At 43.2% G+C, this 144,179-nt stretch overlaps 1 protein-coding gene, 1 long non-coding RNA gene and 1 pseudogene across 2 annotated transcripts; 2 read left to right on the forward strand and 1 right to left on the reverse strand.

Annotated features, from left to right (window-relative positions):
* Nucleotides 1–31,871: 31,871 nt before the first annotated feature.
* On the reverse strand, nt 31,872–96,884 carry EVA1A (eva-1 homolog A, regulator of programmed cell death). The gene is made up of 3 exons (XM_056118948.1): nt 96,440–96,884; nt 64,439–64,555; nt 31,872–33,133 (listed from the first exon to the last, which is right to left on the reverse strand). The coding sequence occupies exons 1-3, from the start codon at nt 96,882–96,884 to the stop codon at nt 32,760–32,762; spliced, it is 936 nt and encodes a 311-aa protein (XP_055974923.1). The 3' UTR covers nt 31,872–32,759.
* LOC130025210 (uncharacterized) lies at nt 50,594–53,674 on the forward strand. Its single transcript, XR_008792648.1, has 3 exons — nt 50,594–50,942; nt 51,140–51,303; nt 53,538–53,674. It is a non-coding gene; the product is annotated as an uncharacterized LOC130025210 (long non-coding RNA).
* Nucleotides 58,147–58,717, forward strand: LOC130025199 (60S ribosomal protein L9-like; annotated as a pseudogene).
* Nucleotides 96,885–144,179: the final 47,295 nt, after the last annotated feature.

Genomic DNA, 144,179 nt, shown 5'->3' on the forward strand with positions numbered 1-144,179 from the left:
AGTCAATCTGTACCTGGGAAGCAAGTGTATCAGCAGCCTGATGGTGCCTTCAGACTTCCAGATACCCCAAAATTGCTGCTGTGCCTTTGGTCAGAGCCCACAAACTTGGGGCAAAGTTTACCAAGAAAGTAAACGGCCAAAAGTTAGGTATGTGGGAGACACACCCACAAACCACCTCCAGCTCAGCTATATAATTGGAGGCATGGCCTCTCTGGTTCCTGATCTAATTGCTTAACAGCCATGATCCCAGAGACTCAGAAACAAATTTTGAAACCCAATGGCTTTTGGCAGAAGTGTATCCAGTTCCTGCAGTAAGTTACCAGGCCGGGCCACCACAGGTGGAAATCGGTTTCGTGCCTTGGCCTGTTCTCCTTGGTGGCCCGGTGGTCCCCATCCTCCAGAGGCCACTGGACAGCCAGGTTTGGGCCCACAGTGACAAGACACATGGGGCCTCATGGGATGGGGGTGGATCTGGCCCTTTCCTCCCCACCTCAACAAGACCCCGTGTTGCCGCCCACGAACGGCCTCTCTGGCTCCTGATCAAGCTGCTTAATGGCCATGATCCAAGAGACTCAGGAACAAATCTTGGAACCCAGAAGGTTTTGGCAGAAATCCCTCCAGATTTAATTGTTAAAATTTTGAAATTTCAAAATCATGCAGCCACTACTACAGCCGCACGACATCATATGTTATTCATAACGAGCAATAGAAAACGAAATTGTCCACAGTTGCCTTTTCGATAGATCTGAGTGTTGGAGTAAATCCCAAATAATAATAGTAGGTCTGGTGTCAAAATACTGAAAGTAAACAAAGCAGAGAGAGAGAGTAATGTGGAAATCATCTGCCCCACAGTTAGGGGGAGGGTGTGGGATGGAGGCATACCGGGGTTTTTGGTGGTGGAGAACGGGCATTGGTAAAGGTATGGGTGTTTCATTGTATGACCGAGACTTAAACCTGAAATCTTTGTAACTGCTCTCACAGTGACTCAATAAATAAAATTATTAAAAAAATGAAAAAATTAAAATAAATAAAATCGCACAAACAGCACAGCAGTTAAGCTCCTGAGGATCTTTATAAAGTTCTTTTCTGTCCAAACTGCCCCATTGCAAAAGGAAATATGACAAACACAGGACCAGACACCCTGTCCTAAAAAGCTAGTGAGATATAGAGGGTTTCCACATTTTGGAATGGTGGTAATCAATTACATTATTTTGCTATAAAAACACATTGTGAATAAAATTTTGAATAATAATATCTTGATTTGGTCCCGGTATTCTGAACCTACCCAACCTACAAAACACTATAATAACCATAGGAAAAGGGGCCTATGCAAATGCTTCTTTTCACCCTAATTATATGACTACTTTGGCATTGTCTTCTGATCAGCATAAGATAAATAGTACTATTTGCTTTTCTTGTCTTTTTCTCCACAAAATTTGAGTTTTGTTTCAATTTTCTATGTCTTTCCTTTCTGATGAGGATTAAAAATGAGCCCAAGGAAAAAAACATAACCAAATTATCAGGAAGAATATTGCTCCCTAAAAATAGGACAGAGCTTATCTAAACCATTGCTCTCTACAGACATGCTTGTGATGTAATGGACTTCCTGTGCTAGCACTTGTTTTAAAAATGTGCTTGATGGGGCCTGAGCGATAGTACAGTGGGTAGGTTGCTTGCCTTGCATGCTACTCAGCTGGGTTCAATCCCAGGCACCTCATATGGTCCCATGAGCCTACCAGGATGGAGAGCCAAGAGTAAGCCCTGAGCACCACCAGATATGACTCCCCCCCCCAAAAAAAAGTGCTTGAGAACAAACCAATAGGCTCTGAAATATAAAGACTATAAAAATTAAGTCTTAATATCAGCAAACACCTAGATAGTACTGTCTAGTTTCTGTTCTGAAAATATCTCCCATAATATTCATTTGCTCCTCAGCATCCCACTGGGACTTAGATTTCCATCATTGTACTAGAGTGGGGGAAACTGAGGCACATACGTCTTCGTCACTCTACAGGCAACCGATAGGGTCATGATTTGGACTCAAATATCTGATCTGATTATAAATCTCTAAGCCAGGTCACTCTATAAATAATTCAAAAATTTAAAAAGATTTTTAGTTGCTTTTAATAATATTTTTAGTTGATTTTTAGTTGCTTTTAGTAGTGTTTTTTAAAATAACAGTCAGAATTGCTACTAAGGCTAAGGCACTGCTTTGCATGTGGCTTCCTCCAGTTTAACCTCTGGCACCACACACTGTACCTCGAGCACTACCCGAAGTACTCCCGAGTACAGAGCCAGGAGTAAGACTTAGCACGACTGGGTGCTTATTTTATTAAAGGAAAATAAAATTTTTATTTTAACAAACAATAAAAAGTTCAGTATGCTAGGACCTGCTAGGTCTTAAAGTGATTCTCATTCCAGATTTTCTGAATTCAAAAGCATCATTAGAGAACCTGAGAAGAAAATGGCAGTGAAAGTCACAGATGAGAACTCGGGGCCTGTCTGGAAGTACCCTCCTCACTTTATGTTAAAATAACTTCCTGGCTCATCATCCTAGACTAAGACTTGGCAAACTTTCTGCAAAGGTCTTCGGTGTTTCAGGGTTTGTAGATCCTCCCAGCTATGTTGCAATGACTCAGCTCTGCCACTGTACTGCACACGAACAAATAAACTGTTCTAATAAAACCTTGTTTATGAGGCTGGAGAGAGCACTGCTGCTAAGATGCTTGCCTTGCTCACAGCCAATCAGGGTTTGATCCCAGCACCGTATAAGGTTTTCTGCGTCCAGCCAGTGTCTGATCCCTGAGCTCAGAGCTAAGAGAAAGCCCTGAATATACTCAGGTATGATCCCCAAAATAAAATAAAATAGCCTTAGAAAGAAGAAAAAAACTTCTGGTTAAGAACCCTTAAATTTGAATTTCATGTAGCTTTCATGTGTTCCGAAATGCGTTCTTCTTTCGATTTGTTTCCACCGTTCAAAGTTATAGAAACTACTCCCAGATAACGAGCTATACAAAAACAGGCAATAGGATTTAGCCCTGCCCCAACTGGGAATCTGGAAGAATGCCATTGGAGAAACCTGAGCGCCATCTAGAGGCCAGATAACACAGTGTCACTTCTAGCACACTGGTCAACGAGTGCTTCCAAGCCTAGGTAAAGGTAAAGGTAAAGGCCCTCCCGTTGATCGTTGATCGTCGATTTGCTCGAGCGGGCCCAGTAACGTCTCCATTGGAGACTTTGTTGTTACTGTGTCTGGCATATCGAATACTCTCGGTAGCTTAGGTTACTTGTTACAAATTTTCAGCATCCATCTCCAAAATATCTGACTTAGCTAAACGGTGAGGCCAGGAATATATTGTTTCCAAAAAAAATTATTGTTCTTGACACGAGATTTTCTGAAGGGATTGGCTTTCTTGGGGAGTACAAGTGAGGTGTGCTTAAAAAGTAACTGTTTTCTCCATTATCTTAATGCATAAAATAAAAAAAAATAAGCTTTAGGGGATAAAGCGGTAGCACAGTGGGTAGGGTGTTTGCCTTGCATGCAGCCGACCCAGGTTGGATTCCCAGCATCCTATATGGTCCCCTGAGAATTTCCAGGGGTAATTCCTGAGTGCAGAGCCAGGAGTGAGCCCTGTGCATCGCTGGGTGTGACCCAAAAAGAAAAAAAATTAAGCTTTATAGATAAATACCATGTGAAATGATGCTGACTCGTCTTTCAGTCTTTGTATCATATATCATAGGGAGTATATAAAGTTTCCCTCATGTGGAAAAAAGTGGAAATTCAACAATGTAGAGAAATTTTCAGAGGGAAACTCTCTCCTTGGTGTACTTTCTGTGTGCTCTGTGTATTAATGAAATAATTGAAGAGGAAAAGGCTAGAGATATTTATCCACCAGGTTTAAAAACTGATTATAAAATCATATTAATGGTGTTGAAAATTAGCTGCATGAAAAATAATAAATTCATATCTCTATATCACACCACGCACAAAATTCAATTCAAAATGGATTAAATACGTCAATATTAGAGGTGGATCCAAAAATAGCATTGAGCAAAACATAAAAAGAATTCTTCAGGGTATTGGATCTAGAAGCATCTTTAATGACTAAATGCCACTGGCCACATCAAGAAAAGCAAAAGTAAACAAATGGGATTATGTCAAATTAAGAAGCTTCTACACTACAAAAGAAACAGTGACTAGAATCCAAAATCTATGCACTGGAAAAAATATTTGTTCATCACACCTCTGATAAAGGATCAATACCCAAGATACATAGAGCACTTGCAAAACTTAACAACACAAAGACATTTAAAAATATTGAGAAGAACTAAATAGACACTTTTTCAAAGAGACATACAGACAGCAAGTAAATATATGGGAAAGTACTCTTAATCACTTATCATCAGGGAAATGCAAATCAAAACAAGATATTACTTCACAGCAGTGAGGCTGGCACACATTAAAAAAGAGTAGAAATAACCAATGCGGGGGCAGTTAGGGGGGCATAAGGAACCCTAATCCGCTGCTGGAAGAATGCCATCTGGTTCAACTTCTATAGAAAACAATATGGAGACTTCTCAAAAAATTAAAATTGAGTCCATATGACCCAACAATTGCACTTCTTGACATCAATTTCAAGGTCCCAAAATACTCTTTCAGGAACCCATTTGTACTCCTATGTTTATTGCAACACTCTTTACAATAGCCAAGATGTGGAAACAACCCAAGTGCCCAAGAACAGGTAAGTGGCTAGGAAATTGTACTATAGACATGCAAAGAATTACTACTCGGTTGTAAGGAAAGATGAAAACATGCAATTGCTACTACATGGATGGAACTGGAGGATTTTATGCTGAGTGAAGTAAGCCAGAGGAGACTCACAAATACAGAAATGATCTCTCATACATGTGGAATATAAAGAAGCATAGTAAGGGAATGGGCTGGAGCAATAGCACAGCCCGTAGGGCATTTGCCTTGCATGCGGCTGACCCAGGTTCGATTCCTCCGTCCCTCTCGGAGAGCCCGGCAAGCTATCCCACCCCAATGGCAGAGCCTGGCAAGCTCCCCATGGTGTATTTGATATGCCAAAACCAGTAACAAGTCTCACAATGGAGATGTTACTGGTACCTGTTCAAGCAAATTGATGAACAACAGGAGGACAGTGCTACAGTGCTACAGTAAGAGAATAACAAATGGCCAATGACAACTGACTCTAAGAACTAGTCCCCAGAAATAAGTTTACCAAAGAGGGGTGGTAGGTGGGAGAGGACCTTGACGTACTGATGGAGAAACATTGACATCCTTGTGGTGGGTGTGATGCAAGAACATTGTATGCCAGAAACTGTATTGTTTTAGAATCTGTTTTAGCTCACGGTAATGGTATAGGCTAAGGCCCTCCCATTGATCGTCGATTTGCTTGAGCGGGCCCAGTAACGTCTCCATTGGAGACTTTGTTGTTACTGTGTCTGGCATATCGAATACTCTCGGTAGCTTGCCGGGCTCTCCGAGAGGGGCGGAGGAATCGAACTCGGGTCAGCCATGTTGGCCGCTTGTAAGGCGAACGCCCTACCGCTGTGCCATACAACACTGGAGCGATAGCCCCTCTCGGAGAGCCCGGCAAGCTACCGAGAGTATTCGATATGCCAGACACAGTAACAACAAAGTCTCCAATGGAGACGTTACTGGGCCCGCTCCAGCAAATCGACGATCAACGGGAGGGCCTTTACCTTTACCTTTTAATGGTATAGGCTAGATAAACAGGTGGATGGAATGAAATAAGAGTACTAGATATACCTCCAAAGTGCCATAGATGGCCCTGCAAAGTCGAGGTAAAAAATGGATTAGTCAACAAAAAGTCTTAGAACAACTGATTATTCCTAAAGCAAAAAAAGTGAGGTTAGATTCCTCACTCGTGTTAGTAATGAAAATCAATACTAGGAAAATAATACCTGCAGAACAAAGTGTTCTAACATGGGGAAGAAAATAGAAATGAATAATACATTTCAGTCCCAATGAAGCAAAGGCTTTCTTAAATAAGATATACACACAAAGTGCAAAAGTAAATAAATCTGATAAATCTGATTTTGCTAAAATAGAAATATATGTTCAACAAGAGACACCATGAACAAAATTAAAATTCAAGTCACACGTTGGGAGTTTTATAAAGCATGTAGTCAACCAAGGGTTGCATCCAGAATTTGTATATCAACAAGAGCAAAACAATCCAGTAAGGGAAAAATGAGAAGATAATAGGAATAAGAAATTCACAGAAAAGACATTCAACACCACTAGCAATCAGGAAAGTGCCATTTAAAATAACAAATTACCACTGCATATATGAGAGTGATAAATGCAATATAACTAATATTATCATGTGTTGACAAGGATGAGAAGGTGAAAATTTTACGCAGATGCTGAGAATATAAATGGCATGATAATTTCTGAGAAATTTTTAGTAAAAGCTGTGAAAGTTCAAGAGACAGAACCCTATTACAGTTAAATCAACTTCTAGGAAAAATCTCTCATACACATCTCATAAGAAAACATAAGTAATTTTTCATAGAAACATTGTTTGTTGTGGTCAAAATAAGAAGACTTGGGGCAGAGAACATAAGGGAATCTGAACAGAATGGATAATAGAATTCTGATCTAAGAGAACAGACTTTAGCATGGTATTAAAAGTGAAAATTTTAAAGTGGTATGTATCTGTATAGATAAATCTCTGAACTCTTTCAGTGTGAAAATAAAAAGTGTTGAATGACACATTTTTGGTTTTTTTGTATGTTTGGTGGCTATATGCTCAGGGCTTACTCCTGGCTCTGAGCTCAGGATCACTGCTGGCAGTGCCGGGAATAGAACCCAGGTCAGTTACTTTCAAGGCAATTCCTGACCCACGGTACCATAGAATACTCTGGCCCTACACAGTTCTGGGAGAACAATGGCAGGTACTATCTATGGATTTGTTTGTTTATAACAAAGTATAAATCAGGTAAATAAAAAATAAGTTCAAGAATGCTAATTTAGGATGATGATTCTCTGGCAAGGGAAGGGACATGACAAAGAAGGGACCCCAAAGGGCTCTACCTATATCTTTTAGACATCTGATTTCGAGTCAGGTGTTATTTGACCTGTACTTCAATGTACTTTTCTGTCTGAGGAAAATGTGCTATAATAAAAAAGCATTCAGGGAATTGAGTTAGAGTTGGGTCCACAAATCTTCAATCTAATACCATCTTGGATTGTTGACGAAGACAATTCAGGCAGACTGTGGGACTAATTAACAGATTCAAAGGAAAAGATCTGCCATGCAGACATGTAGAAGGTGAGTGGGAAATAAAAGAATCAACACACATATGGGTTTGCCCCTTACCTGCTACCAGCATAATTATTATTAATCACATTAATAATCATACTGTTGGGTCTGAAGAAACAGTACAGCTGGTAGGGTGTTTGCCTTGCACAGCACAGATCCAGCACCCCATATGGTCCTCTGAGCACTGCCAGGAATAATTCCTGAGTGCAGAGCCAGGGTGTTACCCAAAAAGCAAAGGAAAAAAATCACACTTCCCTCTTTCACTTTTAAAAGGGTTCCAGTTTAGGGCCAGAGAGATAGAGCAGTGAGTAGGAGGCTTATCTTGCATGCAGCAGGCCTGAATCCTGGACACCCTGTATGGTCCCTTGAGCCTGCCAGGCATGATCCCTGAGTGTAGAGCCAAGAATAAGCCCAGTTTATTATTAATAACACAGCAGGATGTAACTTCCTTATCCCCCCCCCCCAAGAAAAAAATCCACGGAAGTGTCTCAGTTTGGAAGATAGGACCCGACTAAAAGAGCAGCGCTTCAGCTGCCCCATCGCAGGTGCCAGGGTGTGGGACTGCTAAGGGCAGAGAGGCCCATTGGAGAATGTGAGATGGAGGTGAAAAGATCCAAATGATCAGGGATCGTTCAATTCCAACAAATCTTTTGCCTGGAAGCTGAAGACACTAGCATATCCGCCTTTCTTTGAAAATCATGCCCATTTCAAACATACGTCTACAAGCTTTGAGTCCAGCAAAACTCCTGGGTGTGTGCAAAAAACACACATCAAGAGTTTGTCGGGGGTATGGTGCCGCCAGCAGGTCAATCTGTACCTGTGAGGCGAGTGCATCAGCAGTCTCATGGCGCCTTCAGACTTCCAGATACCCCAAAATTGCTGCTCTGCCTTTGGCCAGACCCCAAAAACTTGGGGCAAAGTTTACCAAGAAAGTAAACGGCCAAAAGTTAGGTATGTGGGAAACACACCCACAAACCACCTCCGGCTCAGCTATATAATTGGAGGCAAGACCTCTTTGGTTCCTGATTGAACTGCTTAATAGACATGATCCCAGAGACTCAGAAACGAATCTCAGAACCCAGTGGCATTAGGTAGAAATGCGTCTGGTCTCTGCAGTAGGCTACCGGTGCTGGGCCAACCCATGTGGGAATAGGTTTTGTGCCTTGGCCTATTCCCCCTGGCGGCCCAGTGGCCGCCATCCGTCTGAGGCCTCTGGATAGTCACATTTGGGCCCCCAGTGACGAGACACACAGGGCCTCATGGGATGAGGGTGGAGCCGGGCTTGTCCTCCCCACCCCAACGAGACCCCAAGTCATCGCCCACAAATGGCCTCTCTGGCTCCTGATCAAGCTGCTCAACGGCCATGATCCCAGAGACTCAGAAACAAATCTCAAAATCCAGTGGCATTTGGCAGAAAAGCTTCCGGACTCCACAGTATGTTACTGTCACCGGGCCACCCCAGGGAGGAAAGGGTGTTGTTCCTCCGCCTGCTCCCTCTTGGCGACTTGGTGGCTGTCATTCTCCAGAGGCCATTGGACAGTCAGGCTTGGGCCCGCAGTGACGTAACTTGTTGGGTCTCACGGGATGGGGGGGGAGGTGGAGCCGGGCCTGTCCTCCCCACCCTAACGAGACCCCAAGTCATCGCCCACAAACGGCCTCTCTGGCTCCTCATCAAGCTGCTCAACGGCCTTGATCCCAGAGACTCAGAAACAAATCTCGAAACCCAGCAGCTTTTGTCAGAAATGTGTCTGGACCCCGCAGTAGGTTACTGTCGCCGGGCCACCCCAGCGGGGAATGGGTGCTGTCCCTCTGCCTGCTCCCTCTTGGCGACTTAGTAGCTGTCATCCTCCAGAGGCCATTGGACAGTCAGGCTTGGGCCTGCAGTGACGAAACTTGTTGGGTCTCACGGGATGGGGGGGAGAGGTGGAGCCAGGCCTGTCCTCCCCACCTTAACGAGACCCCAAGTCATCGTCCACAAACGGCCTCTCTGGCTCCTCATCAAGCTACTCAACGGCCATGATCCCAGAGACTCAGGAGCAGATCTCTAAACCCAGTGGCTTTTGGCAGAAATCCCTCCAGATTTGTGTTAAAATTTCAGAATTTCAAAACCACATGGCCCTACTGCAGCCACACGACATCATAGGCTTTTCATAACCAGCAATAGAACACAAATTGTCTATTGTTGACTTTTCAGCAGATCTGAGTGTTGGGGTAAAATCTTAAATAATGGTGGGTCTGGTGTCAAAATAGTGAATGTGATCAAAGTAGAGAGAGAGTAATGTAGAAATCATCTGCCCCATAGGCAGGGGGAGGGTGTGGGATGGGGGTATACTGGGATTTTTGGTGGTGGAGAATGGGCACTGGTGAAGGTACGGGTGTTTCATTGTATGACTGAGACTTAGACCCAAAAGCTTTGTAACTGCTCTCACGGTGATTCAATAAATAAAATTATAAAAAATGGAAAAAGAAAAAAAGTAAGGTGGAGTTCATGCACGATTCAATCAGCTAATCAGAGGCTGAATAAATAGCAGTACTCCTACAAAAAAAGGGGGGGAAAAGAGTTTGTCAAACTGGAGAGGTTTGTATTCTAACACAAGATTATTGTTTTTTATAAAGGAGTTTTTTATTGTAAATTTTAATCTTATATTTATTTATTTTATTTTTTAAAACTTTTTAATTAGATCACTGTGAAATAGACCATTACAAAGCTGTTCATGATTGGGTTTCAGTAATACTCTATTCCAACACCCATCTCTCTACCAGTGTACATTTCCCAGTACCAGTGTCCCTAGGTTCCCTCCCATCACCCCCCACCCCCCACTCCCTGCCTACCTCTATGGCAGGTACATTTCCTCTCTCTCTCTCTCTCTCTCTCTCTCTCTCTCTCTCTCTCTCTCTCTCTCTCTCTCTCTCTCTCTCTCTCACCTACCTTCAGACCTACACACACTAGTGGTTACTTTCAACTATTGACCAGTTCTCCTAACCCCTGTTTTCCCTGGCCATGGATATTATTCTTCTACTATATATAGCACAAATGAGTGTAGTCATTCTATATTTGTCCCTTTCCTTCTGACTCATTTCGCTCAGAATAGTACTCTCCATGTCCTTCCATTTATAGGCAAATTTCATGACATTATTTTTCCTGAGAGCTGCATAGTATTCCACTGTGTAGATGTACCCTCGTTTCTTTATCCATTCATCTGTTCTTGGGCACTCAGGTTGTTTCTAAATTCTGCCCATGGTGAATAGTGTTGCAATGAACATAGGAATGAAAGATGGTGTTTCTGCTGTCAACACACCATTAATGATTTGATTTTTTGATTTGTGTTTTGTTTTCTTTTGGGCCATACTTGGTGTTCAGGACTTTCTCCTGGCTCTGCACTCAGGGATCACTCCTGGAGGGCTTGGGTAATGATATGAGGGACTGGGAATATAATCTTGGTCAGCCACATGTAAGGAAACATCCTACCCACTGTACTATCTCTTCGATCCCAAAAGATTGCTGATTTGAGATTGACCCCAAAATCCATATTTCCCCATATCCAGATAACTCAAACTTCCTTCCTTCCTTCCTTCCTTCCCTCCTTCCCTCCTTCCTTCCTTCCTTCCTTCCTTCCTTCCTTCCTTCCTTCCTTCCTTCCATCCTTCCTCCGTCTCTCTCTCTCTCTTTGTCTCTCTCTCTTCCTCTCTTCCTCTCTTTCTTTTCTTCTGTTTTTCCATACAGCAAATGGTCAAGACTTATTCCTGACTCTGTACTCAACGGTCTCTCTTGGTGGTGGTTAGGGGACCATAAGAAGAGCCAAAGATTGGTCTCATGCAACGCAAGTGCCTTAACTCCCATACTAACTCTCTGGCCCTGAATCCACAGAATTTTTAATGATGCCTGAGCTCTGTTCCTGTTCTTACCTGAGTTAAAATGAGTGGGCCTCTGCTATTAGAACTAAGAAGAGACTAGAATCTAGGATCTGAAACACTCTTGCCATGTTTTCGTGTACCTGTGCAGGTGAGGTGTCCAGGAGTATACTAACAACATCAGGTCAAGTAATGCTTCACTGTTGACCCCAGTGGACTCTGCTGTCATGACAAGGAAGTAAGGAGTTCAAATGAGCTATCACGAGGCTTCATGCTATTTCCTATTGGGTTGCTGAAAAAATAAATGAACATTAAAGAGGGGAAAAAATGACCAGTTTCAGGAGAACTTGAGAAATACAAAAGGATACATTTTTGCATTTCCCACCTTTTCTTTTCCCCTTCCTTTTTTTCCTTCCTTTTTTTCTCCCCTAGTCAGCTGAGGTACCAGCTGGCTTGGATTCCTAGAAGCATAGATATTCCCCCGAACCCTGCCATGACAGATTCCTGAACGCAGAGCCAGAAGTAAGACCCGAGCACTGCTGGGTGTAGCTCCCAAACAAACAAACAAAAAAATCCAAAAAAAAAAAAAACTATCCTTGGATTTCTTCAAAGGATTTCTGGATTTCCTTTATTTGCATGGACTAAGGAACAGCAGGACCCAGGAGAGTGTAGGCGGGGGCCATCCAGGACTGCACACTAGCAAAGTGCAGGGATCAAACCAGGGTTGGACACATACAAGGCAAGCATTGACCCTGGTACTGGCCCTCAAAGATTCTTAGATTCTTTCTAAGAATCACAGGAAGGGTTGGGGGTGAGTCAGGGAAATGGGCCTTTGGGCTGCCATTCATAGTCAAATCCCAGGAATAGCATGAAGGGATTTTCCCTTAACCTTCAGCTGACTTTCAGGGGTAAGGGTAGAGAATTTGAGCCAGAATCAGTTGGCCGTAGGGCCATTCCATTAAAGGGGGTGTGGCCATCTCCTTATCTTCAGAGAGTCTACTGTGGTGAATGATGAATGGGGCAGTTTGGTCACTGCCTCAGGCCTTCCTGCGGAGATTGGGGCAGAAGTCACTCACCAGCCTTACCTACCTTTTATTTTTGCTAACTCTTTCACAACTCAGTGCTCTGTCAAGAAAGTCACTTATTATCTGACTTATTATCTGACCCCTAGAGTCATCCATCCATCTGTGTTCACCTTTCAGGTTTCCCTCCTCAGGAGCCCCAGAGAGGTTTCTCTAGTGTGGTCTCAGGACCACCCAACAGGGAAGAGGCCGGGGTGTGGGGGGGAGGGGCTGCAGGCTGCTCTCCGCTGGGAATGTTCTAGTTTATCAACTTTCCCCAGGCTTGCAGGCACATTCCAGTTTCAAAATCACTGCGGGAATGTCCTACTCCTTATTTGGTTGTTTCTTACTTCCTCTGTGACCTCTACTCACTCGCTTACCAAAACCCTTGAGAATGAAAGACGTACCAGGAAAAGGAGATTTGTCTGTCTGATTCACAGATGTAGCCCCAAATTCCTGCTTGGCCCTTAGCAGCTGCTTGATGGCTCTGAGTGCACTGAATGAGCGTGTTCTGGAGACCTGCTTTGCTCCAGACACGGGGCTGAGTGCTGGGAAAGCCACAGCATAGCAAACCTGGGATAGGGGCTTCTCTCTCCATTCAGAGGGAAGGAATGGAGGGAAATATTAGCATTGGCTGACACTGGCTTAGCAAACCATTAAAACCAAGTGTGAAGAGCATTATGAGACTGCATATGCCAGAGTTGGGTATCTAAGACTGAAGAGGAGTGGGGAAGTCTACTTTTACCATTTAGTGTAAATTCCCACCCACCACATTCCAGGGCACACAGTGGGGGTTCACAGGGTTTATCTGAGCTTGGGTGACTCAGAGGACAGGGCCTGTGAGGACAGATGTGGAATCACCCAGAGGAGTGAAAGAAATGGAGAGCCTGTGGAAGGACTTCGTGCCCTCCGTGGAAAGTGGTGAGGAGGAAAGCCCAGGGGTCCATTTACATTTCAAAGTGAGAGAGAGATAGTAAACTCTCCTAAGATCTGTGGCATCTGACGGCTCACCCAGATTCACAAACAGGAAAGGCCAGAAAGCAAAAAAGGAGGTGGGTCAGTGAGCAGAGAGGGTCTGTGTGTGAGAAGTTTACATTCCCACGGTACAGCCAGCAGCTGGGCTGGTGGAAGGAACCCAGACAGAGGGTGAAAGTTTTATGGGCAGAAGTGTGTGTGTGTGTGTGTGTGTGTGTGTGTGTGTGTGTGTGTGTGTGTGTGCAATCCGCTTTAGAAGAGGGCTGGTTACCTCATTCTCAACTTCCCCCAACTAACTAGTCAGACCTCCCCATCCAACTTCCAACTACTCTTTCTCTCTCTCGCTGCTGGTGAATTCAGTTCTCTATATTTTGAATAAAAAAGAGATTTGAGCATCTTAAGAAGAAGTCTAGGGGTTCAGACCCTGTTTGAGCCAGTTCTCTATATTTTGAATAAAAAAGAGATTTGAGCATCTTAAGAAGAAGTCTAGGGGTTCAGACCCTGTTTGAGCCCTGGTGACACACGGTCCTCCAACCATAGTCAGGTGCAGCCCTGAGCACTGCTGGGATGACCAAGATAATCCCCAGCACTGCAGGGCCAAAACAATGCAACATCCTGTGGCCCTCACACCGAACCCCCAGCCTGATTGGTGGAGAGTCACCAGGAGGAATTTGAAGCAATACTCCTGAGTATTGATTGCTTAAGAGAACCCACCTCCCCCACCAAATAAAAAAAGGAAGGAAGGATAAGTGAAGGAGGAGAGAGGAAGGGACAGGGGTAGAGAGGAGAATGAAGGGAAAATTGGAATTTAAGTCTATTGTTTTCTTTTCTCTGATTGCCAGCTATTAAATTTGTCTCCTCCCCTTTTAGTTACAGAAATTTCAATGCGAAAGTTAATGCTTTAAAAACAATAAATTTTCCTGACCATTTAGTAAATTTGTATCCTGTTTAATTTTGAAAATTCCGTTTTAACAGCAATCTGCAATTGTTTTATTCTTCAATGCTATCTTACATTTTAAAGGTTTATGCAGATATGAATTGTCAATAAATAAAATGTGTCCATCTTTCTCCCCCTCCCCCTCGGCTAATGAAGTCACATTCCTAGTAATCAGGTCTTCCAAAGACTCCACCCCCCCCCCCAGCGCCCCCCCCCCCCCCTTCTACCATCTGCATAATAATCTTTCCACTGCAGGAACCAACAGGCTGCTGGGGAACCTGGCAATCCCTTTCATTTTCTCCTTGGTGTGCACTTGCTGACCTTGCTTCTGGCTTCCACCTCTGCCCTCACCCCTAAGTTTCCCATCCATCATGCCTCCCTGGCTCGGATTCTCACCCCTGTCTTCCCAGATCTTGGCTGTTCTCATTGAGTGGGCTCAGCAGATCACCGTGCTTTCCAGAATAGTTGCATTCAGAGAAACCCAACATTGTGTTACAATGTTGGGATTTAGGCAATTCTTATATTCTGGCTCTAAACTTCAAGCAATGCAGTAAACTTAACCAAGGACTTCCTTTGTGTATTCCTGTCCTACCACTTGATAAATGTGTGCTCACTCATTCATAACTAAGGCTTTCAAGCCCAGCATTGCTCATCCTGCTGTTTGACAGTTGTGCCTTCCAAACCCTTTGAATCTCAAATTAGTGTCACTACGTTGATATGATTCATTGCTCTAACTCTCTTTTGAGATTATCGTTGTTTGTTCCAAGCAGTTCTTCCATTAAGGAGGAAAGGTTAGCACTGCATGTATGCAAACATGCACACACAGACATACACACACACACACAAACACACATGGGCGCGCGTGCATCTGTGCATCGGACCCAATCTCTAGTTCTGTGGGTGACCTCAACATTGTGTTCCAAATACATCCTCTAAAAAAGGGAAGAAAGGGAACCTAAGCTTTTCTGCAATTTTTAAGATTTGGCAGGTACAGAAAAAATAAAATGGAGACGAAAATAACACTCACTTATACTCTATATTTTCACCTGCAAAAATTAACACTTTAGTCCATAAAAATAGTCAGTATTGGGCCTTACGTCAGGCCCTGACATCACCTATCCTACCTGAAATAATTTACAAAGTTTCTTGCTACTGGGGGCCGGAGCAATAGCACAGCGATAGGGCGTTTGCCTTGCACGCAGCCAACATGGCCGACCGGAGTTCGATTCCTCCGCCCCTCTCAGAGAGCCCGCAAGCTACTGAGAGTATCTCGCCCGCACAGCAGAGCCTGGCAAGCTACCCGTGATGTATTGGATATGCCAAACACAGTAACAACAAAATCTCCAATGGAGACGTTACTGGGCCCGCTTGAGCAAATCGATGAACAACGGGAGAACAGTGACAGTGACAGTGACAATACCTTATATTCATGGGCTATGGGTATCCTTTCCTTTCACTAAAAGACAGTAAAAAATTGGGAGATAATACAGGGGGTAGGGTATTTATTTGCTTTGCATGTGTGTTCGATCCCCGGCATCCCATATGGTCTTCCAAGCACTGCCAGGAGTAATTCCTGAGTGTAGAGCCAGGAGTAACCCCTGAGCACTGCTGGGTGTGACCCAAAAAGCAAAAAAAAAAAAAAATTCTTTTTTCATTTTTAACTATCTATGTACTGCACTCTGAATTTTCCAGAAGTTCAAAAAAAAAAAAACTTCATGTTAGTCCAGTTTGACTAATACTGAATATGAGAAACACTCACTATTTCAACAAATATTTGTTGAGGAGGCTCCATTTTACAAGCTGGGAATATAGAGCAGTGAACTCCAATAAGGTCTCATATTTCAGTGAAATGAACACAGACAAAACATACGATTTTGCATTGTGCTAAATAATCTAAATAAAATCAAGAAGATAATTTTAGATAGAAAGACCAAGTATGACCCCCCTGTGGGTGTGTCATTTGAACAGAAAACTGAAAGAAACTTTCCCATGCCCAAGGCAGATATCAAAATGAATCAAAGCCAATGATGGTTTTTTCATGGAGCTTACTCTTCTTATCTTAGCATTTCAAACACCCATTGCCTTTTGGATGGTGTTATCATACATGATTGAACCTATCCCACATCCTTTTTCAAAAGCATTCCTCTCTAAAGCAAGGAGTAATGTATGAAATAGAGAATAAATCTAGGGACCAGCTTCTACCCATCACTTTTAAGAACCTAATGATGTAGGATCAATTGTCTCCATGCCTCTCTTGTCATAAATACAAGATGAGTCCATCTCTTTGTGACATTGACTTTGTATGTTTGAGTTTATAATCCAATGCTGGAGTGTTTTATGACCTTTTCACTGCAATGAGGTTCTGTAGCTATCAAGACTGATTAAATCGAACTGTCAACATTAAATTGCGGATATTGTTAAGTCAGAGGCATATTTGAAGTATATTGTAAATAGCATGTTTTCCTGACAAAAAAATCCATTTTCATAAATGAAAAGTCTATACATATGACAGCCAATTGTATTTTTATTCATTTATGTATTGAGTATCTGCTGGGAAGAGACACAGCATGTTAAACATGGAAAAGGTACATAATATCTTACGCAAGTCCTACACAAATGCCAACAGAGGATAAAGTACTAGACATACACAATGATATGTTTTCAGAAAAGATAAAATTCTGGAGAAGATTGAAATCTTAACACTTTTATAATCATTTTGAGACCCATTACCCTACAAATCACTACTTCAGAGATAGTCTATGACTTAAGTTGCTAAACAAGTGACAATTTTCAGTCCATTTGATTCCTAATTAAGCCAGAGGGACATTTTGATATGCTTTTGTTTGCTTGCTTGCTTGATTTTTAGGTTGATTTTTACCATAATTATAGTATGGTTAATATTAATGTTTTTGGAATATGATGTTGCTACACCACACACTACCAGAGAATCAGCATCCCCTCCATCACTGTCTTGTAATCCTCTCCCCACCCCACCCAAATCCACAAACTCAGTTCTACAAAGTCTGTGATCATTAGTTACTGTTTATTCGTTTATTAGTTACTGTTTACTTTACATTACGGGGCTGGAGTGATAGCACAGCAGTAGGGCGTTTGTCTTGCACGCAGCCCGCCCAGGTGAGCTGGGTTCGGTTCCTCCATCCCTCTTGGAGAGCCCGGCAAGCTACTGAGAGTATCAAAGCCTGGCAAGCTCCCTGTGACGTATTCGATATGCCAAACACAGTTAACAACAACTCTCAAAATGGAGACGTTACTGGGCCCGCTCCAGTAAGTCGATGAACAACGGGAGAACAGTATTTGACAGTCTGACTTTACATTTCACAATAAAAAAATCAAAACATGGAGAGAGAAGCTGAGCAGACACCTCTTCATAGAAATGTAGGTGACCAATAAATGTAAGATTGTGAGATAATCCAGGATTTGTACTTCTCTATTTGATTCACTTTGCTCTCAGCATAACACCTTACAGTTTCTTCCAAATTATAGAGGACTAGAGCACTTTATCTTTTCTTATAGCTAAGTATATATCATTGTGTATATATACCATAATTTCTTGATTTACTCTTCTGTTCTTGTGCTGTTTCTGGATCTTGGCTATTATGAATAGTACTGCAATGAACATCGAAATATACAAATATTTTCTAACTAATTTTTTTGTGCATCTGGGGGAGTATATCCCAACTAGTGGAATCTCTAGACCTATTCTTAATTTTTTGAGGAGCCTTCATATTGTTTTTCTATAGAGATTGAACCGGATGACATTCTCTCCAATGTAAATGAGAGTCTTTTAAATTTTTAAAATTTATTTATTGTTATTTATTCACTTTCTTACCACATTGCTTTTACTTTTTTATTCCAGTCTTTTTGATGCATGCCATTTTCACTGTTGTTGTATTTCATTGTCATTTTAATTTGCATTTTCCTGATGATTAAGTGATCAAGATCAATCTTACATCTATTGGTCACCTACATTTCTATGAAGAGGAGTCTGCTCAACTTCTCTCTCCATGTTTTGATTTTTTATTGTTAATTTGTGAGTGCTTAATAAAAATAGAATACTAGCCCTCAATCAGATGTATGATGAGCAAATGTTTCCCTCGTGCTCAGCAGGATGTCTTTTAATGCTAGTTCATCATTTCTTTCACAATGAAAAAACTTTTTGCCATTGAATAAAATGTTCGTTATGAGTTTGAATTTTTTCCCCTTCTCCTCTCTTTCCTTCCTTCTTTGCCTTCGTTCTCCCCTTCTCTTTTCCATCCCTATCTATGTACATTGTTTTCTGTCAAAATCAAGTTTTACCTACTATTATGTGTTATTATGATACCTTTCATATCTTTATTGGCGTGATAAACTGAGAGAAAGAAAAACTTCTCTGTTCCAATAGTCCCAACAGAATTTCTATAATTACACTTGGGCTAATCTGGGACATTTGAGGCTGGAGTGATAGCACAGCGGGTAGGGTGTTTGCCTTGCACATGGCCAACACAGGTTTGATTCCCAGCATCCCATATAGTCCCTGAACACCTCCAGGAGTAATTCCTGAGTGCAGGAGCCAGGAGTAACCCCTGTGCATCACCGGGTGTGACCCATAAAGCAAAAAAAAAAAAAAAAAAAAAAAAACCTGGGACATTCACCATCCTATAATCAATCACGATATCACGATCATGATCATCCTGTTGTTCATCAATTGCCTCGAGCAGGCACCAGTAACGTCTCATTCTTCCTAGCCTTGAGATTTTAAAAGAGCCATATTCAATGCTCTTTCAGGGTTAGGAGAATGAGAACCATCATTGTTACTGGTATTTGGCATATTGAATACGACACGGGAAGTTTGCCAGACTCTTCCATGCGGGCAAGATACTTTCAGTAGCCTGCCAGGTTCTCTAAAGGAAGAATGAGATAATAAGATGTCACGCGGCTGTATTCCGGAAACTGGGTTTTATAGTCTCTGCGTCTTGACTGCTGATAGGACCAATCTGGTGCTGGCGGCAGCTGGTGGTGTGACGCCTACCTACTGGAAGATGGGGGATCTGGGTGGAGAAGGCCCAGTCCCAATCCAAGCAGGCTTGGAGATCTCAGCCCCGGGACCTGCATGCCTGAGTTCATGCCTGGCAGAGTCTCCTGCCCCTGCACCTGGCTGTCTTCACTGGGGCCCCTTGGAGGGAGGCAGGATTAATTTCCCTCCCCCACCAACCCTGAGCAGAGCTCCAGCAGCCAAAGATCTCCAGAACCAGCCACAGCCATGCTGAGACGACTCTCCACATGTCCAGACAAGCCTCATGCATGAAGGAACTGGCAGAGGAACCCAGGCATGCGAGTCCCGGGGCTGAGATCTCTAAGCCTGCTCGGATTGGGACTGGGCCTTCTCTACCCAGATCCCCCATCTTCCAGTAGGTAGGCATCACACCCACCAGCTGCTGCCAGCGCCAGGTTGGTCCCATCAACGGCCAAGACACTTAATCACTTAACTTCCCGTTAGTCGTCGATTTGCTCGAGCGGGCACCAGTAACGTCTCCATTTGTCCCTGTCGCGTGCTAGTGTAGCCCAATGGCATCTGTTTGCTCCGGGAACATGAAGGGCCTCAAACCGATCGTTCATGATCTTGACGAAGAAGTCTAACCATCTGGTAGGTGGGCAGCCACGCGGTCTTTTGACATCCCGTGGAATCCAGTCGGTAACAGCTCTAGTCCAGCGGTCGTCTTTAAATCTCATTACGTGACTAGCCCATCTGATTTTCGACACCTTGGCAAATGAGACAGCGTCCCTGATTCTTGATCTTTGACGGATGTCAGAACTCCGGATTCTTTCTCTCATTTGAGTGAAACGTGATATTCCAAGCATAGCTCTTTCTATTCTTCTTTGGGAGACCTGAATAGCGTTCTCATCTTGTTTGCATAGGGCCCAGGTCTCTGAGGCATATGTTAATGCAGGAAGAACAGTGGAATCAAAGAGATGTGCCCGGAGCCGGAGGTTCTTCATCCTCTTAGCTATTGCTTCTACGTTCTTGAAGGCGTTCCAAGCCGCTCTCTTCCTCCTGCGCAGCTCGGGTGCCAGGTCATTTGTCATGTTGACCTCTCGACCTAGGTACACATAGCTGTTGCATTCGGAGATGGTCGTTCCGTTGAGAGCGAATGGGGCATCAGGAACGAGGCTGTTTCTCATAAACATTGTCTTCGTAAGATTCAGCTGTAGTTCTACCTTTCCACACTCACGGTCAAAGTCGGCCAGCATTTGTGCCACTTGGCTGATGTTTGGTGTTATTAAAACAATGTCATCAGCAAAGCGGAGGTAGTGTAGTTGCCGACCATCTATCTTCACTCCCATTCCTTCCCATTCCAGTCATCGCATGATGTTCTCGAGGGTGGCACTGAAGAGTTTCGGTGAAATGGTATCACCCTGCCGCACCCCTCTCTTGACGTCAACGATCACTTCTTTGTAGAATGGTGAGATCCTGGTAGTGAATCCGCAATACAGCTCACGGAGGATCCTGATGTATTGGGCTTGAATGCCCTGATTGGCTAGGGCTTCAATGATCGCTTCCATCTCAACAGAATCAAAGGCCTTCTTTAAATCAATGAATGTTAAACAGAGCGGCATCTTGAACTCCCGAGAAACCTCAATGAGCTTGGTTATCGTGTGGATATGGTCGATGGTGCTGAATCCTTTGCGGAACCCGGCTTGCTCGCATGGTTGTCCTTCATCTAGTGTTCTGCCAATCCTATTTAGGACGACTCGAGTGAACAACTTGTAGATGACAGACAATAGGCAGATTGGGCGATAGTTGCCAATGTCATGGATGTCTCCCTTCTTGAACAGTAGTACGGTCCTGCTGATTTTCCATTGGGACGGAACCTTGCATTCAGACAGGTAGCGAGTGAAGAGTGAAAACCCACCTCCCGGAAGAGAACAGCGCAGTCTCCTGCCCCCGCGCCTGGCTGTCCTCACCGGGGTCCCTTGGAGGGAGGCAGGTTGAGTTTCCCTCCACCCCTCCACCCCCTGGAGCAGAGCTCCAGCAGCCAAAGACCTCCAGAACCAGCCACAGCCATGCTGAGTGAGACCACACTCCGCACGTCTGGACAAGCCTCATAATCAACCATATGACTGAAATGTGGGCATAGATTGATCATTGATTTAAGTGTTTAAAGGCTATGGATTAAGTTCAATCACATGAAGCCTACAGAAAAAAAATTTTTTTTAAGGATAAAGCATGCTGAATAGATAAAAGCAACAGTTTCAAATACAGTCCTAACACCCCCCAGGAAAAAATTAATTTTCCCTACTGACTCACTTGTTTCTGTTAAATGAGAGAATGTATGTAAAAACATTCTGTAGACTAAACAGTACTCTTTAAATGTTATTGCTATTTTAATGTCACAAGTGTAAATAAATCAGCTCTCAACACTCAGAGCTTTTTTTATTTTTGAATTCATCTTCCTATTTCAAGTTCCCCATCAATATTTAACCCGTTCTCTGATAACAATTCTTTATACAAGACCATTGTAAAAGTCTTAATCCTCTCCCACAAGAGTCTACTGTTCATAATCCAGATTTACTTTTTTATTTAAGTACAAGATTGATCACATGACTTTCTGGTTCATATATTTCCCTAGGTCTCTGTTACTCAAAGACAGATGGTCAATATTATTATTGACTTCTCAAAAGCCAATCCTCCAGAAGCTAAATCCAGGTTACTATCCAGATCAACTCTCCACAACATCTCTACATATATATTTAGCTTCCAGGCAACAGGAACTGGCCTTTATTCTGCCTCTAAATCTTTCTCTGGCTGTTCTCGACTACCAGGATGCATCATCCACTTCTCTCTTAGTGTCTTCACTGCTTTTCGGGTGAACTCCAGGACTTCTGTGGCGAGGAACAGCCCTAAGTGAACAGGCTTGAAGAAGGGACGTTGCTAAGATTAAGATAAGAGACAGAAATAAGAGAGAAAAAGCGTGGGGCCAAGAGGCAACAGCCTCAGAGACTGAGATCCCTGACTGTCCTCCAGGGACAATATTTATTGCTTAAAAGCTATTAACCATCAGTAGAACAACAATAGTCTTTAATCAAATGCCTAACTATATTAATCTATCTGGGCTACACTTTGACATTTTTGAGGACCTAGTATATTGGGACAAATATCTTCTTAATGGACTTTCTCAAAGGACTTTCTTTGGGGAGAGGAAGCAGAAATAGAACAGTTACAGAACCCACTCCCGGTGCCAGCAAGCTGAGATGAAAGGCCCAATAAAGCACCCATTCTGTCTCCTGCATCTATCTATTTCCCAAAATGTCTGTGATAGTACAGAAAAGAACTGTCACACAGGCATTCAAAATGATTTTGAATAGACAGTCTGGATCAGATAGGCATTTTCTGCTAATCTCAGATAATAGAGTTCTCATGAAGAGCTTCCTCTTACATATGAAAACAGCCTGTTTACCCATAAAAGATTTGGCAGGTAAGTACAAATAAGCAAGTAAATGAGTAAAGAGTAATGCTTCCCTACACATCTTGTTCATTGCTACCATGTAATGAAACAAAAAGACTTGGGTCTGAGCATTATTGACCATTAGATCACACTGGTCAGACGACCCTTCCTATAATAGAAGGCAAATATTAGAGCTGTGTGATTTTCCACAACTGGCATAGCTGTTCTGCTTTAAGGAAAGATGGTCAGTGGATGTGAAATTAGTTTGAATGTATTTATTTGACTTTCCTTTATGTCATTGAATCTTCATCATCCCTAAGTCTGACCTTTTCAGAGAAATGAAAACAATCCCTTAACTATTTCTCCCAGCTGCCTATGTTTTCAGTATCCTTGAAGCTTTAGTGTATTTTACTTTTCAGTCTTATATTTACAAATGTTTATATTTACAAAGCACCCACTATGTACAAAGCACCCACTCAACTCCTCTGGCAACCTGAGTTACAGACATCCTTCTCCTGGTGTCTTGAATGTAAAATATATTCAATAAATACTTGCTGGAATGATGCTAGTGGAGAAACCAGAATTCATGCTAAGAAATCTGAGGGTTTCAAGAAAATTGCACACTTTATAAATGATTCAATATTCAGATATATGCACACTTTGATTCATTTGTTCATTTTCATCAAAGGAAGACAGTTTTCCCTTATTTGCAACTTAAGTAGCCTGGTAGAAAATAACTCAATAATAACAGAATTAGTGTTATTGCCTTGCACAGTAATAGCAATAACATCAAAAGCGCCTGTGCATTTCGAAAGAGCTTTTGGATGCTAAAACATTCAATCATTCATTCTATACACATTTAATGAGCCCACACTAAGTCTTGGCATTGAGCTAGGAATACTGAGTCTGACAAATTTATTGACCTCATAGAACTTAAAATCCAATGTAGGAGACAGATGAACAAAAAAACTACTTGTCAAATGCCCTTTAAGTACTGGGTACATAAGAGCAATTGAACTCTGTTAACAATTGCCTGTCTCTCCATTTGTTCTGTTGAGGTTAATCAGTTATGTTTCCTAGTTAACCAGAGAACAACATTCTAACATTTTTCTGTTTTCAGAGTTGTGCAAAGGGGAAGTGTTTGGCCTCATGTACTTCAAGGATGTGGGTGCAGTACTATCTACCTTTCTGTGGCTTGGAGAAGTCTTACCTCTGGTTCACATCTCCATGAAGAGAGTGGGCCCTACAAGCATTTTTTGGGGGGGAAAAAGTGGAGGTCATTGTCTCCCCAAGAAAATAGTCTAAAAAATTTTTTAAGACTACTTGAATTTTTGGAGGATAAAATAGCTTTGGAAATCTAAATCTAAAGTAGCTTTGGCCAGCTGGGCACTCTAGGGGAAAGGGCAGCTCAGATAGAGAAGTGAGCACCAAATAAAAGGTGTTTGGAAGATCCTTCCAGGAGGGGAGATACATGTTGAAAGTAGACTATGGACTGAACATGATTGCCACTCAATGCCTCTTTTGCAGACCACAATACCCAAAAGGAGAGAGAGAACAAAAGGGAATGCCCTGCCACAGAGGCAGGGTGGGATGGGGGGGATGGGTGTGGGAGGGATACTGGGATCCATGGTGGTGGAAAATGGGCACTGGTGGAGGGATGGGTAATTGATCATTGTATAGTTGAAACCCAAGCACAAAAATTTGTAAATCTACAAGTGTACCTCATGGTGTTCTGCTAATAAAAATTAAAAAATAAATGAATAACAATAAAAAAATAAAGTAGCTTTGGTGTTTTAAAGTTGTAATGTTCATATTATCTATCAGTAATTTTGAAGTGGAAAATTTATTATAATATGAATCAATCTTTCTGAGAAAGTCTCATGATTCCATGCAATGATAACCCTTCCAAGGTCTTCAACACAAGCAGAAACATCCTCCAAATTTCTGTGATGACCTTCATTCTGCATTTAGTTTCAGTGATTTAAGGAGACACTTGCCAAACTTTGTTCTATGAGCCCTTTACTTAAAGGGTGGTAATTGGTGAACTGCAGAGTATTTGAGAACTACTGTTTAAAATATATTGATCTGTTGAGTGAGTAATTTCTAAAATAAGGATAAATTTCAAACTCTACAGGGTCTGCATCAGTGACAAAAGACTTGTTTCCAAGGATACCAGTGTGTGCAAATGTGTGCAAATTACAGGAAACCTAATGAGCAGATGGATTCTCCATCAAAGGGAGGAAAATTCACTAAGACTTTAGAGATAAGGTGGAGATAAATATTCTGGTTGGAAAGGAAATTTCAGGATTTATGTGAGTGACAAAAAAACACATGCTTATAATTTTAAGGGCCCTCTTCCTTTCCAATCTTCTGACAGTGGAGACATAGTTAGACTTCTGCTAGATAATGGGGTAGAGGCTAGCTAATGCATCTCCCAAATCCCCTCTCTCCTTGACATGCAGCCATACTCCCCAGTTCTTCAGCTGATAGCAGCCGATCTCTTTTTAGGGGCTTTCTCTCTAAGAGCTCAGAAACCATCAATCTGCAATCAACTCCTTGTCCTACACTCTAAACTTCCTGTGGTAACAGAGGCACTTGCCTCCAGGGATTCTTTGCATATTGTGAAATTCCATGATGATATCTATGATTCTTCTATAATCTAAGGGGGCATAGGTGATACATAGCTTATTGGTTTCCTACTGCAACTGTTACTGCCAATTTGAGGCCTAAAACAACACAAACTTATCATCTGTGGTTCTGGAGTTTGGCAGTATAGTGTTGGATTAGTAGTATAGTGTTGTATAGTAGTAGTATTAGTAGTATAGTGTTAGATCTGCCCTTGGCACAGCTTTCGAGTCATCTGGACAGTGCCAGAGACTCTGTTGATTTAAACATTCAGGGGATTCTCCTCGAGGTGAGAGAGCTTCAGAGACAATGCTCCAGAGATGGCAAAGGGCAGTAACAAAGTGGGTGCTGTCTCCCTAGAATCTGCAAATTGTTAATCATTGCTCTTCTATCATGAGCAGTTCAGCTAGACTATAGATCTACTTTTCTTTCTCGCTAGGAGATAACATTAACTGAATTACCTGCTACCCTTCTGTGGCACATAGCTCTGCAGGGACACTTGTCTGTGCTTATGTTTAACGTCTTTGTGCCACACTTTCCCTGCATTATTTCCCATTCTATCCCTGTCCGCCCACTCTCTAGGGGTTCCTCTTTCCCTATGTTAACCCTGTTTAACGTTCAGTAAAAGTTGTTATTGTCTGGTGGTCAATCTGCAACCCATCTAGCAGCAGGGGAACGATTATCAACCTGAGTGTACTAGGATATCCGGTCACGGTGAGAGAGTGACCAACAGAATAGGACTAAATTTGAAGTTTGGGCAGGGCTGAATCCATCTGAGAAACAGGGAGATTTCTTTTGGCTTGTTCCTGCATTCAGAGGCTGCTCATGTCTGTAACTTCATCATCCCATCGCTGAAATGTCTTCTGTCATCACATACCCTGTCTGACCCGAACTAGTACTCCCTCTAATAATGATCTTTGTGATTAGATTGGACCAAACCAGAGAACAGAGCATGATTTTCCATCTCAAGGCCTTTAATATAACAACATTTGTAAAATCTCCTTTATATTGGAATATATTTATAGAGTCCAGGGATTTAGATGTGGAAATGTTTGGAAAGTCATTATTCAGTTACCATGGTTAGGCAGGGAGGAGAGTTCTCAATTGATCCTATCCCCTGTAGATATTTCCAGAACATTACTCTACTATAGGCATCAAAATCATTTTTCCATAAGGAACAGATAGTAAAATCTAACAGGCTTTGTGGTCCAAGAGGCAAAGTTAAAGGTATTATATACATAACCATTTTAAAATAGGGCTATTTAAAAGTGTAAAAACCATTCTTGGCTTGCAAGTAGCACATAAATATGTGATAGGCTGAATTTGGTCCAGGGGTTACAGTTTAATAAATTCTTTTCTACAATCTCCTATAAAATCCTTATTTAGAAGCACATGCCATTTGGTTAAATCACCTCTATTCTGTCTTGCTTTTGTCAGTTGCAGATAGGCTAGTCACTCATCAATATACTTTGAGTATGAATCATCCATTCAGAAGATCTATGAAGAAAGGAACAGTCTCTTGAGTCATGCATATGCAAAATTCTAACTGCGGAGTGTCAGTAACATCATAAAGATAAAATATATCTATGTTCATGAGTCTCTCCTTTTGATCAAGTTTCCTGATTTGGAAATGCATTCTTCCCATCTAAGGAATTCACTTGGGAATGATGAATTACTTATTTAGTGGCAAAAACTTTTTTTTTCATTTCTAAGACATGACATAGCATGGTTTAAGTCATCAGATACTTTCCATGAAAAGACCAAAATCAATGGCTAAAATGATCATTTTTCAGGACTACAAGAGGAAAAAATTTTAATCACTTTGTCTTTTTGACAAGGTGGTGCTGGTTGCACAATTCTGAGTCTGAATGATTCTCAATTTTGAGTCCTGGCTGCAGGTCCAGGAAAACTTTTCTTCACAGAGCCTCAGAAGCATCTTGTGATCTTCAAAGGGAAGCTGGATGTACAGATATTTTAAACGTTATTGTTGCCACCATTAGACAAATAGACCAGGTCTATGTCCGCAGCTGAAAGAAAGGAAACAAAAGAGAGCTAGGTGATAGAAAGAAGAAGTCATGAAATTTGCTCATAAGTGTATGGGCACGGAGGCTATCATGCTGAGTGAAATGAGTTATAAAGAGAGGGACAGACATAGAATGACTGTACTCATTTGTGGAAAATAAAATAATATGATATGAGACTGACACTCAAGTACAGTAGACACAAGGGCCAGGAATATTGCTTCATAGTTGGAAGCCTGCCTCATGAGCTGGGGGAAAAGGCAGCTGGAATAGAAAAGGGATCACCAAGTCAATGATGGTTGGAGGGATTGTTCAGGATGGGAGATATGTGCTGAAAGATAAAGGACTAAACATCACAGCTGTCAGTATCTATATTGCAAATCATAATGCCCAAACGTAGAGAGAGTATGGTGGAAATTGTCTGACATAGAGGCAGAGGGAGAGTTGGGATGGGGGGGGTGGATAATAGGGACATTGGTGGTGGAAAATGTGCACTATAGAGGGATTTTGATCATTGTATGACTGAAATTCAAACATGAAAGCTTTGTAACTGTACCTCACGTGACTCAAAAAAAATTGAATAAAAAGAGAGAGAGAGCTAGGTTAGGGGAAAGATTTTCATATAAAAGTTCCCTCTCTCAGTGACTAAATAATGGTTTTTCCCAGTAGAAACGATACTGTTAAATGCATTCGGGGGTGAAGTGCTCAGTCAAGAAGGACCAAAATGATCTTGAAAACTGGAATAATCAAAAGATAAACCCTGTGGCTATTTTGAGGGCACAAGGCATACTCTTCCAGTGGTTAAGCTTTAGAAGTTTCTCTTTATTTATTCAAGCTAGAGGGACTGGAAAATTGATCTTCAATAAGGTTCAGAACAACCATTATGATTTCAAGGGGAACTCCTGTTGTGTAAGCCTCTAAGAGTTTGGTTAGACTCTTGATACTGTATTGAACTTGGAAAACTCACCGAGAATCTTATCACAAGCTAACACCTGAGTGAATATATATTTTTTTAAATGAGAAATACTCTAAAACTTCTATGGACATAGAAACAATTACTGGTAGAGGTAAAAATTAAGAAATGCAGCGTCAGAGAAACAGATGAATGGGCCGTGTGCATCCTTTGCGTGCAGAGGCCTAGGTTCAATTCCCAGCACCACAGGCTTTTCTGAGTACCACAGGGAGCCACTATCAACACAGAGATGGGAATAGTCTCTGAGAACTGTTAGGAATGGCTCAGGAGCTAAAATAATTAGTAAAGACAGATAAAATAGACTTCTATAAACTCAATAAAACCATCTTTGTCATAAACAATTAAGATTTTAGAATGCTAAAATAGACCAAGCTCTATTTCACGTTCTCTGAGGTTTTATGAAGATGTGTGTGCATGTGTTTGAAAATTCATCAGCACACAACAGTCTGTATAAATCAGGATGGATGCAAGAAAAATGGTTGGCTTAAAATTTGGAATATATGCTAATTGATTATATAATAGAGAGCCTGAAAGTAGTCTGAAATATCTGATATTGGGAATCCATGTCATGAATTGACATAGAAATATCTATAAGAATATGTATTATATAATGTTATGGTGGTTGGGAATAATATTCAATGATGTATCGTGTACAAAATCACCTCAAAAATTAATGGTAAAGTAGGACAAGAGAGATAGCATAGCCAGTAAGGTGCTTGCCTTGAGCAAGTCTGACCCAGGTTTGATTCCCAGAACCACATATGGTCTTTTGAGCCCACAAGGAGTGAAAATGAGCACAGTTTGGTGTAACTCCAAAACCTGAAAACAAGCAGAAATAAATAAAAACAGACAAAACACCCTGGTGGTATAAAAGAATCACCAATTTATTAAGCTCACAGATTCTATGTGTCAAAAATTGGATAGATCATGTATCAGGAATGATGACTTATGTCTATTCTAGTGTTTGGGGTTTGGTTTCACAAGTGTCATATAGCTGAAACAATTTCTTACATGCTTAAGGTTTGATGGGAATGGCTGGTAGACTGAGTTTAGCATTGTAGAATGTTTGCCCTCCACCTACTAGATATCAATAGTATTTCCCCCATCCAGTTTGACAATCTAAATGTCTTCCTGACACTGCCAATATTTCCTGTGTTTGAGGACAACTGTTTCCTGTGGTTGAATTCAAGTGGTCAATAGGAGTCTGAAAGTTAGCCAGGTCTGGAGAGAGACATTACAAATCATCAGCATCAAGGGAGCTCATTAAAATCTTTACAATATATGAAATATAAAATACCTCTGGATATGTAGAGTGAGATTAGTGGGTAGTGACTAGAAGCACAGAAGGTAGGTAGAGGACACCAACAATATCAACCAACAAAAATTAATATAGTATAAATCCAAGACAATTGGTGTGTAGGCTATTATATACCTGCCCACCACCTTATCTCCACTCCATCCCATTCCCAGACTTGCCACAATGACTGCTAGTGAATGGGCACATTCTACAAACCAAACAATCCTTCTCTGTGATGCTATGTTTTGAATCTATGATGCTCTATTTTGAGTAAATTGTTCCTTTTCTCTTGTGTCTTCAATGGAATTATGTAAATCCAGAAGTCTTATGTGACTAATGGCCCACTCCCTGCCAACAATGAAGCATAAGTTACTATGACTTAGATGTCTTGTGACTTGATAATGATCACCTGGACCTTTAGCACAGGAAAATCTTCTTAAGGAATCTGGTGGTAGCTATACTTCTAGCTCTTCTGATAGCTACCTAACAACCAGTGCTTCTTTGTGGACCCAGGAAAGACTGGGCAAGCTGAACATAAGGCATTCCGTCTGTGCTATCTTCTGAGCTAGATAAGCTAGATAAGCCAGGAAATACTAACACACACACACACACACACACACACACACACACACACACACACTGAGGGTGGGGGTGTTTGATCAGTAGAAAGCAGTCTAACGCAATACATTGGTACACTTGCGTTATAGTTGTAGCTGCTGTAGAAAAAATTTGATATGAACAACTAAAAGAAGCAGAGGAATACTGGGAAGCCCAACCTTTACAAAGTTCTCTGGACATTATCATTCCGGAAGCAAAATCCAGGGATTCTGCTGGTTCTGTGAAACATTAAACATTCTGTAAACTGGATAAATTTTATTTGCAAATGAAAGTGCCCTAATACAGAAACCAGAATTGGGAATGACTGACCTAAATGAGAAAGAGGTGGGTCAAAATAGGAAGCTAATGGCAGAAGTTCCTCTATTTTCAACTAAAACTAGAGAACATTTGATGGAAGCATTTGATGGAAGCAAAGCAACTGGCTAAACTGTTAGTTAGCATATTTGATGCTGTAGGTCAAACTACTTCCATTCTAAACTTGAAAAATGTTGAAGAGTGGAAGAAAGATATCAGTATAATGGAGTGACAACTAGTAAAGTTAGTGCCCTGCTCTTCCCAAGCCCCTCCACTGCGGCAACCCCTGTAGTTTCTACCTAATGAAGATCCCAGCCCTCACAATAGCCAATGCAGGGTGCATCATAGGGGTGAAGGCAGCTCCTCATGGCTAGTTTTCTAAGGGACAGACATCAAGATAGATACCGTTGGTCTAAATTCCAAAGGAATAGATAATTTCTGCAATTGTTGCCAAGAGATGGAAACCATATGGATAAGAACCCAGATTTGGAGAACTCAATTGAACAAGATTTTTGTTATTAGCAAATGAGACCACCCATAATGTTTTACGAAGACCAGTCACCATGGGCTCCACATGAAATGGATCTCCCCTTTGGCCAAGAGACCTATAATTGTTCTTAAGATAATCCTCCAAGTCACAGAGTGACCAAAGCAGTACAGAACCCAGCAAAGGAAGTTTCTCAGACTGTGAAAAAAAAAAAGCCAGTAGAGAGTCTCCTAACAGGAATGCTCTAGAACCTCTAAACAAGGAACCCACTACACAGAAGAGAAGGAACAGACAGCTAGAGTTCACTATGCAACTTCCCAGTCACTCTGGATCATGTTCCTTCCTTCCCTGTACCCTATTTCTAAATGTCTTGCTCCTCTTCTTTCTCCACTAATTTCCCCTCTCCTCATGGGGCCATCATCTTATCCTAGGCTTAGGTGACTTATATCTTCATTTGCTTCACAGTAACCATCCTGCTACTATAACATGCAGCCCTCAGGGACCATTTCTCTATTCTCGCAGTTCTCCAGTTATTCGAAAGATCTGGCAAAAGAGTAAACCTACCTGAAGGGTTGTCATTTATGCCAGCATTTCTCAACCTTTTCACACCTGTGGATGGACACTATCCTGCACATTAGCCATGGGTCCACAGTTAAAACTCAGGAAACTGAGGCGGTAGACCAGTGGTTTGCAACATTTCTATACCTGCAGACCTAAGCCAGTCCACGAACTGGTGCTGGAAGACCACAGACTTTTTTTTTCTTTTTGGGTCACACCCAGCGATGCACAGGGTTTACTCATGGCTCATGCAACTCAGGAATTACTCCTGGCGGTGTTCAGGGGGCCATATGGGATGCTGGGAATAGAACCCTGGTCAGCCACATGCAAGGCAAACACCCTACCCGCTGTGCTATCCCTCCAGCTCCAGACCACAGATTTAAGGTCCAATAAACCCAGAAATAGCAAACAAAAAAGAGTTTATGACAACTTTATTTGTTTTTTAAAATACCACCCTAATTTGGGCTTTATTCTTTATCTCCCATGACCCTTGTTTTCTTGAAATCCAAATGTTTGTTTTATAACATTAAACATGTTTGCAATTATGCTCACCCAGAGTCACAACAAAACTTTCTTCTCCCCCAAAGGGAGTCACCCCACAGCTTTTGTTCTTGTGCATTATTTTCAAATATGCATGTTAATATATCTTTATAAACTATTTCAAATAAAACCCTTCATCCTTTGAGGTTATTAACGTTTTCTAGTTCACCGACACATTTTCTGCAATACAATAATTCATTTTCATAAATGAGGTGGAAACTACACTAAAAGATAGGATTTTAATCCCTGAGGTGTCAGTTAAAACGGACCCATTGCCCACTGCGACCCAAGCTTTGAAAAATCAGCCTTAAATAATATTAGCCTGGGTCAAGCAATCTGGATTGGAAATCAGCTCCATTCGCTCCTAGTCACTTAGAAAACTGACTTGACTGGGTGAAATTCACCCAGCTATTCGTAGCCCTGGGGCCGTATAATCTTTTCCTTTTGCAAAGGAGTAACAAAGCAATGACGTTTGCAGAAACTTCTGAGATCCTCAGAAATCGAGAGAACCCGCAGTCCCGTTTCTCTCCATTCTCCATCCACGTTGTTGGACAGGGGTTTTCAGCACCTGCGTTCCAAGACCTGGAAAGGTTGACGACCCACCTTGGTTCTTCTATTCCCCCCGGAAGGTCATCCAAAAGGAGAAATGAGTCCTTAGAGCTAAAATGAGAAAGCCCTGTTTGACCTCTGCTTTACCTCTGCTGTGATGATAATCCCAGATTATAATCCCAGAACTGGGTTTGGTCCCTGGTGCCTCCCTTGCCCTAGTAGTAGCGGTTTAAGCTCCTGGTCCCGGGCACCTCGGGCTGCCCGTTCATCCAGATCTCCCTGATGATGCGCTCCCGCTCCTCCAGGCGCTGTGCGCGCTCCAGCTCCTCGGCCGACGTGAAGACGTTCTTGTTCAGAGTCCGCTCAAAGCGGCGGTGTCTGCGCACCGAGATGTCCGACGCCGTGTCCGAGCTGCCGTCCTCGCTGTCGCTGCTGTCGCTGCTGCTCTCGCCGTCCTGCAGGAACTTCTTCCTGCGGCGCCGCCGGCAGTCCGTTTGGCAAGAGATTTTCATCACCAAGGCCGCTAGGGTGAGGACCAGCCCGATGCACACGCCGGAGACGAAGTACAGGGCCACTCGCTCGGGGTTTTCTGGAGAAGGAGAAAGAAGGGAACATTCTGAGGGCTCGTCACGCCGTGGTCTCAGGGCAAACAGGATGCCAGCCATTCTTACCAAGAGTGCCTTCCCTTCCAGGGTGGCAAATGGCATGGTGTCATCAAAACATAATTGTCCACGAACTGCAGATATGGATAAAGGCCGGGAGGGACTCTCTTTCTGCACCGGCAACTTTACATTTCAAGAATGTTTAGGGGCTGGAGAGATTATTATGTAGGTCAAGTGCTTGCCTTGCCTGAAGCCAACCAGGGTTGATCCCCAGCACTCCATTCCCCTCCCCCTCACTGGAGTGATCCCTGTGCAGAGAGGCCCGGGCAAACCCTGAATGCAACTGAGCATAACCCAGAACCAAAGGAAAACTATTAAAGTGAAAGAAAAGAATATTATTATTAAGTACATACTATAAGTAAATGGGCCCCTGAAGAGATGAATTTGTCTAAAGCTTGGCACTGCTGCCAAGCATTAACTTTGCTTCTGAACTTGCTTTTTTTGGGGGTGGGGGATCACACCCAGACATGCACAAGGTTTACTCCTGTTTCATGCATTCAGGAATCACTCCTGGCCGTGCTCAGGGGACCATATGGGATGCTGGAAATCAAACCCAGGTCAGTTGTGTGCAAGGTAAATGCCCTACCTGCTGTGCCATCATTCCAGTCCCTTGAACTACTTTTTAATCACAGGGATTGGTGACTTCTAATATGATCCCTTTCTAATAAGTCATTAGGTAGGGGTCTAATATGACCCACGCCTAATCACTTCCTTCTAATAAATGAATGTGGCCACACTGAGGATGATTCTAAGATTTCTTGCATAAGGTTGTCTTGTTTGTTTGGGGAGGTTAGGTGATCAGTTTAGAAAACTCTGATGGTGTTGCTGTATCTATGATTGGCATTTGATGCACCTCACCACTGCCAAGTGTACAAGTCCCCCTATCATTGTCCTGATGTCATTTCTACTCACCTCCCCATATGCCCTCCACCCCCACCCCACTGCTCAGTATCTTAGTTCTGCAATCAGAAGTCAAGGCTTTGTCATCATTGTAAGGCTGACTTTCAGTGGACTCATCTTCTCTCTGAATTTTCTTGTCCTCTCACTGATAAAGCCTCTAGTTCTGTTGTGAGCTGTGATACAGCGAGGCTGGGGGAATTAAGGGACATCTAGCCAACAGTTTTTGGAGAAACAGGATTTGCCAGCTGTCATGTGAGTGGGTTTGAATGGATCCATCCCCTGATAAGTCTGGAGGTGACCACAGCCTTGATTTTGTGGCAAACGTTGTGGGAGACCTTAAACTAGAGAACCCAGAGAAATCAAACCCACTCAGATCTGGACCCACAGAAACAAAAGATAATATATGTGGTTTTAAGTCATAAGTTCTGAGACAATTTATATGTAGTGATACTTCACAGATATAGTGACGTGTTGAAAGCCAGTGCTAGCATCCTAGAATGGTCTCATTGGGTTAATCTGTGAGGGAGAAACTGCAGCTTTTTCTTGGTGAGAGAAAATAATCATTCCAATAAAGAGCAATACATGCAGTGGCAGAGCAGTGCTCCCTGTTTGAGGTGTATAACAGAATGAGAGCCTTTGGGCAAATAATTTACTTTTTCTGGACGTGTCTGGAAACAGAGGGACAAGCCAATGGGATTCAAGATGAAGAAGATTAAATCAGTCATTCAGCATTTATATTCACTTTTGTTAGTATAATAAAAATGATTTAATGTTTTTATATGATCATACATGATACTTATGTGCTTTTTGCAATTTAATAGTTCCTGCAGATATTTCCATATGTGTGTATTTAAATTGCTTTTACTGCTGCATTGTATTGTGTAGAATAGACCTATTAACATTTATTTGTTTCCTACTGATAACATGTAACTTGTTTCCAGCTTTTCACAATTACAGTCAAAGTTAGACTCCTTGAATCCTTGTACACATCTCCTGAGGCAGAACTAAATTTCTATAGACAAGTTAAATAGGAATTGAATAACAGCATAAAGATAATAGACATGTTGTAGTTGTGTGCATTATAAAATGTATCAATAAGAGACACTATTCGTCTAAACAAAACATGTTGAATGTGTTCACAAGCCTTCTTCTCTTTGAAATCCCATCAAAACAGTGATGCCAATAAAACAGACTGAAACTAACAGGCACAAAGAACAGAGAAGAGAGGAATAAAAGGGGGGGGGGAATGCAAATTGTTAATAGAGTAGTCAACAAATGCTGTTAAAATGCAGATATTCATTTGGGTGAAGGAGAGTGACATTCAGATTCCAGTGATACACCACCCTTACTTTCTGCTCCTGTTTTTAAATGATTGATTAGTAGACATCCTCCCACAAACAAAAGTGCTGAGGGAATTGTGGACTCTAACAACATATGCCAAGAGACTGTTGGGACCCAAAGAGAGAGAGAGAGGGAGAGAGAGAGAGAGAGAGAGAAAGGGAATGCCCTGCCACAGAGGCAGGGCAGGGTGGAGGGGATGAAGTGGGGGTGGTGGGAGGGATGCTGGGACCATTGGTGGTAGGAAATGGGCATTGGTGAAGGGATGGGTACTCGATCATTGTATGACTGAAATGCAAGCACAAAAGTTTGTAAGCCTGTAACTGTACCTCACAGTGATTCACTAATAAAAAAAAAAAAAAAGAAAAAGAGACTGTTGGGAAAAGTCACCATCACACATTCATCTGATTTGTGTAATCAATGTACACTAACTTCTTCATAGGATACAGAACCAGTGGGGCTAACGCTATCTTTCTGGCAGGGCTGGCGGAACCCTGGAGAAGGCTGACTTAGACAAAAGGCCAGAGAAGATGGAACATCTGTAGAAGTCCATCCCTGCAGAGGGGTTCAACCAGTGTACCATTTGATTGAAATATAAAATCTGTAGCACTCTACCACTGTCCTCCCGTTGTGCATCGATTTACTCGAGTGGGCACCAGTAATGCCTCCATTGTGAGACTTGTTGTTACTGTTTTTGGCACATCGTATATGCCATGGGGAGCTTGCCATGCCGGTGGGATACTCTCGGCAGCTTGCCGGGCTCTCCGAGAGGGATGGAGGAATCGAACCCGGGTCGGCCACGTACAAGGCAAATGTCCGACTCTCTGTGCTATTGCTCCAACCCAAAATATAAAATCAGAAACATAAAAGAGTTTGGACACAGAGAGGGCAGAGGAACTTTCCCAGTGCTGAACCTTCGCAACAAGATCTGGGACTGAATGATCTACCTGTGCTTGAACTTCAGCACAAAATTCATACATGGGATTTGTGGGGGAACCTCAGCTAAGGGTCTCTCCACTGGCCCATTTCAATGCATAGGTGCTAGGTGGCATTTCCCTCCATTCTGAAGCTAATTCTAGGGTTATATGGAAATGTCTCTGATGAGATAGCCCAAGAAGCATCTGTACCCACTCTGTTCATAGCAACATTCTTCACAATAACCAAGATGAAAAAAATGAGCCAGCAGATGAATGCATAAAGAAAAACGGTTTAGATGGTTTTTTTTTTCACTATTTGTAGGCCATATAATACCTGGAATATTGTTCAGACATAAGAAGGAAATCCTGCCATTTACAATAGCATGAATAGGTCTTGAGGGCAGTATTCTAACTGAAATGAGTCACAGAAAAAAATATTTTAAAAAACTGCATGATCTCACTTATATACGAAATCTAAAAACCTCAAATACATAAAAAACAGATGCATAGAGTAGTCATTGCCAGGGCCTTGGGATTGAGAGAATAATATGTTGGTCAAAGGGTATTTTCAGTCATTAGGTGATTATGTTCCATAGCTGTAATGAAAGATGATGATTTCAACACTGGAAGGTTGATGTGAGCAGAGTTTTAATGTCTTGCCAAAATAATAAGAACAGCAATAAAATAATAATTATGAGATAAAGAATATCTTAATAAATCTGATGATAGTAGCATCTGATATTATATGTGGGCATCATACCATCGTATTAACTTTAAACTTATGCACTGTTATGGATCAATTATATTCCAATAAAGTTGGATAAAAGCACATGTATCAAATAATAAATAATATGTCTATCAAATAATAAAATGTGGCATATCCACAAATGACTATGAGGCCGCAAGAAAAAAAAACCTGTCATTTTCAGCAACATTAATGAACTTTAAGAGCATTCTTCAAATTGAGATGTCACAAAAGACAAACACTCTGGTATCATTAAGTATATGTGGCATCTGTAAATGCCCAAAAAAAGAGTTCAGTAGTTATCACTGGAGTAATGGGTAAGAGAAATTAGTTAAATTAGTTAAAATACTGATGTTAGCACTAAAGAAATGAATGCCTTCAATGATGGGGCAATGCATTCTTTTCCAAGTCACTTTCCAATTCTTAATTTTTTGGTTTTTGTTTTCTGGTTCTACACCTGGCAGTGTTCAGGACTTACTCCTGTCTCCACAATTATGATCATTCCTGGCAGGACACAGGAGACCTCCTATGGGGTTCCAGGGACTAATCTGGGTTGGTTGCGTGCAAGGCAAGTACTATTTCTCCAGTCCTGTCCTATTCACAATTTTTAAACAAAACTTAGAAGGAAAAATTAATCAAACTATCAGCTGCTTATTAAAAATAATTTATTAAAAATAATTTTAGGGAGTGGGACGATAGTTCATGGACTTATAACGGAGATCCTGGTTTGATTTTGGTCACAGAATATGCTCCCTTAAGCACTGACAGGAGTGATTCCTCAGCACAGAGTCAGAAGTAAGCCTTGAGCACTGCTGGATTTGATCCCATAAACAACAAAGAAAGTAAAACAAATGAAAGTAAAAGAGCTTTTGATAAGATTTAAATTTTGGCATGAAATGCAAATTTTACAATAATGAGACATAATTGGGTAAAATGACTTTATTGTAATAAAGTTCCTCCTGATAGTCATCTAAATATATCTGTGAGTGAAATTTCCCAATACCCTTATCTATAAAAATAAAATCCAGGAAATTTAACTAAATCATGCCTAATTCTTGTAATAACTCTTATTTTATCTATAAAAACATAAACCAATGGAAGGGAAAGATTTACTCTGGAAAATAGAAGCATTTCCTATACATTTTAATTTTTTTGTTTAAAAACTGTCCTTTTTATCTTCTTAACCTCATACAAGCATCACACACAAAATCTGTTGACCTCAAATGAGCAAAATCTCTCTCAGCCTTTTCCTCTCTCTCTCTCTCTCTCTCTCTCTCTCTCTCTCTCTCTCTCTCTCTCTGCCTCCTTCCCTCTCTCTTTCAAGCAACTTCTTTCTGCCTGAGTCCCCACATTCTACTAGTCACATATTCTCCAAACCTAGAATCAGCTTTGACTCACTCTTTTGCTCCCTCCTATGAATTAATTACTCCCTGTCAGTCTCATATCTCTTGCATCTCCTCACTTTCATTTCATTTTCCCACACCCGAATAATCACTACAACTTCTTAGCTTGACAATCAGATTCCACTTCTGCAGTCTTTCAAATGCAAGTTTACCTGCTACCAAATCTCTGCTCTTATCAGGATAGAAAACTGTCAGTCAGGCCTGATTTGAAGTCACTTCTTAATCTTATCTTTCACTACTTACCACCCTATTTAACTGTGATAAAGGTCAAAGATATTACAAATGACTAACATAAAGAGATTTTCACAGATCCTGGCATTGAATAAATTATAACTTACTCTTGCTAATTTTATTTATTTTCTTGGGAGGTTCACTCCCAGTGGTGCTCAAGGCATAGTCCTGGCTCTATTCAGGGATCACTCCTGGCAATACTTGGGGACCATATGTGGGCGCTGGAAATTGAACCAAAGCGGACCATGTCACTCACTTTAACCTCTACATTATCTCTCTGTCCCTCCATTTTTTTAAAACTTGCTCTTTGATTCTCTCTTCTTCTTTTCTCCTTTCTTACTTATGTTCATGTATCTGTATGCCTCTGTATATTCCTGCTATCTTCCCTTCTGTTGTAGGGAGATAGGAAAGGAGATTCAGGTAATGCCCTTTTTGGGAAATAAGAAAACTCAGGTGAGATTTCCTAGCTCTGAAGCAACCTATAACCATGAAGACACCACTGTCTGACATTCAAGTCCTGAGCTCTTTGGAGAGGAGAAACTGAAGCACTGCCTAGATCCAGACAAAGGGACCCACCCAGAGAAGGGCAGGGCCCCTCAGAAAAGGAGAAGCTACAGAAGAATCCCTGAGATTATGAGGAGGCCATCAACAAAGCCAGACTTTCTTGTGACAAGGCCCCATGAACGTTTATGGATGCAAATCAGAAAAACCCATTTGGAAGAACTGTATAAAAGCGCCCTCTGAAAATTACTCAGGGATTCTGCTTCAAGGCCCTGCTTTCCCTTGAGCGTGTATCTCGCTTGCTTGTCTCTTTGCAGCTTTATTCCACTCTGGAGAAGTCTGTGTTCTCTCCTGAATACATACTCTTTTCTCTTTCTGCTCCTATGTCGCAGTGAGCTCCATTCAGTAAAAACTCCCTTGCTTCACTATTTCGCCTCCTCTGGGAACTCTTCCTGAGAGGAAAGCTGGTAGACCCAAAATGCTTGTGCTGAAGTTAGATCAGGCATTTCCCAGAGAGCTGGTGCCAAGGTGGGTTGAGCGGAGAGATGAAAGCACTTTTTGTATCGAGTCTACATCCTGCTCCCCACTTTTCCAAGCACCCGCAACATTTCCGTTTCTCTTCCATCCCGCCTCCCTTCCATGGAGTTTGTCTTTCAAACCCCAGCCCCATCCCACCTATTTTATATCTGAACTATAAAGATGGCTTCTGAACGAAATCTTAATAACTGCTGTCCTCCCTCTAACTTGAGTCAAACCTGTCTTCCTTCAAAATCAGAAAACAACCTCCTCTGCCTTAAGCCATCTCAGACATGGAGTCCCAGAAGCCCAGTAAATAGGAGCAGAGAGAGGAAGGGAGTTACTAAGTGTCACTGGATTTAAGCAGTGACTCAGGCTGATTTTCACACTGATATAATTTGGATAGTTTCTCTTCAGCATGCATGGGCAAAAATCCAAATGGCAACTCGACTGTGTGTGTGTGTGTGTGTGTGTGTGTGTGTGTGTGTGTGTGTGTGTGTTTGTGTATTTTCTCTGATCCAGGTCACTTCCTCTTGGCCAGTACTATCCACCCTGGTCTCGACAAGATCCAGACAGCTGTAAACTGCCCAGGAAGCAGAGTGGGGAGGGCTATTGTGGGTTGTTTTCCCTTAATAAATAAAAATAAATGTAATGCTGTATCTTGCTTCCTGCAGGGTCATTGTTTTCCTGGGCAGGAAGAAGCCTTCTGTGTAGGCCGTGAAGCTAATTTCATTCGCACCTTCAGAGGTCAGACTCTGCACAAGAAAACTGCAGCCTGGTCTTCCAAGAGTGACCTTGCCCCGTCTGACCTTTGTATCCCAGAGCTCATACTTCTTTGTCAGGAAAGAACATGATTTTGACATAAACTTGAAAGAACTTGTATAAAATTCAGGAGTATTTAGAACACTCTTAGAAAAAAATTTTTCAAGCATAGCAGATTTTATTTGAATGTTTTGAGGAAGGAGAGAGAGAGAGAGAGAGAGAGAGATTAAATATGATGAGGGCGACACATGTGCTCTGGAATGAGCTAGGCAGCAGTATGTGGGCACAGGAAGCATGTGAGCATAGGTAGTCTCCATGTGTCCACTCTCTGAACTCTTTTTTTTTTTCTTTTTTAAAGTTATTTTATTATTTATTTATTTTTCTTTTGGGGTCACACCCAGCCATGCACAGGGGTTAATCCTGGCTCTGCATTCAGGAATCATTTCTGGCGTTGCTCGGGGGACCATAATGGATGCTGGGAGTTGAACCCGGGTTGGCCGTGTGCAAGGCAAACACCCGGCCCGCTGTGCTACCGCTCCAGCCCCCACTCTCTGAACATTTAAGACATCTTTAGAATACCTTTTTATGGGATTCATAAATCCCTTTCAGAAAAGTGGGACTCCCACTTCCTCTGCCCTCAGAAATGCTGAAGAAGTTTTCCTCCTCTACTAGGGCTCATTCTTTCTTAGGAGACAGCAGTATTGGAGAGTCTGTTCCTGTGCTCACCTGAGCCCTCCATCGTACTCCCCTCTCATTTCCTGACAGGAGCACTGCAGAAGGAGGCTTCCTTGGCTCCCTGGGTACCTATCCTGCTCACTCTTCCCCCCCTGTGCAGGAAAAGATCTGGAGTCCCAGAGCCCAGACTAGAGAGAGGAGGTAGAAGGCACACTCTCAAATCTGCTTTAATCATTGTTGACGTTGGTGCTATATTTAGGTGTTTTTTTGGCTCCCTGATTTCCAAAGGGAGGAAGTGTGTGATTCGTGCATCCAAACCAGGCAGTGCATTATGTAGCTGGATTGTAATTAGTTAAGTAACTATTATCCGGCCCATGTGACAGTGGGAACTCTGACGGCAGAGTCCATAGGATTTACTTTGGATTGTCAGTCACCCAACAAACACAGTACCTTGCTTAGCTCATGGTGTTTATCTTATAGAGGCTTATTGAATTAAATCACTCCTGGCTCTGCACTCAGTAATTACTCCTGGCAGTGCTCAGGAGCCCATATGGGATGCTGGGAATTCAACCCAGGTTGGCCGCGTGCAAGGCAAATGCCCTACCCGCTGTGCTATCATGTCAGCCCCTGGATATACTTTTTTTTTAAATTGGTCATATTTTATTTATTTATTTTTATTTATTTATTTTTTATTTTCTTACAAATTTTTTTTAGTAGTGAGACATCATGAGGTACAGTTGCAGACTTACACTTTTTAAATCCAATCGTACGAATTTACATTGAATTCCAGGATCACATCCTCACTTCACCCCCTCACCGGAGCCCCAGCACCATCACATTGTCAAATGGTCCCTCTTTGCCTTTTCCTCAACCCCCGTTTCCCCTTTTGCTTTGGTAATCACCAGGCTTTTCAGAGGATCTGGGAGTTATTGTCATTGCTTTTTGCCAGTTCATTTTCTTTGTTTATTTATATTACGCATGAATGAAACCATCTAGAAGTTACCTTTCACAGAAATATCCTGGCTTACTTCATGCAGTATTATCTTCTCAAGTTCCTCCCAGGTTTTCTCAAAAGCAATGCTGTCATCTTGGACTGGAGAGATCGTGCAATGGGTGAGGCACTTGCATGCAGCCAATTTGTTTAACCTTTGGCACTGCATAAATTCCCTAAACACTGCCAGGAGTGACTCCTGAGCACAGAGCAAAGAGTAAGCCCTGAGCTCTGTAGGGCATGAGCCCTCCACCCCCGCCAAAGCCCTCCACATTAAAAAAAAAAACTCATCTTTTAAAAATAACTAAGAGTATTCTTACTCTACTTAGAGAACCCAATAACTTCCACCAAAAAACTCCTAGAAACAATAGACTCGTATAGTAAAGTTGCAGGTTATAAAATCAATACCCAAAAATCCATGGCTTTCCTATACGCAAACAGTGAGAGAGAAGAAAGCAACATGAAAAAAACAATCCCGTTCACAATTGTGCCCCAGAAAATCAAGTACCTAGGAATCAGCTTAACTAAGGAAGTAAAGGACCTGTACAAAGAAAACTACAAAACGCTACTTCAGGAAATAAAAGAGGACATGAGGAAATGGAAAGATATCCCCTGCTCATGGGTCGGGAGACTTAACATTGTCAAAATGGCAATACTACCGAAAGCATTGTATAAATTCAATGCAATCCCTATAAGGATACCCATGACATTCTTCAAAGAAATGGAGCAAACACTCCTGAAATTTATATGGAACAATAAGCCCCCACGAATAGCTAAAGCAATTCTTGGGAAGAAGAAAATGGGAGGAATCAACCTCCCGAACTTCAAACTGTACTACAAAGCAGTAATAATTAAAACAGCATGGTACTGGAACAAAGGCAGAACTGCAGACCAATGGAACAGGGTTGAATACACTGACATCTCTCCTCAATCATATGCTCATCTAATCTTTGATAAAGGTGCAAGTAATGTGAAGTGGAGTAAGGAAAGCCTCTTTAATAAATTGTGTTGGCATCACTGGACGGCTACATGCAAAAAAATAGGCTCAGAACTCTGCCTAACACCATGTACAAAAGTAAGATCAAAATGGATTAAAGACCTCAACATCAGACCAGAAACCATAAGGTACATTGAAGATAAAGTTGGCAAAACCCTCCATGACATTGAAGCTAATGGTATCTTCAAAGATGCCACGCCACTGGCCGAGCAAGTGAAAACAGAGATAGATAAATGGGACTATCTTAAACTAAGAAGCTTCTGCACCTCCAAAGAAACAGTGACCAAAATACAAAGACAGTCTACAGAATGGGAAAGGATATTCGCCGAATACACATCTGATAAGGGGTTGATATCCAGGATATACAAAATACTGGTTAAACTCCACAAGAAGAAAACATCCAACCCCATCCAAAAATGGGGCAATGAAATGAACAGAAACTTTCTCAAAGAAGAAATCCGAATGGCAAAAAAGCACATGAGAAAATGCTCTACATCATTAATCATCAGGGAGATGCAGATCAAAACCACAATGAGATACCATCTCACACCTCAGAGACTAGCCCACATTCAAAAGAACAAAAGCAACCGATGCTGGCGTGGATGTGGCGAGAAAGGGACACTCTTTCACTGTTGGTGGGAATGTCCACTGGTTCAGCCCTTCTGGAAAACAGTATGGACGATTCTCAAAAAATTAGAAATTGAGCTCCCATTTGACCCAGCAATACCACTCCTGGGAATATATCCCAGAGAGGCAAAAATGTATAGTCGAAGTGACATCTGTACATGTTTGTTCATTGCAGCACTCTTTACAATAGCCAGAAACTGGAAGAAACCTGAGTGCCCAAGAACAGAAGACTGGTTAAAGAAACTTTGGTCCATCTACACAATGGAGTACTATGTAGCTCTTAGAAAAGATGAAGTCATGAAATTTACATACAAGTGGTACAATATGGAAAGTATCATGCTAAGTGAAATGAGTCAGAAAGAGAGGGATAGACACAGAAAGATTGCATTCATCTGGGGGATATAAAGTAACAAAGTAAGAGATTAATACCCAAGAATAGCTGAGATCAGCACCAGGAGGATTACTCCATAACTTAGAGGCCAGCCGGGTATCCTAGAGGAAAGGGCAGTTCAGATAGAGAAGGGAGCACCAAATAAAGGATGTTTGGAGGATCCTCCCAGGAGGGGAGATGCATGTCGAAAGTAGACTATGGACTGAACATGTTTGCCACTCAATGCCTCTTTTGCAGACCACAACACCCAAAAGGAGAGAGAGAACACAGGGGATTGCCCTGCCACAGAGACAGGGGGGATGGGGGGATGGGGGTGGGAGGGATATTATCCATGGTGGTGGAAAATGGGCACTGGTGGAGGGATGGGTATCTGATCATTGTATAATTGAAACCAAAGCACAAAAAATTGTAAATCTACAACTTTAAAAAAAAATAAAATACAATAAAGGGGAAAAAAAAATAACTAAGAGTATTCTTTTGCATCCAAGCTTCTCTTGAGTTGCAAGCACTTCCTGCCTTCCTCCCATTCTTGGCTTTAAATGCCATTCTCAAGTCACTCTGAGTCTATCTTTACATCCTCTATGAGTTTCTTTGTATGCAGAATATTGATGGGTTCTGCTTTAGTTACCAATCCAGCTTCCCTGTGTCTTGATTGGTGGATTTGAGGAATTTGTATTCGGGCTAATCATTGATATATAAAAGTTACTTATTGCCATTCATTTTCTGTCAGTTTATAACTTGGGGATGTTTCATTTTCCACAAATTTCCACCTGCTTTTTTCCTACAGTTTGTGCTGAAGAGTCTCTCCATGTCTTGAATTTCCCTTCTAATTGCCTTTGCTCCTATTTCTCATCTGTGGTTACTAAGAGGTCAGTCTATCTGTATCTATAGCTTTTCATGTGTGTGCTAATATCAACTCATCCTCTTTAGACTAAACAGATTCTGTCCTAGTCTTTCTCTCTTGTGATATTTTGTCGTCTCATTTTATTCATGTTTAGTTTCTCCTTCTCTGTTACCATTTATTATCATACTCAAGACTTTATATATGTTATATATACTTTTTCCTTTCTCTATGTCTACAAAAGAAATCCTCTTCAACGTTTTTTATAGTGCAAGTCTGGTAATGTTAATTCTGTTAATGTTTGTTTATCTGGGAAAGCTTTCACATCTCCATTACATCTGAATGATAATTTTGAAAGACAGAATATACTTGGCTGGAGGTTTTTATCTTTTAAGATTATGAATTTGTAATACTACTCTTTCCTTGCTTGTAGAATTTCTGTTGTGAAAACTGATGATAGTCTGATTGGGGTGCCTTTGTATGTTACTGATTTTTTCCCTAGTAGTGTTTAATAATTTTTCTTAGCATCAACATTTGATAATTTAACAATGATGTCTCTTGGTGTATGTTTTGCATTTAAAATATTGTTTAATCAGCTTCCAAGATTTCTATGTTTAATTCTTTCCTTACATCTGAGATTATTTGTTATTATTTCCTTGAATAAGCACTTTGTTCCATCCCCCTTTTCACCTTCTGGTATATACATTATTCTTATGTTTACTCTCGGAATAGAGTTTGATAGGTCCCAAATGGCTTTTTCGTTTTCCCTAAATCTTATTTGTCTCTCCTCTTCTATTTGAATTATTGCTTGAATTTTATCTTTTTTTTTTCCTTTCCAAGATTGGATCTTTTTATTATGTTTTCCATAGAGGTTTCCATTTCATTTATTGTGTTTTTCATATACAGAATCTGTTAGGAATTTTTTAATAGCCTCCATATTTGTTGAAGAACTCCCTCTGCTCCTACATTTTATTTTGTATTTTAGTAATATTTTGCTCTGTGTTAATGTGTGTGTGTGTGTGTGTGATATCCATCCTGTGGATTTTCTTCCAAGAAAGAAAAGGGCATTGGGGTCCTGGGGAGGGAGATGAGTACAATGGTGATGGGTGTGAGCTGAAATTATGGACAAGGGGAACTATCAATAACAATATCGTAAAACAAAGAATTGTAGGGGCCAGAGCAATAGTATCACTGGTAAAGCATTTGCCTTGCACATGGCCAACCTGGGTTCTATCCTCAGCATCCCATATGGTTCCCCAAGCACCGCTAGGAGTAATTCCTAAGTGCAGAGCCGGGGGTAACCCCTGACCATCACTGGGTGTGACCAAAAATGAAAACAAAAAACCCCAAAGAATTGTAATCAATAACAGAAGTTTTTTAATTAATTATTTTAATAGTTATTCCTCATCTGTCAGACTCATGAACAGATGTCATCAAGATTGTTTTCTGGGACCAGCATGCAGCTGACCAGGGCTCCATCCTTGACAACCCATATGGTCCCTCTAGCACCCCTAGGAGCAATTTCTGAGCACAGAGCCAGGAGTAGCCCTGAGCACTGCTGAGTGTGATACTCAAAGCAAAACTAAATAAACAAATAAAAATAAAATGCCACACTTTAAAGAAAAAAGTATTTTCTAAGGAATTTTCTTACTCTGTCCCCAGATTTTAGCCTCTCTTGTGTTCCCAGAACAAGGCACAGTGGCTAAAAGATGTGTTATACTTTGAGCCACTGGTTATGTGTGAGGGGGACCCACTGTGTGGGGTTTTCTTCAGTCACTGACCTGTGTGGCATGAGCAGGTTGGATATAATATCACTCCGCATGCCTTGTCCTCTCCTGACCAGATCTGTCTGTCTAAGACCCTGCCTCGAGGCCAGGCTGCAGGCATTGGCAGCAGAGTAGTGGGTTACTCCGGAAAGACTGGCCTGAATTCTCAGCTGAAAGGGGAGGAGAGCCCTTGGAGATAAACAAGTTCAGCAAGGTCTGAGCTCCAGGGTCCATTTCTGCAGCCTGCTTGGGGCCTTGGCAGGCAGCACTGAGGCTTATCAATGAGGTCTGGTACAGGTGCAGAGACAGCTGACAGGGGCTCCCCTGCCATGCTGTGTCTAGGAGACTTGCTAGAACTCTTTATATATATCCCCCGTATATATATATTTGGTTTTTGGGTCACACCTGGCAATGCACAGGGGTTACTCCTGGCTCTGCATTCAGGAATTACGCCTGGCAATGCTCAGGGGACCATATGGGATACTGGGAATCGAATCCGGGTCGGCCGCTTGCAAGGCAAACACCCTACCCACTGTGGTATCACTCTGGCCCCGAAATGCTAGAACTCTTGTCTATTCATGGTCCCCCAATTTAAGCAGCTCTCTCCAAAGTCCAGGCTTTCCTCATAATTCACATGGCAGAGACACCCCCACCATATCCCACCCCACTCCCCCATCCTCCCACCCTCCTGGGGCCTAGCCAAAAGTTGGGATTTATAGCCGAAAGCTCTGGGGCCTGTGTGAGCACTGGTGGAGTTTGGTGAACCCTTACTCCCTAGGGTCCCTTTGAGTTTCGGGAGAATTGGGTGTGCCTAAAGTCCACTGCCCTCTTCCTGCTTGGTCTGTGTCTTGCCACAAACACACTTACCTCTTCTGTCTAGGCAGCAGCAAGAGCTCCAACCTCTCTTCCTCCTAAGTGCTGCCAATATCACAGGTGACAGTCACCCACCTTCAAACACGCAGGTGCTTGCATGGACCAGGAGCCCTCCAGTGACGCAGGGAGTTGTATGAGATTTACAGTTGGGGACTGGAGAGATAGCACAGTGGGTAGGGTGCTTGCCTTGTATGCAACTAACCTGGGTTCAGCTCCAGGAGTAATTCTTGAGTGCAGAGCAAGGAGTTACCCCTGAGCATTGCTGGATTTGGCCCAAAAAGAAAAATAAAATTTATAGTTGGATTCAAAGACCTATAAGTCTCCTTTCCTTTGCTTTTTTTCCTCCAGCCATCCTTCCTTCCTCCCTCCCTAAGAATTGTATGAAAATATCATCTTCACCAAACTCTTTTGGTGTGGGGGTTGGGGGGTAACTCAACTGATAATCTGTTTTGATCAATCCAGTACATGCTTATTTATTTCATTAATTTATTATGAATCTATAGTGACTTAAGGACTGAGACATAAAGCTTCTCTCCCTCCCCACACCACATCAGATTCACATATAAAGCAGAATAAAGTAATAATCATAATCATAATAATCAGAAACAACAGTATTTTTTTCAGTCCTCTAATTTGTCACTATCAACTGAGTTATGGGGAGCTCGGATCCCTGACTACTGAGACTATGGCCAGAGACTCAGACTATGGTCAGAGTCGTAGGAAAAATGATTCCAATGCTGGCTCAGTACTGCACTGAGCACTGAGTACAGCACTATCACTGCAAACAATCAAAGAGCATTGATTACAGAAAAAAAATTAATGATTCATCTAAACGTCTGCATTAAAAATTACTGTGAGCAAAGTTAAAAGACAAATGTCAATTTTGGAAAACTATTTGTAATAAATAACAGAGACAAAGATCTAATATCCAAAGAGAATCCAGAAATAGCACTTTTTTAAAAAACAAACCAAAACAGGAGGAGGCAGAGAATAGTACAGTGAGTAGGGCAGCTGCTCTGCACACAACCAACCTGGGTTTGATCACCGACACCCCATATGGTCCCCTGATCCTTGCCAGGAGTGATTCGTGAGCACAGAGCCAGGAGTAAGCCCTGAACAGTGCTGGGTGCGGCCCCAAACAAAACAAAAACAGGCCAGGAGATCCCACCACTAACAGTGTTGTCAAACACTAAGAAAAAAAGTTTTAAAATAAAGACCAATAGGGACTGGAGTAGCACAGTGGGTAGGGCATTTGCCTTGCACACGGCCGACCAGGGTTCAATTCCCAGCATCCCATATGATCCCCTGAGCACTGTCAGGAGTATTCCTGAGTGCATGATCCAGAAGTAACCCCTGTGCATCGCCGGTGTGATCCCCCACAAAATTAAATAAATAAATAAATAAATAAATAAATAAAGACCAATAGTCACTACAGAAAGTTGATGGAAGTTGAACAGCTCAAGGATGAATAAATGCGATGGCTCCATCATGCAAAGGGATAATTAGCTAAAGCAGAGATGGACATGTATGGCTTTCAAGTCAAACCAGGCTGCCTGCCACCAGCCTGTGACAAGGACAGAGGCGAGCACATTCACTTATGTCTGTCTGTGTCTGCTTTCATGCGACATCAGAGCTTACTCAATAGATTAGAGACAAAACTGAAAATATTTACTTCCTGACCTTTCCCCAAAGAAGTTTGTTGAGCCATGACATAAAGAAACAAAAAGTAAAGGACAGATTTTTCATCTGTCACATTGTCAAAAATCCAAGTTTGAAATTGTTTTTGTAGAACCTTCTCACTCATAGAGTACATTGTTCAATCTCTTTAGATGGCAAGTTAATAATAATTTATGTACATTTTCATCCAGCAATTCCATTTTTTGGAGATTTTCCTTCTGCAAGGTCATTTGAATATGTGGGTATGCCAGTTAATCATTGCAGACTTACTGCCTTGTGGGAAGAAAACTGAACCACTTCAACCGACCATCAGTAGGCAACTGGCTAAATCATGGCTTATCTTGAGGTGGAGTGATAATATAGTGGATATGGTGTTTGACTCGCATGCAGCCAAACCTGATTTGATTCCCACCACCCGATATAGTCCCCCAAGCCTACCACGAGTTATTCCTGAGCTCATATCTGGGAGTAAGCCCTGAGTACTGTCAGGTGTGGCCCCAAATCAAAATCAAACCAAAACGAAAAAAAAAAAAAGGAGAAGAAGAAATGTAGTTCATCTATAAAACAGAGAGGTATCCAGAGAGGTATGCTGTTCACTAGAAGAATGAGGAAAGGGGTCAGGGAGACAGGTCAGTGGGCTGGAGGGCACATGCTTTGCATGCAGGAGCCCTGGCTTTGATCATTGGTACACATGGCCCCGAGGCACCACCAGGAATGACCCCCAGCCCTGAGCCAGGCGTAGTCTCAGAGCACTGCAAGGGTGTGGCCCCAAATCAAAAACAAAGCAAAACAAAAATGAGGAAGCTCTCTGTATACTGCACGACTGGGGAGATGGCGCAAAGGGCTGAAGCATCTGCATGGCACACCGGGGCCTCTGGTTCATCTACCTAGAGTGGGGCACAGTCCACAAGCATCACAGGGTGTGGTTCAAAATTTTTTAAAAAACCAGAAGGGCACATACAGAGCAGAACTATGATATGCTGCCTGATGTGTCTGTATTTGCTCCCATCTGTGCAAAGAACGCTCGCCGGGAGGCTTCAGGGAAGCCGAGTAATGGGTTACACATGGGGACCAGGTGACATGGGTTTATTTGATCACTGAGCCATGTTTGTTCACTTCCTAGTTTATCATCTACTAGATGTCAGGCTTTTTCTAGATGTTGTGGATAAAAGAAACAAAAAGTTCTGTTTTCCTGTACTCTAGTAGAGGGTCGAGTAAATAGAAATTGAATCTATTTATTTACGTAAATAGAACAGGCTATCAGATGTCAAGGCATTAAGGAGAATAACGGGGGAAATGGAAAGATGCAAAGCGTTGAGGATATGTTGGAGAAAGAGGTAGAAAGGCTGAGCCAAGCAAATCTCACAGAAAAAGTAGCTTTTTTGTGACTGTTATTGTTGTTCTAGAGTACTAGAGATCGAACCCTCATCTGTGTGAGGCGTGTGCTCACATGCAAGCCTGATTTTTGGGCCACATCAGCAGTGCTCAGGGCTTTCTCTTGGCTCTGTGCTCAGGGCTCACTCCTAGCGGTGCTCAGAGGACTGTATGAGGTGTCAGGATCAAACTGGGGCTGACTGCGTGCATGGTGAGTGCTTCGCCTGCTGTATTATCCCTCCAGCCCCACAGGAAGTAGACGTCTTTCTAAGCAACAATCCAAAGGAAACAGAAGTGTGAGACTGGAAATGATATTATCAATTTAACACATTCAATTAAAGGGAGAAGTTAGACTTTCTAATAATATTGTTAGTGTTTATTAATGAGATTATTTTTTATTATTGATAGGGTTATTATCCTCACAAGAAATATTATTGTGAGTCCAAGGAATTGCCTGCAAGCAACTAAAACAAGAACCGTTTATCTGCCCAATCCAAGTGCTGATATCAAAGAATATAAACGTGTGGAAGCGTTTAGATGGACAGGCACGACATGGAGAGTTCTGAAGACAGGTAAGGAGTAAGTCAGGACTAAGGGAAGAATTCTTGGATAAGGGACAGCTTTTCCAAAAGAAAAAGGTGAGAAAAGACTTGGCCAGTGGTTCTGAACGCTGGTGGGAAGGCATGGTCAGGGAGGGCTCTAAATAGGAGCTTTCAAAACTCAAGGCCAGCACTAAAGACTCTGGGGAAGGACCCGAGGAAATGCAGACCGGGGCACCTAGAGCCATGGGTGAGTCCCTTCCCCTGCTCCTTACTCACCCCTGCTCCAGAGCCTGTTGTGTCAACCTGAGCTCTAATGACATCTTGAGTCAGTTAATTCTTTCTTCTAGGAAACTTTTCTGTGTGTGCTAGGATTTTTCTCCATCCCTTTAGACACTCGCAGTAGACATCCCTTCACCACCCCCCACCTCCATCACACTGGTTGTGGTTTACCAAACATTGTTTTAGATCCTTCTGTAAGAAAGTATCACCTCTGGTTATGAACTATTTATCTTGAGGCTGAAAAAAGCCAAAAATTTTCATTTTTACTTCAGAGAGGTGGTCATGTGACACAGTTGTGGCCAACAAAATGAGAGATGTGCAAGAAAGAGCCTTCTTCTTTATCCTCCCTTTTGGAATCTTGAATGAGACCAAGAGCCTAGAGCAGCCACTTTGCAGCCATGAGATGACAAAGATAAATAAGTAAGAAATGACGGGGCTGGAGAGGACAGTACAGCGAGTAGGCTGCTTGCCTTGTGTGTGGCCAACCCTGGTCTGATCCCAGCATCCTGTACAGTTCCCTGAGCCAAACAGGAGTGAATTTTGATTGCAGGTGGGAGTAAGTAACCTCTGAGCACTGCTAGGTGTGGCCAAGAAACAAAACAAAAGAAAAATACCAATCAGTGGCAACAGATCCTGAGGTTGGCCTACAAAACTGAGTCTGCCAAGGAGGGGCATGGATAGGGGTGAAAAGACAATCTGGTGGAAGGTGTGGTGTGGCTATACCGTATGCCTGAAACTCTATTACCACAGTGCCAAAATAAAAATCGAAAGTAATTATAACTAGGAGGAGGAGGAGGAGGAGGAGGAGGAGGAGGAGGAGGAGGAGAACATCAGGATCACCAGGCAGTTGGACAACACATTTCTGGGACAATGGAGCAATGCTAGCTTCCATTTATTTTCAGACTTCTTATGTGGATAACTTAGTACTTAGGTATTTAGGTGACCAAGTTGAGCTTTTCTTTTCTTTGCAATTGAAAACAATCTCAACAGTTAAATCACATAAAACGTGTTTGGGTTTTGTTCTGGAAATGATAAAAATCTTCTGATTCCAAGGAGTTTGTTTTTAATTTTATTGTCATGCCTATTTTAAAATTTTACTTTACTTCTTATAAAATGTAGTCTGTGAAGAGGACTGGATGCAAGTAGACTTGGAAAATGCCATTATAGTAGAAGCAAAGGGAAAAAAACAGGATTCGAGCTAACTTAGGGATCATAGGAATAAACCACAGTGGATAATTTTAGGTACACTAAGAGGTAAACTGTTTTCTCAATAATCAGAGGTTTGAGGATAGATCCTAAGCAATTGGGTATAATCAGCAAAGAAGCATCAAAAGTTAAAAATTATATTTCTAGTATAGGTGATACTTTAAATTGGTAGGATGAAAGGAGCATATATAAAAAAAATAATATTTAGTTTCAGGCTTAATATTAAGGGCATTTAGATATGCAGTTTTGGAAGTAGTAAAAACTTAGGAAAGTATTAATTATTTAAATATATTTATAATCCAACTTTTTAAGTTTTATGAAGCTAACATTGCTTATTACAAAAGTATATATAAATGAGGTAACATAAATAAAGTATAGAATACTTTAAAATATAGTTAATTTAAATAAAATTAAAAATACACAGACAGGTTTGAGGGGAAACTTCAAAAACCTGGAGTGAATATATGTCAAGTACAAGGCTCTGAGTTCCATCCCTGGCATCACAAGCTGCTGAGACCAACCCAAATAATTTTAGGGTTATTTGAGTGTGTCTATGTAATTTATTTAACAACTGGGGAGAGAATTCCTGAGCACTGTCGGGAGTCCTCTCCCAATTTTTAAAATAATTACATAAACACACTCAAATAACCCTAAAATCTAGTTATAATGGTAGTAAAATGTAGTTATGTATACATATACATAGATTATGCTGTATAAAAAGGTAATGTGCTTTATTCACTTAATAGTAATTTTTTTTTTTGCTTTTTTTTGGGTCACAGCCGGCGATGCACAGGGATTACTCCTGGCTCTTTACTCAGGAATTACTCCTAGCGGTGCTCAGTGGACCACATGGGATGCTGAGAATGGAACCCTCGTTGGCCGCGCGCAAGGCAAATGCTCTACCTGCTGTACTATGGCTCCAGCACCAATAGTAAATTTTAAATATCATTCTACTTCAATTAATTTTTTTTCTTTTTGGGGTCACACCCGGAAATGCACAGGGGTTTCTCCTGGCTCTGTATTCAGGAATCACTCCTGGTAGTGCTTGGGAGACCATATGGGATGCTGGGAACCAAACCTGGGTTGGCCACATGCAAGGCAAACGCCCTACCCGCTGTGCTATTGCTCCAGTCCCTACTTCAATTAATATTTATCATCTTTCTAATTCCTTTGTTTTATAAAGAGTTCTGAGATACATCTTTCTCACAGTAAAAAATAAAATTGACCATATCCATAACTATGTCCTAGGATAAAGTCCTACACGAAATTGCTACAGGGTATGCCTTTTTCAGACTTTTGATAAGTGTTTCTAAATCATTCTCTAGAGAATTCATAGTGATTTCGAATCCTACCAGCACTGTATTCATAAACATGTATCTCCAAAGTTTTTTCAAGACTAAACTTATAAACTTAAAACTCAAAGTTTGGAGACTTTTATAAAATTCAATTAACCTTATTATTGTTTTCATTTTGAATTTTTTAAATTGCCAGACTTTGAGTTGCTTATATATTATAGGTAATCTTGTGAGAAAATTACTGACTTGACCTTTGCCATCTTTGGGCTAGGAGCCTTTACTGATTTATAAAGAGCTCTTAATATATATCTTAATCCTTCATTAGTGCTACAACATTTTCTTAGCCTGAATTTTCCATTTTATTTTAGGGTATATTTTGAAAAGCATATTTTAAATTATTAGAATAGTCAAAGTTTAAGAATAGAATTTGTCAATAGAAGGGCCCTCAGAATGGCCACTTAAGTGGCTATTGTGAAGAATGAGAACACGATGTATTCAAAAGCAACTAAGAGATTGAAGCACTATTTGAAAGGATCAGCTGATGTTGGAGACCATGAATTTCTAATAGATTCAATCTGCAAAGATGTTATAGCATTGGGTTATTTGAGTGTAGGAGGAGAAAATAGGGTTAGTAGAGAGTTAGGGTTTTGCTTGCTGATATACTCAGAAGGGGGGCAAAAGAATAAGGGTGTTGTATATATTTTCAAGGGTGTCGCTGAACACTTGGACAAGAAAGGGTAACGAATGCCCTGGGAGAAAATAGGATCTGGAAGCGCCTATGGAGTTGAAGATGGATTCAGTGGGGAGAAAGCATGAGATAGCTACAAGATTAGGGAATTGAATACAAATTTCTTCTATCATTTTTGCTTCTGATACATTTATTGTTTTAAAACAATGATGATTTGTATCTATCCTATTTACCTCCAATTTTTAATTTTCTTTATTCATTTCCTAAATAGTAGGTCAGCTCACACTCAGCCAAGTTTCTCCCATTAACTTACTGACTCAAACACATTTTGTTTTAATCAATGTGTTTTGCATTTCTCTCTCTCTCTCTCTCTCTCTCTCTCTCTTCCTTCTCTCTCTTTCCCTCTCTTCCCCTTACTAACATAACAAGCAGAAGCATTATTTTCCTTGTCTTCTTGTATTCCCAAAAATATATAACTCCCAAAAAAATAGTGTGAGAAGGAGCAAAGTTGGCAAGGAAAAGGAAAAACAGATCTGCACCTTGGGCCTTATGAGGATCACAAGACCAGTGGGTAAACATCGGAGCATTCAATGAGTTACCATGGTCAGTGGTCACAACTCAGGGTCATCCTGGCCCAAATGGCCAACTGCCAAGTACCTCCTGTCCTGAGCAGAACTCCAAAGTCCAGCACTCTGTTTGCTCTCACCAGAGATAGTTCTTAGAACAGTTAATTTGCAAGTATCTGAAGTCTTGAGAACACCAGAAACTCCCTGCCATTCCCTACTCCAGTTTGGGGTTCTCGCCACTACAAAGTTGAGGGGCTCATTGTTCAGTATTTTGAAAACATGCAAGAAGAGTTTCAAACAGCTCTTTTCCAAACCCAGTATCTTTCTTCCCCAGTACAGCCCTGAGAAGCAGCCGAGCAGAGATTCCTCTGAAGTGCAGTATTCTGGGAGAAAAGGGCCCTAGCAAAAGACTCAGAAAGGTGGGGAGGGACAAGGCCTGGTCTCTGCTGATTTGAGACCAATGCAGATTGCACACTGCATCTTTCCAAACACAAAGGAATCAGCCAGGTTAGCCCGCAGAGCCCTCTTCTCTAGAAATCCCCTAGCCTGTTCTCCTAGATCTACTCACAAAGAGCTGTCCTGAGCTTCCTTTCTCTTCAGCCTCCACTTGCATTTGAAGTGGTAATTGAAAATGTCAGATTTTTTTCTTTTGGGGTTACATTCGGCAATGCACAGGGGTTACTTCTGGCTCTGCACTCAGGAATTACTCCTGGTGGTGCGACCATATGGGATGCTGGGAATCGAACCCTGGTTGGCCGCTTGCAAGGCAAATGCCCTACCCACTGTGCTATCACTCCAGCCCCGAAAATGTCAGATTTTGCCTATAAAATCTTCATTTACCTTCTTCACCGCTGCCTAGACATCTAAATAGATAAAAACAATCTGGTCTGCAGTGCAGCATTCAGTGTTAGGAGGAATAACAAAGCAGAGCCAAAGCTGACTCTCAACCCAGTGAACAACTCACTTAAGCCGCAGAACTTCAATCTAGTCATTGGAAACACTGAGTCCACTTTGTATATTTTTAAAGGGCTTATCTTATACGTATGCATTCTGTTCTCAAGAAATGACCTGGAGAGAAGGTCAGCCATCTCTCTGAAAGGGTACAACTTGAACCAAGGAAGGGGGAAAATACATACTTTCACAGAGCTTTTGTGTTCATGTCCTTCAGAAGGTTATCAAATACCTCACAGAGCGCAACATACACACACACACACACACACACACACACACACACACACACACACACAGAGTCTGGGTGGCATTGAAAACCACTGCTCAGAAATAACCAGGCTGATACTCCTCCCGGCCTGCCTCACATCAAAGTTAAACACATAATAACAGAAGCCAACAGTAGCCCCAGGCCACTTCATTCCCTCACTCTTGCCAAAACACGAAACTAAACATTTTCAGCTACTCCAATCCCTCTGAACCCCTCATGTGCCAAATTAGCAAATGTCAAGCTTAACTCTCCAACCAGAAGACCTTTCATCTCCAAACCCCACAGACCAGGGCGCCCCTCTGCTATTACGCAGTGTTTTGCTCTGGAGGGTCCTGGCCCTGCCCTGATCAAACAACTACCTGAGACAAACGAATATGCCGCGAGGATGTTGCTGAGCAAAGCCATCTCCTCACACTCCCGGGTCCCCGTGGTGGCTCTGGGCAGCAGCTGGCGGGCAGCCTGGACGCAGCGCCCGGGGGAGGCCTCCTGGAGATGCTTCCACAGGACCCTCTTCTGTTTGGGGACACAAAATGAGTCATGAGTATATATTCTGCGTTCCTGGGGCCCTGGGTGGTCTACAGACAGTTACCCGGCGTTCCAGGCAACAGCAAGCTCTTACATTGCCCTTTTCTTAACCTTCAGCCTGTCTTGTTCCCCTTCTCCCAGCTTCCTCACCTTTCCTCAGACTGTGCACGGTGTTCTCCCGGCTGGCCTCGAAGGCCAGGCATCTCTGTAGTCACCACTTTGGAGGCCCCAAGCCACAGCTGCTCTTTGCCTGCTCTGCTTTCCTCTGCACTGGAAACACCCTTGTACTCTGATCGCTTGGTTTTGGGTCACACAGGTCACCAAATGCGTGCCCTTAGCCATGGGTCAGACGAGACTCTTCCAGAACTGCCAGCAGAGTTCAAAGACCCACAAGCCCATGAGAGCAGAGGCAAGTTTGATGCCCTTAGTATGCATGCAGCTGACTCAGTTCAATCCCCGGCCCCACCTGTTGCCCTGAGCATCACCAGGTATGGCCCAGAAGGCCTGAATGCATTTCTGGAGTGGTCCAGGAGATCCCGGGCACTGCAGGACCCAAGCAATAGTATATCTTTGGGTCTCTCATAAACTGCAACCTGATTGGCTAAGAATAGCTATTTGGGGACATCAGTGTCCTGAGCACTGTTTAGGATATTCACACCCTACAAAATTAAACTAAAATTAAAAAAGAAAAGCTGGACCCTTCTATGTATTAATGGATCAAAGACTAAGACCTAGAGATAAAACTATGAGATTCTTAGGAGATAGCTAGGAGGCATACTTTATGACACTGCATTTAGTAATCATTTCTTGGCTATGACAACCAAAAGCATATGCAACAAAAATAAACTAGGTAAAGCAGATCATAATGAAATGTGAAATTTCTGTCCATCAAAAGAAACAAACAAAATAGTGAAAAGGGCAACTCTGAAATGGAATAAAAAGAGTTGCAAATCATATCTCTGAGTTAATAAATAGAATATATAAAGAACTATAAGTCAAGCAGCAAACAATCTGATATAGAAGTTGAACAACAATCTGATATAGAAGTTGAACAAAAGACTTGAAGATGCTACTTTTGTTGCATCTACTGTGAGAATGAAGACCATCCTCAGCAACCAGACTGTCGACATTCCTGAGAATGTCGACATTTTCCTCAAGGACTGCACAGTCATCGTGAAGGGCCCCGAGGCACCTTGCAGAGGTACTTCAATCATATCTACTTGGAACTTCAGTCTCCTCGGCAAAAAGAAGAGGCTCCAGGTTGACAAATGGTGGGGAAATCGAAAGGATCTGACTATGGTCTGCACCATCTACAGTCATGTGCAGAACACAATCAAGGGATCACACTGGGCTTCCGCTACAAGATGAGATCTGTGTATTCCCATTTCCCTATCAATGTGGTTATTCAGGAGAATGGGTCACTTTTTGAAATCCAAAATTTCTTGGGTGAAAAATATATGCGCAGGGTTCATATGAGGTCAGGTGTTGCTTGTTCTGTCTCTCAGGCCCAGAAAGACGAGTTGATCTTGAAGGAAATGACATTGAACTTGTCTCAAACTCAGCTTTATTCAGCAAGTCACAACAGTAAAAAACAAGGATATCAGAAAGTTCGGGGATGGTATTCTATGTTTCTGAAAAAGAAACTATACGGCAGGCTGATAAATAAGATCTAAGTTTTCTGCCTACAGAAAGCAGAATATACAGGTTGATTCTTCACACCTATTTGTGATAATGAGATGCAATAAATCTGTATGACTACCAAAAAAAAAAGACTTGAAGATATTTATCCAAAGAAAATGCAATGAAGTTATGAATAAGCACATGAAAAGGCATTCAGCATCACTGATCATTCATTTATGAAAGTCAAAATCTGGAAGCAATACAAGTGTCTGAAAATAGAGCACTGGATAAAGGAAACTAATGCATATATATATATATATATATATTAGAATACTACTTAGAATTTTTTTTTTTTTGCTTTTTGGGTCACACCTGGTGAGGCACAGGGGTTTCTTTTGGCTCACGCATTCAGTAATTACTCCTGGTGGTGCTCGGGGGACCATATGGGATGCTGGGAATCGAACCCCAGTGAGTCGCGTGCCAGGCAAATGCCCCACCTGCTGTGCTACTGGTCCAGCCCCAACTAGTTATTTTTTTAAAAGATAAAATTCATGCAATTTTCTGCTGTGTGGATGGATCTGGAGATAATCAAGCTGAATGAAGTTAGTCAGAAGGAGAGGGGCAGATATAGAATGATCTCACATATGTGGGATATAAAGAACAACAGTAAGAAAACAACAAATGCCCAAAGGCAAAAGAAATGGAAAACCGGACAACTGAACTTCAGAAGAAAGTTTATGAGAACAGAAAAACAGAGAGTGAAAGGAGTAGAATGAGGGGTTTGGTGGAACACTGGGACAATGACAGAGGAAAATAACACTATGGTTGGGGGGGCTGTGGAATGTTTTACGCAAGAACACTACCACTAACAGTATTGTAAATCATCATGCTAAAATTTAAAAGGTCATATTTTTATAAAAAAGAAAGAAAACACAAATCCGAGATGGAATGATAGAACATGGATTAGACACTTGCTCTGTACATGGCCAAGCAGGATTCTATTTCTGGCAACACATATGGTCACTCGAACACTACCAGGAGTGATCTCAGAGAACAGAGCTAAGAGTAAACCCTGAACACCACCGAGTCTAGTCCAACCTCAGCCCAAAACCCCTTACTATAAGATACTATTCCATCTCCTTTAAAATGATTACTATAAAATGATAATAACTGACTGAGGTTGTGGAGAAGTTGGGCCCCCCTATACTATTATTATAACCACTATTTCTATATTAGAAAGTAAAACTATAATAACAGTATAAATAACAGTCTTATAATTCCTAAAAAATTAAAATTTAAATTATTATATGATTTAGCAATTCTACTTTAAGGTATATCCACAAAAGAACTAAATTCAGGAACTCACAGAGATATTCATTTAACAATAATTAGGCTGCATATTCACAATAGTTTAAAGGTAGAATTCAAATATCCAAGCAAGATGAATTAATAAATAAAATGATGTGCTTTTGTGCAATGAAATCTTATGTATAGTATTAGAAAGGAAGGAAATCCTAAACTATACTAAAGCTATAGTAATCAAAGCATTGTGGTGTTAGAATAAGAGCAAACATTAGACCAATGGGAGAGAATTGAGAGCCCAGAGATAAAATATCACATATATGAACAGTCAATTCAGAACAAAGAAGACAAGAGCATAAGGTGGAAAAAGAAAAAGCTTTCCAAAAAAATGATGATGGGAAAACTGGTTAGTTATATATAAAAGAAAGAATGGAACTTTCATACCATACACATAGTTAAATCCATTTTTTAATCCATTAAAAAATGGATTAAAGGCCTAGATGTAGACCCTAGGCCTTAATTATGTTGAAGATGACATAGACAAAACATTCCATGATACTGGTTTCAATGTTGTGTTCAGTGATTAAACTTCATTGACTAGGAAAATAAAAGTAATACTAAACAAATGGGCCTAAATTAAGCTAAGTCTTCTACACCGCGAAGAAATCTTTTGCTAAGAAAAAAAAAAAGATATTAAACTGAGTGAGAAAAAACATTTACTTGCCATACAAGTTCAGCAAAGAAAGAACTAATACCCTCAATATTAAAAGAACAAAACCCAACAACAAAAGCCAAATAACCATGTTAAAAACTGAGAGAAGAATCAAACAGACATATCCAAGACTACATATAGATGGCCAACAGATATGTGAGAAACTGCACATTATGATTTATTTTCAGGGAAATATAAATCAAAACAACAATGAGATATTACCTTATGCCAGTAAGTGTAAATTATTTATATCAAACAAGAAAACAGAAACTACCAGTCAGTGCCGCACAGGGCAAGAAACCCTCATTTATTATAGGTGGGACTATAAACCTGCTTCAGCCTCTATGGAAAATAGAATAGAAACTTCTTAAAGATTTAAAATGAGAACTACAATATTGTCCAGTAATTCCAATTCAAGGTACCTATCCAAAGAATACAAAAACACTAATTTGAAAAAATATATGCACATCTATCTTTATAGATATGCAGTTTGCTATAGCCAAATTCTGGAGACAACCCAGTGGCTCATGACAGGTGAGTGGATTTAAAAGCAATGGCACACATGCACAGTGGAATATTACTCAACTATAAGAAAAATAAAGTCTTGTCTTTTTTTTAAAAAAAAAAAAGCAACATGGGTAGAATTGGAGATTACCACACTAAGCAAAATAAGCCAGAAGGAGAAATACCAGCTGATCAAATACCAGCTGATCTTGCTCATATGTGGTATATAAAGAAACTACAGCAATAAAGAAATTAAGAACTTAAGGAAACATACAATATCCAATAAAAGCTTGTCCTTATATTATGAGAACTGAGTTTACTAAAGGTGGAAGAGAGAACTGAAATGGTACTATGGTAGGGTATATCAGCATCTTCGTGGTAGACAGGTATAGTGAATAATACTCTACCCCTAAAACATATATTTAAATTCTTGTAAAAAAAATTCTTGTAAACTTCAGTAATAATAACAGGAAGGAGGAAATTCTGACATAAGCTACAACATAAAACTTGGGACTATTATACTAAATGAAATAAGATAATATTTAGAACAGATATGGTATGATGCCAATTAAGTACCCAGAGTAGACAAATCAATAGAGACTAGAAGTGGAATGATGGTTGTCAGGAATTGGGGTAGGGGAAGGGTTAGAATTATTGTTTATTAGGCACAGGGTAAGATGTTTCCATTTTACAAAATGAAAGTGTTGTAGAGACGTTTGGCAATGATTGTTGTACAACAATCCATAATGTTAATACACTTAATGACACTGAACCATTGATAGTCCTCCCCACAGTCACTTCTCCAAGCAGTACCAGGGTGCCTCAATCAGAACATTAAGACAAAAGCCTGAACCGAGCAAGAAGAGTCTATTCAGAACAGTCCCATTGTAAAATTCTAGTCTGAAAGCACTTAAAGAGAGATGCCCAAACTTCAAAAATGAGACAAGAAAACAGAGTTAAATTCCTACATTTTCACCCTATGTTCTGGTCAGTCAAGTAACTTAACATATTGGATGATACCCAGGCATAGCAGAGAAGGGAAGACTGTCTAATTTCTTGAGCACATCAGTTCAAACGCTAATCTTGTCCTAAAACACCCTCAGAGATAAGAAACAATAATGTTTAATTTACAGTAATGTAAATTGACTGTGGCCAGTCAATTTGACCACAGTAGGAAATGCAAAAATGTGTTTACTCTCAGACAAACCACCAGTGGAAAGTGTCCAGGCTCCCTGGAACTAGACCATGTCTTTAAGGTCTTCAAGGGATAGCTGAGGAAGAAGGGTTTGAAAGTAGAATTTGACGTGGATTTATAATTCTCTAACTTCTGAAGATCTTATTTCATTGGGACTCTCCTGAATAGACTACATCATCAGCTTCTCTGGTTCTCCAACACAGATGGCAAATCTTGGGACTTCTCGGTCTCCATAATTATGTGAGATAATGTCTCCTAATAATTGTACATATGTATGTGTGTGTAAATAATAGCATGAGTACAAAACACACATTCAACCTCAAGTGCAATTTTGTATTCTGTTCCTCAAGAAATCCCATCACTGGATAGACAGCTCCTAGAATAGTGATTGTTAATTTTTGGCAGTTTCTCACCGGGGAACATTTAGCAGAATACAGAGACATCTTTGATTGTCATTCCTGCAGTAAGAGCTGATACTGGCATTAAGTAGGCAGCTGGAAAATACATGCCAATCATCCTACCATACTCAAGATATCCCTACACATACAACAAAGACTTCTAACACAACATATTAATGGAATGTGGTTGAGAAACTCCATTCCAGGGCAACTGGCATCACTTTGCTGACTAGCTAAAACTGTTGTCAGTGCTAGTACCTCAGTTGCATCACCAGCACAGTTAGAAAGGTGACAGAAGGGCTTCTGGGAAACTCCCAGTAGCCTTGCTTGAAGTATCACATGTCCTAGCCTGGTTCAAGGGCATAATGATTCCAGTAATCATAAGTGAGATCCTGGAGAACAGCTACATTAACCAAATCCTTCTGAGAACACATCAACAATACCGATCTCTTCAGTCCTAACCAGAGAGACAACTGGCATAAGATTTTTATCTGGTCCTTTAGACAAGTCAGCCATAGGGATTTTCTTCATGTGATCCTCACCAAGAAAATCCCTGAGGCTGACTTGTCAAGAAGAAGACCTGACACAAAATTACAACTAAGTGGATGTAAATTTTCAAAGTCAGGACTTTCCCACTGCATTAACCCTGCACGATTCCAGGTGGGGTTGGGGTGGGATGGTGGCTGGAAATCAAAACCTGTGAATCCAAATCACTTTACGTTCTCTATACTCTCTCTCTTGAGTTAGTTATATATATATTGACTGCTATAAATCTTATTTTCCAACCAGTTTCATTTTTTTGTTTTTGTTTTTGAGCTTTTCCTTTTGTTTTGGGACCACACCTGGCAATGCTAAGGTATTACTCCTGGCTTTGTGCTCAGGAATCACTCCTGGCAGTGGTCTGGAGCCATATGGGCTGCCAGGGATCAAACCCAGGTCAGCTGTTTGCAAAGCAGGAATCCTACCCTTTGAACTAACTCTCCACTTTCATTATTTATTTATTTATTTATTTATTTGTTTGTTTGCTTTTTTGATCACACCTGGTGATGCTCAGGGGTTACTCCTGGCTCTGCACTCAGGAATTACTCCTGGCGATGCTAGGGGGACCATATGGGATACTGGGAATCAAACCCAGGTCAGCCGCATGCAAGGCAAATGCTCTACCCGCTGTGCTATCACCCCAGCCCCTCCACCTTCATTCTCGACCCAAAACTCCTAGACCTGGTTATGAACAAATGGCAACCCAACTGGAATCAGACATCTTCTTCACATCATTTTTATCTCAGAACTTTGCATCCCAAACACATACTGGTCTCTTGAGAAATACGAGAACTTATCTTATGGCTGCCCTCTCTCAGATTGAGTGGCTCATCACCTATTTTGTATGCTATTTCATGGGTGTCCATTTTAGAAGGAATTTCATTCCCAGTACAGTCAATCCAGAGTCTCTGTCACCTTGACTCCATCCATTAATACTGAGTGTTGTCACTGGATGTGTAAAATGAAACGAGCCTAGTGATGGCACGTTTCATCTCTTATTTCAGCGGTAGCAGCAGTGAGCACTTCAGATAGCAAGCCCCCCTACAGGTAACTAACTCAAGAGACAGTGTTCTGAGAGTGGTAAAAATACAAACTTCTCATTATCCCTTTAGTTACCTGGGGAGAAGCGGACTGTCAGGAGCAGAGGAGGTGAGAACAGTTCATCCCTGATGGTGTTGGTGTCAGGTAGGAGCAGTTCTGAAACTAGGTTGGCCCCAGTTGCCTTCTCAGGCTCTGAAAGAAATAAAAAGTAGCACAAATTCCATGAAAAAACTGTAACATACATGATCAAGAATTGGTGCCAAGCATTAGACCTGCTGTCATCTTAAAGGGCTAGCAGAGAAGCCATAGGGGTTTGGACCAGTAACAAGATTAAGTGTCCTCTGAGAGGATAGAGGCCACTGTCGCAGTTTAATCTGAAACTTGAACCAGCCAGACAGAGAAACGAACCTTCCCAGGTCAGAGCAAAAAGACAAGCAAAGGGTAAAGGATCAAAAACTCACGCTTCCTCTTCCCTTTTGTGAGCCAAAACCCACAGAACCACGCAAGCGGGATGTGTCCACATGGCTCTCTAGAGTCAAGTTTGCATGCCTGGCCTCTTTGGAACAGGAAGGGAGGGAAGTTGGTTCCAGACAGCAACGCCCAGATGCACCATGAATGAAATTCCCTACGGCTCTAATCTGGAAATGCTGTTATGCGGATTCCCACAGTCTGTGCCTTCTATCTAGAAACCATCAGGCCTATGCACAAGTCCAGTAGAGAAGGTCCTGGAAGGCTCCTGAAAGGCCTTGTTCCCGTGTGGACCATTAGGTTACGAGCTTCATCTACAAGCATGCAGGAAGAATGAAGACGGAGCCACCAAGTTTAGGGTGCACCCAGCCGCCGTGCACATTCACACATTCATCTGAAGTCTTTGCTTCCTGCTAAGTCCTCCAGCACCCACTGAGGTCTTTGTACCTGTTTCAGTTTTCTCTGCTTCACACATTTGTGGCTTCTTCCCACTTTCACTCATAGGGAAGAGAGTAAGGGCAAGAGGGAAGGAAACTGGAGGGCAGGTTACTTCCTTGTGAGGAAAAGATCTTTGGAGACTCACCGGTGAGAAGCAAGTCTTCAAAACATGCTTGCCTCCTCTCCACACTCCCCAAGGGCTGACCCCAGTGTGGCCACATTTGCAAGACAAACCCTTGAATGGAAAAACCGTTTCCATATCACAGAAGGGTAGAGGATATACGTGACCCTGGAGAAATGACTCAACAGAGAGAAAGCCCAGGGCTTCCTGCAGCATTGAGAAATAGGTGGATGAGGCACACGAGCCTTTGCCAACCTTTGCCAACCTTTCGGCAAACTGCTTCCGGGATATACCCTGGCCCTGTCACCACCCAGAAAGTAAGGTGCTACCTCTGAAATTGGGACTGTGAACTCCTGAAGGGCATCAGCTGTGACTTCATTCCTCTCCGTTCCCAGAACCTCTCACAGTGAGAGCCCATATGAACTCATCACTCATTTCTGGATAGCCTACTTCAACCCTAACCTTCTATCCCACTTCTATCATTCCTTGAACAACAGAAATGATGGTCTCCAAGGCCTCTGAAATGGGAGGCCTCTTACACTGTCCAGCTCACCCCATTTATCTCTCTCATCCTATACTCCCTTTTTTCTATAGGGCCTGATTATTCTAACTACACAGCACTAGTTCCTTACTAGAATCTTCTGTTGCCCTCCCAGCACTCCAAAGGCTTAACCCTAATACCACACCAAACCTCACCCACCTGCTTTCCTGAGTACAGGCTAAGTACCTTTGAAAAGAAAATAATTCCTATTAGCATCATAGCAAATGTTTGCTTTGCCCTCTCGGAGGGGTGCTTGTGTGGTTGGGAAATATTCTATGGCCCTGGCATCCATCTTGCTTTTTCATTTCTAAAAACTATGTACCATGTCTCTACCCACGTATTCAGTCCCTTCTCCAGCTTTACCTCTCTTATGTGTCCTATTTTCCCAGGAAAATCAAGACCAACTAACACAAAATGTAACTTATCTCTCTCTTCCATCTTTCCTTACCTTCCTTTCTCATCACTTGGTGAGTTTTTCATCTGTGGCTATGATCACACCACTTCTTCCTACCGGACTTCCTTCATCCCCTTCTTTCACCTTTTCTTTTGTGACTAGCATCCAGAATGTCAATGAATAAGGAAATAATCCATTTAGAATATAAACAAAGACCTGAAAAGATATTGTGCCAAATAATATATATTGGTAAATGTAAAGGTAAAGGCCCTCCCATTGTTCATCGATTTGCTTGAGCGGGCCCAGTAACGTCTCCATTGGAGACTTTGTTGTTACTGTGTCTGGCATATCGAATACTCTCGGTAGCTTGCCGGGCTCTCCGAGAGGGGCGGAGGAATCGAACTCGGGTCGGCCATGTTGGCTGCGTGTAAGGCGAACGCCCTACCCGCAAATTAAACACATAAAAAGATATTCAGAGTTATTAATCACTAGCGAAATGTACACTAAGGTTACTACAGGAGTGAAGGTGTTTACTTGCATCCCGCCATCACTGGTTTGAATCCCTAGAACCAGATACGGCCCCCAAAACATCATATGGCAAGCTCTGAACACTGCTGGGCATGGCCCAAAAAAACCGAATTAAAAAAAAAAAGCAAGAAAACCCACAGTGAGAGGGGCCAGGGATATAGAAAAGGGGTAAAGGGCAATGCCTAGCATGTGACTCAGTGATTCGATTTCCAACACAGTATGATCTGTAGAGAATATCCTCTTATAGCCCTGTAAGCCCCCAGGCACCAGAGGGCCCAAAGAGCACCATCTCCTCAGACTTTTGCATGAACCACCAGCCCTGTTGGCCTAGAATCACCAGAAGTGACCTTCAGGTCCCCTGAGCACCACCTGGGAGTGGCCCCTTGCAAAGAAACCACAGTGAGATACTGCCACATCTATCAGAGTAGGTAAAATAAAAAATTATAACTGGACTAAATGTCAACAGACATAGAGAATATGGATCACCAACACATCGCTGGTAGAAATGTAAGATGAAACAGCCGTGGATGAAAATAAATAAGGAGTTTATTTAAAAAAAAATCTAAGTATACTACTACCATACAGCAAAATAGTTGTACTACTGATAGGCATTTATCCCAGAGTAATAAAAGTTTATGCTCATAAACAAGAAAAAATTATGTACAGAGAGTGCTGGAGGAGAGCGCAGAGGTTACGGTGCTGGCCTTGCACATAGCCAGGCTGAATTTAATCCCTAACACCAACATATGGCTCCTCAAACACCAACAGGCGTGATCTTTGAGTGCAGAGCTAGCTGTAAACCCTGAAGACTGCTGGGTCTCACCCTAAAACATACATTTATCTTCACAGATACACAAAGCTACTTTATTGTTAATAGACCCAAACTGGAAACCACCCAAGTTTCTCTCAGTGAGTGAATGTTTAAACAAACGGTAGTTAATCTATACCGTGGAACACTGCTCAGCAAGAAAAAGGGACCATGAACTCTGCTCACGTAACAAACTGGGAATCATCTGAAAATTATACTGAATGTTAAAACTCGATCCCCAAAGGTTGCCTATTTTATTTATTTATGCAACATTTTGTAAATGTCAACATTATAGAATGGGAAGCAAATGAGTGACTCTGGGGGGGCTAGGGCTCAAGGAGGGGTGAATGTAACTAAAAAAGAACAACTGTGGATCCTCAAAATTACAGCAGCGTTCAATACCTCGGTTGAATCAAAGTTAATATCCTCTTTGTGGTTTTATACTACAGATCTGCAGGTTGGCGCCACTGGGAAAGCTGGTTAAAAGAACATGGGATTATTTGTTGCAACTCTATGTGAACCTAGAATTATACCCCATCTTCTTTAATATAAGAAATTTTATTGTTGACTCCGGGATCATCTCAATTCACAATCTTCACAATCTTTACATTATAGTTGGAGAAGCAGTAAATCCTTCAGATGATCCAACCATGATATTCAGGGAAATTGAAAAAGAAATTCTTTCCTGAGAACATCCATTGAAGGGGCAGAGAACATTTAATGATAGAAAATGCTGGAGAAGGCTATTATGAGTTTTTCTTTTCCAGCATATAAAAGGGTTATACATAAGGAAATAAACTTTGTGCAGGCTGATCTAGAAGATTGGATACATGGCTCAGAATTGATCAGACCTGAGTTTAAAGTCAAGTTCCACTAGTTCGTATCTTTGATACTGTTGGGTGGGAGCAATAGTACAGAGGGTAGGGTGCTTGTCTTGCAAGGAGTCAACCAGGTTGATTCCCAGCACCATCTATGGCCTACTGAACACTGCCGGGAGTGATCTCTGAATGCAGAGGTGAGAGAAAGCCCTGAGTACCGTTGGCTATAAACCTTCAAACAATCAAATCTCAGATAGAGATTTAACCTCTGTTCCCTCATCATTTAAAAAAAAAAAGTCCATCCCAGCAGGCTCTGTGGGCTGAAGTGCGTATTTTGGATGTGAGAGAGCTGAGTTCATTCCTTAACATCACATGATCCTCTTAGAACTACCAGGAATGATGATCCCAGTGTCCCTGAGAACTACCAATAATCTCTGAGCATCCTTGAACTGGATTAAAACAAACAGAAGGAATTTAATGCAGAGGATTGATTGCAGTATTAAAGTTACAAGTACAAGTTGTAGTTAATTGATAAGATGAAATTTTAAAGACTGCTGAATAGATAACAAAGTGAAAAGCTTAAAGATCTTCTCAAGTGGGTATGGCTTTACAATGATGAAACTGGGCTGGAGAGACTGGAGTTACGGCCCTTGCTTTGTACACAGCTGCCTGGGTTAGATCCCTGGCACTTGCTATGGTTCCCCAAGCACAACCAGGAGTGATCCCTGAGCACAGCCAGGTATGGCCCCAAAACCAAAACAATGAAAACAAAAAGGCTAAATTTGATTGGAGTGCCATATGGGATGGGATTGTGAGGTGGTCCAGAGATTAGCCAGAGCAACAGTCAACTGAAGGACACAGAGAAGAGACTGATCCACTTAGGGGACTGGGGTCACTAAGAATCAATCATGAAGGACTCAAATATGGAAACTGGAACCCACAAAATATAGCTGTTACTGAAGGAGACACTTGATGAAGAGACAAAGGGACATAATAGTTAGATCTCCTTCATTTCTTCCTTAGCCTTTTAGAACCTGGAAAAGAAGATTCTCCCTCTGAAATCTGGGATGTGAACCCCCGGAATGGCATCAGCCATGTCTTCATTCCTCTGTTTCCAGAACCTCTCAGTGAGAGCCCAATCTTTATCAATCAAACCCCACAGGAAGCAAAGGCACCCTCGAGCCTGAGAAAAGCAGCATGTCACCCTCCAGTTCTCTAGGTGAGAGCAGGGATCATTCAGAAAACAAGCTCAGAAAGTCTGTGTGAGGATACAGAACTCAGAAGATGTGTGGCACTTAGTAGATGCTCAATAAATTGCAATTATAGCACAGCGGGTAGGGCGTTCGCCTTACAAGCGGCCAACATGGCCGACCCGAGTTCGATTCCTCCGCCCCTCTCGAAGAGCCCGGCAAGCTACCGAGAGTATTCCATATGCCAAACACAGTAACAACAAAGTCTCCAATGGAGACGTTACTGGGCCCGCTCGAGCAAATCGACGATCAACGGGAGGGCCTTTACCTTACCTTACCTTACGTGCCAATTTATAGGGCTTGGACTTATGGCATCTTCTCATCACTTTATATCTGGGTATACAGAAACACAGGATGGGATATTTGCTTCCTACTATACCAATCTGCCCAAGAATGCTCCCTGGCCACTCTCAGTCCCAAGTGAACAACATTTTTGAGACTTGTGAAACATAGCCCTGTCCCAAAGTTTCATTGTGAAAAAACAAATGTTGGATTTCCACAGCTACTGGCTTTAGCCTACCCAGAGGAATGGCTGCAGTAAAATATTAATCTCTGAGAAAGCCACACTAGGGTGAGATTGCATAGTAATTCAAGCAACATGTGCAGAATTTATTTAGTGTTGGCTAGGGATGGTTCTAATTATGCAAAAATCTTTAGAAGGAGAAGAAAGGGATTGACGATGTTGGACTAAATCAGTCCCAGAGGCTCTGGACATTGCCTCTTCCCATTTTGAGTTTATTTCTTCAGTCCCCAAATCATAAACACCCAAAAAGCTACCATGGAAAGGGGAACTGCCACTATTTGAACCAAGAGGCAGCCAGTCACAAAAGCAGCCAAGGCAGAAAACATCAGGTCCAGGGCTTCACGGACCTCCAGTGCTGAGGACCCATCAGGGGCCCAGTGGAGTCCCACAGATGGAGGAGAAATCAGGGAGGAACAAAGGAGGCATGAAGAATCCAAAAGAATGTTCAAAGCCTAGGAGGAAGGATGCCAGATGTGCTCATCAAAGGTCAGTTTGGGGTCTGAGAGCTAGTACAGTGGGTTGGCTCTTGCCTTGCTTGCTGCTGACTTAGGTTCAATCTCTCGCACTGCATATGGTCCCCTGAGCCTGATCACAGAGCCAGGCATGAGCCCTGGGCATTGCATGGTGGAGCCCAAAACAAATTTTAAAAAGTGAGTTCAAGCTGGGGAGAATACACTAGACCTGCTAGACACCCACTGTTCTCTGGGAGTCACTGACAGGGGGACTGGTGGATACAAACTAGCACAGGGGAGGGGAGAGGGCCAGGGCCCGTTCCTGAGGTTGCAGACAGAAATGCTGAGTCAACCTCAGAAACAGCCTAAAATGACTCAATGACCAGAAACCGGAGGGTGGTGGAGCAGAGAGAAAGCGCAGGAAGTGATCCATCTGCCCAAGCTATCAGCCTGTTTCCTCTTTGGCTGCACCCACTGGAGGATGGTGGTTGCAGTGTCAGGCGACCCTCCCTGAGCAGGAACATCAGAGAGGTGACGGGAATGGGAGGATGGACACTCGGCTCCGAGGAAGGAGACCAGGTCCTGGGAAGCAGAGCCCGAGGGGGAATGTCAGAAAGCCAGGGTCTTGGGTGGGGTCCTCTGAACTCCAACAGACCCAGAGATCAAGAGGCCCCTCTTGTGTCATTTCTGCTCAAGTTTGATCGCCAGACACATGAAGGCAGGGGCTGGTTCTAACTGGAAGGGTCAGCCTGGAAGTCAGACCATCCTGAATTCAAAGGGCATCAGGACACAGAGGGTGGATCTGGGGGGTCCAGGCATCCACCTGCATTTGCCAGCACTTTCTGCTTAGTACATCTAACTATATTCTTCCCACCTATGCACTTTCTTTTCCTAATTATGTTTGAAAATCCCAGGCCCCTAATCCTCAAACTCAAACTTGGGGTACAACACCCATGCTTCCTCTCCTTTGCCCTGAAATTTCTACTTGTGTCCCATTGTTTGTTTTTGGTTTGTTTGTTTGGGGGCCACACCCAGTGGTGCTCAGGTCTTACTTCTGACACTTTCCGCAGGGATTACTCCTGGTCACCTCTGGACCATATGGAGTCAGGGGATGTAACATATGCAAGGCAAATGCCCAATCTACTGTACTATCTCTCTGGCTTTCCTCATGTCCCTTCTTACTTTCCATGCCCACTACCACTTACCCAATTCCAGATTTCCACCCTTTTCTTCCCTCCCGAACAAGTATTTTTCTCTAAGTGCCAAACTGAGCATTCAGAAACAGTGACCTCAAAATGCCACACTCAGCTCTAAAATTGTCACTGAATTCACATCACTTACTGCAAACTCACTTAGACGTGAGCCTTTCAAGCCAGGCTCTTGGTGGGTTCCTCTCAGCCAGCCTTTCCAGTGTAGCCCAGCATACCAGCGGATGCCCTCTGTCTCTCCTCCACACTGGACCCTTTCTGACTTCCACCCTACTGAATGCGTTTTTCCGTGTGGTTGCATTTCCGAGCCAAAGCCAGCCTTCAAGGTCCAGGCCTCAGCAGCTCCAGCAAGAATCTTCCCTAGTTTCCAATTCCCAACCCCTGCATAGGAAACTCTTCCCTGTTCTGGACTCCCATAGCCCTGAGTGCCACTCCCCTCCCTCCCTTCCCCCCCCATATCTGTTAAAGTATATGCTTTTTCCTGTTTGCATCAGGCTTTCAGCTCTTCGGGAACAGGAACCTGACACAGATTCTCTTTCCTGGAAGAAGCAGCGGGACATCCAAAAACAGAGTTTGAGGAGCTTGTAAGAAAGGTGAAGGCATTTGAAGGACTAAGTTCAGGGGGGAAAAAAGACGAGAGTTCTATTGTGACTTCTGAGTGAAAACTGCAGGTGCCTTTGGGTACCTGCTACAGTGTGAAAATAGATGAGGAAACCCCGACTGAGAGGATTGCAAGTGAAAAGAACAGTCAGTGGCTTGATCCTGAGGAGAAGCAGCCAGCCAGCCAAGGTATGACAGCAGACAGTAACCTGCAACCTGTCTGGAAGCAGCCACACAGAATCACAACACATGTGTTGGGAGAGGAAGAGAAAGTTAGCCTGGGGATCGGCTCCATCAACACGTGCTTGCTAGATTCTCAGTGCCTTCCCTCCCCCCCCCCCCCCCCCGTGGTTTTCTCTTTAGAACTAGGTTAGGTGCTGGAGGCCGTAGAGAGAGCATAGTGGGTAGGGCGTTTGCCTTGCACGTGGCTGACCCAGGTTCGATTCCCAGCATCCCATATGGTCCCCTGAGCATCACCAGGAGTAATTCCTAAGTGCAGAACCAGGAGTATCCCCTGTGAATTGCCAGGTGTGACCCAAAAAGAAAAAAAGAAAAAAAAACCCTTAGAACTAGGTGAGCCATGTGTCAGATTGAGGAACCCTTCATCCAGGTTTATGGAAGCAGTTGCCATTTTACTTGACCATTCCTCGGGTGAAGGCCACAGCTCACCACTGAGCTTCAAGTGAGCGTGTCTGAGGCATCTACAGCGAGCGTTTGCACAGAAGGAATCATGCAAACGGCACCCAGAAGCCTGACTGGTCTTTTAAATCCTTTTCTATGGTAGCCTCCCAGTCCCACGCTGACTTTGAAGACCATTACATGGGATAAAACCAGAACACAAACACAGATCCCTAAGAAATTGGAAAGGAGTGGAATAAAAAACCCAGGTTATAAGGAATTTAGAGGCCGAGGGCAGGCCCACTGGGCGCTGGAAGAAAGAGACATGACGGGGCTGGAGTGATAGCACAGTGGGTAGAGCATTTGCCTTGCACACGGCTGACTCGGGTTCAATTCCCAGCATCCCATATGGTCCCCCAGCACTGTCAGGAGTCATTTCTGAGTGCAGAGGCAGGAGTGACCCCTGTGCATTGCCGGGTGTGACCCAAAAAGAAAAAAAAGGGACATGATAGGGGTGACAGCCTTGCTTGGCAGAGATGGTGGTGCTCCCTGGGATGTCAGGCAGCTTCCCCTGAGACCCTCCCATTAACTTCCTACCAGGAGGAGCAGGACCCATGGACAACCAGGGCTGTTCTGTATCAATTCAGTTCAGTTCAATGAGGACAAACCTCTGAGGGCCTAAGAAGTGAAAAGCTCAGAGCTGACAAGACGTTTCTCTCAGGGATAGGGACAGCTGGAGCTTCTGTGAAGCCATAAGAGTTTCACGCCTCACTTGCAGATAAGAGGTAGTCCAGGGTTCGACAAAAGATCAGTTCCAATTAAATGTGTTAAACCCCCTTTTAACACTAAACATGCAAATGTGGGCTATGCCAAGTGTAAACAAAGGTTCTTTGACCCAACCTGGAATCTGTTTGAACACATGTAGATAGGTCACTAATTAGGAGCTGGATGGTTGCAAAAGTATCACTTAACAATCAGATCCCAGCAAGTCCTTTCATGCCGTAAAACTGTAGGAGCGAGCAAGCCTGCTAGCACCTCCCTGGCTCGTGTGTGCCATCCTTAATTAAATGCCAGGCAAAACTCAGGAATAGCCAGTGCGTGCATGCTCTTATAAAGATAGGCTAGTAAACTAGACAAGAATAAGTGGCCTTCTAACGCGGTACATTGTGGGTTAGTATTATTGATTGCTTCAGTGCTTGTTTGGATCTCTGAGTGTTTAGAGTTGAGACTTTTAAAATTTCCAGCAAGACCAGTTGAGCAACACACCGTTCCTTCTATAGCCAATGAGGGATCAGCAATAAAAATGACAACTGAAGCTTGGACTCAACACGCCAGATGAAATCTCTTGCTGTGTGGAAGCCTTTAGGTAATGACTAAAGAGAAACACACACTGAAGTTTCTGAAAATAATTTTAATTGCATAATTAATATAATGGCACTATGTAATTTGGGGGAAATAGTTCTTGTCAAAGATAAATTGGGCGAATAGGCTGTTCATCTATTTCCTTCAATTAAATCCTCCTGATGAGTAAGTGAATCAACACTGAGACCAAATTTTCCTTTATTTCACTTTCAAATGTCCCAATTGTTTTCATCAGAATAACCTAAATTTGCAAAGTAGCCTGTTTAAAAGCACTTCCAATGTCTATTGATTGTAATTTTCTCAAGACTTTTACAAATTTTAGACAATATAAAACCCAGGAATATATTAACATTAAAACTTCAAAGATTCAAATTTGAAACCTTCCGTTTCAAATTTTTATCCCCGTTAAATTTTTTGCTAATAGGTACTGTCATAGACAGAATCTTCAAAATGGTCATTTATAACAAAACCGAGTTTTTTCTGTTTTATTCACTGGTATTCCAAGATTTTATTGGAAGAGTTGAAAAGCTAAAATTATTTGACATTGCCTGGCACTTAGTAGAAGAAAATCCATATATTTAAGAATAACTTTTTTTTAATGATGTAGGAACACTGCTATTTATTCAGCCATTGACTAAGCTGATTGAATTGGGCATAAACTCCACATTACTTTTTTAAAATTTTTTTTAAACTTTATAAGTTAGTTCACAATGTTTGATTACATTCAATATTTAAATACCAATCCCACCACCATTACACCTTCCCACCACCAAACTCGAGATGATTCCATCCCAAACCCCAATCCCTGTCCCAAAACACAACCGAAATAATATATTTCATGTTGTCTGTCATGAAGAACTGCTGAATATTCTTACAAAAAAGTGTTCATATAGGAAACAGTGTGAAGATTCTTCCATTTTGGCAGGAGCCATTAAGACAAAGGATAACTTTTTTAAAGAAACATCTTTTGGTTAGAACAGAACAGAAGATAGATGAGTTGGAATGTTTCAAGCAGAGCCCTAGGTAAATGTGTGAAGCTGAAACAGACACGCCTGTTGAGTCCATCAATAGTAGGGGAAATGGTACAATGCAGGAGCACTGAGAAGTGGGTAAGGGAGAAGCTTTGGACACAGGGACAGTGGAAGCCAGGGAGGAGGTTTTGCTTTTCCTCTTAAAACCGTCTTCCACAGGCAACTGAGCACTTTGTGAGAGGCAGGGCAGAGCCAGGATGGCAGGGCCATTGGGCAGCACAGCTGAGGAGTCAGCATCATGGAAAGAATTTCACAGGCAGTAAGGTCTCTGGACTGTGGGGCAGGGAAAATGGCAACCTGACATGTGACTATGTGACTCACAAGAAAGGAACCAGGACAAAAGATGCAGCCTAGAGAACAGATGCAAATTACCAGGAATCCCAAAGATGGGGGACTGGAAGGGAGGGCCACGTTCCTTAGCTCATCATTCACTCATTTCATGCTTCATCATTTATTAATACGGGCATCATTCTATAGTAGTATCTCCCCTTTTCCATGGTTTCAGTTGCCCCCGGCCATTTGTGATCTACAAATCACTGTATCACTGTATCCCATGGATCATCAATTTACTTGAGTGGGCACCAGTAATGCTTTCATTCATTCCAGCCCTGAGAATTTAGCAGCCTCTCCTTACTCGTCTTTCCCAATGCTGCCATATTGGAGGCTCTTTCAGGGTCAGGGGAATGAGACCCATTATTGTTACTGTTTTTGGCATTTCGAATACACCACAGAGAGCTTTCGAGGCTTTGCAGTGCGGGCGGGATACTCCCGGTAGCTTGCCGGGCTCTCTGAGAAGATTTACAAATATGACTTATAATAAATAAGATGGTTTATGAGAGAAAAGACCACATTCACTTAACTATGATTCAATACATGGATATGATTTTTCTAGTTTGGGGGGTGGGGAGGCTCCCAAGCAGTGCTCAGGGGGTCTAGGGCCCTGCTGGGGGGATTCTGAACAGCCGAGTGTGCAGCACAGTGCACAGGCCCGGAGATCCTCAGGCCCCTGGGGGTGCTCAGGACCCCCAAGACTGTTCCTGGTGATGCTCAAGAGACAATGTGGTTCCAGAAATCAAACCCGGTTGGGTATATGTGAGGCATGGGCCCTAACTACTGGACTATTACTCAGCTGTTGCTCTATTTTGTTATTATGGTTGATCACCTCCTACCATGCCTAATTTATAAATTAAACTTTCTTCAGACATGTGTATATAAAAGAAAAACAGTGTATACAGGGCTCAGTACCATCCATAGTTCAGCTGCGAATCCACGGTGGTCTTGGAAGGAATCCCCTATGGGCGAGAGAAGGTGGGTGCACATACTGGAGCTAAGAAGGTAAATCCACCTTGCTCAGGGCTGTTATTGTTCCCAACAGGGCACCCGGGGGGCAAGGAGGGGGCCATGGTCAGTTTCCTCGGAGAGAGAGCCCAGGGAGGAGTCTCACCACAAAAATGGGAGTTAATCAGCTGAGGGTGCTGGAGGGAGAGGAGGGAGAGCACAGTTCAGCATGTGTATCAAGCAAAGATTGGAGGGCCGGAGGCAGAGTGCACAGGTTAAGGTGCTTGCCTGGTGTACACCCACCCTGATTTAAAACCTTTCTTAGATCCCGAGCACCGGAGGTCACTCCTGAACACAGAGGACTCAGTAGCCCCTGAGCAATTGAGTGTGACCCAAAGACAAGAAAGAAAGAAAGAAAGAAAGAAAGAAAGAAAGAAGGAAGGAAGGAAGGAAGGAAGGAAGGAAGGAAGGAAGGAAGGAAGGGAGGGAGAGAAAGGGAGGGAGGGGAAGGAAGGAAGGAAGGAAGGAAGGAGGGAAGGAAGGAAGGAAGGAAGGAGGGAGGGAGGGAGGGAGGGAGGGAGGGAGGGAGGGAAGGGAGGGAGGGAGGGAGGGAGGGAGGGGAAGGAAGGAAGGAAGGAACGAAGGAAGGAAGGAAGGAAGGAAGGAAGGGAGAAAAAGAAAGAGAGAGGGAGGGAGGAGGAAAGGGAGGGAGGGAGAATAGAAGGAAGGATAGAAGAAAGAAAGGGAGGAAGGAGGAAGGAAGGAAGGGAAAGAAGGAAGGAAAGGAAAGAAGGAAGGGAAGGAGGGAGACAGAGAGGAAGGGAGGGAGACAGAGAGGAAGGGAGGGAGGGAGGGAGGGAGGAGTAAACTACAGTTGGGAATCAACAAAGGGCTCAGATGAAATGGGTGCAGAGTGACTGACAGGACAGAAGCAGGCAGAGGAGTAGCCGAGGGGGAGGGGCGGTCTGGCATGTTCTTCTCTAGACCCTGATGCTCACCTAACAGCCCTGGCAGCCAAGGCGGACAGCAACTTGCACAACGCAGAAGCACCTGCAGGCAAAATCCCCTTGCCCCAGCTCCACGCCATTTGCTTCATGGCCTCCCACACAAACTCCCTGGGAGCAGGAACTGTGTTTTCCCCTTGGCTTCATCTCTATCTTCAGAGCAAGCACAGCACCTTAATGCCACAGGAACTCCAAGCATGTTAGAAGAACTGATAAATGAGTGGGCAGAGTGCATGGCGAGGAGAGAAGGGGTCAAGGTCCCCCACAGTGAATGCTGGCTGCAGAGACCAGTGGTAAGAGCAAAAGTGAAGAGTCGGGACAGGAAACCATAGAATAAAATGATGGTAAACAGAGACAGAACCTCATGTTCTGGGTAGCACACAGAGGGACTGAACAGAAAAATGGCCACAAATCAAATGATTTTGAACTAGGATCTGAGGAAGCAGTCCGGAATTCATCTTGGGAAGAAGCTGGGCTATTGAGTTGTGTCCCGCCAAGGTGTCTGAAGCCTAGTTTATCTGAAGGTCATGTTGTGAGAATAGGGTCTGTGGATTTAACCAAGATGAGCTCACTAGGGTGGGTCCGGCACAGTGAGTATGATTAATATCCTTACACAAAGTATCAGCGGGCACACAGGTACACAGGGGATGCAATGTGAAGAGCAGTGGGGAACAGATAAAACCCCTAAGTCTCCAGAAGTCAGGGGAGAAACCTAGAATAGATGCTTCCCTAGTACCTTCAGAGTGCATAAGGTCCTGGCGATACATTTTCTGACTCCTATGAAATGAAACACTTCTGTGGTTCTAACATCTGGGCTTTAGTACTTAGCTGTGTCAACTCCAGGGAATTCATACAGGCTATCAACATTAGCCCTGTCTCTCTCAGTATATGTATTGCAAACCACAATGCCCAAAAGCAAAGAGAGAGTAGCACTGTAGTACTGTCCTCCTGTTGTTCATCGATTTGCTCGAGTGGTCACCAGTAACGTCTCCATTGTGAGACTTGCTGTTACTGTTTTTGGCATATTGAATACGCCACGGGGAGCTTGCCAAGCTCTGCTGTGCGGGCGGGATACTCTCAGTAGCTTGCCGGGCTCTCTGAGGGAACCCGGGTCAGCCCAGCTGTGTGTAAGGCAAACGCCCTACCTGCTGTGCTATTGCTACAGGAAAAGAGAGTAAGAGGGAAATTGTCTGCCCTAGAGGCAGGGGAAGTGTTGGAATGGTGGGGTGGGGAATACTGGGGACATTGGTGGTGGAGATTGTGCACTGGTGGAGGAATGGGTGCTTGATCATTGTATGACTGGAACTCAAACATGAAAGCTTTGTAACTGTAGTTCATGGTGATTCAATAAAAAAATAAATAAAAATCCCCCTCAAAAGCAAAATTGGTCATGACTATGATTGACCTTGATCTTGATCTCCCAGCATGCGTCATTTCCCTTTCATTCTTATTCGAAGATTTCTCCTCTCATTTGTATTCTCACCTTTCCTGGTTCAATATGGGAGTCATGTAATTAGTTCCTGTCAATCAGGTCTTTTTGCCATTTCAGAGACTACATGACCCAACCCTATTCAATCGGCCTCATGCCAAAGGCTGCTATATCCATGGCATAACAAGGTTGTTCTTGGATATTTCTATCTCTAAAGTCTGGTTTTAAATATTCAGTCTAGGAAACAGTCTCTAGCTGAATGTGGACAAACACAAAGTGATTCGTGGGGTTACTAGTCAACTAAATAGAGGACGACAAAATGTATTTCTATGACACTTGTCAGGCTAGTCCTCGAAGATGCTGCCTTGATCTCCAGGGCTCAAAACCTCTGAATTTTACCTTATCAGCCTCTATCATCTCTATCTGAGACACATTCCTATTTCAGGCAGTGAATAAAACAACGTTTTACTCTAGGCACTTGAGATTCAGAGATTCCCTATTCTGTAATCTCATTGCACACTCTCTTTTTCATATTGTAACATGCCCAATATGTCAGAACTCTGAGTTTTGCTGCATGTTCCTTGTCAAACACAGAAGTATAATACCTCACTTGAGAGATTTTGCAGTTATAAAACAGGCCTGACTCTTGCTTCGCCAAAGGCTGATTGAGAACAATCATCAGAAACGCAGAGGAGAGAGGAGAGAGAGCTGCATAGGCTTCTGAGGAGGGGCCTCGAGCCTGCATGCATGGAAGGACTCTCCGTGTCAGCTGTAGCACCATCCCCGTCCAGGCCCAGGTTCAAGGTCAGCTGAGCTGTGAAACTTTGGGCAAACAACTTCATATTTCTAAACTTCAGTTTGAAAAATAAACGTTGTGTTCTGAGGATACCTAAGAATTATTCTTGGACTAAAATAGTACCAGAGTTAAGGTACTTGCCCTACATGCGTTCAATCTCAGTTTGAGCCCTAGAACCCCTTATGGTCCCCCAAGTACCACCAGGAGTGATCTCTAAGCGTGGAGCCAGGAGTAATCTCTGAGCACCACTGGTATGGCCCAATGCCTCCACCCACCTAAAGGAATGTTTTTAACAATCCATTAATCTGTGCAATGCACTCAGCATGGTGTCTTGTGACAAACATGGTTTGAGTCACACTGTTTTCCTACTGGAAGAATCAGTTTACTGAATACTGAAGATTCAGCTGGGAGAGGAGGGGCAGAGAGGCAGTACAGGAGTTAAGACAACTGCTTTGCCTGCAGTTGAGCCTGGTTCAATGCCCCACACCATATATAGTCCCTGGGCACCTCCAGGAGTGATTCCTGATCACTGAGCCTGCAGTTAACCCTGATCATTGCAGAATTAGCAAACAGATTTAGCTAGGGGCTGAGAGAGTTCAAACACAGCTATACATGCCTTGCACTATAGATGCCCTGAGTTCAATTCCAAGCACTGCCAGGTCTGAGCACTAAATCTTAAGGCCCAAATCAGTTTCTTAACTCTGGGCCAAGTACCACTGGGGTCACTACTCAAATCCCTGAGCACTGCTGAGGAGCTCTATCCTCAAGAAAAACCATGCTAACACGCACCCATCAAATTGGTCTTCCAGCCTGTCATTTTTATATGGGGGCATGTCACAAATTATTTCCTTCCCTAGTGCCTCCCTACCTCCCTCATCATAGTGAAGGCTCCTGACTGGCTTCCCTACCTCGATTCTCTTCCACTCAACCTTCACTGAGTCAAAAGACTCATCATTCTAGATCACAAGTTGGTAAGCTACACATAGCTCACAGGTGTTTCCAGTCGACTGATTAGTTTTAGCTGAAGCATTTTCATACAACAGAGCAATTTCATAGAACAGAGTTAAGCTTATTCACTTACATATGCCCTGTGGCTGCTTTGGTCTACACTGGTAGAACAGAGTGGCGGGGCAGTGATTGGCTTATGAAACTTAAAATATTTGCTTTCTGGGGCGGAAGACTAGATCAAGTGGTAGAACATATAATTTGCATATTCAAGGCCTTAATTTTAATCACTGGTACCACATGAGCCCCAAGTATCTTGGGTGTGACCTCCACAAATGAAATAATAATCTGTCACTGTCACTGTCACTGTCCTTCCATTGTTCCTTTGCTCAAGCGGGCATCAGTAATGTCTCACAACAAATTGTGAGACTTGTTGTTACTATTTTTGGCATATTGGATATGTCACGGGTAGCTTGTCTGGCGTTGTCATGCGGGCAGGATACTCTCGGTAGCTTGCCGGGCTCTACAAGAGGGGCGGAGGAACCAAACCCAGGTCAGCAGCGTGCAAAGCAAACACCCTACCTGCTGTGTTATCACTCCAGCCCAACCAAAGTTACTAGAACAATTCTGAAGATGTGATTTAAAGAGGTTCTTATAACAAAATAATAATGATAGTAATAATAATAATAATGATGATGATGATGACTGTCTTTCCCATACAGAAAAAGTCTGCCAAGTCTAGGGATGTAATTCAGTGTAGCAGCACTTGCCTTGGATGTGTGTTGCCCTGGATTTGATCCCTCTCATGAGGGAAAGAAGAGAAAGAAAGAAGCAGAGAGAACTGGGGGCAGGAGAGTCAGTAGAGCAGATAAGGAAGTACTCTTGTATGTTGTTGACCCTAGTTCAATCTCCAGCACCACAGAGGGTCCCTGAGCATGGCCAATGATCACTCCTGAACACAGAACCAGAAACAACTCCAGAGTACCACTAGATGTGGCTCCAATCCTCCCACCCCCACCAAAATAAAAAAAAATTACAAAAAGATTGGCCAACTTGTTCTGGAACTCTCCCCTCAGTAGCTCCTGACTCCCTCCAGACTTGCCCCTTAGCAATGGGTATTTTGTCTTTGCTGGCACCTGCTGGTCTTTGCTGACTCACCTCTCCATCCATACTTCCCAAACTGGCTTAAACACCATATCTGAATGGGTTAATTTCCATGCAGAAAACATCAATTCTTCAAGATTCTTAAATATCTCTTGGGGGATTTTCTTGGCAGGGGGGCACCTTCTTTTGGGGACCCAGGACCCCTCCCAGAGATTCTCAGTCTACCAGGTTGGTGATTCGGTGCCAGATCCTGAAGATGTGGGGAACTAAGGTGCTGGAGTGCACCCAGGTCACACCCAACAATGCTCAGGGTCACACCCAGCAATGCTCAGGGAACCATGTTATACTGGGAATTGAACAAGGTCCTCATACTACTTATCTAGCCCCAAATATCCCTTTCTTTACAAAACTGTCCAAGATTGACCCTCATCTCTATGCCAATGGCCAGCTCTTGGGGCTGGAGAGAGAGAGTACAGAGGTTAAGGAACTTGCCTTGCATATGACATAATCCTTTATCTTTCCTAGTCTTGCACAGTAACCTTCCAGCACAAAGGGAACCTTGAAAGATGTACTATTGACTTTTCCTGGTAACCGAAAGCTCCACAACAACAACAGCTATTGCTGCAAGTTTGTGTAGTGTGGGGGGGTGGGGAGGAAGGAAGGAAATATCCCCAGGCCTTCCTGTGGTCTTTCTCATTCTGGGCACCCATTCCTTTGGAAGTGAGCACCTCATTCATAAAGGCGGAGGTGTCTGCATTGTTCTGAGACATTTCCAAGAAGAGTAGAAGTTGTCACTCCAACTAAGGTGAATCCACAGCATTGGCAGGCAAACCCCAACTCTGAGCCTCAGAGACATCAGGGCCATGAACCAAAGCGAGGTTGAATTTCTTATTTCAGTCATGTTTTAACCTATGCGCTAACTACCTTTGTTCTGAACAACAAATGAATCCCATGTGTTAAGACAGATTGTCACTGGCTGTGATAAACACATTTTGGAGCCTGTTAGACTATTAGCCCGTAAGCCTGTAATGAAGCATCTGTAATGAAATGCCAGGTTTTCCTCTTAGGAAGAACTGAAACGGCTGCAACCAAAGCATCAAGTGAAAGTTTGTCGCTCAGCAAACCTTATACTGAACCTTCCAGTTTCTATAAGAGCTCAGAACTTCTGCTCCATTTTCCCCTACATATTTACCTTCATTTCCAACCACCTCTCATTCTGCTTTGAGTACCAGGTGTCACACACAGTTTAAAGTCACTGTGTCCTGAGCCCCTTTTCTTTTAGTCAGGGCTTCCATCGCCCATTGTTCCACCACACTGGTGTCGACAAAGCAGACCCAGTGCTGGAGGTGTGATATGGAGCCCCAGAGCCGGATGCTTTCTCAAACACTGTCTCAAGGACAGAATCAGCAGATCATGGTTTGTGCATGGATTTGCAACAGTCTGTACTGAACAACTCATAATGATACCACTCCCACTCCCTCTGGGCCTTGGGAAAGAAATCTTCTTGATTCCACCTAATAAAAACTGAGCATCTAAACACCTAGCAGAGATTTCTTTGACAATGTCCAGCCACCACATGAAGCTGTCCAGAACACGGAAGGAGTATTTCAGGTCTGTTTGGAAAAGGAAAGTGAACGTTGAGATACTGATTTTGACATTCTCTCTCTGTCTCTCTCTGTCTCTGTCTCTGTTTCTCTGTCTCTCTGTCTCTCTCCTCCCCCCTGCCTCCCTCCAGCCTCGCTTCCCACCCCACAGAGCCAAGTTTCTGGAAATCTCATCTCACCTTGCTAACCTGCCAGCTCTTCCTCAATCTACCTCATCTTTTAAAGTCCTCTCTCCACATCAACAAGAACTTCCTCACTCTCAAAAAAAGATCTTTTGTTTACTTTCATAGGGATCTCCACATCATTTGATGCTATTGAATCCTCCCTCCTAGAAACTCATTTTCTACATTTCCATTTCCTCCAACCTGTCTGCCTGGCCAGCCCTCTCCCTGCCGCCTGTAGGACCATCTTGGCACTGATATTAACAACTCAGTCCCAGATTCTCAACATCCTGGTATTTCCCTGAAAAGTGTCAGATCTTAGGCAAGTTATCACCTCTTTGTCTCAGTTGTCTCAGTTTATTCATCCATAAACTCATAGTAACAGTTCTCTGGCAACAGAATTAATGAAGAGAATAATAACCAGAACCCATTTCGAACCACAGCACATACTCAATGAGCCTGAGCCATTGTAATTCCTCTCCCCACATTCCCTAGTCTCCTTGAGCACCTGTAGGATACCATGACTTCATTCCCTCTCGTTACACATTTGTACACTAATCTGGAAGTTCTCCCTCCTGAATTGTCAAAATTTCAAAGTCATTTTTCCACTGGCCATCCCAGAGATGCTTTGCACTCAGTCTTTCTGAGACAGAATCACTATTTTCCTGGAAACACTACTCCTTCTTCTTCCTCCATCACCTCCTAATGAATAGACCCACTATTTTTCTTTTCAGTTGCCCAAGCCAAGATCCCAGAGTCATCCTGATTTCCACACCTCCCTTCCTCCCCGACTTAATTGGTCACTAAATTGCATAGATTTTATAGCCAAAGTCTTTCTTGAGTCTATGCCAATTCTCTAACCCTATGACTAGAGGCTTACACAGAACCTCATTATTCTCACCTGGATGAGAGTAACAATAATGTTAATAAGAGCCCTCATCACTATTATCACATGTCAATTGTGGATCGACCGCCATCATATATTTTATCACATATAATCATGACCACTGTTCTTGGCACTCATAAAGGGATTCCCCCATATTAGGCTGAGAAGGGAGAGACTCCGTGACACTTAACAAAAGTGAATTATACAAATACATTGTGGACTAGGGGTGCAGATGAAAGAGATGAGGTTTCAACCCCAAGCCTTTCCCAGTCCCTAAATCAGCGCTTCTCAACCAATGGCTGTATGGCCTCTGCCAGCCCCCAGAAAAGTCCTAGGGGCCATAGGTGAAAACCTCATAGGTGAAAACTGAGAACAGCATGAGATAAGGAGGCCAACCAGAGGGGCTACAGGAAGGAAATGAGTCAGCGGTGGGGTCACAGAGAGAACCTCCATCACATATTTTATCACATATAATCCTGGAAGCCAAAATGGTGTCTGATGTGTTCTTCTCACCACCTGCCTTATTCTTCTCCGGAATGAACTTGATTGCCAAAGAGGTTGATTTTTCCAATGAAATGTTAACATATTCTCTCCTCTGTGTGAGACCCTAAAGGACTTCCTCCATGCCTTCAGAATAAAAATCCAAATTCTTTAGCCAGGCTCTACTTGACATATCAAGAGACCACATTACTTCACCTATTTCTAACCTAAGCACACCTCACCTGCCCCCCTGGCTGTGCCAAGCCCTTTCTCTAGGGTAACCTGTTCCCCTGGGCGCTTGGATGCCTGCACCTTCTTCTAGACACATGCCTGCACCTTCTTCTGCACATGCCCTCTGGGTGGTCCTGCCCACGCCGAATGTAGACTATGTGCCCATGATGATCTCCAGCACTGCACCTTACACGGTACAGTGGTCATTGTTCACAGTGTGGGCGCCAGTGACTTGGAAATTAAAAAGTCATGTGGTTGCTTTCAAAGATCCTTTTCTGAGCAAGCTGGACAGCAGAAGGCTTTGTGACCATCTGGTTTCCTGTGTCTATACTGCATTGCTATGGCTCTCAGGCAGAAAGAGTATTTTGGTCATCTGTGTGTCCCTAGGGTGCCTGTCACACTGTATTGTTAGACTCAAGAGACAGCTTGAGCCAAACATATACCAAGGCCCCTGAACTCTCCCTGTGAGAACATGTGCTGGGCCCCTGGAATATTCTTCACATTCATGTCTCTCTTTTCTTTGTTTTTATTATTTTGGGGGTCACACCTGTTGGTTCAAAAGGCTTTCTCCTGGCTGTGTGCTCAGTGTCACTCCTGGTGTGGGGGCTTGGGGATACTATGGGGTATTAGGAATTAAACCCAGGTAGGTCACATGCAAGACAAGTGTCCTGTCTACTGTACTGATGCTTCAGCCTCTGTGTGGGTTCTTTTGAAAATTCTACTTGCTCAAATGATTGTTTTCTTCTCTTTCTTTTCTTTTTCTTTTCTTTTCTTTTCTTTTCTTTTCTTTTCTTTTCTTTCCATTTTCCTTCTCTGTCTTTTTGTTTTGCTTTGTTTTGGTTGTTGGACCACACCTGGCAATGCTCAGAGGTTACTCCTGACTCTGCACTTGGCAAACTCTCCTGGGAGTGCTCAGAGGTTCACATGGGACCAAATGCCAGGGATCAAACCCAGGTCAGCTGCATGCAAGGCAAGTGCCTTACTCACTGCACTATCACTGCACCCCCCACAAATGATTGTTTTCTCTATTTTCACTAGGTTCTTGCTGCAGATTCTGCTTTGACAAGCACCAAGGTCTAACTCAGGCAAATCTGCGGGTCAGCCACCTTTGCCCCACGTAACTCATCCCGTAGGAGATCAAGAGACCCGGGTGTCATAATTTAGTGGCAATGCTGGTCTTGTCCTGACAAGATGAAGGGCTAAAAGGATGAGGCGGCCAGGTATGTGTGAGGGAGGCAGCTGTAGACAGCACTTTTGATCAGGAGGTGGTGGCGGGGGGGGGGGGGGGTCGCAGAAATCAGATCCTGCAATCTGCTCCCCACAGTGACCGACAGATCCGGGGAAGAAAGGGCACCGAGCACAGGGGCAGAGGTTCTCACTATAGCGGGTGGTTAGTGAAATTAATTTTCCCCAGCACGTTTACGGTTACTTCTATGCTACACTGCATTTCCGCCTCACCTCACCTTGGAGGCCAAAGTGCAAACTGTCTGGGTGATCAAAGGGGGTGAGGGGAGGAAAGGATGAACCCCAGAGCTGAGTTTCTAAACTGCTTCAAGGCAAAGTCTCTGACTTCAAACAGGGGAAGAAGGGAAAGAACTGGGAGGAAATGTTTGTCCTCGCCCCCCAAACATGCAGTGTTCACACACCTATCCTCTTCTTTTTAAACCCCAGACTTTCTTTTTTAAATTTTATTTTGTTCTGGGGCCCACACCTGGCAATGCTCAGGGTGATTTCTGGCTACACACTCAGTAATTACCCCTGGTGGTGCTTGGGAGATATGGGATGCCTGGAATCAAACCTGGGTTAGCTACATGCAAGGCAAGTGCCCTATTCACTAAAATATCGCTTGGACCATTGAACCCCAGATTTTCTAAAAGGATCTTTAACAAACATGTAACCATCCTGACACTGGGCAGCAAGGAGGGTTGGCGTCTGCAGCCTGGGAGGGCTAATGTTCCCACGTCTAAAGGTGGTTGTGACGATCAATGTCATCAAGGTATGGAAGGCCCTTAACATGGGACCTGGTACTAACCCTCAGCACCACTATTTTTTTTATAAATATTCAATTTATAAATTGGAGCGATAGCACAGCGGGTTGGGTGTTCGCCTTACAAGCGGCCAACATGGCCGACCCGAGTTCGATTCCTCCGCCCCTCTCGGAGAGCCCGGCAAGCTACCGAGAGTATTCGATATGCCAGACACAGTAACAACAAAGTCTCCAATGGAGACGTTACTGGGCCCGCTCGAGCAAATCGACGATCAACGGGAGGGCCTTTACCTTTATCTTTACCTATTCAATTTGGTTTATTCTGTCTCTATAATGAAAAATATTCCTATAATGTGTTGGGGACGGGGGGAGAGGGGAGTACCACTATTTTAAGTGGCATCCAGTGCCGCTTTTTTTAAATTTTATTTTTATTTTAGCGATAGCACAGCGGTAGGGTGTTTGCCTTGCACGCAGCCAACATGGCCGACCTGAGTTCGATTCCTCCGCCCCTCTCAGAGAGCCCGGCAAGCTACCGAGAGTATCTCTCCCACAAGGCAGAGCCTGGCAAGCTCCCCGTGACGTATTCGATATGCCAAACACAGTAACAACAAAGTCTCCAATGGAGACGTTACTGGGCCCGCTTGAGCAAATCGATGAACAACGGGAGGGCCTTTACCTTCTTTTTATTTTAATCTTCCTTTTTGGGTGACACCCAGTGATGCACAGGGGTTACTCCTGGCTCTGCGCTCGGGAATTACTCCTGGTGGTGTTTGGGGGACCATATGAGATGTCAGGGATCAAACCCAAGTCAAAAGCATGCAAGGAAAAGTCCCGCTCCTCTATCCTACTACTGTGTTCTCAAATGTCGTTATCTTAAGAGACCCCTTCCCTTGAGGGTAGGCTGTGGAGAAAATCCCTTTCCTCTGACTCTTGACCAGAGTGAGTTCTATTCCATGCCAGTATCTTCTTTGTCACAGCACTAGTCCACAATGTTGTGTTTGTCTGTTCATTCCAATCATTTGTTCATTCATTCATTCTGCTGTCCTGAGTGCTCACACATGCAAGGCCAGTGCTCTGGCACAGGGGCACAGGCTGTATTTTGATCTCCCCATTTAAGTGGTGAGTATCACAAGGGTGAGGACGCAAACATCACACTTGGACATTCACTCATCTATCATTTACTAAGTGTCTCCTAGGAGCCAGAGTGTCACTTAAAGTGAAAAAAAATGACATAAAGAAGCTTCTCTAACAGCTATCCAATGAACAAGCTTATTTGCACATTATTGGTGATAAGCTTCTTGCATAAGGCTTTGGGTTCAAAGAGAATAACTCCAAGCATGAATGTGAGGCCCAGAAAATGGGTCAGTGCTGAAAGCTATCCCACATGAATTCTTGTGATCTGCTAACCCACACGGATTCCATATGAAACAGACCTGATCAGTTTCTCCTTTTTTCATCCTCTCTCTTGCTTTTCCTCCACACTCTTCCGTAGATCCAGAAAAACTTGAACAATTACATGTTCCCCCCACTTTTCTAACATTGATTTAACTTCTTAGAAAAGACCTGCATGAGGATCTGTTTTCATGAGCCCAAAGAAATCCCCAAAGGATTTTTATCTACCACCAAAAATGAAAGCCCCTAACAGAATTCACTTGGGTTTGGTAAAGAAACAGCACACAGCCCAAGCAGGCAGCATGGCTCTGCCAACATCCTCCCCGGGAACTACACCCACATCAGGCCTCCATAAGTCTGACCCATATCTGTGCTTGATGTTGATACCGTTTGTGCAACTGTTGGCAGGATATGTTCTGCAGCATCAGGAAAGTCTAGGAGATCATCAGGACCTGATTCTTAGTGTGGATCTGGATGTAATGAAGCTCATCCCTCTTCATGAATGGAACATAAAGCACTGGTTTGAGACTTTTGCCTTGACTGACAGGAATGTATGCCTATAGTTTGGAAAGAGCAGATAGGACTGGAGAGATAGTACAGCGGGTAGGTAAACTTCTTTGCGTGCAAGTGACCTTGGTCAATCCAGTTCAATCAGTAACCCTCGAGGCCCTGTAAGTGCTTTAACACAGGGCCCTATGCCTAGTCACAGGCGGTATTTTGATCTCTCCACTTAGGTGCTACATCTTGAGTGTGAGGATGTGAATCTCATACTTGACATTCATTCCTTTATCATTTACTAAGTGCCTCGTAGAAGTCAAAGTGTCACTCATAGTGAATAAATAACTGTCACTGTCACTGTCCCTGTCCTCCCATAGTTCATCGATGAGCGGACCCAGTAACGACTCCATTGTGAGACCTGTTGTTACTGTTTTTGGCATATTGAATACGTCACAGGGAGCTTGCCAGGCTTTGCTGTGCGAGCAAGATACTCTCAGTAGCTTGCCGGGCTCTCCGAGAGGGGTGGAGGAATCAAACTTGGGCCGGCCATGTCGGCCACGTGCAAGGCAAATGCCCTACCACTACGCTATCGCTCCAGCCTGAATAAATAACATAAATAAATAAATAACTTAAATAAGCATCTCTATCATATTTCCAGTGATCCTTGAACATAGTCAGGCGTGCGGCCTCCTAAGAAATCCTGGAAAGGGCATGCAGATTGAGGTCAGTTTTGCAGGATGTTTCAAGTGCCTCCAAAGAATTGCATGATAGAATCAAAGCCATGTGAGGCTCAGAGGTCAAGTGCACTGCCGCATTTCATAACTTCCCAACAGTCACACCAGCCACAGCAGACAGCTGCCAATATGGGGCCTGGCACACAGAACAATGCGGAGAAGAAAGTTAGGTACCACCTGGCCAAATGAACCCAGTCTATGATGTTGCTAGCGGAAGGTAAGCTCTTCTTCTCTCCTGCACCCCTGTTTCCTGCACCCTCCACTCCTCATGCTGCAACCTCCCAACGCATCACACTGCCATCACTACAGCTTCCTGCCCCTTGCAAGTGAAACTACACAAGACATATAAAACTTTGACTTTCGTTCATGCTGTGCCTATCACGTAGCTCCTGCTTTTACTATGTGTGCATGCTATTTTAGGTTTTATGTGTCATTTGGTATGATTTGGGAGGAGACGTTTTGGCTCTGGTCACACCCCAAAAAATTTGCCTATAAATTCATGGTTGTGGCGCCTTGACTTTACCTCATGCCAGCTTATAAAAAGTTTTAGGGGGCATTATTCTACTTCTAGATAGCTGTACTGAACAATTCATACAGACGCTGGGCTGACCTAAAGGTGAGGTTCATAAGACCAGACTCGGGAGGGGCCTTCCACAAGGGTCATCAGCCAGGACTTTTGAGAAACAAAACAACCGCCCATAGCCACGAGCTCAGCTTTGTTTTCGACTGTGATTTCTTTGCTTACTGGAGACACGGTCCCTCCCTTGTCCCTGGCCTCTGCTCCCACTACCCAGGGAGGAAGCCAGTCAGCAGAGACACAGAACAGAGACAGAGAGGAAAACTGTCAGCAGAGACAGGAGACATAGACAGAGAGGAAACTTGTGAGCAGAGACAGGAGACAGAGACGCCATTCTAAGAGGTCAGCACTTTATTGTCTCCCAACATAGAGTAACAGACTGATGTATGACTGAAAAGTCTAATCACTGGGACTGGAGTAATAGCACAGTGGGTAGGGAGTTTGCCTTGCACGCTGCTGACCTGGGTTCGATTCCCAGCATCCCATATGGTCTCCGGAACACTGCCAGGGGTAATTCCTGAGTGCATGAGCCAGGAATAACCCCTGTGCATCGCTGGGTGTGATCCCCCAAAGTCTAATCACCTACCCTGACTCCCCCTCCCCCGCCACCTATGCATTTACCAGCCCCTTCTTGCTTTGTACCATGAATATGCAGTTTCTAGTTGATGACACTCACGATCCACAGTCCCTGTCCCTTTCCTTCCCTATCAAGCTCCTACTTCTCCATTAAGGACAAATTCGATCACCTCAATTCCTCTGAAGGCTTTCTATGCTTCTCTAGCAGAAACTTCTTCTCTAGAAGAATCCAGGACTGGATTCTTCAAACTTCCTAGTTCTCGGTTCAGAGCTCTTAGTTCACAGAAATACACACTGATGCCCTCAAGATCCCGGAACCACTTTAATCGAGTCTAATCCAGTCCAAAATGACCCTTCCAGGAGTCCACGGGGTCAAATAACCATGGTCCATTCCATGGAATAGTCTGAGACCTAAACAGGGTCTCTAGAACCTGAAACTTCTGCTGGGCTCTGGCTGTGGTTGATCATTTAAAAGCTGCAACCCAAGATGGCAAAAACCAGGTTTCACATGGAGGCCAGAACACCTGGCGCCAGGCCTGACCTGCTCCCAGTCCGCGGGCAAGTTTATCTTTTGGACCAGACTATAAAAGCCTCCATTCAAAACAGAAAATGCTTGCAGAGCTGCCCCAGCCTCTGAAGGGTCTGACTTTCAATCCAGCCACCAGCACTGGATTGAAACTGGGAAACTCTGTTTCTCAGATAAATTAGCTGGTGATCCAGAAGGGGTGCTGGATGGCTGCTCTGTGGGAAGGTGCTGCTACACAGATCTGAAAGACCTTGGATACGGTGGATGGGAGAGTTCTCCCTCTGCTGCATCTTTAAACCAGGTTTTCTTGAGCAGTTCTGAAATGTAAGCACAAGGTAACCTTTGTACACACCAGGTAACCTTCCCTCACTAAAACTTTAGGGGGGGGGGCCAGGGGAAAATGAGCAAATTCTGGGAAACATAACTATGTGGGTAGCTTATAGAAGAAGCCAGAGAATACAAATGCAGGGTTTGTACAAGAAAGAAGTCTGAGTAGGGAGAGAGGGGGCAGAGAATAAGGAGTTACCTTGCATGGGGTCTACCCAGGTGCAAGTCCCAGCATTGCATGTAATCCCCTGAGCACCACCATGAATGATCTCTGTGTACAGAGCCAGGTACAAGACCTGAAGCCCTGAGCACAGTTGCATGTGCCCCCTGGCAAAAAAAAATTTAAAAGAAAATGGAAAAGAAAGTAGTCTGGCTTGCAGGGTATGTAAGTGGCTATGGAACAAGCAAGGAGAGGGTGTGGATTCTGCAGCCAGGCTGCACTCAGAAATGTAAGCATCTCCATGGTGATGTGATCAGCTAAATCCTAATATCTAGCATCACGTTCACAATTCGCATAAGGTCATCCAGTAACTAGCTCCAAACCTGGTTATTCAAAACCTGGTACAGACCCTTTCATTCTCTTAATAAGTTTTCCCCTTTACCCAAGGATAATAGCGATAAGGACCAGGAGGATCGCTCCACGGCTTGGAAGCCAGCCTCATATGCTGAGGGAAAAGGGAGCTGGGATAGAGAAGGGATCACTAAGTAAATGATGGTTAGATGGGGTCACTCAGGATGGGAGATGCGTGCTGAAAGTAGACTATGAACCAAACATGATGGACACTTATTACCTGTATTGCAAACCATAATACTCAAAAGTAGAGAGAGAGAGTAAAAGGGAATGTGCCTGCCACAGAGGCTCCGTGGGGGGGAGGGGGGAGGGAGAGGGATGGGGAGGTGATGAGAGGGATACTGGGAACATTGGTGGTGGAGAAAGACACTGGTGGAGGGATGGATGCTCAATCATTGTATGACTGAAACATAATCACAAAAGTTTGTAAATCTGTAACTGTGTCTCACGGTGATTCATTAAAAAAATTTAAGAAAAAGCAAAAAAAAATGTTTGCCCTTTAATGTGCAACTATTCCTCACAGGACACTCTGCCCCACAAGTGCAGGAGCACCCGCTGACAGCATTCACCCATTCATCATCCATCTACCCACAAATATCGATGTGCTGTGTGTATACCACCAAGGGCATGTGATTGATGAAGGTGAGGTTGGAATCACTCCAAGCTGGAGTCTGCACCTCTCTCCCCAGACTCTCATCATTCAAGAGTTGGTGCCCTTACAGCTCCATTGCCACGAAGATCCTTGGTCCTGGCCTGGTACCGTGACAGGAGGCTTAACCAAATAGTCATTCCCTATGCCTGGTGGCAGGGGTAGACAGAAAGGAATGGAACTTGGAACAACAATGGCCCAGTCTTGGATCACAGGTGTGGCCGTGAAAAATCCAGAGGAGTCAGGCTGTTATGAACATCCACTCAGCCTGAGTTGGCTCAAACTGAGCACTTTCTACAGGCAAAGGAGTCTAGGTGAGACCTGGATCTGCCATTCAGTGACTGTATGACATTGGGTAAACGGTTTAGCCCCTCTGATTCTTTGTCTGGAAAACAGAGAAATAACAGAACCAACTTCAAAGGGCCGTTACGAGGCTTCGACCTGAAACGCTCAACCTGAAGTTCAAGTCTGCTGGCACCGAGTTGGCACTCAGTATTAAGATGAGCAATTATCATCCCATTAGTTAGTCATACTAATCTGCAGAGAAGCAGGCATTCTTCCTGTTTTAACAATACAGTTTTAAGAAATGGAGTGAGCTCGTTCAAGGTCACAAAGTTATTAAGCGCCGGTATAAGCACTGTGGAACTTCAGGGCAGCAAGCTTAGCTGCCAGGCTGGGCCAGTCTGTGGGAGGTTCTGGGCACATAGAGACCAGGGGAGGTAGTGAATACGGGCTATCCATCCTGGGGAAATAAATGCTGCAAAAGAGAGACTGAGAGGAAAAAATGGGGGGAGGAGCTGAGGGCCCTGCAGAAGCAAAAGACCGCTTACCCCTGGAAGAACCTTGAGCATTAATCTCAAAGAATGACAAAGAATTTGCCAGCCAAGGAGACGGGGTATTCCCTGAAGTTAACATGTGGAGTATCAATGGAACAGTGAATGCGGTGGTCAGGGCAGGCCAACGGAGGGAGAAGCACAGAGTGAGGCCGGAAGGTAAATGGTGACCAGTCATGTCTATTCCGCAAGACCATGATTGCAAACTTGAACATGCAAAGGACTGTGCACAACCTTCAGGGCTCATAAAGCATGTGGCTTCCCATTCCTCGTGAGATCAGGCAGGGATCCAGTGTGGCTACTGACAGCACAGCAGCACGGCCTGCTGAGACTGAATCTGTGGGGTCCGGTATGTTCCACGAATAGCTCAAACTTGAACGTAGCTTCAACACAAGCTGCGGCACCCTTGTCAGAGTGTAATTAAACAAAAGTGCTGACTGGAGCGAGGGGAGGATAGGGGACAGAGGCTGAGACAGTCAAACCAACTGCAGCTGATAAGAGGATGAGCTCTGTGAATAATAGCACGCTTCATGAGCTGATACATTCAACCCGTGGGCTGGTGACTTCAGCTCTATTTAAGATTTGGGCTACTTCCTTGTCAAAGGCTGTGCTGTGCATCTTGGGAAAGTTGAGCAGTCTCTCTGGCTTCTGAATAGCAGATGATTAGCTTCCTGTCTACTCCCCAATCCCACTGAATATGTACCCAACCAAAAAATGTTTCTAGACAGTCCCAACTGTCACTTAGGGGGCAAGCGGAAATCCAGGCTGAGAACCACTGCTTTAAGCCGCCTATTTAAATCCAGGCTGAGAACCAATGCTTTAAACCCTCCTACGTAACCAAGGACCAAATTTGTAAAGGAAGTCCCAGAAAGGTTCTCAGCTGAAATTCACCTGCTGGTGGCCTTGTACGCAGGACATCAGCCCTGAGCCACTGTGCTCTAGTGGTGTCTGAAGGGAGAACTTCTCCCCTCAAAAACAAGCAAGCCAGAGACAGTAGAGCATGTAGGGTGCTTGCCTGGCATCCCGCAGATTGGGTTCGATCCCCCCTATCCCATATGGTCTCCTGAGCACTGCCAGGTGTAATTCCTGAGTGCAGAGCCAAGAGTAACCCCTGAGCATTGTCGGGTGTGGCCTCCGTACAAACAAGAACCAAAAATTTGAGTTTTTGGGGGCAGAGGTTAAGGCAGCCTATGGGAGCAGAATTATAGACGCAGCCAGGGCAAAGATGGAAAACATGAAAAAAATGAAGTTGAGAGTGAAACGGCCTCACTTTTGGCCCTGGACTCTGAGACTAGCAGGTACTAAGTACAGAGGAGTATGAAGGAATCAAAAAGTATAAGGTGAAAAAGGTAAGAAAGCTTGGGCCTCCCAGCCGCACCCACCCACCCACCCACCCACCCCGAATACGCGCGTCCCCGTACTCTGGACAGAAGCACCTCGGGTAGACGTGAAGGTGGAGTGTGCACTCCAAACCCGACGGCACGGAAACCAAGGCCGGCCCCCGCCCCCCTCCCCGTCAGTGGTGTGACCCCGGACTTCACCTCTTAGCATCTCGTTTGGCCCTTTTGTTCAACATCAATCAATGAATGAATTAAAGGGTGGAGACCCTGCGGGGAGACTGAAGCGGGAACTCGGCCACCGGGCACCCGGGTCAGCGCGCCCGGGGACGCTTTCTCCCGGGGCAGCCCTGGGCGCGTCGTGTCTCTACCGAGTCCGAGCCCCGCGGCCCCCAGCTGCCCCTACTCGCCGTGCCTGCCCCGAGGCTCTGAGCGCGATTCCCCCGCGGCCCCAGATTCCCTCTCAGCCGACAGAGCGTCCCCGGCAAGGCTTTAGAGGGCGCCAACACCCTTCCCCTCCGCGACAAGCCACGCTGATCTCGGAGTTTCTGGGGTCCCCCAAGCGCGCGGCGAGCAGGGTGCCTGCGAGAGGAGCGGGCACGAGGGTTTTCGGGGACCCCCGCGCCCGTCCGCGCGGCCCGCACAGCCTCCTCCAGGCGGAGAGAAGCGCCGAGATTTGCCAAGGAACCGACCTCGGAAGTCGGGCTGCGGCGGCACAGCGCGGAGCCGTGCCGTCCTGGGGGGCTGGGGGTGGGAGAAAGAAGTCGGGGAGCAGGGAAGCAACAGGAACTTTGGAGAAAGATGAGGCCAGAGGGGGGTCGCAGAGAAGCAGCGTTTCCCGCTGCACCCCCCCCCCCCCCCGGGCCCCCCAGCACCTGGGCAGTGATCGGGAACAAAGCGGCGCTGCCAGGTCTGGGGGGTCCCGGGCCTGGCGAGGAGCGCGCGCTCCGGGGAGCTGGGGGAGCCCCCGGGAGCACCGGGCGCTGCTTACCTGGACGGGGGCGCGCACTTCCGGGGGGACCCCGAGGCGGGACCTGGCGCCGCCAGGGGAAGCGCTGCGGGGCAGCCGCCCTGGGCGCGGGGTCCAGCGTCGGAGTCACGGGCGGCCGCGCCGGGCCCCGCAGACGCCGGAGGAGCCCGAGCGAGCGGGAGGAAAAGGTTGTCTCATTTCCTTCGGCCCCCACCCCCTCCACCCCGCGCCTCCGGACCTGCCCTCCCCGCGCCCGCCCCTTCCCCAGCCCGACGCGCCACGGGAACGGCCGCGCCACCCGCGCCTGCCTCTGCGCCCGGGCAGTTCCAGCTCCCCGCTCGGGCCGGCGCCCCGCGCTTCCCACGGGCTCCCCCGCGGCCCGCCCCGGCCCTCCCCGCCGCCCCAGCCTCTCCCCTACCCCGACGCGCGCAGGTTTGCAGGCGCACCTCCCGAGGACCGCGAGCATCCCTCCTGACTGGGGAGAACCCTGTGCGAGACAGGAAATCAGGAGTTGGTTCAATTTGATCAACTTTTTTTTTTCCTCCCGCCCCCAGTGGGGCGTTTAAAGCCTGATGCATAATCTCGAAGGAATGCTCCTTTGGATCGGAAGGAGCGAGGCCGAGTTCTTTGTTAGGGTTGGGGTTTTGTTGGTTAAAATCAACTACTGTTTATTGAGAACCTGATAGGCGCTAAGCCGGACTCTGGAAACTTCCAAACAAAACCAGAAGGATCTGTTCCTGTCCCGTGTCCCCACGGGTAGACAGTGCCTTAGGGTCCCCTACTCCCCACTCCCTGGTAGCTGGCGCAGTGCCAGGCTCCAGATCCCAGTGTCTGTTCATGGGAACAAGGTACTGGAACGGACCGGAATGTGGTCCAAGGATCTGTGGCAAAGGACTGGAATGGCCTGTCTGTGCACTAGAGGCTAAGGAAGGAAGGAGAAAGCACCATCCAGGGGGAGTCTAGCAGAAAACTCAGACAACTGGGGAAGTAATTGTTGAGCCTGTCCAAGAAAGAATGTGTTGACAGACATGTGGTGAAGAAGGATCTCTCACCTATTGCTGGACATACTGTGGTCTGGTCCAACCCCTGTGGAAAGTCTTATGAAGGGTTCTCAGTAAACTCAGAATTGAGCTGCCATGTGACCCAGCAATTCCACTTTGTGGTATCTATCCCCAGGTCAGAAAAACATTCATTTGAAGAAACGTGTTGCACACCCTCGCTCATTGCAGCTCTGAGTACAATAACTAAGATTTGGAAGCAACCTAGATGTCCAATGACAAATGAGCGGATCATGAAGATGTGGTGTATATATACTCAATGGAATACTATGCAGCTGTAATGAATGATAAAATCATGCATTTTATAGCAGCATAAATGGAACTGGAAGATATGTCAAATGAAGTGAGCCAGAAGAAGGATAAACACAGGATGATATCATTTATATGTGGTATTTAGAATAACGGGGTGAGAGAATGTAATGGTTTACAGGGTGGATTACTAGATCACCCTTGCCCCAGAGTATAGGGAGAATGAAAGAAATAGTGTGAAGGGGGGGGGGGGGGTCGAGACAGATGAGAAGGAATAGGGCAGGGAGGGGTGAAGGGAATTCAGGTACATTTATGGTGCTAAGGAATGATTGAGACAAGTATCAAAACCACAGAGTCCACAACACCAAAATCATGAGGCCCAAACTTTAACAACCTGAGCTTAAAAAGGTGCCTGAGCAAAGCCGGCCTCACATACTGGGGAAAAAGGCAGCTCAAATAGAGAAGGGACCACCAAGTAAAGGGTGCTAAGAGGGCCCGCTCAGGATGGGAGATGCATGCTGAAAGTATACTATAGAACGAACACGATGGCCACTTAATACCTCTGTTGCAAACTACAACACTCAAAGGGGGAGAGAGAGAGAGAGAGAGAGAGAGAGAGAGAGAGAGAGAGAGCGCAAAAGGGAATGCCCTGCCACAGAGGCAGGTGGGGTGGGGGGGAGAGGGTGGGGATGCTGGGAGGGATGCTGGGACCATTGGTGGTGGAAAATGGGCACTGGTGGAGGGATGGGTACTCGATCATTGTATGACTGAAACACAAGCATGAAAGTTTGTAAATCTGTAACTGTACCTCACAGTGATTCACTAATAAGAAATTTAAAATAAATAAATAAATAAATAAATAGGTGCCAAATTTTGTTTAAAAAAAAAGGTGCCCGTGAAGAGAGCAAGCTAGGAGGGGGAGGGGCCGTAATGGGAGGGAACCTAGGAACATTAGTGGAAGGAAGTTGACAGTGGTGTGGGATTGGTGCTGGAACATTGTATGTTCCAAAACCCAGCTGTGAATGACTTTGTAAATCATGGTGCTTTGATAAAATAAAATAGCAGAGACAGACAGACAGACAGAGAGAAGAGAGAGAGAGAGAGAGAGAGAGAGAGAGAGAGAGAGAGAGAGAGAAGAGAATGGGGGCCATAGAGAGCCGTGGGACAATGGGGTTGAATAGCTTTAAAGACTTGGAGAGTGGAAACGAGCTGATTCCTGGGAGAGGTGATGATTTCGGGCTCCGGTTCAAGTCACCCGTGAGCAGTGGCACTCTTGGAATCTCAGAGCTCCTTCTGGAGCTACTGCTCCGTGTGTGTGCCCAGAATTGTAAGTATCAAAATCAGCTGGGAGTTGGTTGGAAGTGGAAACCACCAGTCCCGGTTGATCTCTGAAATCAGAGTCTGTCTTTCAACACGATTTCCAGATAAATGTGCCTTCGAATGCTGGATGCATTGCTCTCTGCATTCTGTAGTAACCCCAAATGTCAATGAGAAGCACCTAAAAAGCCTAGAAGACCGATGTCAGGCCCGTGTTTCACCCCACATAAATGCTTATTTAATTGGCTTGGGGTGGGATGACAGCATCAGTATTGTGGAAATGCTTTCCAGATGACCTAATATAGTCAGAGTGCAGAGAACCACTGATCTAGACTTACCCAAAAGTTACTGCATTTACCTTTCTAATGCAGCTTTTCCAAAAAGAAAAGAACACACCTGGATGGATGAAGGCTCAGAGACCCCTATTTCGCTTATACAGAAGTAGTCAGTCTGCTGAAAAGGGGCTTTGTGGCCTGAACTAATCGGGGAAGCAGGTTCTGGCCTCAGGTGGCTAATGCATTACTGTCTGACCTTGAGCAGAGACCCCCTTTTGCATCTCAGTTCTCCTACCTATAAAGTGGACAGCTTACTGACTGCAGACTCCAAACCCTGGTGTTTAAAATGCTGCCATTAGAGCAATCGCTAAGTCTCTGACTTGATGTGCCAGGCCCCTTAGAAGGTGTTATCTCGTGGATTTCCCTAGAATAATACCACTCTGTGTAGCCGTTCAGAAAATTTCAGAGAGTAAAGGATTATATGTCATGCACAGGGTATGTATTGTGGAAATGCTTTGATAAATGTGTGCTAAGTGAATGCCTGCATAAAAAAAGTAGGGCACAGATGCCAGTGGGTGCATGGCCTTTCCCTATACTGACCCTAATACAGGGCTGATTCATTTGCCTGCTAAGCTGCAGGAAGGGCATTTAAAAACCCTCTGATGCAGAAACGTAATTTGGGATTTAGAACTGTTACAGGACCGTTTCAGGACTAACATTTTTTGAATGCTCTGTACAAACCAGGAATGAAACTCAAAAGTGCCACTTAGAATCAATCGCTTTATTTCCTTATAATGAGGCTACGGGGAACCTTGCACTGCAGCTGCTTCAGGAAACAGCTATGAAGGCACAGGCACTGCTTCTGGAGAAGCTTCTGCCACTGGTTTTGTGGCTGGTCCTGGGTAGCCAAGATCTGTCTCTGGGATGCTTCCAAACCATTCTCCGGTGCATGCATCCTTGCAGAGACCAACCATGAAGGAAGGCTTTGGAGTAACTGCTCTATGGTTCGAAAGAAACAATTGAATTGCCCCAGAAAGCCAGTTCAGGGAATCCTATTTAGCTATGGATAAATCTTGGAAAATAAATTCTCAAAACTACTGGCTTGATGGGTTTGTATATATATTTGTGGTGTGTGGGGGTGGGGGAGGGGGAAGGGTGTACATGTGTGTGGGTGTACTTGAGCACATAGTACCCTTTTGGAGGGAGGGAAATTGGTCCACACCCAGAAGTACTGGGTTCTGAGCATGGGGGAAGGCTACTTCTGACTTTGCTATGGTGGGAAAAATCACCCCAGAGTTTCCAAGGGACTGTGTTGGTGGCAGGGATTGAACTTGAAACTCTAAAGCAAAACTTGACTCTTTGAGCTCTCTCTACAGCTCAGACACATGCTACCTCTTTTGTTGCTTTGCTTTTGGGATCCCACCTGGCAGTGCTCATATGGGCTCTCTCCTGGCTCTGCACTCAGGGATCACTTCTGCTAGGCTCAGGGGACCACAGGGGATGCCGGGGATTGAACCCAGGTCTGGAGCATGCAGGGCAAGCACTTCACCCGCTATGCTCCCGCCCAGCCCCCACTGCTGCCTTTTAACTAGAGCTTCTCAGGTGCCAAAGCCCACACTTGTCCTTCCCACATGTTTCTTTTCACCCTCACAGCATCTGGTGGGTTGAATATTTCTGCTTTCCTGTTTTATAAATGAGAAAACAGATGCAGAAAAGTGAGCACCTGTTTGTCTCTGAGCCTGTTCCTTTTATGAAAAAAATTTTTTAACTAAAATAGTTTTATTTGGGGGAATATAAAGAAGAGAGAGTAGTAGAAATTGCAGACTTCTGCTTCCCTTTACCCCAACTCTTCAGCAGTGCACTTCATCGCCACCGTTGTCTGTCCACACAGCCCTGCCATAGCAAGGACAGCCCATATTTCCAGCCCCATTCAGTTGTTGCAGTTATACCTCATCAAAACCAGGACCAGAGGCAAATGCTCTGCATGCACAGGATATGAAGCACTGAGTGGATCACTGGAGACCCTCATGCATCACCAGGTGTGATCCTAATGGTCCCTAAGCACCACCACGCTGGTACGCCCTGGCTCTGCTGGACCTGGGCACTGCTGCATCCTTGGCCTGGACATTGAGCACTCTGATCAGATTAGACAGCACCCTAGGAGTGTCCCCAGGCTCCTGACCACTGCTTTAGTCCCCCTTCCTCCCAATAAATGAAAACTGTCTCATTTCCCCTCGTAAAATCATGTGTCCTTAATTGCCCTTTTTCGAAAGTATTGTTTGTCACTTAACACTCCAGAGCCTACAAGGAAATGAGAGGAGATACCTCAGAAACTGTAAAGAGAAAATGGGGTGATTTATCCCCAAGGTGAGAGAGTCCAGTGCTTTACCACCAGCAGATTCACCATCAAAGGGAAAATGAGATATTTTTGCCCCTAGAATATCTTCAGCAGATGGCCAGTCACTGACTCGTGGCACTGCCCACTCGTACTGCACTCCCACCCCACTTCCAATTCTCTAAGGTCTACCAGACTGACTGTAAGGATGAAGGTGGATGAGGGCACAGACCAGAGACGAGACCCACAAACATAGTCCAGTAGAGACAGATGAAAGTCTGAAGACACAGGCCCAGCCTGCTTCTCCATCACCACCACGTGTGTGGGTTTGGAGGCAAGGGGTTCAGCCCAGAAAATCCAGAGACTGGAGGAAGTACCGCAGGCCCGGATCCCTACCTGGGATTGGAAGAGCTACCTGTGTGAGCAGCCTTCCTGGCAGGGATGCCAGTGGAGCTTGGGTAGAGCTAGCAGGCCCTCCCAGGCACTGGAGGGCAGAGCAGATGTACACACCACTCACTGGTCAACAGCATATCAAACTTGTGAAAGAGATTCCTTCAGCACAGAGACCTCTTCACCTTAGCACAAAGGCAGGAGGGGAGTGTAGACTCATGGTGGAGAGAAACTGCACAATCCTTCAGGAACACAAGCATTGAAATGCCAGGAATTGTTGGGACAATCTCAACATCCACATCATTCCTGGGCAAGGGCCCATGATGCTTTCCTGCTGCCTCTCTTTTTCCAGACCCCTGTGCATGTTGGCATGACAACTGTTTGAAGATGCAGAACTCCTTATGGCAGTGTTTTACTAGTGTTGCCTTTCACCTCACACAAAAATACCACCTTCAGCTTAGATGGTGCTTAGATCACTGGTGATGAAGCTGGGGTACAGGACCCAAAGGCAGCAACAAAGCCAAGCCTATCCGCCGAGCCAATGGAAAACCTACCAGCCCCTGTGCTTTTTCCTTAACATGATGAACTGCCAAAGGCACTGCTAGATCTGTCCAAATATATCCTCAATTCAGGTCACCTGGCCCTGTGTTGCCTGCACTAGTCTATCAGTGCAGTTCAAATTAACTGACATTTCCTGGAGACTGTCTGCTCTTTGCAGAATATTGTCCTAGACAGCTCAGAGGCAATCTCCTTACACTCAGCCCTCACCTTCGGGGGTGTTTTGACTGGACACCTGATTGACCAATAGAACCAGAATCTCTAGAGGTGGGACTGCCCCCATGGCCCTCCCATCCCAGTTTTATTGATAATTAAAATGTGCCATCAGAACTGAGAAGCACGCTCGTAACAAATGCAGAAACAACATCTCAGACCTAATAGATAAATAGATAAGAAGTTTATAAAGCCATCTGGAGTTCAGTCTAATAGTGGGTGAGCTCTGAAAGTCCCCAAGAAAAAGGAGAACAGTATAGTGACTCCTTCTGTGGAAGCAGGCAAGGTGAGACTGACAGAAATTCATGCACTTCCATCACAGCCCAAAAAGAGTAAGGTCATTCCCACCCCAACGAGCTTAAGAATTCTGGTTCTGTCCCAAGAAAGTACAAATGATTGAATCCAGAGTCCTTGCCCATTCTCCTATGGCACTGCTATTTACAAGGAGCCTTCAAACATCCCGCACTTATGAATTCCAGAAGTAGTAAATGATCTCCAGAAGCTTCAGGGCAAGGCAGTCATGTAAACCAAACCATGAAAGACAAAGGAAATTGCTTCATGGCCTGGATGAGAAGCTAATGGGTACACAGACAGACACCAATGTGTCACCATTAATGATGTCACTTTAGGAAAACCCAGAGACCAATCATTTTTTAAAAACGCTTTTGGCCTATGGTCATTTCATGGTCTTTATTCCCCCAGGAAATGTAAGCTTGAAAAGAAAATGTGCTTGCTTAAAATATTTGTTTTAGGAAACAAAACATCCTCTTTCCTTTTTCTTCTTTCTTTCTCTCCACCTCTTTTGTTTGGGGGCTAACTCAGCTATGCTCAGGGGCTACTCCTGGTTCTGTGCTCACAAGTAGTGTGGGGGGATGGAACCAGGTTCCCAGAATGAAAAATGTGTGCTACATTCTGTTGAACTATCTATCCAGACTTCTGTCCATCCTTTTCCCCTTTTGTGATTGTCTTTCATTCCTTCCATATTCCTTGCTTCTGTATTTCCCTTCTCTCTTCTCCAATTTCTTTTTTTCCCTGTTCCCAGTTTAGCACTTCTCAAGGGACCATATGGGATAGAACCTGGGATTTCTGCACAAAATTTGAGCTGATTCTTTTCAATCTCTCTCTCTCTCTCTCTCTCTCTCTCTCTCTCTCTCTCTCACGTTTGTTATTATAGTACCTAGGAAAGTCATAGTATTTCTGTTAAGACCCATGGATAGTTCCTTCCTAACTAGGTGGTATTAAAATCATTCATTCTACATCGGCATGCTGAAATGAACTAGTCATTCAGTAGTACGAGCTATTGACACCTCTAGACACCAAACATCAACAAAGCCAGTACTACACATTTGCAGTTCTACCTTTCACCAACTTTCATGTCTAATGGATGTCTTTAATCACCAGATAAATCAGTGTTAACAGTTATGCCCCCTCTGCCTTTCTTGTTTCCAGATGCAAACAATCAAAACTTCTGTGTTCCTCGGGTGTTCTTTTCCTTCTAAAGAAGTGTAGCTCTACTTATTTGCAGATGCATGGGGGCTGGCACATTAGCTGGTTCTCCCAGAAATGTTGGGAGAACTAAAAGCCTTCAGGAATATCTGCTCTGCTACAGAGCTCTGCCCCCCACTCACCTCCACCAGCCCCCAGTGTTCTGATCACTTCTTCCCACCTTTCTGAAAAAAATGCTACTTGCTCAAAAGGGATGAGATAATGAGGAACAAGCACTAATTAAGCAGTGTTTTTATTCTGTTGTGAAGAGATGCCTTGTGTCTCATTCAATTATTTCGTCACAGGTACCTCAAAAAAGTGGGGTTCTAAATTTTCTTGGCTAACCACTTTATCTTGCTTAAGGTAATATAGGAGAAATCAAAATATTTCTTTAGTTGTTGCTACTCAATACAACCTTACCTCTTAATAATGAATAGGTTTTTAAACCAAAACATCTTTGCCAGTTGTACCATAAATAGAGCGGAGTATACATTTTGCTTCTAGTTCCCTCTCCTGGGACAGAGACTGTCCAAGGTCACGCAACACACCTTTACTTTCTCCATCTTATCCAGAAAGGTTAAGTAGCATGAGAAAAACTTGAATAAATTATCCATATAAACCACCCTAACCAACACTTCACAGGAAGTCACTGTAAAAAGAAGAGGTTATTACCATTATTCAAAATAAGACTACAGAATTATGACACATGCCTAGTGAAAATGGCTAATATTTTCCTTTAAGAAAATTAAAGTCCCACCCACAGCATCCATGACTATTATTAATTGACTGTAAAATAATTATTCTTGTTTTCACACTGAAATGCCATTAACCCATTATAAAATTGATAGTGCACTACAAATAATTTTTTCTCATGACCTATTAAAATAATTACACTTCATAAGCAGGAAACATTGAAAGTCAAAGTTATAGAAAAAATATGACCAAAGTTTAGTAAAAATATAAAATTTGAATGAACATATCTCAACCCAATTGCATACCTGCTCTCTGCTCTTTTACAGGGCTACCAGTAACTCCCAGATACCCCTTACTTCTTTGTCTATTTGTCTCTGTGAAGAGTAGAGCTTGAGAAATTAAATAGAGCGATTTGGTCTGCAAGACAAATGGTGACACATTAGACAAAACACAAATCATGCCAAATGATTAATTTCCTTGAAAAGTATATACTAACCAGAATATACGTGGTAATTTCAAACTTTCGAAACCCCCACAGTTTGGGGGTTTCATCAGTTCATAAATTTTGTGGGAGCAAGTTCTGGAACTTTGCTTAGATTGCTTAGAACTTAACTTTGGTTAGATTTAAACACAGGTGTGTTAGATCTAACCAAAGGATGGCAATGTGTTCATTATCCCAGTGTCTGAACTGAAATAGTGTTTTTCATTGCAAACAGTTACCTACAATGTTATCCAATCAGCCCCCTGTGTCTGAAGGCAGCGATTGAGTCTGGTATCACTTTGGATGTGAACAAGGAGTTTGAGGTTATGATCTTAACAGAAGAGATCATCAGTAAAAGGCTGATTCATTTGTTTTGTCAGAGTCTACTCTAGTAATTCCTTAAATTAGCAAGTCTGATGAATGCATTTACAATATAAGCCACTGAACAACTGAATAGCTGTTATACTTGGGAATAGCTTAGGGTTCCATTTTCCTGTTTTGTTTTTGTTTTTAGGCCACACCTGGTGGTATTCAGGGCTGACTCTTGGCTCTGCACTCAGGGATCACTCCTGGTGCCTGAGGGAACCATATAGGGTGCTAGATATTGAACCCAGGCCAGCCGTATGCAAGGCCAGGGTCCTTCCAACTGTACTATATAATTCTCCCAAGAAGCATTAAGGTTTCTTTGCAATGATCTTTGCAGGGCAGCAGGTCTTCCATACCAAACGCAATTTCTAATCCCCTGGGGATGAGTCCTTTGGTCAGGCTTTCTGTGCTTCAAGGTGATTTTACCCCTCCCACACAAACGCACTTACACACACACACACACACATACACACAGACACAGACACAGACACAGACACACACAGACACACACAGACACAGACACACACACACACACACACACACACACACACACACACTTTCCAGACCACTCAGCAGCTCGCCTTGCTTTTCCTTTGCTTCTGTCTTTCCACTGCCTCTTTCCCCTGTCTGAACCTGTCCCCAATATTTGAAACACATTTGTAGATTATTATTAAACAAAACTTCCATATTCTAGATTCACTTATAGATATTTTCCACTTTTGTATTTCTTTTCATAGCCAACTTCTCAGGCTCATGGATGCATATGTTACCATCACTTTCTTTTTATTTTTTGTTTTTGTTTTTTGTTTTTGGGTCACACTCAGCAATGCTCAGTTACTGCTGGTTCTGCACTCAGGAATTACTCCTGGTGGTGCTGGGAGGACCATATGGGATGCCGGAGATTGAACCTGGGTTGGCTGCATATAAGACAAATGCCCTACCCGCTGTACTATCACTCCAGCCCCATACCATCACTTTCTTAATCTCCCTTCATTCCTCAGCTCATTGACTGGTTTCTGTTCCCAGCATTCCACTGAAATTGCCTTCCTGCAAGTCCACAACAGTTTCCAATTCCAAAATCCAATGACTGCCTCTGAGCTTGTGTTGGTGACTTTGCTACCGCCTTGTTGACCCCATTTGCCCTTTCTTTTTTCACTGTCTTCCCTTCCTTGGAGAGGGCTTCCCTCTCTCCTAGATGCTCTGCCACCCTTGTGAGGATTCTGCCTCTGCCTCCTTCCTTAACTGGCATCACTTCTTAACATCTATATACCAGTCATTACAGCCCTTCATGGGCCTCGAGTTTTTGCAGATTTTTACATGCCACGCAGAGCCTTTTCTGCCTTCTTCTTTCAGTCATCCAGTAGCAAACAACCACTCTCTTGATTCATCCCTGTCAACCTTCTCATAGTCTCCCAAACATGTACATGATTCTGTACAATGTTCTAGACCCCACTCCAAACAATCATTTCTCAAAGGAGTTCCAGATAATCTCTTAAGCCTCAGAGTCAAGGTGAGAAATTCTGGGGAGTTGGCCAAATGCAACAGCATTCCTTCCAGGTCCCTTGCATCGATGACACATCTTCCGGTCGAGTTCTGCTCTCTAGATCCAGGAGCATGAGATCCCCTGGATCTCCCCAGGATTGGCCCTTTGAGGGCAAGAGTCACTTTATTCTCTTTTTCTGAGTTTTCCTACAGCAGTGTAGGATGACCACTTGGTATGTGTGTAAGAAACAGCATACATCTTTCTTTCTCTAAATTGAATAAAATTTCCCCAATAGCTCTACTCCTTTTTATCTCAATACTTATTGGGGAGTGTCCCCTCACCAAAGTGGCATGCAGGAGTGAGGGCGGTGGGCAGGTGTAGGATAACATTGGTTTATCCTTTCTGCCTTGCCACAGGAAGCTTAGGTTTATTGGGTTACTCCCATCACAGTGTTCCCATTCCTCTGTGTTTATCTGTAACCTCTTTCCTTGTGCTCTGCTTCCCCAACCAATCACCCTTATCTCCTAATCAGACTCTGTTAACTTGTAAATATTGCTTTTCTCTTCTCCTTGTGTCCTTTGCATAGTTAATTCAGAGCAATGTCCTTTTTGTAGAGACACAGTAAGACAGTTAATGCTATGCTTTTGTAACTTGGGAGTTAATTGACTCCAAATAATATTGACTCTAGGGCATCTGTCCATCTCTAATTAAGTCTCAGCTTCTCTTATTTCCTAGCACCCCAAAAGCAGGGTCCTGACGAGGAACTGGATGGTCCCAGGGCAAGCTGTGATCTACCTTGGCATAGAAATAGGCCAGGACAATCTCCATAATACTTAACTATAAGTTAAGAGCGTGGTCATGGACAAATTCTGTCACAATCCAAAAAGTGACAACTAAATTAGGACCCTGCTAGGGTTAGGAAAGATTAATCTGGTTTGAGCACTATAGTCTGAGATCTATAGTGAGATGTATCCAGGAGAGCCCTACAAGCTTAATGTATCTCTTACTCTGTCCATACAAAATGACTAATATTAAGAAGTAGAATTAAGATGTTAATTAAGATGTTAATTAAATGATTGTTGGACTAATGAAAGGAGAAATACCCTTAAGTGGCATTTTGTCCTTGCGCCTGATCCCCTGGCTACAAGAGATCAGGAAGGCTCTCATATGTTGATTATGCTACCCACGTGTGGTTTCTACTGCCAAGGTTTGGAGGGTGGGAGAGACTAGAGAGAAGACTGAGAAATGGTGTGTGGAGAGATGAGCAAGGAAGATAGGAGGAGAATGGAATGGGGAGCTTAGTGAGATTGAAACAGACACGTGGGGGAGAATGTAATAAACACAACTGATCACCAACCAGCCTGGCCCTCATTTCCTCCTTCATCTGCCCATGGCTTCGGCCAAGTTCCTGGTGGGGAAGTGGCAGAAGACCAATCAACGCAGGTGGCGGGAGAGAGCCATGGGGTTCCTAGTCGTTTATGTGATTACACAGGCAGGTTCTTGGTCACTGGTACCATGCAGAACTTGCAAAAAAGGGTCCTCCGGATTGCCGACACTTGTTCCCCCATCCACACTGATTGTCCAAATTTGCATGGGATCCGGAAGCAGGATCTTTTGAGACTTAGGCCTTGGGAAAGTTTTGAGAACTTGAGAACTTGAGAACTACAAGTTTCTCATGGCCATACCCCTTCATGTTGCGTCATTTCTTCTTTACTCCTACCTCTCCTGCCCCTCAGCAGCCCTCATTGTGGGTGCCGTGGAAAATGCACAGAACAGGCATTTACCCTTCGTGAAATTACCCAGTGATTCTACTCACAGGCCTTCCTCTTGGGTTGTGATATGAGCCTCTGGGGAAGTTACACAGCCCCAGAATCCCACAGCACCTCGGCATACAACAGCACAACTCCTCTCACTGAGCAAAGGCAGTTCAAACAAATATAGGACTTCTACTGAAAAGTCTGTTTTCATCCCTTCACAGAGAAGGGGTGGGAATGGGGTGCGGTGAGGAGTGGGGGGACAAAACCCCATAGGCAAAGACATACCAATGTCTTCTTATCTTCTAGAGAGAGCGAAAATAGAGTACTTACAGCAATGGCAACAGGACCCAAGAGAATACCTCAATAAATTATTCTGCTACATGGCTTCCAGTGAATTTATTCAGATACTTCATTAAAAACATGAAAGAAATTGCTCTCCCAGGGAGAGACACTTCTACCTTTCAGTTCTTCTCTCTCTTGTCCTAAGTCTTCCCTGTTCCTTCCCCTGGGATGCAGCCCTGAAATCTCTAGGATCTCCCTGCCTTTGGCCCAGGAATGTCACTCACATGGCCGAGTTTATTCGAGCTGCTCACTTGGATTGCTGACGTCCTCGGTATTCTCAGCTGCTGCCTTAACCCACTTTCTCTCATGGATGATTTTAATCTCTTTCGTTTTTGCCCAGCCTGTGAGAAAACTGAAAGCGTGATCTGGAGGGAGGCGGGAGATAGAAGTGGCAGGTCAGGAACTGAGTGGTGGTTAAATCGTATGGGAGGAAGTGAATGCATGTGTAATCCTTTCAGGAAAACAAGTCTTACTGGAGAGGCCATAGCTGCCAATATAACTTTGTTCCAAGAATAAATAGCACAGTTTCCCTCAGTGTTTGCTTTTCTCTTTGATCCCCTTGAAGCCCTCTGGAAACTGCCTGGCCTGCAATTTCTCTCCCCTCTGAGGCAAGGGAGAAAGAGCCACAAGTACTCTCTTGAGATTCCTTAACTGAGGTGTAAGGAGAGGGTCCCAGACAATAAGAGAGCCACAAAGCACAGGGGAGTGGGGGCTTCAGATGTTTCAATGAAGTATAATTACCACAGATATGCTGTGGTGTTTCCAAACATATCCTCACGGTGACCAGAAATGGTTGAAAAGGGAATTACAATAAAGAGGTTCTATGGCCACAACCCCTGGGGGTCATGGCAGTTTGGAAACGGAAAGCAAAAAAAGCAGAGCTCTGGCGAGTTAATGTTTAGCTTTAGTCCCAGGTGGTGGTGAAAGCCTGCACGCAGCGGGGTTGACTGGAGAGTGTGCCCTCACCATGGGGAGTTTATGGTTCAGATGTTCCAGAAACCACCAGCAGCACAGTTCCCCCACTTCCCCCAGATTGCTTCATTTCAAGAAAGTCATAAGCAGGATAACACCACAAAATTAAAGAGAAGGGTCTTTTCATCAGACAGACTGGATTTCATTCTGGTTCTTCCACTTACAGGTGGTGAAGTCAGGTGAGTGAATTCTTCCAATTTCCTCACCTGTCAGGCGGGAATGATAATATCTTATAGGGTGGTCATGAAAAATATATGAAATGATGAATGTTGACTTAGCATTTTTGCTTGACTCCATATGTTCAGTAGTAATTGCCAATTTCCCTCCACCACTGCCTCTCTAAGTATATCAAGTCAGAAAATGCTTCCAAAGCACTAATTTATCATAAGACCTGACGCAACAGAAAAACCAAGATGTGTAAAACCCAGTCACGAGAAAGTAAGCACACAAAAATAAATACCCAGGACTGGAAAGTGTCAAATAACAGGTACACGTGGTATTATAACACAGGAAGAACTGACAAATGACCAGAACTCAGGGAACTGAGAGAGAGAGAGACAGAGAGAGAGAGAGAGAGAGAGAGAGAGAGGTAGACACAGAGACACAGAGACACAGAGGCAGACAGAGGCAGACAGAGACAGACAGAGACAGACAGAGAGAAAGAGTGCATCTGATAGCAAGTCTCATTGAGAGAAGAAACAGACTTGCTCTGAAAAGAGATAAGGAAAAACCAGAAATATTTGTAGGAAATCTAACATATTTACTTTACTATTTAGGATTCTCTTAGGATTGGGGAGATCATTTGAAAAGAAATTTGAGAATATGGTAAACTAAAGATGAGGATCAATTCTTTGTGGTACTCTTGCGTGGTCTTAAATAGATGTTAAACAACATATAGCTGAAATAGACAGGGATTCTGTGGAGACCTTCAGTACCAGATATCAGCTCTTTATCATAACCATAATAATTAATATTCATGTGCCTTGGTTAATCCCATTGCTAACTAACAAATAAAACATAGCAGAAATAATCTGTACCAGTTTGGGACCTTGCCTTTAAGAAAACCAAGTTCACTTCCCTGCTTCTTAGAACTTTTCCTCTTGAGAGCGCCTCATAACACAGTCACTGTGCTGTGAGAAACCAGAGCCATGTGGACAAGCCATGTGGATGCTCTCTCACCAAAGCCCAGACTCATTCCCAGCCAACAAACAGTATTAAGACCAGCCATGGAAGCAAGTCACCTTGCATATTCCAACACAACCCAGCAACTAGATGACTGCAATTGATAACATACAGAGCAGAAAGGCCATCAATTAACCCTAAGTGTAGAATAACATTGCCACAGAGAGCTCATCACAGTGCTCCCGAGTCACTCCCATTCCTCTGTTTATCTGTAAACTCTTCTCTGTGCTCTCCTCCCGAGACAGTTAATCACCTTTTCTCCCTAATCAGATTCTGTTAGCTTGTAAAATCAGATCCTTCTAAGGACACTGAATTTGCATTGCAAGTTATGTCCTTTGCATAGTTTACGTTAAAGCAATGTCCTTTCTGTATGGACACAGGAAGACAGTTAATATTATGCTTTGTAACTTGGGAGTTGATTGACTCCAGATAATATTTACTCCTGGGCATCTGCTTTCTTGACTCAGTTGCCCTTAGTTCCTAGCACCATAAAAGCAGGGTCCCGACAAGGGACTGAATGAACCCAGGGCAAGCTGTGAGCTACCTTGGCATCGAAATGGGCCAGGCCAAAGCGCCACGATACTCAACTATAAGTTGAGGGCATGATCATGGACAAATGCTGTCATGATCCAAAAGTAAGTAATGATGAGACTAGGACCCTGCTGGGCTAGGAAGACAAATTTGTCCTGAGAACTGTCATATATATATATATATATATATATATATATATATATATATATAGTGAGATGTTCTCAGGAAGAACCAAACTGTAAGTTTATCTCTTACTGTGCTCATACAGAATGACATTGCCAGAAATATTAGAAGTAGACTTACTACAACTATTTAAGTGATTACTAGCTGAGGAAAGAATACACCCTTGTTGGGATCCCACCCATGAGCAGATCTCCTAGTAATCTGGAATAAATCTCTTTAGATGAGATTTAATCTTTGAGTTAATCTCCTTGAGGAGTGGTCTTACCTCTCTTTGCTGATTTGTTAATGTTTGGCCCACCTTTGTGTCACCACCCTACGTGATTGCTATATAAACTAAGACTGTAAGCTTGAAGGGGGCTTGGGCTTGAGAGAGCAGAGACCAAGGCTCAGGGTGAGGCTCGGGCAGAGGCTCAAGCTGAGGCGCGGACTCGGGCTCGGGAGCTTGGGCTCCAGAGGGTAGAATCAGAAGTGAGAGTGAAGATTGGAATAAACTACAACTGATACCAACCAGCCTGGCCCTCATTTGTTCCTTCGCCTGCCCATCGCCATCGAACTCCCTGAGGTGGGGGAAACAGAGACTACCGAACGCGGGCAGCGGGAGAGATAGAGCGCCGCCAGACCTTCTGAAAACACACACCTAGTCAAGGCACAGATTTGTGAATTAATAAAACCAGCCCAGGACCAAAGAGATACTACAGCAGGTAAGATGTTTGACTTATATGCAGCTGATCCTGGGTAGATTCCCAGTACCATACAACATCTCCAGGATAGATACCTGAGCACAGAGTCAGAAGTAAACCCTCCTAGGTGTGGCCTCAAAAATCAAATAATAATAATAATGATAATGATAGGAATAAAATAAACTAATAAATGAAATGAGATCACTATTAACACTTTGGGGAGTGGTCTGAAATAAGAAGGGATTCTGTGGAGATCTTCAATATCAGATCAGCTCTTGGAATTTGGAAGTGGCTCAACTGGAAAATTCAAAGCCCTCTGAAAGTCGATAGGATTTAAGTCATCTGAAGGCTTGCCTGGAACTGGAGAAGGTTCACTCAAAGGAATGGACTCTTACTACTGAAAAGTAGTTGGTAGTTGGTGAGAGGCCCTGGGTCCTCATTAGGTGAGATTAGGGTTTATGCATGAGTTAAGTGTCAATATCATCATAATCCATACAATCTTTAGTGATTGATCACTTTTGCCAGGCAGCCTGTTTTAAGTTTTCAATATATTTCTTAATTTTTAACCTATTATAAACCTGTGTGGTAGAATCTACTTATTCATCTTTATTAATTAATTTATTTATAAATTTAATTTATTTTTAAGTTGTTCACAATAAATTTATTACATTCAATATTCCACCACCAATCCCAACATTATTACACCATACTACCACCATTATTTCAAATTTTCTCACCACCACCCAAACCTGCCCCCAAAGCATGTCCAGAAGAAGTTATTTTGTATTGCTTGTTATGAACAATCCGCTAAAAATGATCCAAAAGAGTTTCCTTAGAGGAAAGTGAAGTGTGTGGAGAGTGTTGTATCTCACCCTGGAGCCATTAAGCCATTAAGCCCTTGTATAAGAGATTACTAACATGTGTGCTAGCACATATATATATATATATATATATATATATATATATAGAGAGAGAGAGAGAGAGAGAGAGAGAGAGAGAGAGAGAGAAAGGGGGGAGAGATAGAAAGAGGGAGAGAAGGAGAGGTTGAAATAGGTTGCCTTCTACATCACACCTCATCAAATGTAGTGCACTAAACTTGGTACAATAGTGGGGCAGAGTATTACATGTTGCTCCAGGAATTCTAAAATTTTGAATAGGGTGATACAGCTAAAGTTAAATTTTTAACTGGATTGGTGACTTTTGGCATCTCTGTGGCATGTTGCTCTCTTTCTCTTCTGGGATTTATTTGTGACTCACTAGATCATGGGATTTAATAAGCTTATATGAGGCCAGAGGTAGTTTGTGAACATTACTGCCAGGCTCCCAGGAGTAACAGGGAGATGGGGTGATGTCACCTATTTCCGACTCCATGAAAGCCTGGAGATTTCGGTCACAAAATCTGCATACCGGAGTTTTTCAACATGTTAATTCTCATAAATGTGGCTCAAACTGAGCCTGTGGAGACTGGCTGTGAGCATGGCAGTGATTGGATTCTGGATGTTTTTGACTGCTGAAGTTCTGTTGGGGCAGGTGGAGGGACTCACTGCCCCCCCTCCAGGGTTCACTGGATTAGACAGCCTGGCACGGGGCCCAGAGGCATTTCTGCAGCATCTTATTCATACTGAAAGGCTAGAGTGGGCAGGGCACTTGCCTTGCAGGATGCTAAATCACATAATAATCTTAGTATTATTTTATTTTATCTTCAGCACACCAAATGGTTCCCTGAGCCCACTAGGAATGATTCCTGGGTTAAGAGCCAGGAGTAACCTCTTAGCATCACCAGGTGTGGTCCAAAAACCAAAACCAAAAACATACTTAGGTGTCATGAAAACTAAAACCTAGAAACATTTAAAAGTTTGCTCAAAATTATACCCCCATAAAATTATAGATCTGGGATTCAACCACTTATATTCTGACCACTCTCAAACAATCCATCAACTTTCTGCAAGAAGTGTAAGCAATGCATATGGTGATAATCTTGGGAAATACAAACAGTTATAACTGGAAGAAGGTAACCAGCTTGAAAAACACAAGCTGCCTGGGCTTGTCAAGTAATTCCAGGCAAGGAAATGACAACAGGTATAACCCATAGTTAACTGCACTGGTACATAAGGTGGGGAAGAATAAGAATAATACATCTTTTATTAAGGATTTAGTCTGGGAGACTGAAGCCACCTATATTGGTGATCTATTTCTATATTACATGGCCCCCAAATTTAGATTATTACAATAACAATACTCATTTATTATCTGCTGTGATTTCTGAGTCAGAATTTCGAAGTGGCTCAACTGGAAAATTCAAAGCCCTCTCAAAGTCTATAGGATTTAAGTCGTCTGAAGGCTTGCCTGGAACTGGAGAAGGTTCACTCAAAGGAATGGACTCTTACTACTGAAAAGTAGTTGGTAGTTGGTGAGAGGCCCTGGGTCCTCATTAGGTGAGATTAGGGTTTATGCATGAGTTAAGTGTCAAATTTAGCTATTGCTGAAAGGTAAAATTGAAAATTAAGGGCCTGGAGAGATAGCATAGTGAGTAGGGGGTTTGCCTTGCACGCGGCTAACCCAGGTTCGATTCCCAGCATCCCATGTGGTCCACTGAGCACCGCCAGGAGTAATTCCTTAATGCAGAGTCAGAAGTTAATCCCTGTGCATCACCGGGTGTGACCCAAAAAGTAAAAAAAAAAAAATTAAGTATTGGGAAGTGGTTAAATTTTGACTAAAATGTAGGTTAAGGCCTAGGCTTGGATCAAAGTTAGTATAAGGTTAAAGTTGGCATTAAGGTTAGGGTTAGGGTAGTGTTTATAGGCATTAAGTACTAAATTTAGCTGTATTCAAAGTTATAAATGCAAGTTAAGAATAGGGCAATCGTTGCCCTGCCACAGAGACAGGGGGGATGGGGGGATGGGGGTGGGAGGGATATTATCCATGGTGGTGGAAAATGGGCACTGGTGGAGGGATGGGTATCTGATCATTGTATAATTGAAACCAAAGCACAAAAAATTGTAAATCTACAACTGTAAAAAAATAAAATAAAATAAAAAAATAAAATAAAATAAAGGGAAAAAAGAATAGGGCAATCGTTACATTTTGGCTAATTTATGTTTTTTGTCTTCCACTATGGTCAGGAATAGTATAGGTTAGGGTTAAGATCAGGATTTGGTTAGGATTAGGATTTCTGTAGCGTTATGTGTTAAATTTAGCTATATTTAAAGGTAAAAAATGAATGTTACATATTGGATGATTGTTAAATTTTGCTAATTGGTAAGATAAGGCCTAGGATTGGATCAGTATTAATATAAGGTTGTGGCTATGATTGAGATTCAGATTAGGCTTAGGCTTGTATAGGCATTACATTTTTAAAATAGCTGTGTTTAAGGTTAAAAATGCAAGTTAAGTGAATGGAAATTGTTTAATTTTGGCTAATTTGTCATTTTGGGCATCAGTTAAGATCAAGCTTAATGTAGATTAAGGTTAGGACCAGGATTAAAGCTATGTTTAGGACTAGGAATTTGTGTAGGCCTTAAGTGTTGTATTTGATCATTTGATCACGTGACATCTCGTTACTCATCGATTTGCTCAAGCGGGCACCAGTAACGTCTCAATTCATCCCTGTCATGTGCTAGTGTAGCCCAGTGGCATCTGCTCGCTTCAGGAACACGAAAAGCCTCAAACCAATCATTCAGGGTCTTGACAAAGAAGTCTGACCATCTCGTAGATGGGTGGCGATGCGATCTGTTGATGTCCTGTGGAATCCAGTCAGTAGCAGATCTAGTCCAGTGGCCATCTCCAAATCTCATTACATGTCCAGCCCATCTGATTTTCAACACCTTGGAAAATGAGACAGCATCTCTGATTCTCGATCATCGACAGAGATCGGAAGTCCAGATTCTTTCTCTCACTTGAGTGAAACGTGATACTCCAAGCATAGCTCTTTTGATTCCTCTTTGGGAGACCGGAATAGCGTTCTCATCCTGTTTTTGTAGGGCCCAGGTCTCTGAGGCATATGTTAATGCAGGAAGAACAGTAGAATCGAAGAGATGTGCTGGGATCTAGAGGTTCTTTGTTCTCTTAGCTATTTCTTCGAAGTTCTTGAAGGTGTTCCAAGCTGCTCTCTTCCTCCTGTGAAACTCAGGTGCCAGGTCACTTGTCATGTTGACTTCTCGACCTGGGTACACATAATTGATGCATTTGAAGATGTATGTTCCATTGAGAGTGAATGGAACATCAGGAACGATTCCGTTTCTCATAAACATTGTCTTCGTGAGATTCAGCTGTAGACCAACCTTTCCACACTCACGGTCGAAGTCGGCCAGCATTTGTACCGCTTAGCTAATGCTTGGTGTTATTAGAACGATGTCATCAGTGAAGTAGAGATGTTAGATTTAGCTGTATTCAAATTTATAAGTGCAAGTTAAGTCTTGTACAGTTGTTAAATTTCTACTAATTGTTAGGTTAAGGCTTAGATTTGGATCAGGATTAGCGTAAAGTTAGGGTTTAAATTTATAAAGTTATAGTTTAAAGATATACATAAATGCTTTAAGTGTGTTATTAATGACAGATGAGACATGATTATTATCATAACGAGATCCTAGTATAAAATAAAATTTAATGTAATACTTTAGATTCCAGAATTGAAAATGTGTATATGCAAATGAGAGTAGGCATTTTATTATATTGTATTAAATGGTTTGAATTTTCTTATTTACACAGGTCAGAATTATATAGTAATACCAATTGGCTCTTACTGATTTATTTTCTTATCATTCTCTTTAGCAGTTTTTAAAGTTCTGTTGGAAAAAGCAATATAAAGTAAATCTGTTATGTGCCTAAGGGGATAGGTTGGGACTGGGAAGGAAACCGGATATATTGGTGGAGGAAAAGTCATGCAGGTGACATTGGAACACTAAATGCTTGAAACAACTGCATCATGAACAACTATGTAAATTGTAAATTTGGCCACCTACAAACCAGGAAGCTGACTCTCACCAAGAACGACATTGTTGGCATCTTAATCATTGAGTTCTTAGCTGAAAGGGCTGTGAAAAGTCTGTTTTTTAAACCAGTGTTTCTCAATTCTTTTCCAATGGTGACCCTATTCCAACCTTGTTTTCTTTTTGTACACACCACCCCCATCCTATTGGTTGGGTCTCTAATCTTGTCACACTAGTGATGTTGTAACACTAAATGCTTGGAACAACTGCATGATGAACAACTTGTAAATCATGGTGTTTTTAATAAAAAATAATTAAAAATATTTTATCGATTAAGATTCAAGTTTGGGATAAGTTAGGTTTATGTTTTGTGTCATTATTAAATTTCAAATTCAACTGTGTTCTAAGTTAAAAAACACAAGTTAAACATCAGATTATTTTTAACCGTTGGCTAATTTGTTGTTTTTTGCATTGGGCTATGATCAGGTTTAGTATAGATTAGGTTTTGGAACAGGATTCAGGGTAGGATTAGGGTTAGGGTTTGCACAGGGGTTAAGTATTATATTTAACTATGGCCAAAAGTGAAAATGCAAGTTAAGCATCAGGTGTTTTTTCCTTCTTTTTCTGTGGATAAGAACCCTCTCTTACTCATATAAGGAGGAGACTGGACAAAGTTATGAAGGCAGAAAAAATATATCATTTTAGACCATCTGAGGGATCAGTACCCCATTCTTCAATGTATTTCAAGTCTTGAATACTTTAAAGCAAGACCTTTAGGATCCACTTCTATTTGCAGGACTAGGGAGTGTAGATCATGAAGGGTATTTGTGTTGATCTCAGCCAGCATCACTATCAGAAGGGCTTCTGAAGAGTGTAGTAGAAAGCTGTTTCAAGTATCAGAAAACTTTTGAGAAATTTTTATAATTTCACCAGCTAATCTTTTTGTCATTGTTTGTTTGTTCATTTTAAGCCACACCCAGCAGTGTTTGGAGACTACTTTTCAGTGTTTGGGTGTCATTCCAGACAGTGCTCATGGATCACTCCCAGCAGGGGTCAGGGAGGTGTGTGATGCCAGGGATTGAACTTGGACCTCCCCCAGGCAAAACTATGCTCATTTTTTGGTGCTATCCCTCAGCCTCCACCAGCAACTTTTTTTTTTTTAAATTTTAATTGAATCACCCTGAGATACATGATTTCAAAGCTGTCCATGATTGGGTTTCAGTCAAACAATGTTCCAACAGAACTCTTTAGAGATTCTCAAGAGGCTGCCAAAGAAAGACTCTGAAGAATGGTTTTTCCCACTCTTTTGTCCTTCTTTGACCCCATATAAATGCCACTCATTGAGTGATAGCACCCTTGAGCCCCAGAGAGAAAGGGGATCTGGGAAATAGTATGTTTATTTTTTCTTGCTGATGCACATAATGCAGGAGATAGAGACAGTAAGCAAACCAGAAATTGGCAGAGTGCAGGGTGTGGGGGACGGAATGAGGTAGTTTGAGGGGGAGCTCAGTCAATTAACACAAATAGAAGTATGTTTTGGAAATTATTCTATATCAAAGATAGTGAAAGTATTTTAAAAAATTAAGATATGTTCATAGCACAGCGGGTAGGGCATTTGCCTTGCATGTGGCTGACCCGGGTTCGATTCCTCCACCCCTCTCAGAGAGCCCAGCAAGCTACCAAGAGTATCTCGCCCCCCACGGCAAAACCTGGCAAGCTCCCTGTGAAGTATTCGATATGCCAAAGACAGTAACAACAAGTCTCAAAATTTGTTGTGAGATGTTACTGGTGCCCGCTCAAGCAAAAATGGTGAACAATGGGAGGATAGTGCTACAGTGCTACAGATATGTTCACAAGACAGATATTTCCATGAATGAGACAGTATTGAATAAGAGTGGAGGCTATGAGCGTGGTTGCCATAAATGGATAGCAAGGGGCAGATTCCTGTTCCTTTGGGAATGTTATGGTCTTAATGTTTATATTCCCTCAAGATCCATATATTGAAGCCAAACCTCTTGATGTTATAGCATTAGAAAGCAGAGTATTTGGGGAGGCCATTAGATTTAGGTGAGATCAGAAGAATAGATGTATGATGACTCGATTAGTGTCCTTATAAGATAAAGGAATAGATATTAAAGTTTGGATTCTCTAGAAGTACACAAAGAGATAATGTGAGTATACAGTGAAATAATGGCCACTACAAACCAGGAAGCTGACACTCACCAAGAACCACATTTGCTGGCATCTTAATTACTGAGTGCCCAGCCTGTGAGAAGTCTGTTTTTTTAAATCAGTGTTTCACAATTATTTTCCAATGGTGACCCCATTCCAACCTCATTTCCTTCTTATACACCCCACCCCCACCCTACTGGTTGGGTCTCTATTCTTGTACTTTGGCCACCATTTGTGTGAATATCCCATAGAGTATCCTGGGGACCCACAGGGAGCCATATAGCTCCCAGTTGAGAAATGCTTGTAAAAACCACAGTCTATATTATTTTAATACAACAGACCAATATAACAAAGACGATGCCTGGAGGAGCGCAAATCCTAAAGAATAGCGAGACTCAGAACCATTTTGTGACTGTGAAGAAAATAGAGCTAAGAACATTAAAACCTGAGAACATCTCTCTTTTCCATATAATTTTCATCAATTTCTAGCATAAAAAAAAGTCTTATTGTAGTGTCTCTTCAGTAAAATTCACAACATTTTTTGGGGGTCACATTCAAGTGGTACTCAAGAGCTACTCCCATCACCGTGCTCATAGGTCACTATCAGAGGTCACTCCCAGCAGTGTTTAGGGGACCATGAGATGGGAACCCCCTATATAAGAGATACACAGTTAGCCTACCTTCTTTATATTAGTTTCATCTTTTTATGCCTATCCAAATATTATTATAATATTATTTCATTTATGTACCAGTGGATTTTACTATCTTCACTTTTTTTCTTAAAATGTCTTTCTTTTGAATTTATATGTCTTCTTAGCTACTTGAATACTTAATTCTTCAATTCACTATTGAAGAATTAAGGAAGTAAATGTTTATATTGAACCTACTAGCTTTAAAAAATTTCTCCTTTTGGGGGGTAGGAGGAATACTGGGATCAGTGGTGGTGGAGAACGGGCACTGGTGGAGGGATGGATATTTGATCATTGTATAACTGAAACCCAAGCACAAAAATTTGTAAGTCTACAACTGTACCTCATGGTGTTTCACTAATAAAAAGTTAAGAAAAAAAATTTCTCCTTTTAGGGGGTATGGTGCCGCCAGCAGGTCAATCTGTACCTGTGCCACCAGCAGGTCAATCTGTACCTCTGCATCAGCAGCCTGATGGCACTGTCAGACTTTCAGATACTCAAAATTGCTGCTGTGGCTTTGGCCAGAGCCCAAAAAACTTGGGGCAAAGTTTACCAAGAAAGTAAACGGCCAAAAGTTAGGTATGTGGGAGACACACCCACAAACCACCTCTGGCTCAGCTATATAATTGGAGGCATGGCCTCTCTGGTTCCTGATTGAACTGCTTAATGGCCATGATCCCAGAGACTCAGAAATGAATCTCGGAACCCAAAGGCTTTTGGCAGAAATGCATCCTGTTCCTGCAGTAGGTTACTGGCCTGGGCCACTCCAGGTGGGAATAGGTTTCGTGCCTTGGCCTGTTCCCCCTGGCGGCCCAGTGATGACCATCCTCCAGAGGCCACTAGACAGTCAGGTTTGGGCCTGCAGTGACGAGACACATGGGGCCTCACAGATGGGGTGGAACAGGCCCTTTCCTCCCCATCCCAATGAGACCCTGAGTCTCCGCCTACAAACAGCCTCTCTGGCTCCTGATCAAGCTGATTAGTGGCCATGATCCCAGAGACTCAGAAACAAATCTCGAAACCCAGCTGCTTTTGGCAGAAATGAATCTGGACCTCATACAAGGTGGCCGCCGCCTCAGAGCTTATTGGAAAGCCAGGTATGAGACGGCGGTGATCGGGCAACTGCAGTCTCATGGGAAGGGGGGTGGTACTGGCTTGTCCTTCAGGCCTGAGGTCACGGGTTGCCCCCCACGAGCGGCTCTTTGGCATGGCCATGGCCCCAGAGACAAATCCAGAGCCCAGCAGCTTGCGGCAGAAAAATGAATGGACCATGCATTTAACTACAGCGCCATGCCTCCCTGGGAGGGAAAGGGTGTTGCTCCCTTCCACCTTTCCCTCCCCCCGGCAACAAGGTGTCCACCGCCTCAGAGCTTATTGGAAAGCCAGGTATGAGCCAGTGGTAAAGGGGCAACTGCAGTCTCATGGGACGGGGGGCAGTACGGGCTCATCCTTCATGCCCTACCAAGGTCACGAGTTGCCCCCCATGAGTGGCTCTATGGCACAGCCATAAAACCAGATTCACAGAAACCAATCTCGTAATTATCTGGCTCTTTTCAGAAATCCAAAATCATTATATGATTCTCATAACCAGCTACAAAAAACAAAGTATTTCACAATTCCTTTTCAGCAATTCTGATTGTTAGGAGGAAAATTCTAAACAATAATGGTGTATCTTTTGTCAAAATAATGAATGTAATCAATGTAGAGAAAAGTTAAGTAGAAATCATCTGCCTCACAGGCATTGGGAGGGGTTGGAGGGAGGGGGAATATTGGGGTTCTTGGTGGTGAAAAATGAGTACTGGTGAAGGGAAAGGTGTTTGATCATTAAATGGCTGAGACTTAGACCTGAAAACTTTGTAACTTTCCCCACAGTGATTCAATAAATAAATATAAGAAGAAAAAAATAAATAAAATTATGACAATAAAAAAGTAAGGTGGAGTTCATGCCCAATTCAATGAGCTAATCAGTGGCTGAATAAATAGCAGTACTCCTACATAAAAAAAAAAAAAGAAATTCTCCTTTTAGGGGGTATGGTGCTGCCAGTAGGTCAATCTGTACCTGTGAGGTGAGTGCATCAGCAGCCTGATGGCACCTTCAGACTTCCAGATACCCGAAATGACTGTTGTGCCTTTGGCCAGACCCCAAAAACTTAGGGCAAAATTTACCAAGAAATTAAATGGTCAAAAGTTAGGTATGTGGGAGACACACCCACAAACTACCTCCGGCTCAGCTATATAATTGGAGGCATGGCCCCAAGTCACCACTTACAAATGGCCTCTCTGACTCCTGATCAAACTACTTAACGGCCAGAGACTCAAAAACAAATCTCGAAACCCAAAGGCTTTTGACAGAAATGCGTCCGGTCCCTGCGGTAGGTTACTGGCGCTGGGCCACTCAGGTGGAATAAGTTTTGTGCCTTGGCCTGTTCCCCCTGGCAGCCTGGTGGCCATCATCTTCCAGAGGGCACTGGACAGTCGTGTTTTGGCCCGCAGTGATAAGACGCATGTGGCCTCATGGAATGAGGGTGGAGCCGGCCCTTTCCTCCCCATCTCAATGAGACCCCAAGTCACCACCCACAAACGGCCTCTCTGGCTCCTGATCAAGCTGCTTAACAGCCATGATCCCAGAGACTCAGAAACAAATCTCAGAACCCAGTGGCTTTTGGTAGAAATGTGTCCGGACCCTGCAGTAGGTTTCTGTCGCTGGGCCACCCCAGGAGAAAAGGGTGCTGTCCTTCCGCCTGCTTCTCCTTGGTGGCTCAGTGTCCGCCATCTGCCAGAGGTCACTGGTCAGTCAGGTTTGGTCCCGCAGTGATGAGACATGTGGGGCCTCATGGGATGGGGGTGGAGTAAGCCCTTCCTCCCTGTCCCAACAAGTCCCTGAGTCTCCACCCACGAACCTCCTCTCTGGCTACTAATCAAGTTGCTTAATGGCCATGATCCCAGAGACTCAGAAGCAAATCTTGAAACCCAGCAGCTTTTGGCAGAAATGCATCTGGTCCCTGTAGTAGGTTACCAGCACTGGGCCACCCCAGGTGGGAATCGGTTTCGTGCCTTGGCCTGTTCCCCCTGGCAGCCCAGTGGCTGCCATCCTCCAGAGGCCACAGACAGTCAGGTTTGGGCCCAAAGTGACAAGACATGAGGGGCCTCAAGGGATGGGGGTGGAGCCGGCCCTTTCCTCCTCATCCCAACAAGACCTTGAGTCACCACCCACGAACGGCCTCTCTGGCTCCTGATCAAGCTGCTTAATGGCCATTATCCCAGAGACTCAGGAACAAATCTTGGAACCCAGCAGGTATTGGCACAAATCCCTCCAGATTTGATTGTTAAAATTTCAGAATTTCAAAATCACGCAGCCACTACTACAGCCATGCAACATCACATGTTATTTATAACCAGCAATAGAAAACAAATTGTCTACTGTTACCTTTTTGGCAGATCTGAGTATTGGGGTAAAATCTCAACAAATAATGGTGGGTCTGGTGTCAAAATATTGAATGTAATCAAAGTAGAGAGAGACTAATGTGGAAATCATCTGCCCCACAGGTAGGGGGAGGATGTGGGATGGGGGTATACTGGGGTTTTTGGGGGTGGAGAATGGGCACTAGTGAAGGTACGAGTGTTTCATTGTATGACCCAGACTTAAACTTGAAAACTTTGTAACTGCTCTGATGGTGATTCGATAAATAAAATTATATAAATAAATTTCTCCTTTTCATTCATATTTAAGAATCCCCACTAATAAGTCTAGTTGTGAGTTTATTTCATCCTACTTGACTCTATGTAACTTAAAAGTTTGTTTTTCTTGACTCTTGCTTTCCTATTGATACTGTGGCTGATATTAATTTCCTGTCGAATGTTGTTTCTATTATTTTCTAGTTCTCAGTTTCCTATTTAATTTGTGTATAGGAATTTTTTTGTCTACCTTCCTAGTCATATTGTTCATATCCTGAATCCACCTTCATCTCCACCTTCGTCTCTTTGTTGTTATTGTGATGATCACAGACCAGCCACCATTGCGGCGAACATGGCCGACCCGAGTTCGATTCCTCCGCCCCTCTCGGAGAGCCCGGCAAGTTACCGAGAGTATTCGATATGCCAGACACAGTAACAACAAAGTCTCCAATGGAGACGTTACTGGGCCCGCTCGAGCAAATCGACGATCAACGGGAGGGCCTTTTGTTAGGGTGTGCCTGAGATTGCACACTCGTTACACCACAAAACAACACAAGTCTTTGTTTTAATGGGGGTGCCAAATAGCAATGCTGCTAGGGTAGCAGAGAGCAGGTAGAGTGGTGTCAGGGATTGAACTCATGACTTGAGACATTTACACATAGAGGCAGGTCCTGTAATCCTGGGCTATATACCCAGGAATATCCACTCTCGTTAAGTCTCTTCAACTCTGTGATTTCTAGCATACTCCGAATTCATCAGATATGTGTAAAGAGCTTCCATTGTGGAACTTATTCTATATAGTATATGAATTTAGTATTTTGGGCTATGTATTATTTTCAAGATTTCTATCTCTATGTATTTTTCCCATGTACAAATTCACATTGCTTTTATTTTATAATTCCTGTTCTTTTTTGGGGGGGGTCACACCCGCCAATGCACAAGGGTTACTCCTGGATTTGCACTAAGGAATTACTCCTGACAGTGCTCAGGAGACCATATGGGATGCTGGAAATTGAACCCAGGTCGACTGCATGCAAGGCTCACACCCTACCCACAGTGCTATCACTCCAGCCCCATAATTCTTGTTCTTTATCAATGTTAGCCTATCTTTTAATTGCTTTTATAACTTATGTTTCTTTGTTCAACAACCTATTATATTACACTTACCATGTACTAGATATATTAATTTCTTATAGCAGTTCTATAATAGAGTTCTTGTCATTCATTTAATGTGTAAAGCAGATTAAGATATAGATAAATGTAGTTAAGTAAAAGAAGTGGAAGCTGTCTGGAGCATTCATTTTATCAAATAAAGTTATATATTCTATAAAATTCCTATAACATTCTCAATAAGCATCTTCACTGAAATGAAAAATTGACTCTAAACTACTTATAGAAGAACAGAAAGCCATAGTATATGTGTTAAAGATAATTTTTACAAAGAAGAATTAAAACACAGAACTGACTCTATAAGTTTTATAAACTTATTTTATCATGAAGTAAGATAGCAAAAAATTAGTAAGGTAAAAGCAGTTCAGGGAAGTATAAATTGGACTGTGGAGAAAAATAAAGAGCCAATAAGTAGAACCAAGTACAAATAAATTCTTGATTTAAAGTAGATGAAATATTGTAAATCACTGGCATAAAAACAGAATTAAACAAAAAGTATTTTGGGTTTCAGAGGCTAATTCTGGGTCTTTGCTCAGGGATCACTACTGGAGATCTTCTGGGAACCATATGCGACACTGAGGAGAAAATCAGGGGAAATTAGGTGCAAAATAAGACCTCTAACTTCTGTAATAATTTCTCCACTAATAGTTAGTTGTTCTGGTTATTACAGAACAACTTGAAGTCCTTATATAAATTTCCGTCACTTGATCACTTGATATCCCGTTACTCATCGATTTACTCGAGTGGGCGCCAGTAACATCTCCATTCGTCCTGTCGCTTGCTAGAGTAACCCAATGGCATCTGCTTGTTTTAGGAATACAAAGATCCTCAAACCGATCGTTCAGGTTCTTGACGAAGACTTCTGACCATCTCATAGGTGGGCGACCATGCAATCTTTTGACATCCCGTGGAATCCAGTCGTAATGGCGCTACTTCAGCAGTTGTCTCTAATTCTTGAGCGTTGACTGAAGTTGGGCCTCCAGATTCTTTCTCTGATTTGAGTGAAGCGTGATATTCCAAGCATAGCTCTTTTGATTCCTCTTTGAGAGACCCGAATAGCGTTCTCATCCTGTTTTCGTAGGGCCCAGGTCTCTGAGGCATATGTTAATGCAGGAAGAACAGTGGAATCAAAGAGATGTGCCCGGAGCTGGAGGTTTTTTGTCCTCTTAGCTATTTCTTCGATGCTCTTGAAGGCGTTCCAAGGTGCTCTCTTCCTCCTGCACAACTGAGATGCCCAGTCATTCGTCATGTTGACTTCTCGACCTAGGTACACATTACTGTTGCATTTGGAGATGGTCGTTCCGTTGAGAGTGAATGGAACATCAGGAACAAGACTGTTTCTCATGAACATTGTCTTTGTGATATTCAGCTGTAATCTGACCTTTCCACACTCATGGTTGAAGTTGGTCAGCATTTGTGCTGCTTGGCTAATGTTTGGCGTTATTAGAACGATGTCATCAGCAAAGTGGAGGTGGTATAGTTGCCAACCGTCTATCTTCACTCCCATGCCTTCCCATTCCAGTCATCACATGACGTTCTCGAGGGTGGCACTGAAGAGTTTCAATGAAATAGTGTCACCCTGCCAAACCCCTCTCTTGACATCAATGATAACTTCTTTGTAGAATGGTGAGATCCTAGTATTGAATCTGTAACACAGCTCATGGAGGCTCCAGTTGTATTGAGTTTGAACGCCCTGTTTGGCTAGGGCTTCAATGACCGCTTCTGTCTCAACAGAATCAAAGGCCTTTAAATCAATGAATACTAGACAGAGCGGTGTCTTGAACTCCTGAGAAATCTCAATGAGCTTGGTTATCGTGTGAGTATGGTCAATCGTACTGAATCCTTTGCGGAACCCAGCTTGCTCGCATGGTTGTCCTTCATCTAGTGTTCTGCCAATCCTATTCAGGATGACTCGAGTAAACAGCTTGTAGATGACAGACAATAGGCAGGTCGGGCAATAGTTGCCAATGTCGTGGATGTATCCCTTTTTGTACAGTAATACAGTCCTGCTGGTTTTCCATTGGGACGGAACCTTGCATTCAGAGAGGTAGTGTGTGAAGAGCCGAGCCAGTGTATTGATGAGTACTGATGGTAGGTTCTTCAGGTATTCAGGTCTGACCTTGTCTGGACCAGGTGCTCTTCGTTTCTTTACCGACAAGATGACCTGTCAAATTTCGGAAAGGAGAACGTTGGGAACGACATGTCCATCCTGCGGAATTTGGTATGTGGGCAGATGGATGTGGCTATCAAAGAGATCTGAGTAGAAGTCATGAATAATCTTCTTCATGGCCCTTCTGGAAGATGTGATAGATCCATCAGGACGTCGGAGGGCAGTCATCGTGGTCTTGCAGTTGGTGAAGGACAGGCGGCTGTTATGAATGCTTTTCACGGTTTCTGCCGCATCCACCAGTGCTGCTGCTCTTCTCTCTTTGAGGTCTTCCTTGATCGCTTCTCTGCACTGTTTTGTGAGCTTGGATGTTCGCTTGTGGTAGCCTGAGGCATGCGCCAAGCCACAATGGCGAATAAGCTCAAGAGTTTTTGAAGACAGGCACTTTTTTGTGGTTATCTCTCTCTTGGCATTCCTTGCACAATCATGGAGGTGCTGAACCAGTCAATCAAATTCCTTGTCAATGTTTTTAAAGATGGTATCTTCCCACGTTGCTGCAACAGAGCCAAATAGCTCCCAGTTAGTGGTCGTTCTGGGAGTTCTCTTCTTAAACTTTGCAGTCCTTTCTCCCCACTCTGTGAAGTAGAATTTTGCGTGAAGGAGATGGTGGTCCGATCCCATTTGGAATTTTGGGACAACAGCGACATCAGTCAGGCAAAACCATCAATTGAATATGATGTGGTCAATTTTGTTGTGGAACCGTCCACGGGGAGACTCCCATGTCCAATGTTTAGATTCGGCCCTCTGGAACTGTGACTTACCATGGATGGTCTTGGTCAACATGATGAACTCAGACAGTCTCTCACCCTGTTCGTTCCATTCTAGGCCATGGGTCCCGATATGGAGTTCTTTGGCTGATGTTCTCGGTCCTATCTTGGCATTAAAATCACTGACAATGATCATGTAGAAGGCGTGGTCTTCTTTATAGAACTTCTCCAGCTCCATTTAGAACTTCTCGATTTCTCCTTCATCATAATTGGATGTTGTTGCATAGACAACGAAGATAGAAACTGCTGGCAGTGAGCCACATCTATTCAAGTGTAATCGTCTGATTCGGGTTGTTAGGCATTCGAGTGAATCAATGCTCATAGCTAAGTTCATGTTGACAAGGACACCGACACTACCGACGCTTCTTTTGTCGCATGTTCTGAGGAACAGTTCTTCTCCAGTATAAATTTCCATTGTTAGAAAAATGCCATTCGGTTTCTACCTTGAAAACTTAAGAGAATTAATTTCTTGAAAGAATATACAGTTCATGTCACTGGAAAGGGAAGGAAAAGACAACAAACAAAACAACAGAAGCAAACCATATGATTAATATACATAACTAAATACCACTCAGCCATAAGAAAAGTTAGAGGTCATACAATTTGCCGGGCTGAAACGATAGCATTGCGGGCAGGGTGTTTGCCTTGCATGCAGCCAACCCGGGTTCGATTCCCAGAATCCCATATGATCCTCTGAGCACTGCCAGGAGTAATTCCTGAGTGCAGAGCCAGGATTAACACCTGTGCATGGCCGGTTGTGACCCAAAAAGAAAAAAAAAATCATACAATTTGCTGCTCCATGGGTGAATCTGGAGAGTATCTTGCTGAGTGAAGTTAATGAGAGGGAGAGTGACAGACACAGAATGATCTCTCTCAAATGTGGGCTATCAAGGGACATAGTAAGAGAATAACAAATGCCCAAAGGCAACAGAAATTAAGAGCTTGGGAACTGTTTCCAATAGGACGCATAACACTGTGGGGGGGGGATGGTGGGAGTTTGGGAAGGGGATAGTATAATATTGGAGGGGGAAGTGGTTACTTGAAGGAGAACTGAATGCTGAAGGAAGTATAAAGTGTCTGCCGTAGAGGTATGCTGTGGGGGTGGGGGTGGGGTAGATGGGAAAGAGGGAAACTGGGAACATTGATAAAGGGAAGTAGACACTGGTGTTGGAACATTGTATGTCTGAAACTAGATCATGAAAAACTGTAATTGTAATTCACAGTGATTGAATTAAAAAACAAACTTTAGCACAACAAAGATCACTGTTGTGTCCTCTCTTATACTCACAGAAGAATATTGATGAATTATTGACATGAAAAAATACTAGTTATAGGAAAGTGAAACCTAAAACAACACAAAGTTTCCATTTTCCATTTCCTAATAAGACAAAAGCTAAAATTAGCCCAGATGAAGGAAAACAGGACTTGTCCAACACTGTAGATTCAAGTGTGATTTGGTTCAATCACTTGGGAGACCTATTTCATAACTGGAACCTGGAAGTTAACAACCCAACAATGCCAACTATAGGTTAATGCCTCAGATGAAGTCCGGCATTTGTTCTTAGAAAGGTTCTTTATAATAATCACTGTCACTGTCACTGTCCTCCCATTGTTCATCGATTTGCTCGAGCTGGCCCAGTAATGTTTCCATTGGAGACTTTGTTGTTACTGTGTTTGGCATATCGAATACATCACGGCTAGCTTGCCAGGCTCTGCCGTGTGGGTGAGATACTCTCGGTAGCTTGCCGGGCTCTCCGAGAGGGGCGGAGGAATCGAACTCAGGTCGGCCATGTTGGCTGCGTGCAAGGCAAATGCCCTACCGCTGTCCTAATAAAATACTGAAACAAACTCAAAAACGCATAAAAAGGAAAATAGATAGTGTATTACATACACCTATGAAAATGATCATTATATAGGTAAAATAGCAAATGGTTTGATCACCAGCAACATATATGGTCCCCTGAACACCACCAGGACAGATCACAGAGCACAGAGCTGAGAGTAAGCCCTGAACACTGTCAGTATGGCCTAAGACCCACCCCCTCCCCCCAAAGAAAATAAAGAAAATATGTTAAGATGTTGGCATTTATGTATTGTTGGAGCTGGGTAAACTGGTGCCTATTCTCTGTAGTTACTTTATATATTTTATGATATATATAATATATATAGTAAAAAATATATATTTTATATATTTATGCATACTCCCATAGAGTATGCAGTCCCTTGCAGAATCACTTCAGGGACAGGATAGCAAGAAGGTGACACTGTGGCACTGTTCTCCCATTGTTCATCAATTTGCTTGAGTGGGCACCAGTAACGTCTCTATTGTGAGACTTGTTGTTACTGTTTTTGGCATATCGAATACAACACAGGTAGCTTGCCAGGCTTTGCCTTGTGGGTGCGATATTCTCGGTAGCTTGCCAGGCTCTCTGAGAGGGGCAGAGGAATCGAACCCCGGTTGGCCCAGGTTGGCCACATGCAAGGCAAACACCCTACCCACTGTGCTATCATTCCGGCCCAGTAAGAAAGTATTTTATTTATTTAATATACAAATACTCAGCCCCAAGAAATTCCATTACTTAATCTGGATAGTTCCCAAGCTCTTTCTGTACTAAATTCTAGCCCTAGTTGTGCTGGCAGCAGTAAACTGGTACCAATTAAGGGAAATTGTTTCTCAAGGCCCAAATCTGCTGAAGGAACACAATATCATCTAGGAAGCAGTAATTTGCAAGAAATCAGAGTAGAGGCTGATTTAAAAAAACTATCCAAATTTCCCAAGGGAAAAAAGTGAATTTAAAAGATAGAGTTTGAAGAGAAAGAACACATGGAGGGTGCGGGATCCCGGAGGAAAAAAAAAAAAAGAAAAAACAGGTTCCAAAAAGAGCCGAGTTCACCCGCAAGTTCCAGATGGAGTAGGTGCCGCATCCCGCCTCCCCCAGATGGAACCCCGGTGACCAGAAGCCTCTACAAACACAGCTCGAGTATGCGGGAACGAGGACTTTTTCTCAAAACCGCGCGGCCGCTTACGCGGCCGCGCAACATCTCTCTATATACAAAGTGATCAATGAGAAGTAAACCACCCAATCTTTCTCCCTGAAAGTCAGAGTTAAGTTTGGAGCACGGCCACAGCCCCAGAAACACAAGGACTTAATGCAGAACCCAGCAGCTTAGAGCAGAAAAGTGAAAGGACTATGCGTTAATCCAGGCCATCAAGTCTGCCGGAGGGGAAAGGGTGTTGCCCCATTCGCCCTCTCTTCTCTGGAAAGAAGGATGGCGGCCACATGGGAACCTTGTGGACAGCAGGTATGAGCCGGGGGTGTGGGGGCGACTAAAACCTCATGGGAAGGGGGGCGTTCCGGTCCGTCCTTCACGCCCTACCGAGGTCACCAGTTGCCCCCCACGAGCGGCTCTCCAGCACGGCCACAGCCCCAGAAGCACAAGGGCTTAATGCAGAACCCAGCAGCTTGGAGCAGAAAAGTGAAAGGACTATGCGTTAATCCAGGCAATCATTTCTGCCCAGAGGGGAAAGGGTGTTGCTCCCTTCCGCCCTCCTCCCTCTGGAAAGAAAGATGGCGGCCACATGGGAGCCTTGTGGACAGCAGGTATGAGCCGGGGGTGTGGGGGCGACTAAAACCTCATGGGAAGGGGGGCGTTCCGGTCCGTCCTTCACGCCCTACCGAGGTCACCAGTCGCCCCCCACGAGCGGCTCTCCAGCACAGCCACGGCCCCAGAAGCACAAGGACTTAATGCAGAACCCAGCAGCTTGGAGCAGAAAAGTGAACGGACTATGCATTGACCCAGGCCATCAAGTCTGCCGGAGGGGAAAGGGTGTTGCCCCATTCGCCCTCTCCTCTCTGGAAAGAAAGATGGCAGCCACATGGGAGCCTTGTGGACAGCAGGTATGAGCCGGGAGTGTGGGGGCGACTAAAACCTCATGGGAAGGGGGGCGTTCCGGTCCGTCCTTCACGCCCTACCGAGGTCACCAGTTGCCCCCCACGAGCGGCTCTCCAGCACGGCCACAGCCCCAGAAGCACAAGGGCTTAATGCAGAACCCAGCAGCTTGGAGCAGAAAAGTGAAAGGACTATGCGTTAATCCAGGCAATCATTTCTGCCCAGAGGGGAAAGGGTGTTGCTCCCTTCTGCCCTCCTCCCTCTGGAAAGAAAGATGGCGGCCACATGGGAGCCTTGTGGACAGCAGGTATGAGCCGGGGGTGTGGGGGCGACTAAAACCTCATGGGAAGGGGGGCGTTCCGGTCCGTCCTTCACGCCCTACCGAGGTCACCAGTCACCCCCCACGAGCGGCTCTCCAGCACAGCCACGGCCCCAGAAGCACAAGGACTTAATGCAGAACCCAGCAGCTTGGAGCAGAAAAGTGAACGGACTATGCGTTGATCCAGCCCATCAAGTCTGCCGGAGGGGAAAGGGTGTTGCCCCATTCGCCCTCTCCTCTCTGGAAAGAAAGATGGCGGCCACATGGGAGCCTTGTGGACAGCAGGTATGAGCCGGGAGTGTGGGGGCGACTAAAACCTCATGGGAAGGGGGGCGTTTCGCTCCGCCCTTCACGCCCTACCGAGGCCACCAGTTGCCCCCCATGAGCGGCTCTCCAGCACGGCCACGACTCCAGAACACAGAAACCAATTTCTTAACTATCTGACTTTCAGTAGAAATACTTCCAGGGTCAATAGGTAAAATAGCAGAAATCCAAAACCAACATTTAATTCTTGAACCCAGCTGTAGAAAGCAAATCACTTCACAATGCTTTTTCAGCATGTCTGATTTGGGGGGGGGGGGTAAACTCTAAATAATAGTGGTGAATCTTTTATTGAAACAATCTAATCAAAGCGGATAGAGTGTTAACTAGAATTCATCTGCCTCACAGGGACGGGGAGGGGTGGGGGGTGGGATTTTATTGGGGTTCTTCATGGGAAAAAATAAGTATTGGTAAAGGGAAATGTGTTTGATATTTGCATGACTGAGACATAAACCTGAAAGCTTTGTAACCTTTCCCACAGTGATTCAATAAATAAATAAAAAAAAAAATGAAAAAAAAATTGAAAAAAAAAAATAAAAGATAGAGTTTAGAACATGTTAATGACTATTAAAATATGAATATGACACAATTTTACATGAGTTTCAGAACCAGGAAGGCCTTGAAGGCCAACTCCACCCTTTAAGAAAAACTTGACCTTAAGACTTAACTTTTTCGTGCCCGGCACATACTGAAGAGCAGTTTTTGTGAACAATTAAAGTGATCATAAAGGTGAAGCGCTTAGTATTAAAATGACATATAGCAATTGCTCAGTAAAATGCAAGTGATAAGGATAATGACTTATGAGCACTGTGAGAGAATTTAATGATGATAGGGGGCTGGAAAACTTTTGATTAATGTCTGTTCCAGATGAATTTCATTCATCATTTAATTTGGGTCCTCAATCTTCCTTGATCTGATAAATCAAGGAAATATAGTCAACCCTAATCTATCTTCATTTTCTTAAAGCATGAAGTGGAGTCTTTCATGCATCAGATGCTTATATTCCAAATGATGTCATGGTACGCATGAGAAGGAATCTTTATTAATCTCTGTAACAAGCTGTTAACTGTTGATCTTGAGAATAGACTCCAAAATTGCTATGACAGACATTTTATTGTTCATTAATGGCTTGGATCAATTCATAGTAAAGATTTGTACATTTAAGTCTCCACAGAATTGAAATTATCTCGTCAGACTGGAACAGTCTGCATTTTGTTGATGATAATAGCTGTATAACTTTTATTAAAACATCCCTTAAGGAGAACATTTTAGTTTGATTTCATTTCTCCATGAGATAAATACTGAAAAATAAGATTTAGTTACGTTAGATTAAACTTTGGAGAATCATAAACCATTGTCATGTAGAGATTTTTTTCCCCCCAGTGTCAGTCATTCCCATTGAGATTGCATGGATTAAAAAAAGGGTAAGTAGTTCATGCTCTTAATTTTATTTGCATAGGGAATATTCAAACTCATTACATCATAAGAACATCCTTGTGTTAATGTTAATTTGCTATTAACATTTCATAAAAATATATATTTAATGTGGATTGACAAAGAAATATAACTGTTAAAAGTGGTATTATGTTAATGGACTATGTCCAAAAGCCAAGTGGTTTTTGGATGGAAGGAGTGGAAATTCTAATGTACTTCGGATTACTATGAGATTTCTTGAGTGTTGATACAGTTCTAGACAGCAAAATCACTGATGCTGAGATTCTGACAAGCTGCAAGTAATCATAGTTGTGAAGCTTTGCCAAATATCGCACAAGATGCCAGATCATAGAAGAAAACTCAAGGGGATCAGAACAATTAGACTATAGAAAAAGGAATGAATAAGAAATATAACAATTATATTCAAATATTTATCAAGTTACTTGGTTTTTGAGGTGCCATGGGATGAAATCCTAGTTTTGTACATCCAAGAAATGTGTTGTACCTATTGCTTCTTAGTGTCTCTTTTCAAATATCTCAGGGGGGAAATTCATAACTCCAATTAAAATCCTACCTACACCAATGCTGCCACACAGGTCAGGGTAAGAAGAAGATTGTGCTAAAGAAGTCATGAAATTTACATACAAGTGGCACTACATGGAAAGTATTATGCTAAGCAAAATGAGTCAGAAAGAGAGGGACAGACATAGAAAGATTGCATTCATCTGGGTAACATAAAGTAACAAAATAAGAGAATAACACCCAAGAACAGCTGTGATAAATACCAGGTTGTTCACTCCATGGCTTAGAGGCCAGTTGCACACTCTAGGGGTAAAGGCAGCTCAGATAGAGAAGGGAGCACCAAATAAAGGGTGCTGGAAAGATCTGCCCAGGATGGGAGATGCCTGCTGAAAGTAGTCTATGGACCGAACATGATTGCCACCCAATGTCTCTTCTGCAGACCACAGCACCCAAAAGGAGAGATAGTACAAAATGGAGTGCCCTGCCACAGAGGCAGGGTAGGATGGGGAATGGGGGATGGGGGGTAGGAGGGGTACTGGGATTGGTGGGGGTGGAGAATGGGCACTGGTGGTGGTATGGGTACTCAATCATTGTATAGCTGAAACCCAAGAACAACAACTTATAAGTCTACAACTGTACCTCATGGTGTTTCACTAATTAAACAAAAAAAAAACAACAACAACAAAAGAAGATTGTGCTGGTGATGGAAAGTGCTATACAACACAGCCCCCTTTCTTCACCAACTACCATCGTCACCCATATTGGCTGTCCAATCTCCCCTCTAAAAGAAAAAGGGATGGGGGTATGGTGCCGCCAGCAGGTTAATCTGTACCTGTGAGACAAGTACATCAGCAGCCTGATGGCACTATCAGACTTTCAGATACCCCAAAATTGCTGCTGTGCCTTTGACTAGACCCCAAAAACTTGGTGCAAAGTTTACCAAGAAAGTAAATGGCCAAAAGTTAGGTATGTGGGAGACTCACCCACAAACCACCTCTGGCTCAGCTATATAATTGGAGGCATGGCCTCTCTGGTTCCTGATTGAACTGCTTAATGGCCATGATCCCAGAGTCTCAGAAACAAATCTCGGAACCCAAAGGCTTTTGGCAGATATGCGTCCTGTTCCCACAGTAGGTTACTGATGCTGGGCCATTCCAGGTGGGAATAGGTTTCGTGCCTTGGCCCTGTTCTCCCTGGCGGCCTGGTGACCACCATCCTCCAGAGGCCACTGGACAGTCAGGTTTGGGCCTGCAGTGACGAGACACACGGGGCCTCACCACATGGGGCTGGAGCCGAATCTCCCCATCCCAACGAGACCCCGAGTCGCCGCCTACAAATGGCCTCTGGCTCCTGATCAAGCTGATTAATAGCCATGATGCCAGAGATTCAGAAACAAATCTCAAAACCCAGCTGCTTTTGGCAGAAATGCATCTGGATCGCATACAAGGTGGCCGCCGCCTCAGATCTTATAGGAAAGCCAGGTATGAGCCGGCAGTGACGGGCAACTGCAGCCTCATGGAAAAGGGGGCAGTACCGGCTTGTCTTTCATGCCCTACCGAGGTCACAAGTTGCCCCCCACAAGTGGCTCTCTAGCATGGCCATGGCTCCAGGGGCAAAAGGATTTAGTCCAGAGCCTGGCAGCATGCGGCAGAAAAGTGAATGGACCATGCGTTAAACTACGGCGCCATGCCTCCCTGGGAGGGAAAGGGTGTTGCTCCCTTCCTTCTTTTTCCCCCCAGCAGCAAGGTGGCTGCCACCTCAGACCTTATAAGAAAGCCAGGTATGAGACAGTGGTGACGAGGCAACTGCAGTCTCACGGGAAGGTGGGGGGTACCGGCTCATCCTTCACGCCCTATTGAGGTCACAAGTTGCCTCCCACTAGTGGCTCTACAGCACGGCCATAACACCAGATGCACAGAAACCAATCTCGTAATTATCTGGCTCTTTGCAGAAATCCAAAATCATTATATGATTCTCATAACCAGCATAGAAAACAAAGTATTTCTTTTTTTTTTAATTTTTTTTTATTAGTGAAACACCATGAGGTACAGTTGTAGATTTACAATTTTTTGTGCTTGGGTTTGATTATACAATGATCAGATACCCATCCCCCCACCAGTGCCCATTTTCCACCACCATGGATAATATCCCCCCACCCCCATCCCCCCATCCCCCCCTGCCTCTGTGGCAGGGCAATCCCCTGTGTTCTCTCTCTCCTTTTGGGTGTTGTGGTCTGCAAAAGAGGCATTGAGTGGCAAACATGTTCAGTCCATATTCCACTTTTGACATGCATCTCCCCTCCTGGGAGGATCCTCCAAACACCCTTTATTTGGTGTTCCCTTCTCTATCTGAGCTGCCCTTTCCTCTAGAATGCCCGACTGGCCACTAAGCTATGGAGTAATCCTCCTGGTGCTGATCTCAGCTATTCTTGGGTATTAATCTCATATTTTGTTACTTTATGTCCCCCAGATGAATGCAATCTTTCTATGTCTATCCCTCTCTTTCTGACTCATTTCGCTTAGCATGATACTTTCCATGTTGTACCACTTGTATGTAAATTTCATGACTTCATCTTTTTTAACAGCTACATAGTACTCCATTGTGTAGATGTACCAAAGTTTCTTTAACCAGTCATCTGTTCTTGGGAATTCAGGTTTCTTCCAGTTTCTGGCTATTGTAAAGAGTGCTGCAATGAACAAACAAGTGCAGATGTCACTTCGACTATACATTTTTGCCTCTCTGGGATATATTCCCAGGAGTGGTATTGCTGGGTCAAATGGGAGCTCAATTTCTAATTTTTTGAGAATCGTCCATACTGTTTTCCAGAAGGGCTGAACCAGTGGACATTCCCACCAACAGTGAAGGAGTGTCCCTTTCTCACCACATCCACGCCAGCATCGGTTGCTTTTGTTCTTTTGAATGTGGGCCAGTCTCTGAGGTGTGAGATGGTATCTCATTGTGGTTTTGATCTGCATCTCCCTGATGATTAATGATGTAGAGCATTTTCTCATGTGCCTTTTTGCCATTTGGATTTCTTCTTTGAGAAAGTTTCTGTTCATTTCATTGCCCCATTTTTGGATGGGGTTGGATGTTTTCTTCTTGTGGAGTTTAACCAGTATTTGAAAACAAAGTATTTCACGATGCTTTTTCAGCAATTCTGATTGTTGGGGGGAAATTCTAAACAATAATGGTGCATCTTTTGTCAAAATAATGAATGTAACCAATGTAGAGAAAAGTTAAGTAGAAATCATCTGTCTCACAGGCATTGGGAGGGATGGGAGGGTATATTGGGGTTCTTGGTGGTGAAAAATGAGCACTGGTGAAGGCAAAGGTGTTTGATCATTGTATGACCGAGACTTAAACCTGAAAACTTTGTAACTTTTTCACAGTGATTCAATAGATAAACCTAAGAAGAAAAAATAAATAAATAAATAAAATTATGAAAAAAGAAGGTAAGGTGGAGTACATGCCCAGTTCAATCAGCTAATCAGTGGCTGAATAAACAGCAGTACTCCTACATAAAAAAATATTTAAAAAAAAGAAAAGAAAAAGGGAGAAAAAAATTTTTAATGAAAATCTAGTAAACAAGCTATGTGTTAGTCAATGTATGGATGTACTTCAACATTTTAGTTTTGTCAAATGTACCATAGTTCTGCAAAACATTTACTTCTATGTCCCTATTTTTCAACTTTCAATATTTGAACTTTATAGTGATAATATTTTTTTCTGGAGTTTTCAGCTTAGTTCTAGGCAGCAAACTACTAACCTAGTGAAAATGATTTTTAAAAATCATATGTGCGAAAATGATTCTTACATCATCATGTACTCTCCTGAAAACTTTTGTTAACTAAATGTCCAGCTATAAAAATTGTTAAATTATGTATGTCACTGAAGATCTTGAAGATGTTACAAATATTTATGACATTGGTATTAACATGAAGCAAGGTTAAATTTATTTTTAACCAGTATCCAGATCTCACACGTCACTTAAAAAATGGAAGTATAGAAAACTGAAGTGTTGCTTTACTTGCTCTGCAATTTAAGCAAATAGGAAAAAGATTAAAATATATATATACTGAAAATTAATATATATATTCTCTGGATACGGTATTCTTTTTCTTATTCTCCATTTTTCTAATTTTCTCTGATAGGTTAATATTACTTATATGATTAAAAAAGGCTACCAAAAGTTTAGGCTTGTTCTATTATGTAAACAGTTTAAAGGTCAGTCTCTTTCTCATCTCCTCAGGCTTTGCCAGACTATAGAATATTCAAGAACGCAGAATGAAAGTCTGAAGACTGCACAGCATAAAATAACTCATAAGAATTTTTTTAAAAAAATAACATGGACAAGGCTTAATCCATTAGAGCTGGGGGAAAAAGCTATCTACGTGTTTCTAATCAGTCACAAATGGCTTAGAGGCAAAGGGGCGGGCAAGAGAGAAGACTGTGCCAAAGATATCTCAACTGAAGATGAGTGTCCTTTACATAAAGATGGAAAATAAAGCCGAAGGGGGCAGGGGGTGGGAGTCTCAAAGACTCTGGACAAAAGAAAAGAAAACAAAACAAAATTACATCTTAGAGCAGACAAATGTTCATAAAATAAGTGTGGCAATACTCCAAGCTAAAAAAGCATATACTTAGAGATGGCACTGATCCAGGAGAAAGATTTAAGTCTCATTACCAAAAATGCTTCATGCAATCATCATATACAGAACAGAGCAAATCCAAGTTAGGGGCTGAAATGCCACAGGCAAAACTGGGAATATGAAGTATGTGGGGATCACAACTTGTCACTTATCTCAGAGAGTGTCTGCTTGAGTGAGCCAATGATCTCCCCCCCCCCCCCCAAGAGGAGGGCTCCTTACAGAAAGCTGATGAGAACAGAAAGCTCATGCACAGAGAGAATCACCCCATTTATAAGGAGGAATGTTGCCTGGCCAAATGATAACACTGTTTATGCTCATCTTGAAAATCCATCTGTGAGTATTTAAGAATCCTGAAACTGTTGAAGAAACCAGCCATGTGTCAAAACCCTCCAAAGACATCTCATCTTGCAGAAAATTTTCTTTTTCTAGTGATGGGCTGTGTGTGTATATGCACTGTTTGTATTGTTTTGCTTTGTTTTTTTATGCTCTGGAGGTCACACCAGCAGTGCTCAAGAATCACTCCTGGTGGTGCTTGGGAAACCATACTCGGTGATTTAAAACAGGCTTGCCATGTGTAAGGCAATCCTGAATCCCCAGTTGCTATTATTTTTTTTAATTGAGGTTTGTAAGAGTTTAATGATCCATTGTACATTTACATGGCAAATACTTTACATTGGTTTGCAAGAGAGTAAATGTTTTAGGAGTGCAATGTTACTGCACTATGCCCACCCTCAAAGGGCCAATATTCTTTCTCCTTTAGTATATAACCTCTTTCAGTCCCCTTCTGCCACCCCGTAATTATCTCAGTCTGTCCTCAGAGTCAAAGGACTACCTTTAATTGGACATAGTGTATTCTTATACTTTATTTGTGTAAGCACCACAGTGAGATCATCCCATACTTTCTTGTCCTTCTAACTTATCTTGCTTACTGTCTCAACCAATTCCATCCATGTTGTTGCAAAGCCAAGCTTCCACCTTTTCTTACAGTTGAGTAGTATTCCACTGTGCACATATGTTTCAACTTTACCTATCCATCTGTTACAAGTCACTTGGGTTACTTCCAGATCTTGGCTGTTGTAAAGCAGCACTGCAGTGAAAATACACTTGAAGATATCTTTTATAATTTTTATTTGTATGTTATTTTGCTGGACTGGAGCAATAGCACAGTGGTAGGGCATTTTCCTTGCACACAGCCAACATGGCCGACCTGAGTTCGATTCCTCCGCCCCTCTCGGAGAGCCCGGCAAGCTACCGAGAGTATCTTGCCCGCAAGGCCGAGCCTGGCAAGACCCCTTGATGTATTCGATACGCCAAACACTGTCACTCACTGTCCTCTCATTGTTCATCGATTTGCTCGAGCGGGCCCAGTAACGTCTCCATTGGAGATTTTGTTGTTACTGTGTTTGGCATATCGAATACATCACGGGTAGCTTGCCAGGTTCTGCCATGCTGGCAGAGGAATCGAACTCGGGTCTGCCATGTTGGCTGTGTGCAAGGCAAATGCCCTACCGCTGTGCTATCGCTCCAGCCCATGCCAAACAGCAACAACAAAAGTCACCAATGGAGCCGTTACTGGGTCCACTTGAGCAAATCGATGAACAGCGGGAGGACAGTGACAGTTATTTTGCTAGAAACTAAAGAATGGAATTGTTGAATCATAAGAAGTTCTGGTTTTAATTTTTTTTTGAGAACTCTTATACTGCTTTACATAGATTTTGAACCAGTTAAGATTTCCACCAATAGTGAACGAGGATTTCTTTTTTTTTTTTTTAACCACATCCCTGTCAGCACTTGTTTCTAGCTTTTTTCATATGTAGGTGTGAGGTGAGGTCTCATTGTCGTTTTGATATGGATTTTCCTGATAATGAATGATGGACACGTTTTGTTTTTGGTCACATCCAGCAATGCACAGGGATTACTCCTAGGCTCTGCACTCAGGAATTACTCCTGGTGGTGCTCGGAGGACCATATGAGATGCTCGAAATCGAACCTGGGTTGGCTGCATGCAAGGCAAATGTCCTACCCACTGTGCTATCATAATCCAGCCCTAATGGTAGACACTTTTTCCTGTGCCAGTTGACCATCTCTGTGTGAATGTTGCGATGAAAACTCCTACTGCCATTGGGATTCTGTGGATGTCTCTCCTCAGATCTGTTAGTCATTGCTTCATAATTGATTATATTTAGTTTTTTTTTTTACTTGAAAGGAGGCAACACCCAGTGGTGTTCAGGGCTTTCTCCTGGCTCTGTACTCAGGGATTACTCCTGGCAGTACCTGGGGGACCATATGGGGTATCAGGGATAGAACCCACATCAACTGTGTACAAGCAGTGCACCCATTGTGCTATCTCTCAAGGCCCAAATCATTGATTTGTAACTTTTAATGTCTCTTCTTTTGGTGCATATATGTTAATTAATATTGTATCATTCATGTATTGGTCCCTTAATCATTGTATGTTCATTGCTGCTACTACTTTTCTTAGTTTGGGATTGTTTTTGTTTGATATAGGTATGACTGCTACTTTTTTTTTTAAAGAGTACCATTTACTTTCATGATTGTTTTATACCTTTGACTTTGAATCTATGGGCTGTTCTTATTTTAGGTCTTTGTTTGTTTGTGTTGGTTTTATTTTATTCTTTCTTGGTTTTTAAGTCACACTCTGCCATGCTCAGGAATTACTCCTGGCTCTGCACCCAGGAATGACTCCTATCTCAGAGAACCATATGCCTTATCAAGGATCAATCATAGGTCAGCTGCATGCAAGGCAAGTGCCCTACACACATTATCTCTCCAGTCCTACTTTGAGTCTATGTCCTACTTTGAGTCCTACTTTGAGTCTATTGATGTTGAAGCAGGTGTCCTATAAATAGCAGGTTAGGTTTTGTTTCCTGATTACTGTTAGGTCTTTGTCTTCTGATTGGTGGATTCAGGTCATTGGCACTTGTGAAATTATTGATCTAAGTGATTTATTGCCACTTTTCCATATGGATTATGAGCATTCTTACATTATCTCTTTGTTTTCTTTTAACATCTCTAATTTTATTCCCTTGTACTTTGATATCTAATTTTTGTATAGAGATCAGGTTCTATTGGCATTCTGTTTATTCACGTTGTTTTTATTTTTTCTGAAGATTATCCTGAAATTTATATCTAGAATTCTTATCTTATTTTCACTTTTAAATTTAAAGCAAGTCTTGAGTCCATTCTAAGTTTATGATTATTCTCCTTTCCCACATTTTATGTTTTTATATATCTCACAACTTAGAAGATCATTTAACATTTCTTCCAGAGTAAGCTTAGTGGCTATAAATTCCTTTAACTGTTGTTTGAAAAATAAAATTATCACTTCTTCAAAATAAAGTGATAATTTAGATGGATAGAGTGCTTTTGATTATAGTTCTTTGTATATATTAAGCCTTTTAATCTCTTTTGGTCTGTAGAATTTCAATCAATGAATTGGCTGAGTCTCATGTGAGTTCCCTTAAAATAGTGAGTCTTTGTTATTCGTTTAGAGCTGCTTTTGGGATTCTATCTCTATCTTTGGGCCTTGCCAGTTTAATTACAATGTGTTTTGGTATTCATCTCTTTCAGTTTATTTTGTTTGGATCTCTTTAGCTTCCTGGATCTGAGTATCTGTCTGCTTCCTCATTCTGGGGGAGTTGTCAGTTATTTTTTCTCCAACTAAGAATTTTGCCCTTTCTCTCTTTCTTCTCCTCCTGGAACCCCTATAATGAAAATGCTCTTTCTCTTGATGCTTTCCATAAATCTCTTACGTTATCTTCATATTTTTGTTTCTTTTTTGTTTCCTTCTTCTGAATTTCTTTATTTTTATCCTCATGCTCACTAATTCAAGTTGACCTCACTGATCTATAGCTTTTTTTCCTGATGTTTAACCCCTATTTTTTTTAATTATTTTTTCAGCTGCTATGTTCTTTAGTTTAGTTCTTTTGTTTGCATTTTTCTCTTGCTTCCTCTTGTCGAAGTTCCTTGTCTTCCATGGTTTTTCTCATTTTAGTGAGCGTTATTGGAACTGTTGCTTTGAAGTCTTCATTAGAGAGCTTAGAGAACTGATGTGTATAGGATTCTTTCGAGGCTTTTGCCTTCATCAGAGCAGGTCAATTCCTCCAATTTTTTTCACCGTGTCTGGTGCTACTCAGGGCGGGTAGGGAGGGACCCATGTTTGAGCAAGCCTGAGTGGAGTTTGGAGGTTTAGACAGTGTCTGTGTCTGTGTTTTTAACGGATTTGTACGGCCCCGGAGAGTTTATAGTCAGAGTGCCCTGCAGTCACTGGACTACACAAATGCCCAGGGGAACCTGGGCACCTAATTCCTGGAGACTGGGCAGTAGAGACCCAGAGTTAGGGCTTGTAGAGTGTTTAGTCGTGGCAGTGACAGCTATGAAATCCGATTGTAGGGACTCAGGGAATGACCTGGCTTCACTTCAAGAGCTCAATTCCCCAAGACACCTGTATACCATTAACAAGAAAGTCTGAGTGGCAAACCAGCTC

The sequence above is a fragment of the Sorex fumeus genome, unplaced genomic scaffold (genome assembly GCF_029834395.1).
Source record: "Sorex fumeus unplaced genomic scaffold, SorFum_2.1 ptg000003l, whole genome shotgun sequence".
Lineage (NCBI taxonomy): Eukaryota > Metazoa > Chordata > Mammalia > Eulipotyphla > Soricidae > Sorex > Sorex fumeus.

Excerpts from the sequence above, each read along its gene's own strand:
- EVA1A (XM_056118948.1), bottom strand. The coding sequence starts at position 96,884 with ATGCTCGCGGTCCTCGGGAGGTGCGCCTGCAAACCTGCGCGCGTCGGG. Across the intron at positions 64,556-96,439 it reads AAGTGCGCGCCCCCGTCCAG|AGCCTGAGAAGGCAACTGGG; the intron begins GTAAGCAGCGCC and ends TATTTCTTTCAG. Across the intron at positions 33,134-64,438 it reads GACAGTCCGCTTCTCCCCAG|AAAACCCCGAGCGAGTGGCC; the intron begins GTAACTAAAGGG and ends CTCCTTCTCCAG.